The 120650-nt window shown below is 45.2% G+C and overlaps 2 protein-coding genes across 8 annotated transcripts; both read right to left on the reverse strand.

The window, feature by feature from the left end:
* Positions 1–10784: 10784 nt before the first annotated feature.
* LOC102939200 (adipocyte plasma membrane associated protein) lies at positions 10785–32717 on the reverse strand. 3 transcript variants are annotated; one of them, XM_043544208.1, is made up of 10 exons: positions 32506–32633; positions 30818–30942; positions 25190–25306; positions 23276–23391; positions 21214–21306; positions 17737–17853; positions 15701–15875; positions 15050–15184; positions 12755–12947; positions 10785–11761 (listed from the first exon to the last, which is right to left on the reverse strand). In XM_043544208.1, exons 3-10 carry the CDS (start codon positions 25279–25281, stop codon positions 11552–11554), a joined length of 1131 nt encoding a protein of 376 aa, XP_043400143.1. In that variant the 5' UTR covers positions 25282–25306; positions 30818–30942; positions 32506–32633; the 3' UTR covers positions 10785–11551. The 3 variants fall into 3 exon arrangements, with proteins under 3 accessions (XP_043400143.1, XP_037752292.1, XP_043400142.1); XM_037896364.2 differs by lacking the exon at positions 30818–30942 and having other exon boundaries at positions 32506–32717; XM_043544207.1 differs by lacking the exons at positions 30818–30942; positions 32506–32633 and adding an exon at positions 31121–31159.
* Positions 32718–39783: 7066 nt separating this feature from the next.
* ACSS1 (acyl-CoA synthetase short chain family member 1) lies at positions 39784–119958 on the reverse strand. Of its 5 annotated transcripts, XM_037896362.2 has the most exons (15): positions 119619–119729; positions 115663–115774; positions 108551–108647; positions 78197–78396; positions 76514–76689; positions 69064–69216; positions 67149–67296; positions 65891–66028; positions 64030–64122; positions 57564–57676; positions 55455–55581; positions 52212–52339; positions 49701–49764; positions 47647–47765; positions 39784–45803 (listed from the first exon to the last, which is right to left on the reverse strand). In XM_037896362.2, exons 2-15 carry the CDS (start codon positions 115685–115687, stop codon positions 45624–45626), a joined length of 1761 nt encoding a protein of 586 aa, XP_037752290.1. In that variant the 5' UTR covers positions 115688–115774; positions 119619–119729; the 3' UTR covers positions 39784–45623. The 5 variants fall into 5 exon arrangements, 4 of the variants coding, with proteins under 4 accessions (XP_037752290.1, XP_043400144.1, XP_043400145.1 ...); XM_043544209.1 differs by lacking the exon at positions 115663–115774 and having other exon boundaries at positions 119619–119958; XM_043544210.1 differs by lacking the exons at positions 108551–108647; positions 115663–115774; positions 119619–119729 and adding an exon at positions 108345–108382.
* Between the last annotated feature and the right edge of the window lie 692 nt (positions 119959–120650).

Below are 120650 nucleotides of genomic sequence, written 5' to 3' on the forward strand. Positions count from 1 at the left end.
GTGGTCTGGCACTCACTCAGATGTCTAGCTTCCTCCTCCAGCTTACTGGCTGGGTGACTTAATAGATGGGTGTTTAAGTTAATTGGGTGCAATCAGCACTGTGTGATATTGTTTCTAGAAGGAACATATGGAAACTGGCCATGGCTGTGACACAGATGCAAGTGTGCCGTTAAGCATGTCAGTAGAACAAGATTTCGCAGTTGTCAGCTTTCCACAGCCTGTAATCTGAGTTTAAAGGCTTCGGTTCTCAGCCTTGTTAGTATGAGTTAGTACCTCATTTGTTAGAGAAATAGCTGTTTGAGTCTAGATACACGCAATTGCCAGAGACTTCTGATTCAAATCTAATACACGGTTTTGCTCTCTCTACATATAAGGAATACACGGCACAGTCAGGTTCCAAATAATCAGGGTGACTGACAATATACACACACTCCGCTTCTCTGGCAGGGGGCTGGTGGCTTCTGCAGCAGAAGACAGGGCCCACTACTAGAGGGCTCCTAAGCTATTTAAAGGGATATCACCCTATTCCGATACACCACAGCATTCCACCATGCCAGGTTATGCCTGCAACTCCTGTCTGGGGTAGGTATCAGTACAGACATGGAGACAAGTCTCCCACTCAGACAACAGGGAAATCCTCTCTCCTTTACAAAAAACATTAAGATCGGTTAAAAGAACAGGAGGACTTGTGGCACCTTAGAGACTAACAATTTTATTTGAGCATAAGCTTTCGTGAGCTACAAGCTTATGCTCAAATACATGGATTAGTCTCTAAGGTGCCACAAGTCCTCCTTTTCTTTTTGCAAATACAGACTAACACGGCTGCTATTCTGAAACCTGTCATTAAGATCGGTTGTACCCTGGGTAACCAACTGTTTGCCATTATTCACTTACAGTGATGTAATGTGAAATAGGCAGCATGTGTCTTCTTTGTTCCCAGGAATAAAACAGAAATGAGCAGCCCCTATGGTAACTAACACCAAGTGGCATAGCAGAGGTCATCTTTCCAAGCAAGGGGAGGGGTGGGTTAGTTAATTAAAAGCCTTGCAGCGAGAGGAGATGTACAAATGTTGGCCCTAATAAATGCTAAATGTAGTTTCCTTAACATCTGAGTCCTGGAGTGTCCCTAACACTGCTCCACCTACAGCTCTGCTTCAGGGATGGGTCAGACACCACCCACGGCAGGGGGGTGTATGTCTGCCCAAGAGGTGTTAGCTCAAGCTTAATGCTTGCCAGTTCAGTCTGGCTAGTTACTATCTTTGTGCAGCTGGTCTGGACACTCCCCAGAAGTCTGTTCCACGCTACAATTGTGTGTAGTTTATCCTAGGGATCGAACAATTAACTTGAGGAAAACCTTTAATGACAAAGCACAGGACCAGAAGCAAACTGGCCTTGCAACAGCTCCAAGACACAAAGGCAGCCATGAAAGATCAAACACTCCACTGCACAGCAAAAGTTTCTGGGTCAATCGGAGCTGCTGTTTCCCCCACCTCACCTCCCCGGGGCCGGGAGCCAGTAGGTGGAGGAAGGTTCAGAGCAGCAGATATTTTTCTTTGCTGATTTTCAATGTCCCCCTTGTTTCCCAACTGGGATGTGTCAGACAGCCGTGGTGCATGGAGCCCCTGCGCACAGTCCACTCCCCACTCGGCCAGCCTCGGGCATGACTCAGCCAAATGCAGCCTGCCGTGCAGGGAACTTCTGAACCTGGCAGAGGCTGAGAGAACTGAAGCTGGGAGGTGGTGGAGCGCCTTGTGCTGGAGGTATCTGCAGAGCCAGAGGGGAGAGGCATCCTCTGCCTGTTTCACAACAATAAAGGTGTCCAAATATCCCTCAGCCTGGGCGCCTACAAACCCAGCCCCCCACGGTATAAAGAGCCATTAGAAAGCCACACACGTGGTGCCCCTTGTCTCCCAGTGCTGCCTCCCCCTGAACCAGCTCAGCTGATGTCCTCTCCAGGGCTTGGGATGCTCCGAAGAGGGCCTGTCCTATGATCTCAGGTATCTCTGGCATCCTTGTCTCAGCTGGGGCCCGTGTCTGGGTTTCCCCCTCCAGATGTTCCAGGGCCATGATGCTGAACGCCTCTGTTCTATTGAGCAGCATCATGGCTTGTACTGAAGTGCAGGGGCTGGGAATTGGGTCTGGTTCACCGCAGAATGGGCAGGTTCTCCTCCCTCTCCTGAGCTGGCTGCGAGCATTGTGGGCCTTGTTACATTACACCTTGAGACCTTTAACCTTTCCCCAGCGCTCACGGGGGGAGCAAGTGATGCTCTGCAGACACCTGCCTGGAGCTCCTCAGCAGCCCAGATGCCAGTGCCAGCACATCTGCTCCTGGCCACTCCTAGGAAGCCTTCTTCTGAGATATGCACTCACTCAGCTATGCACCAATCAGCGGCCAGTAGGGAATAGGTAGGCCAGGCTGCAGCAAGGGCAGGAGAGGAGCAGCAGAACCCAGTGCAAGTGACTCAAGCTCTGAACAGGGTGAGACCACACAGTGGTAGAAACATCTGCACCCTGTGTACTTTAGCACTTCTACCACTGCTGGAATGTACCTTCCCTCTGCTGGGAGACATCCTGGGGATGCTCCATGAGGATAAATGAGCCACACCTCTGCAGAGAGAAATCAAGTGTGATAAGACTCAACAGCAAAGAGCTGCCCCAGGATCTACACCTGCATCCAAAGGCCATTGAAGATAATGGGATTTCAGTGGGCTTCGGATTATAGGCCCCCTAGCATACCGTGGGAGTGACAGTGTGTTTCAGCACAGAAAAGCCATGAGGAAAATGAAGCATTTGTATGATACAAACTAGCCTTCAGTCACAGCTGAGAAAGAGACCTAGGAGGTCTGAAAAAAGCATGAATAACAGCAGTGCAACTAGCAAAGGCTGCGCATACTCTGTGCTGGCCTCAGAAAGATTCATGAGGGAGCCCTCCCCTCATCAGATCAAGCCACCTGTTTTAACGGACATTATGTTTCTTTGCAACCTCCTGCCATGCAATCTCGATCCCAAACCCACCCACGATGAGCAAATGCACTGGGGGACACACAGGTCCTGACTCTCCACTGTGCAGTCATTTAACACAGTGCAAAATGGGTGCAGAAACCCCATCAACCCACTTTGCATGGCAGTAAATGACTGCACAATAAAGACTCAAGCCCACACAGCACCCGGCCAGTCAAGAACTAACAGATGCTTAGAAGCAGTCTTATTTTCTCATGATGATCTGCAAACTCTTACCTGTGTAGCATTAAGATCAGGATGTGTGTTTGCCCCCTGTAATGACTGTTTGTGGTGTGCTGTACATTTCTCGAATAGAAGCAGCTCATACTGTAGTAACTGAACCCCATCCAAAATGAATAATGACATCAGATAGCAGAGCTATTTCCTGACTGTGTATGCCCCGTGGTTCCCATTTGCACAGGAGTCAATCTAGATGCAATAAAAACAACTGTGCTCTTTTGCTCTACTTCATGACAGCATCACCACCTAGTGTTTAATGTCCTTACATGGCCATCCCAGCACTTACTTCCTTAACTGCAGTCTCCCAAAGCTCCCTGGTGCTCACTGGCAACTTTTGAATAAGTTTTTGCGAAGCAGAATGCACTGTTTCCATTTTAAGGAATATCCAAGCTCCTGAGGCTTTGACCTAGGCACTTCTCTTGCCAGAGGGGCCAGCTGGGTTAACGCTCTGCTAAGCAAAGAAGGGGACAGTGTCTGTAAGATGAGCACTTATTAAAGGCATTGTGCCTTTAATAAGTATCTTTTAGCTTCACACCAATAAGATGCACATGCGGCATAAAATAAAAGATACTTAAAGGCACAAGGCCAAGAGTTTGAAATCCATGTAACAAACTGTCTCCACACGATCCTGCCTACTGTCATTCCACTGGGTAACAAATGATGTAAACAACTGGACACCTTAGTACCCATTGGAGCATTAGGGTATGTCTACACGACGAAGTTAGGTCGAATTTATAGAAGTCGGTTTTTTAGAAATCGTTTTTATAGTCGATTGTGTGTGTCCCCACACAAAATGCTCTAAGTGCATTCACTCGGCGGAGTGCTTCCACATTACCGAGGCAAGCATCGACTTCCGGAGCGTTGCACTGTGGGTAGCTGTCCCACAGTTCCCGCAGTCTCCGCTGCCCATTGGACTTCTGGGTTGAGATCCCAATGCCTGATGGGACAAAAACATTGTCGCGAGTAGTTCTGGGTACATGTCATCAGGCCCTCCCTCCCTCCATGAAAGCAAGGGCAGACAATCGTTTCGCACCTTTTTTCCTGAGTTACCTGTGCAGACCCCATACCACGGCAAGTATGGAGCCCGCTCAGCTCACTGTCGCCCTATGTCTCCTGGGTGCTGGCAGACGCGGTACGGCATTGCTACACAGCAGCAGCAACCCACTGCCTTGTGGCAGCAGATGGTACAACAGGCCTGAAAACCATCCTCATCATGTCCGAGGTGTTCCTGGCCACCTCGGTAAGGTCAGTCAGGAGCACCTGGGCAGACATGGGTGCAGGGACTAAAATAGGAGTGACTCAACCAGGTCATTCTCTTTAGTCCTGCCGGCAGTCCTATTGTACCATCTTCTGCAGGGCAGGCAGGCAGATGAGGATGGCTTGCAGTCCTACTGCACTGTCTGCTGCCAGCCAAATATGTAAAAGATAGATGGAGTGGATCAAAACAAGAAATAGACCAGATTTGTTTTGTATTCATTTGCTTCCCCCCTCCCTCTGTGAAATCAATGGCCGACAATTGTTTTGGTGAGGTCTGTCAGGGGCACCTTGAAAACTTTAATGGAGATTCAGTCCTGCCTGAAATACCAGAGGGAGGGATAGCTCAGTGGGTTGAGCATGGGCCTGCTAAACCCAGGGTTTTGAGTTCAATCCTTGAGGGGGCCATTCTGTGTGACAGTTGTTTTTGTTTCTCCTTGATGTAAAGCCACCCGCTTTGTTGATTTTAATTCCCTGTAAGCCAACCCTGTAAGCCATGTCATCAGTCGCTCCTTCCTCCGTCAGAGCAACGGCAGACAATTCTTCCACGCCTTTTTTCTGTGCAGACGCCATACCACAGCAAGCATGGAGCCTGCTCAGCTCACTTTGGCAATTAGGAGCACATTAAACACCACACGCATTATCCAGCAGTATATGCAGCACCAGAACCTGGCAAAGCGAAACCGGGCGAGTAGGCGACCTCAGCGCAGTGACGAGAGTGATGAAGACATGGACACAGACTTCTCTCAAAGCACGGGTCCTGGCAATGCGGGCATCATGGTGCTAATGGGGCAGGTTCATGCTGTGGAACACCGATTCCGGGCCCGGGAAACAAGCACAGACTGGTGGGACCGCATAGTGCTGCGGGTCTGGGACGATTCCCAGTGGCTGCAAAACTTTCGCATGCGTAAGGGCACTTTCATGGAACTTTGTGAGTTGCTTTCCCCTGCCCTGAAGCGCAAGAATACCAAGATGAGAGCAGCCCTCACAGTTGAGAAGCGAGTGGCAATAGCCCTGTGGAAGCTTGCAACACCAGACAGCTACCGGTCAGTCGGGAATCAATTTGGAGAGGGCAAATCTACTGTGGGGGCTGCTGTGATTCAGGTAGCCAACGCAATCAAAGATCTGCTGATGTCAAGGGTAGTGACCCTGGGAAATGTGCAGGTCATAGTGGATGGCTTTGCTGCAATGGGATTCCCTAACTGTGGTGGGGCCATAGACGGAACCCATATCCCTATCTTGGCACCAGAGCACGAAGCCGGCGAGTACATAAACCGCAAGGAGTACTTTTCAATAGTGCTGCAAGCACTGGTGGATCACAAGGGACTTTTCACCAACATCAACGTGGGATGGCTGGGAAAGGTACATGACGCTTGCATCTTCAGGAACTCTGGTCTGTTTCAAAAGCTGCAAGAAGGGACTTTATTCCCAGAGCAGAAAATAACCGCTGGGGATATTGAAATGCCTATAGATATCCTTGGGGACCCAGCCTACCACTTAATGCCATGGCTCATGAAGTCGTACACAGGCAGCCTGGATAGTAGTCAGGAGCTGTTCAACTACAGGCTGAACGAGTGCAGAATGGTGGTAGAATGTGCATTTGGACGTTTAAAAGCGTGCTGGCGCAGTTTACTGACTCGGTTAGACCTCAGCAAAACCAATATTCCCACTGTTATTTCTGCTTGCCGGGCACTCCACAATATCTGTGAGAGTAAGAGGGAGACGTTTATGGCGGGGTGGGAGGTTGAGGCAAATCGCCTGGCCGCTGGTTATGCACAGCCAGACACCAGGGCAGTTAGAAGAGCACAGGAGGGCGCGGTGCGCATCAGAGAAGCTTTGAAAACCAGTTTCATGACTGGCCAGGCTATGGTGTGAAAGTTCTGTTTGTTTCTCCTTGATGAAACCCCCCACCCCTTGGTTCACTCTACTTCCCTGTAAGCTAAGCATCCTCCTCTCCTCCCTTCGATCACCGCTTGCAGAGGCAATAAAGTCATTGTTGCTTCACATTCATGCATTCTTTATTTCATCACACAAATAAGGGGATAACTGCCAAGGTAGCCCGGGAGGGGCGGTGGAGGAGGGAAGGACAAGGCCACACAGCACTTTAAAAGTTTAAAACTTTAAAAAACTTATTGAATGCCAGCCTTCTGTTGCTTGGGCAATCCTCTGGGGTGGAGTGGCTGTGTGACAGGAGGCCCCCCCACCGCTTTCTTGGGCGTCTGGGTGAGGAGGCTATGAAACTTGGGGAGGAGGGCGGTTGGTTACACAGGGGCTGTAGCGACGGTCTGTGCTCCAGTTGCCTTTCCTGCAGCTCAACCATACGCTGGAGCGTATTAGTTTGATCCTCCAGCAGCCTCAGCATTGAATCCTGCCTCCTCTCATCACGCTGCCGCCACCTTTCGGCTTCAGCCCTCTCCTCAGCCCACCACCTCTCCTCCTGGTCATTTTGTGCTTTCCTGCACTCTGAGATTGTCTGCCTCCACACATTTGTCTGTGCTCTGTCAGTGTGGGAGGACAACATGATCTCATAACATTTCATCACAAGTGCGTTTTTTTCACCTTCTAATCTTCACTAGCCTCTGGGAAGGAGAAGATCCTGTGATCCTTGAAACACATGCAGCTGGTGGAGAAAAAAAAGGGACAGTGGTATTTAAAAACACATTTTCTAGAACAATGGCTACACTTTCACGGTAAACCTTGCTGTTAACATTACATACATAGCACATGTGCTTTCGTTCCAAGGTCGCATTTTGCCTCCCCCCACCACGTGGCTAGCCCCTCACCCCTCCCAGTGGCTAACAGCGGGGAACATTTCTGTTCAGCCACAGGCAAACAGCCCAGCAGGAACGGGCACCTCTGAATGTCCGCTTAAGAAAAGCACCCTATTTCAACCAGGTGACCATGAATGATATCACTCTCCTGAGGATAACGCAAAGAGATAAAGAACGGATGTTGTTTGAATGCCAGCAAACATACACTGCAATGCTTTGTTCTACAATGATTCCCGAGTACGTGCTACTGGCCTGGTGTGGTAAAGTGTCCTACCATGGTGGATGGAATAAGGCTGCCCTCCCCAGAAACCTTTTGCAAAGGCTTTGGGAGTACATCCAGGAGAGCCGCAAATGCCAGGGCAAATTAATCATTAAACACGTGTGCTTTTAAACCATGTATAGTATTTTAAAAGGTACACTCACCAGAGGTCCCTTCTCCACCTGGTGGGTCCGGGAGGCAGCCTTGGGTGGGTTTGGGAGGTACTGGCTCCAGGTACAGGGTGAGAAACAGTTCCTGGCTGTCGGGAAAACCGGTTTCTCCGCTTGCTTGCTGTGAGCTATCTTCCTCATCCCCAAAACCTGCTTCCGTGTTGCCTCCATCTCCACTGAAGGAGTCAAACAACACGGCTGGGGTAGTGGTGGCTGAACCCCCTAAAATGGCATGCAGCTCATCATAGAAGCGGCATGTTTGGGGCTCTGACCAGGAGCGGCCGTTTGGCTCTCTGGTTTTCTAATAGGCTTGCCTCAGCTCCTTAAGTTTCATGCGGCACTGCTTCGGGTCCCTGTTATGGCTTCTGTCCTTCATGCCCTCGGAGATTTTGACAAATGTTTGCATTTCGAAAACTGGAACATAGTTCTGATAGCACGGATTCCTCTCCCCATACAGCGATCAGATCCCGTACCTCCCGTTCGGTCCATGCTGGAGCTCTTTTGCAATTCTGGGACTCCATCATGGTCACCTCTGCTGATGAGCTCTGCACTCACCTGCAGCTTGCCACGCTGGCCAAACAGGAAATTGAAATTCAAAAGTTTGCGGGCCTTTTCCTGTCTACCTGGCCAGTTCATCTGAGTTGAGAGTGCTGTCCAGAGCGGTCATAATGGAGCACTCTGGGATAGCTCCTGGAGACCAATACCATCTAATTGCGTCCACAGTACCCCAAATTCAACCCGGGAAGGCTGATTTCAGCGCTAATCCCCTTGTCGGGGTGGAGTAAGGAAATCGATTTTAAGAGCCCTTTAAGTCGAAAAAAATGGCTTCATCGTTTGGATGGGTGCAGGGTTAAATCGATTTAACGCTGCTAAATTCGACCTCAACTCCTAGTGTAGACCAGGGCTTAGAGTATCTCCTTTGGTTAGTAGAACTTTAAACATGGCCTCCATAGCTGGTAACAGAAATAAGTTATTCTCTACTTCATTTCCTAAAAAACATGATTGCAGGGTTCTGCTGTAGGTGTCTGCCTTTCAGGGGTGGTCAACAGTAGCAGGAGAAGTGACATTACATAAAGAGAGGAAAGAGGCCTTATTGTTCAGGCCATGGACAGCGACTCAGGAGATCCGAGTTCTATTCCTAGCTGTCAGACTCCCTGCCTGACCTTGGCCAATCTTCACATGGGGCTAATAACCCTTCCTTTGTCCATCTGGTCTATATGGATTGTCGGATCTTCACGGCAAGGACTGCCCATTATTAGATGTATGTACAGCACCTCGTCCAATGAGGCCCCGATCTCCGCTCAATAAAAAACAGAATACTTGCTGAGATAGACTGCACTCATCTGATGCATTGCTTATTACATTAATACCATACCATAATGTGTGCCATACTTTACACATCAAATTTTGATGTGTTTGAGCAGTCTTTAAAAAATTAATCTGTATTATTCCTGCTCTCAGAACCTGGACAGGCAGTTTTTACACGATCTAAGTAAATTGTGCAAGATTATGCACTCATGATTTTAGTTTCCCTTGCCAAGCTAAAGCAGAAAGGCTTGATATCTATATCTGAAGAACTCTGTGTAGTTCAAAAGCTTGTCCCCTCTGTCAACAGAAGTTGGTCCAATACAAGATATTACTTCACCTACCCTGTTTCTCTCAGTATAGAGAAGGATGACCATAGTCCATTAGCTCCATCGCATGAATAGCCATTTCTCTGGGACGGAGCCCAGACACACCACCTCCACAAGTCTGATCTGACATGGCAATTCTGTTTCTAGTCCTGCTATATTTAATCTCTCCTTCGCCTCTACACTTCTCTACATTCCAATCCCTTGCCCAAAAGACAGCAGAGGAGATGGGGTAAGTGTTAACTTTGGAACTACTGTGTTTCATACACAGCTCAGAGAGAACCAAGATGTTGCCAGGAAATGCAAATCACTTCCATTGGAACCAAGAACTCTAGGGAGATTTATGCAGATATCAATTCTGCCCCGCCCCTGCCCCTTCTGAACATACCAGGAGGCCTGGAGAGAACAAAGTAAAGAGTCAGAGCTTATAACTACAGAGCACAGCTCCTAGACCCATTCCCCTGGTAGCCAATCAGGATATGACCTACTCTTTGAGCTGGAGGTGTGACTCTGAGCTGAAGGAGACACAGCACGCTAGCTTGATCAGAGCTAGTATGGGTAAAAGTAATGGCAATGTAAGCCGCTTGCCACCCCAACTACACGTCCATGGTTTTCAATGGGTCTGTCCTTGGAGTGGCTAGCCCCTCCCACTGCTTCTCTATTGTTAGCATGCTAGCTTGACCAGAGCTAGCACAGGTATGTCTGCTTGAGCTGGGAGTTGCACCTCCAGCTCTAGACGTAGACATACTCTGGGTCTGCACCGCATGCTTGAGTGGCTAGGAGTCAAGCTCAGCACACGTAACAATCCAGTGTTTTGCTCTATAAAGCCAAACGGAAACTTTCGTTTTTTGATTTTAGGCTTTGATCTTGGTGCCAGACACAACCACCCTGCAGGGATACCCCTGTGATCCACATTTCACATGGATCCTCCCTTCCACCACCAAGCCCCCATCTGCACAAGCAATTGTTGAGAATTTTGGAGTTTCAAGAAACAGGTCTCTCTCTGGGGAGATATGTCTCAGGAAACCCTTGAGTAAATGACCTCACGAATTTGCACCAACCTGTACCCTGAGCCATGATCTGGAATACTAGTGTTCAAGCTAATCAGAACATACATGTGAATCTGTGGGATGGACTGAAAATTTGACTTTAAACAAAAACTCTGGGCTTGTCTACACTGTTCCATCATGTGGCCCACGTGGTGTAAATTCCAAAGCGCACCAAAATGTTGCAATCCAACTGCCCCATGTGCATCTTATTGGCGTGAGCTAAAAGATACTTATTTTTTGTTAACTCAGCCCTGTCAAACCAGAGTGAAAGGCAAGCACAATGAAATAATTTGCAATATATGCCTGTAATTTTGTACCTGTCAGTATAACAATCAAGTAAATACACTATTTCATCCTCTGTTTGGGAAGTGCAGCAGAGCTAAGAAATGAACAGTAATTTAAATACACTATTTAAAACCTAGTTGAACCAATCTTCTGTTTAATAGTGTATCAAGTGACCAGTCATTGTCAAGTAACTACAATACTATAAGAAAGAGCATTCAGGGACAAATCATCACAGGTAAAATATTTTATGTCACTTAACAGCCAAGTAGAGTTTCATATTCTCATTCTATAGATTGAATTGAAGAAATCTAACTGATGTGACTAGATTTCTAGGCATGTTCTGGCGAGTACTGCATCTACCCCTGATGTATGGTATGACATGTGAACATGCATAATTTTTTTTAAACCATGCCTACAGAGGAGGATCTAAATTGGACGTAAACACACGCAAGACATCCTCTCTTCAATATGGTTAGTACTTCACTAAAACCATTTCCCTATTTCCAGTGTAATATTTTTGAACTCAACACCTATTAAAGTTGACAGATTAAGACAGCTCAAAACGAAGAGAAGCAGCTCAGTAGATTGTAATGAGTGCAACAGGTTATGCTTAACGAAAGCGTTTGGTTGTATTTACTTGTCTCTTTACTCCTTACAGACATTAATTTTATGCATGCCATTTTAAAGACATGAAGTTGTTAAACCAAGAAAGAGGACAAATATAGCAAACCATACACATTTTCCTCTAGCAACACAGTACCATAGAATTTCCCTGCTGCACATAGTGGATGCATTTCCATCTCTCTTCCTTGGTCAAACATTGCCACAAGTGTTCTTTTTACAATTCTAGAATGTTTCAGGATAACAACGGCATTTCATTTTGTATGGACAGTTAAACATGCTCAAGGTTAAGTCTGCAAATAAACGGAGACCGGAAGGAGCCCAGGTAAAGATATCCATTGTGTTCATGTGCCTCACTAACGTAAGTTACCACCATTCCATTGGGATCATGAAAGCTTCTTTTGTAGGATCCAGTTTCGCCAAGTTCTATGACAAGGCTATACTTGGGCACAAACTTCATCACAGTTTCTTGACTTAGCAACTAAAGAAAGAAGAACAGCAAGAGCAAGTTGTCACATACAGTTATGTAACCATGAATTACATAAACTAATCATATATTTAAAAGCAATCGAGGATCATGCCAAACCTTGGCAATAATTAGTGAACAAAATAAGTCTTCAGATTTCAGGTGCAAGTTAACTGCATAGATTTAACATTTTAAGAGCACTGAAAAGTCAACTTTAAAAGCATGATTGATAGAAAATTCACTCATATGTGGAGCTCTGGGATTTACTCAGCATGACACTGATGCACAGGGCAGGAGTGTTCTCACACAGTTTCATGATGTGGTTGATGCCAGTGGCCAAAAATCAAACAGATTTTGTATAGCTCTCAACAGTGCTGCTTATTTGTGACTTGGTCCCCAAGCCTGTCTTCCTCTGTTAATATTCTTTTACCACACCCAGAAAGTAAAAAAAGAAAGTTGTAATGCAGCATGGCAACAGAGAGCTTAACTGAGCTGGCATTTCCATCTTAAATGCCTATTGTTAGTCAAGATTGATTTTTTTTTGAGAGAGAGAGAAATTTTGGGCTAAAAATTTTTGTTTTTTTTTAAATCTGTTAAAATGTCTGAGGATAAAGAATTCAAAAAGTCACACTGACAAAATGTTTTGCTCTTCCTTTTAATTGGGTTTTAATAAAAGGCAATCAAATGCCAACACCTTATGTTGATGCACCAGTGAGGCTGAGAATTTGATAATACAAAAGAAAATACATGTACAGATAAGAGAGACCGCTGATTGGAAAGGCAGCCTTTCCATTTTATAATGGTGTACTCACTATTGGTAATAGCAAGCCTTAGGTTTGCTAACTATAAAATATGCGGATGATGCCTCCAACTAGTATCATGTGGCTTAACTGCAGCTTTAATCAGAGTACCATGATATCTTCCCATGAAAAAGAGCTAAAACAAAGTATTTTCTTCACCTTAAATAAAGTAGTAAACTGGTTTTCCCCTTATCTTAAATACATTTACCTTAAATATTATTCTTTTAATCCATGGTTTTTCAGATATGAAATCCACCATAGAAAATCCAGGATTGGGTCGAACAGCTGACATGGCTACCCAATATCCCCCAGAGCTGCTTAACCGGATATTATCTGGAAAGCCGGGCATGTTTTCTACAAATATATCTGCTCCACCTTTCATTAATCCAGAGACATAGTATCTGTAAAATCACAACAGGATAATCAGGACATCCTCTTAACCTAAACAAAGTTCATACAATAAACATAAGTTCAATGCATTTTCTACTAAACACAGCTTTTCTTACTGCTAGCAGAGTGAAGTACAGTATGACCACATTCTTCTGTCTGATATGTGTCTAGCAATGACTACAGCTTGTGCCACCATGCACAAGGATCCAGCTGATGAAAGGAAGAGACTGTAAGCCAGATGTCTCCAGTGAAGGAAAAAACTGGGTAGAATAGGAGTTTTTTGCCTTGTTACTGAAAACTGCAGAGAGGAAGATTTAGTCTCTCTGAAAGACGTTAGCTAACCTGTACGGTGTAGACTGAGATCAAAGTAAAGCCATAAGTGTATTATGAGTCTGGTTTGGGAAGCCAAATATGCAATGATTTAGCTGAAATACCAAGATTTCAGATTCTCAGTATAGCACACCTGCAATATCACTGACATTGTAAGAGTTAGTGGGACATATTCTGATGGCTAACATAAAACCAGAGTAACTCCATTGCCTTCTATGGAGTTATTGCTGATCTCTGGTATAGAAACAGAATTTTCCCCACATCATTTATATAAATTGTGGGATTGAGCAATTCAACTCAGTTTACCCATAAAAAACAAGATAAAGATATGGTGCTACAGTCTGTCACATCTACCCTATGAACTATGGTAGAGGAAAAGATGTGGTGAGAGCACCATGTAGAGTGAAGAATTAATTGACTCATGTTTTACAGTCCCCCTTAACTTGTGTGAGCCTTGCCTCCCCAACTGGGGTCAACTAAATTATAATTTCTAAAGAAATAAAGATAGATCAGAAATAATGCCTATTTGAATTTCAGCTGCTTGTGTAAGTAAAGCAGAGATGCTCAGTGGCTAACTGGAAGTCAGGTTAAATATTCTGAAGCCTGAAAAACCTCTACCAAGCACACTTTTTGAACCCTGCAATCCCTTTTTCCAGCAGCGTCACAATAGTTTTGACTTTAGCTCACACTTTATTGTGACCAGAAGGCAAGAATATTAATCTTTTCTTCTTAATGCTGAAAAAAAAAAAAAATCACCCAAAACAAGAGACCAGTCCCTGCTGACTGGAGGGCAAAGACACACAATGATATTGTTGTGTGTCCATTTTGCAGAGTGGCAGAGATGTTCTGCTGAATCACACTGTTAACAGGTATTCAGACTCTGCAGAGACCTACTGAAATCCTACCAGTCCCTACCCTATCCACACTAGGGAGATTTTAAAGGTCCCCACCCTTACTGTTTATCCCACCAGTATTAACAGCCTTAATGGAAATGGACCACCAGCTACAGGCACTGTTTTAAGCACCACACTGATTAGATTTGCTCTGAGCAGGCCAAATTAATTGATATGGTGCATAAACAGTGTCAGCAGCTGTTGACCCATTTCCACTGACTTCCCTCCAGAACCCCAGTGGACCTGGACCAGACAAAGCTGCACCAGGGTTAATAATTGCAGGAAATTTTTCAAAAATGTCTCTAATGTAGGCAGGGCCATTGCACCACACAAAGCTTGTTAACTCCAGCTGGATTAAAAGCTAAGTGGGGGTGGCTGCCTAAAGAGAAGCAAGGACCAAGAACAGAAGAGGCTCTAGATGGAAACCCTAATGACAGCCAGACACAGGGAGAAGGGCTACGGCTAACATTTGCGTTGGGTTATGATGCTTTGAGTTACGAATACAGCTAAACTGGGGTGAATATGGATACTAATGCAGTGTTTGTGCACTCTGAGGTCAGGGTAGGGATTTGGTCTACTCCCTTAATGACTGAGAGGCACCCTTATGCCACAGCGATGGGAATCAAATACCTAGATAGATCCATGCACAAGACTAAAATCTGCCTTGATTACACCCTGTGGATCCCTACTTGAAATCAGTAGGATTGCATGAGTTGTAAATCAGGGAAGTATTTGGCCCAAGATTTTCTTTTATGCCGTGTAGTCACATTGCTTAATGGACTACTGAAAAGGGCTCAGATAGTGATGAGGATGGTATAAAAACCTATATAAAATAGAACAAAAATCAATTTAAATATAAAGTAATTTATCCCCAAAGTAATCTCACTCACCTTCTTATTCTAGCTAAGGTCGTTTCTGCTACCAATACAAAATCTTCAGCAGGAGAGAGCTGGACTCCATTCGGAAACCTCAGTCCTACCATTAAGACTTTCACTTCTTTTGTCACAGTGTCATATTCAAGCAGGCTAAAGACAGAACATTACATGTGTACTTAAGTGAAGTGGGATAAGACAGTTTGCTCAACTGCATTTTCCTTTGCCAGGCATTTCCCTTCCTCTTATTCCTTCAGGTTTTATACGCAAAGAATATGAGAAGCAGAGCACGCAGGGCATATATAAGTTTATTTATTTATGACCTGGAGAGTGGGGCAGAAATACACCAGCTTTTTAAGGTTGCTAGACAATTTTCCATGAGAGAATTTGGGTAAAAAATGTTAATTCCTTTAATTTTAAAAAGCACATTCCACTAGAGAAGATTTACACAAATAGGCTTTTTGAAAGAGGAGGAAATCTCTTACATCTGTTTCATTTCTGCACATGCCAGCTTCTTCCACACATTCTCCCCTTGCCTTTTTCAGAGCAGTGTTATTTACATGGTCTATAAAGACTCAAAGGGTTTTTAAACACAACTGAATTGTCCTGGCTATTCTTATTGGTTTGATCTGCTGTAGGATAAATGGAATGCTGTACATAGATACTTGCCTTCCATCATCTGTGCCTTCCATAACCAAGAATGAATAATCCCTCCTATGCCATTTACTGCTGGAGTCTGTGAAGAAGATTTTCCTCCCATCCCGAGTCAATGTGAGGTCATTCACAAAGGACATTTTGTGACCCTCAACTGGTTCATTGGTCGATAATAGCATTTTCACATCACCTGATTACAAAAAAATAAATAAATAGATCTGCCCATCTTTTATGCTGCCATTCCAATACTCTAAATCCTAACACATTCGGGTAGGTGTTAAATTGGCCCAATATCTTTTCTATCCTTAGAAGAGCAGCTGTCAATGTTATACACCATTTTGAGTGTGTAAAATTTTAAGGTATCAGCATCTGACACTATCAATCCACATCCACGGCGTGCATAGAAATGGTAATGATGAAAAGTGTTAATGATTGTGTTTGTCTTTTTAAAAGTTAGCTTATGCATGAGATTTTGTTTTGCTCTAAATACATTTAAAACGAAGCCATTTTTACATTAAAGGGATCAGATACCACTGACCAAGTTTCACAAAGGAGTAGGTTTTCAAATCCATTGAACCCCTAATCTACTCAATACATTTACTTGTAAATTTCCAAAATGAATAGGATAAATTTGGCTGTGATCAACATTTCTGGTGGAGTGTAACAAAGGGAATATAAATCTTACCTTGACTAAAAAGCTGAAAACACAACCTTAACTTTGAAATCACTGCTGATACACCTAAAATATGCTCTTATTTTGCAAGAGATCTACATACACCTCTACCCTGATGTAAAGCTGTCCTCGGGAGCCAAAAAATCTTACCGCGTTATAGGTGAAACTGCCTTATATCGAACTTGCTTTGACCCACTGGAGCGCGCAGCCCCGCCCCGCTGGAGGGCTGCTTTACCGCGTTCTATCCGAATTCGTGTTCTATTGGGTTGCGCTATATCAGGGTAGAGGTGTATTTCATATATGTCAATCAACTTACAAAAAGTCTCAACTGAAGGAAGATTGAAATCTGTTTCTTCCAGAAATTCCCTCCCCCTCTCCACCAAAAATGTAGAGATGTGTTACTGCAGATCACATACTGGGTTTTGGAAGCTTTTCCTGTATAACATTCACAGCTCTTACTTTAAAAAAAGATTTCAGGTTTTGGATAGGGTACATAAGGGAGTTTATTTTAGTACTTGTGCTATTTAGAGACCAGACAGTTTATTCAGAGTGGAATAACTGTACTTAGGCTGAGGCACCCTGTGCAGAATTTCAGCCCAGAACAAAAACTTAGTAACAGTTTTGTATCCCCAAGGGGAGGAGGAGGAGGTTTTTTGTTTTTGTTTTGTGTTTTTTTTGGGGGGGTGCAATATTGACTGAAATACAGCATAAAACTAGTATCACTGCAAAACTTTTACACAAGAGAAGCTTCATATTGTAGAGAGCCATACACTGTAAAAGCTTTTACAGTGTATTTTCATTTAAAGTATAAACTCAGGCCCTGATCCTGCAGTTGGAGCCATGCAAGCAGACCACTGTACCATCCTGCAGTTGGCTCTATGGGGGAGCAGGACTGTCTAATACTTAGGGCACTAGCCTGGGACTTGGGAGACCTAGGTTCAAAACCCTGCTCTGCCACAGACTCCCACTGTGACCTTGGGCAAGTTACTTAACCTCTCTGCTTCAGGCCCCCATCTGTAAAATGCAAATAATAGCACTTCCCTATCTCATGCTGGGGGTAAGGGAGATGCAAGGATAAATGCATTAAGGATTGTGAAATGCTCAGGTAATGGGGAGGTACAGAAGTACCTCAGCTAAATATGCTTTTGTTTAGATAAATAAAGCACTTAGATCTATGGATAAAAAGCACTGGGTAGAAGTTAAGTGCTTTCCAAAAGGTAAGCATTGGTAGCCCTCTTTATGGTGACGGAAACACAGAGGCACGCAATGGCAAAGTGATTGGGCCAAAGCCACAAAAGTCAAGCAGAGCCAGGAACAGAACCCAACCTGCCTAACTCACAACTCAGTGCCCAAAGCCAGGAAGGGGAAAAAAACATACCTGTGACCGAATCAATTTCATATATTCCGTAATAGGCATCTGCCACAAACAGGGTATTATTTGGCCCAGCTCTGATGCCAAGGGGTCTCCCGCAGGTGAGCTCATCTTCCCTGGTTCCTTTTGAGACAATTTTACAGCTGTTTTATAGGCACAACAGTTTGTATATAAAGGTATTGAAGCCATTCCAGACAAGAAAGCCCAAATATAACAAGACTATATTGCCAGTCCCCCCACGACCACACTTATAAATATATCATGCTTTCATTTTTCCAACAGGAAGTGAATTTTAATGTCAATGAATCAGAGCTGCTCGGTTAGCATTAACACTGCCCTCTACTGACTGGCCTAGCAAAAAACATACCTACCCTCGTTAGGGATGGTTGAATATTTTCCGAATTTTTTCTTTTGACAGAAGTTTGAAATTTTGATTAAACAAATATTGACCAGAAAGTGGCTGTCCTCCTCAAAAAAGTTTGACTTTTTTTTGGTCAGAAAACCCCAAACCAAAAGTATTCTGGTTTTCTGATAAAAAGTCAAAAATTTCTGCTGAAAACAACAAAACACAAAAGAAAGACTTTCCCCCCAACCAGCCCTAACCTCAATACTTCTGACAGCTACCAGAAATTCTCCCTTAGAACAGGCAGTGAAGATCTGTGTTTTCAAAGCAGATATTTAGCACTACTGCCTTTACTGCATATACATGGCTTAGCCATTGACTATAGTGATTTCATATGCATATACAGTTGAAATCACTGCAGTTACCATTATAAATTCTACTAACTCAACTACTATACTAGCTGACAAACAACAAAGACAGGTGTGGCACTAGCACTGTGTTAGTAATAACTGGTATTTACTTAGTCACCTTCAAACAACACTTTGTTTGCTAAAACTCCACAGATAACGTCAACTAGATAGCAGCGCAACAGTAGCAGTCCAGGATCTACGCAGAGATTCCATTAGGATTACCAGCGGGTATTGAGCTTTGGGAGAGTTTAAATGCACTTCAAAACATCCCCCAAACTTCCTCGCACAGGCTGGAAAACAGCTGCCTGACTATTCTTTGGGGTGTGTTTTTAGCCCTTAGTTTTATTAAGAAAGGAAATTACGTACTGGGCCAGATCCTTAGGTGGTATAAACTGACAGCTCTATTGATGTATATCGACATAGCTCCATTGACAGCAATGGAGCGGTGCCATTTACACCAGCTGAGGATCTGGCCTGATGCATGACAAAGTGATGTAGAAAGGCTAAAACAAAGAAAAGCAAGGGTATGCAGCAAAAGGGCTGTATTGTCATCCTTCACCACATTGCGCCCAGGTATTGCAGAGAATTCCCACCTGTCTTTTGTAGGGGTATATCGACACTGCAGTCAGGATAGCACATATAGACATCAAGCAAATTCATCTTTGATGGAGCTAGCTCACTAAAAGTAACAATGTAACCACGGCAGAACAGGCCAGCTGCCCAAATACAATCCCGCCTGGGATTCCAGCCTGTACCCCTGCTATTTTTTAGCAAGCTAGCTCAATCAAAGCTAGTCTGAAAATACATATGCATGCTGCTTTAAGACTGGGCGTTTAACTCAGACTCTCAGAGCCCTGCTTACAAATTAAGCCCTTTAAAGTAGGCACTACAGTACCTTTAGGTAACATGCAACTAACCCAATTACAAAAACTTAATATATAGCAATTTTAATTTATGCAAATCTTTCCACATTCCTCCTTCAAACAATGTGTCTTATTCACCCAGAAGGGAAAATAAAAGATGAAAGCTTGTTTAACTGATGGAGACAAGATATCTTAGCTATACCTAAATATTTTAATGTCTCCAAATCTCAAACTCTTCAGAGATTACAAAAATAAAATAAAAAAAATCACATCTATAAAACTCTGAAATAGTTATTATAAAGCTCCTTTAATCCTGCAGACTATCTAAGTTCTTCACAAACTGCATGCAGCATTACTGAGATGCAAACACATTTGGGGAGGATGACAGCAAGCAGGTGGATAACCAGCAAAGCATAGCCTTCATAACAGAGTAGAGAAGAAATTTTGGCCACGGGAGCCAGGGCAAGTTATTTGTTTTTACACAGTCTTTATAAAAGAATTAACCCATGTAATCTTTAATGGTAAAAAACGCTGAGCAGGACCTGTGTCTTTCACATAGCTTCTGAAATAGCCACAAATTAAGCTGTATGGAACTCCCACTTGTCTGCCTTGAATGATAGAAGAACTTAACCTTTTGCCTATAGGTCCAAGACATTTTCTCTCTTCTCAAGTTTCTACAAATTGAGAGCTAGATCATGCCATTTTGGTATATTCCAGAGTAAGGGGAGGAGCTCCAATGCCCCAAGAGAGCACAGTGACGTATCTCCCCCAGAAAATCACAGGTATACAGGTGATCATGGTCACTAATACCTTCAAGGGGCATGGCCCACTCTCCCAAATGGGGCAGAGGGTTTAAGAGCATGGCCCAACCTCCTCGCTGCCTCTTTTGCTGCCAGACACCCCAGAGAGATGGAACAGTGCAATCCTTCCGTTTCCCCAAACCACAAAGAATGCAGTACTGCCTGGGCTATATACAGGCTGCATGAAGTTGAGCAGATGAGCAGGAAAGAGGGATAATACACGCTCCTGGTCTTCCCCCAGCCCATACCCCTACTTAAGAGCCACATACAATCTTGTCTTGTATTAAAGAAGGGCAAATCTAATTTGTCATCATCATCAAGGCTCTCTCACCAGGTATTATAGAAGCATTTGAATGCTCTTAAATAAGTCTTACTGTAACTATGCAAGCAGCACCATGTGGACATGAAATCTGACAGCCAAACCATCAATGCATGTGAAAACAGGAAAGCACAGCCCCAGGCTTGCCTAGGAAAGTTGTGCTCTCTTTGGCTGTCTATACAGGCAAAAATCAGAAGCGAAATATACTACGGATGCCGGGCTACAGCAGTACTGTACTAGTGCTTCCACTATGCTGCAGCTGCATTACTGCTGTAAGCAAGTATCCACAGGTGCAAGGGATGTTAGCCAAGACTTTCAGACCTAGAAACCTAAAGTCGGGCTTCTGAACTGACTCACTAACAAAGGTTATAAATATATGCAGCTTCCACTGACTTTGTGAAAGATCATGAGAGAGGCATATTGTCATGCACACATTGTTAATATTCTCATGAACATTAGTTTAACATGTTGGAGTACATGACATTCAATGAGAACGCATCAGCTTTGCATAGGTACAATGTAGCATACGTAATCAAGGAAATATTGAGAATACATGTCAACTAAGCATGGACATGTTATTGTCGTCTAAAATCCAGCTACTGCACACATGCATTATGCTGTGAAATATGTGAAGATGTGCACCTGCAAAAGAGAGCAAGATTGAACACAAACTTATTAATCATTACAAAATTATCCCATGGTCTTTCAACTGAATGATAGAAGTGTGTAATGGTCATTATTTACTTACTGCATGGACCATGGCCAAGTCTGGCTAACGTTTTTATTTCCCCATCTTCAATTTTTAGAATCTTTCCATCAGCTGTGCCAGTAAACAGCACATCTGTATAAACAAATGGTATGATTAGCTTGGCTACAAAACTGCTATAATATACAAAATCTTTTTATAATAATGTAGCACAAATGTCAGCACTGAGCCCACATTCCTCCCACACAAAACGTATGCACTTCAAACACATTTAGTTAAAGATAAATTCTTCCCTATTTATTCTTGTACTTCAACTGAAGTGAGTGGAGAGTGTGTCCAGGCAACTAAATCACTCAACTAGCTAAACTGGATTCATTCAGATAAAAAGGAGGAGTTGAGTCTCAGAGTAGGTCGCTGGTTTGAATCTGACCATGGACATTAGTGATGGTTCTGTGGCCTCATGTCAGTGAACAGATTTCCACATCACCAAAAAAAGAATCAGACACCACCGTATAAGTCACCTTTGTTACTAGTTTCAACAGGGATGCCACCAACTGAATTATCCTCTCATGCTAGAAATGGTTCCTTCAGGCCTGAAACACACAAGCCAGGATGTTTATACTGATACTGCTTAGGCTGTACTGATCTGTGAAAAGATTACTTCAGCTCAAGGGATGAATCCAGTACTTCGTCATCCAAAACCAAAAATGTTGCTCAGTCAACATTTTGATGCTAAGTCACATGACAGCAATGGGACAAACTCGTTCTTAATACGCCATGATGAGCTCAAGCCCCTCTCTGAACTTTGCCATGGTTCTTTTACAAACAAACAAAAAAAAAAGGTACATAAATGATGGGTTAGAAGAATTGCTAAACTGTTGGGCTTTTAAACCTCCAGTTTAGCTGCTTGGAAGTGCAATGGTTTACTCCAAAACTGTCAGAGGAAAAACTATTTTGATCTTCAAGAAAGGAACAGCTTCTACTTCCAAGAAAAGTTCTAAACTTCCAGCCAGGTCAGAGGTTACAGCCATCTGAAGGTTGCAGGCAAATTACTGGCCACCACCTAGAGAAAAGAATCTGAAAGACTGACTAATTGGGAAGCAGCAGACAGCATCCATATTTTGACTAAACACTTCAGCACATGTTTGTGGAGCCAGGCGGTAATAGCAGAAATTAGAGAATGAAAGACTTTGGTAATGATTTACTGAGCACTTTCCCCATAAGGTTAAAGATAACTAGGGCTTTAATAGATCTTTCTAGTTAACTAGGAAACATGGCACCAAGAAATGAGGTAAACATACTGTACTAATCAATTCCCACCTTTAAAGGAAACTGCAGAGAGACTGTCTCAGAGAGAAAACTGAAGCTCCAGCTCTTTGTTTACTGTTAGCATTGAAACACCCAAAAACCTGATTCTATGGCTAGACCTGAATCTCACCACTTTCAGGGCACACTGCAAAATCCACCTGTCACAAAGGCACTTTCCTAAGAAATGGGCACAGTGCCCGCAACTCCACTTGAGTCTGGCCCTTCTGATAAGAAGCTGCTCAGTAGGACACAGTGTGGAGCTAGTAGGGGCTTTCCCTGTAATGGGACAAATGTATTTAAAAGCACCTCCAACAGATGTATACAGCAGTAATAAAATGTAATGTTTAGGGATCTGATTTACCGTTAAATACAATTTATTGACAGTACATTTTATCTTATTGAAATAAAGCTTAATACTCTGAGAAACTCAATTACATAATCATACAGGTGGATAGTTAAAAAAATCTCTATAACCACTGCGACCTAGTTAAAAAGTTACCCAAGTGAATATCGGAACAATAGTTTCTACAGTTAGGACCTTGATGTCAATGAAGGCCATGTTCCAGAAGGGTAAGGATTTCTTGTGATATCTAAATTACTTACTCCTGGGAAAGGGGGCTACATGGAGATATGTAGTTCTGAGCGGGTGGTTGCTGACCCAAAACAATGCTAAATTGCAGACACATGGAAGCCTGCACAATTTGGTATCCAAGAGATATGTGGCTGAATCAAACTCTTAGCAAAGAAGCAACAGTGAAAAAGCCACCCTAAATCCCTAAAGTTTTCCGGTGCTTACCACCAATACTGGCAATGGATTCTGGTCCAACAATTTGGTTTTCAAATATCCTCTCTGCTTGTCGCAACTTAATATTTGGCTCTAATGCACCAGTCAGGAGGGGGGGTTCTTTGAAGCTGTAAAATCAAAATGTAGGTCTCATGATTTTATCACAGAACAGGTACAAAGTCAAATACACTTGAGCAACAAGTTGAGCAATTTTTCCAGCTTGCCAACTACACTACAAACATGACTGCCGTTTCTGAAACAGTATTTTTCATTTTCCTGGACATCAGCAGACTTTTCTGATGCAATATATCAGCTCTAGCTTGCATCAGGTCTTAGGAAATAAGAGTTTTACAACACTAGCATCTTGATGTTCATTTAAATACAAAAAGAAAAGGAGGACTTGTGGCACCTTAGAGACTAACAAATTTATTTGAGCATAAGCTTTCGTGAGCTACAGTGAGCTGTAGCTCTCGAAAGCTTAGAGACTAACAAATTTATTTGAGCATAAGCTTTCGAGAGCTACAGCTCACTGTAGCTCACGAAAGCTTATGCTCAAATAAATTTGTTAGTCTCTAAGGTGCCACAAGTCCTCCTTTTCTTTTTGCGGATACAGACTAACGCGGCTGCTACTCTGAAACCTGTCATTTAAATACAAGTCAATTTCAAAGATGTGGTTCAGTAGTCTTAAATAGTTGAAATAAAATTCAATTCAATGTTGCTACTTAGCTAGCTGATATGTTATTATGGCCCCAATCCTTCAACTGGATCCACGCAGATGAACACTTGAGTCCACACACATCTGATTGTAGGTTTGACGCCAGTAGGAGACACAAATCATCCTAGAGAATTATATTCTATACTCCTGAAAGAGCCTTACTAATTGTGACAAACACCTCACTTCAACCCTGATTCTGTGCTTATTTACACATATGACTAGTCTCCCCACTGAATGTACATGCATAGTTATGTAACAGCTGCAATCTTGGCCAACATCAGGGTCTTAACCAGGATCTCCACAGCTAAAAGTCTCTGAGCTAAAGAGCTATGCTTTCTGACTGGGACCATAACAGACTCTCAGCATCTGTGGATTGGGAATAGAGGGGGCCACACACTGACCAGGAGGTTACATTTACTTACATGAATAAGCTTTGAAGGATTGGAGCCTGTAAGCCTAGTAGCAACTGGGAAGGTAGAGAATTCCAATTTCTGTTACAAATAATCTAGATACATTTAAGTACAGCATTAGCAGAGCAGTGATAATTAGTTTGGCTTTGAGGGTGCTTTTTTAAAAATCTAGTAAACAAATTAGTAATATTCTTAGGCTCATATTCTGCAATCTGATCCATAGGGGGTCTGTGTTCAATGTGGTTCCCCACTGACTTCAGCAAAACTTCATGCAGGCATAAGGGTTCTCTGCAGCAGATACGACTGCTGAACTACAGCCTTGGACTGCAGCACTTTGGGACAGACACTGTGGCCTTTGTATGTATTTGTATAGTGCTTACAACAATGGGACCCCCAACCCTGCTTCTGCACACTACTGCTTGATATTAAACAAAAACAATAAAAACTCTGTGAAATTGAGTCCCACCCCGGGCTCACACCTTGGGCTGTCACCCTCAGGCTCGGGGTGGGGGGAGAACGGCTGCAACTGTGAGCCCCGCATGGCTGTCGGTGCCCCCACTTCAGCTGGTGCAAGCGCTCCTGGTGAGGACACACACCATCAACAGGAGGAGGATAGTGTGGACACCAATAGCTGATTGAATTACTGTGGTGGCTGTAGGTCGACCTAAATGCAGTCTACCTAATTTTGAAGTGTAAATAAGCCCTCAGTAACTTCATGAAAGTTGACTAAATTTTATCTACCAACATAGAACCAGTATTAAAAGTTACCTTGCAACAAAATTCAGTTAAAACACAGCTCACCTTAGAGGTTGAGGGTCTATTGGACATTCCAGAAGAACTATTGCTCCAAGCAAGGGAATAATTAGGCACACAGCCAAAATCATGAAGGTCATACGGAACACCTTGCTGCTGTAAGTACTGCCACACAGAAACAAACAAGTTAGGATTAGAGCATAAACACAACCTTAAGATTTTAAGAATTCTCATCACAAAATTTTGTTTTTGAAAAGCCCACTTTTCTGCTTTCATCCCCACTACACACACACACTTCTCTTCATGGTCAACCACCTGCTAAATCATGTAGTCTGCATAAAATCAGGTCTGTCATTTGTTTGAATACAGTATTATATGTATACAATGCATGGATACTCTAGTTATGATACATTAGAAATACATATGGATAGACTACTGCCTACCTTCTAAATTAACTTTGAGTCCAGTCTGGAAACTCCAATTCCAGTAGCTAATATTGCAGCCAAGAATAAGTTACCTCAAGTAACTGGAACAAAAAAGCTATTGAAGTACTTTAAAGAAATACTTCTTTAATTTAGTGAGACTTATCTTGAAACTCATAATATAAGGTTGTGATGTTCTCTTCCGGTGTTACCTGGACTGGTTATCTGCTAGATCACTCCAATCTTTGACTCTGGGAGCCAGCTTTACCCTGCTCTGCTGTGAGAACCCCCACTCCTGGGCTGTTCACGCACAGCCTCTGGCATGTACGCTGCTCCCAGCTACTTGCAACCCAATGACACTAGCCAATATCTCTGGTCCCAAATACAACCCTAAGAACTTCCGTCTTGCAGTGTCCAGTTACGCCCGCTGGACGCTGCAAGCTTATATTAGTTCATCAATTTAACAAAGAAATTGATATGTACCAGGCTGGTTATCCCAAGGGGAGTCTCTGCCACACTTCAAACCAAACGCACTACTTCATGGAGAATAAACAAACAGATTTATTAACTATGAAAGATAGATTTTAAGTGATTATAAGTCAAAGCATAACAAGTTAGATTTGGTCAGATAAAATAAAAGTAAAATGCAGTCTAAGCTGATCTGAACACTTTCAATGCCCTTACAAACTTAGATGCTTCTCACAACAGGCTGGCTGGTTGCTCTTCAGCCAGGCTCTCCCCTTAGATCAGTGCTTCAGTCACTTGGTGAGGTGTCTGTAGACGTAGGTAGGAGAGGAGCATGGCAAATGTCTCTTCCTTTTATCATGTCCTTTCTTCCCTCTTGACTTTGCCCACCCCCCCTTTCAGAGTCAGGTGAGCATTGCCTCATTGCCGTTCCAAACTGACCAAAGGAAGGGGGGTGACTCACTCGAGAGTTTAACAGATTCTTTTGTTGCTGCCTAGGCCAGCGTCTTTTGTTTCTGTGAGGCTGGGCTAGGCTAGTCCCATATCTGCCCTGATGAGGTGTTTATTTTAAGCGATGAGGATACATTTTCAACCTCATAACTACATAAATGAAATTATAACCTATAACATTACTGTAACGATAACATTACTATAACAACCAAGCTCAGTGCATCACGAGCCTTCCGAAGACACCCAATATGACAAACTTTGCATTGGATACCACACAATCATTTTATAAAGATGAACATGGGAGTGTAGGATGTTTCTCCAAGGTACAGAACGTCAAAAGAGTGAATATGAATAAACCCTTCAATTCACCCATGCAGGACACAATATCCATCAAAACGTGAAACAAGACACTGAACTCTAAAGTAACAAGTCTAAAACTGAGAATGTGTGAACAGCAAGCTACTCATGCCGCTCAGAAAACAAAACAGATATACAAACAAAACCTTCCCAAACCCGATGGCAGAATTTTGCCCTGGGAGTACAACAGACTTCCGGAAGATATAGTAAGGCAGCCCATCTGCTGATAGTAGCCTGTGTTCTCCATATTTACCATGAGAACCATACTCCTCACTCTTGAAAAATATCATGATTGTGACAGTCTGTTGCTCTCTGAAGTTGGCCAGAACTCTTCCTTGGAGTTCAAAGGTGTAAAAGCCAAGAATTATCCCCAAGCGTCTACAGAGAAAATTCAAGACTGAATACAGTTCCTCTGACATGACCCTGACAGGTCCCTCAAGTCCTGAAATGGATTAGATTTTACACATTTACATGGCCCATGTTAAGGAAAAGTTAGTATATGTGACTCCATTTTGGTTTGGGGCCAACCATTGTCTAAAAGCAAGCACACCATGCACCAGGAAAGTGTCGCTTTTTTTCACAGAATACGCATGGCTGCTGAGTCCCTCTCAAACTGCTTGGACTCTTCCTGTGAGCATTCCTGTGAAAACCCTCCCCCTTGTTTCCAGTCTGTCTCGACTCCCGGTTTCTGTTCTTTGTCTGTTCCTAACTCCCTGCCTCCTGGCCTTGTGATATGGGCCTCCCATCCTGATAAGAAAGGTTACTGATGCATTGCTTTAGGACCATGTTGTGTAGCTGAAGTAACAATTTAGCATGGGGAATGTACCTAGCAGGGACAGGTGGTAGATAAGGAAAGGGTCTGTCTATTGGCTAAGGTTTCTGATGCACGAGGGCAACATGCTTTGCTAAAAGGTAGATAATCTTTGTATAACCTGCATTTGGGGTCCCCTTCTGACTAGCAGGGGGACACCACGCTCAGCATAATAAACTTAATATCTTTGGAAACTCTGCAGTTGTGGACTTTGTTAGTGTGCCTCAACCTAGACTCGAACTGCGCGTGACCTATCAGGTATAATTCGCAACACCCAGGTAGAAAGGAAAATATATACTGTTTTTCTGTGCAGGCACACCAGGGCTGCACAACCTTCCTCGATGCAAACACAGTCATCTTTTGGGAATGGTTCTTGCATAAATTTTTTTTTACTGTAACAAGCCCAAAGACACAGAGTAAGCTTCCAGAGAAGAAAAATGCATGGATTTTTGGAGCATTTGTGGCTTGAATTGAAAAGGCAGCCACTGAGATTTTCAGCTGCTCTCTAAAACAGCCATTGGCATATACCCGATCTCCTTGCAGTATCAATTAAACCAACAGCAATAGTACCTTGTGATGGATACATTAATCCTTGGAACCTTTCCAAGGTATTGTCTTTGATCAGCCAATCATCCAAATAGGGGAGAAATGTGTGTCGCCGCCCTGTGTACAAATATCACTGTGACCACTAGGCAGTTAGCACGTACACAAGGTGCTGACACCAGCCCTAGAGTTAATCTTTGGGATTGTTAGTGCTGTTCCCTATCTGAAAAATCTAAGTAGAATTGGATTTGTTCCTATTTGTGTGTAAGTATCCACAAATTTGAGGATGTAGCTAGTCATGTTCCTTTTGCAGAGGCATGATTGTTGGCAACCCAGTTCTGACTGCAACTGACAGGATCTATTGTTGTAGAGCCTGGCCACTCTAGGCAGGCACTGCCTGGTAGCTGCTCAGTCAGAATGAGCACAGCACACAGCAGGCCTTTGCAGGAGGCGTTGCACATACTAAGCTGTCCTGAGGCAACAGCTAGGCAACAGACTACTTGCGGTAGCGCTGAGCCAGACTGAGGCCAGGATATTTGGCACAAGGCTGCCCCAAGGCAGCAGACAGAGATCAGGCCAAAAATGCCGTTATCACTGCTTTGTTTGTTGCCATGAAGATCAACCCTTTAGTGCTCTTCCACAGTTCAGATGCTTTCCAAGGGGACCACCTATGGGTGTTCCCCTCCCGCCAGTTATCTTTTGCATTTTAAAACCATTCATCTGAAGCTGTGTGTTATTGGTAGCAATTGCTCCACTTCTCCCTCCTGTGCACCTGCACCAGCCCTCTCACGCTTCTGGGTAACTCAGGGAGTTACAGTAGCATTCCCCATACCAGGCTCCTCCATCTTCCTCAGCTGCATTACAGCAGCAAGCCCCATATCCAATCATCACCACCTAAACTGAGCCATTCTGGGAGCTGCCTTAAACCAATTCCTTCATCTCCTCTAGGCCAAGCATCTGCTGTCCCTACAACAATCACCGTGTTTAGAACTTGCACCTCAAAAGCTTCAACACCAGCTTCCTGGGCACTCCTGGCCTCTGCACCAGCAGCCTTGGAATTGAAAGGTGGAAGCAGAGAATGAGATGCAGGTAGAGGTCCTGATTAAAGTTGGCCTCTTAACTCTACATCTCTATACATTAGTTAACCAATAACCGAAACCTCTCAAAAGATATAGGCTCAATATCTTCAGAACTGTCAGAAATCACTCTGAGCTAAGAGCTTCAACCAAAACCTCTTTATAACAGCTAAAAACTACTTAAAAAACAAGTGTGCATCAGAGAGAAAACTGAAACTTAGCTGCTGAAGCCCGCTTAAACTTCAGTAAAATCTTGCTTTCCAAGGTAAAGGTTACATTTCTGACCCCAACTAAACAACTGACAAAAGAAAGAAAGGGTACAAAAAAGATTTGAAACCTCACATTCCTATGATTCAGGAGCTGCTAAAAATCCCTTTAATAAAAAAAAGACAGAATACAGACAACTCTCTATATTCCAAACTGTGGGCAATAAGGTGAATGACTGGAGTTAAAATTTACTAATTTTGATAAGCAAGATGTGAATCCTTAGATAAGATTAGACCTCAAGAAGCCAACATATCTGGAATCCAGCTCTAGAATCCTAAAGGACAGACAAGGTCTCCAGCAAGCAGCACAGTAATGGCCCCTCTTTCTGACTGAAGAGGCGGAGAGATACTTCTGGAAGCAGGAAAAAAAGATCAGGCAGAAACTAATGGGTTCAAGGGTCGGCTGTGTCCTGACCTCCAATGCAGCCTAGCTGGATAGGTGCTGAATGGGCCTGGAAATGATTTTGCTAACGGCAGTGCAGCTTCATTCCTTTTTCCAACAAAGCTCTCAGTTGTCTACTAATTTAAAAAAACCTACTTGTTTTGGGAGGTGAACTAATTTACACTTGCCATCTAAGATAACAGGAAAATACAAAACACACCATAAATGAATCACGCCCCTCTTGTAATTCGTGGGCAGAGTACATATCCACAAACATCCCAGGCTATTCAAGCTAGATCAACAACTTAGATATTGGGAAAAAATACATGTAACTCTCTATAGTTGCTTTTTTGTTAGACACTGTTGGTTGAAATAAATCACTGTGTCTCTTTTTCTTTATATTAAGATCACTTGAGCTCAAGAGCACTCCATAAATGTATCCTATCACATTACTGAAAACAGTACATTTTCTTTTAAAATAAGGAAGGAGAGCCCTGGCAGATGGTTCCTTTGTACCAAGCCAGGAAAAGGGGGCTGCTGAAGCTGGCTTATCATCTTGGAGCAGGAAGTATTGAGACAGGTTACCAAAGCAACCATCCCTAATATTTCTTCCATTTCAGAACAGTGTCAAGACAGGAGGAGGGAGACTGGTGCAACAAGTGGTCCCAGCCACTGGACTAGTGCAGGACACATCAAGGCAGGAAAAAGAAGTTGTCAAAGTAACTGAGCCTGGCTGGCACCTCCTAATATCTGGAAAAACTGTTGAAACAACCAGTCCTTGCAGCCACATCCTCTTAGGCCAGGAAGTGTTGAAGCAGCAAGAGGCAGATTGCTGAGGCAGCAAATCTTGCTGAACCTCTCTGACAGAAGATATGTCAAGGGAGTTAAGATGTGCCATATGTACCTTACAGGTGTACACCCTCAGTCTGAAGGATGAGAGCTCCTAATTAGAGAGGCATGGCAACCAGGTATACTATAGGGCAAGACACAAACAAAGCCACCAACGGCAGCTACTTTCTTCTGATGAACCTGGATGACAAAGGAAAGAGGAAAAATAATTTGCAAGACATCAGGATCAAAAGAAACAGAAAACCAATATAATCCAAGGCTGTGCAAATCACCAACTGTCAAATCCAAGACAAAAAAACAATTAAAAAGGTAGAAAGTAAAAATGGCCACAATCACATCAATCAATTATAACTATTACCTTTAGAAATGTGTAGTTTATTCCCTGGTTATGCAGATTTACATGAAGCTTACTGAATAAAAAAAGGACAGTTTAAAATGGAATCCTTTAATCTAGTTGTGTTGAAATAACATTTTAAAGCTATTGCATTATATGGCCTAAACTTAAGTATGAACTGTAAATTTACACTGCTGCAAAACAGTCAATAGGACAACACAAGTACAACCAAAAGCAGAACTTGGCCCACTGAACGCATCCGATGAAGTGAGCTGTAGCTCACGAAAGCTTATGCTCAAATAAACTGGTTAGTCTCTAAGGTGCCACAAGTACTCCTTTTCTTTTTGCGGATACAGACTAACACGGCTGCTACTCTGAAAGAAATGCAGGAGTAACTCTGCCTGGTTAATGTGTATTGAGTTGTTTTAAAAATAGGTTTTGGCATAAAAGTCTCAAAAGCACAAAATAGTATCGCTCAATTAAAAACCTCTTCTGCCAGAGAAATCTGTTAGATGTATACCATGTGGGAAAAGCCCACCACCTTTAGACTCTGATTATCCGCGCCAAATATAGAGTGAAAGTCTAACATTCCCCGGTCCCTAAAGCAAGTACGATGTTGACCAAGAAAAACACCAACAAGAGACGTTGCAAAATGGGGAATGGTTACAGCATAAATACTATTTACTCCAGAAGAGATCTAGGGATGAGAGGAATGAAGTGCCATGAGAGGCCTATGAAACAAGAGATCTGAAATACTCCGCCAGGCCACTGCCACCTACATCCCCAAGAAATAGCTCTTCCATGTCCAGACACCCCTTTTCATGTAAAGACCCCAGACACCCAAGCATACAGTGTACCCCAAGCCACCACAAGGTACAAAGCCAGGCTCTGGCCACTAGCACCTCCTCCCTCCCCCTACTGCCCTCAGTCACTAACCCCTCCCAGAGGGAGTGCCCCAACCCCCATTTCCAGTGCACTAAAACTAAACCATGCCCCATTCCCCCAGCAAGGTCAGCTCTTCCTCCCTCCCCCTTTTACTCCCTCCAGCTCTTCCTCCCTCCTACTCACCTCCCGCCCCTCAGGCGAGGCCAGCCCTTCCTCCCCCATTTCTCCCCCCAGCCCTTCCTCCTCCCCCCCGCCATATCCTCCCACCCCTCAGCAAAATCAGTTCTCCCCCGCCAGCAAGGTCAGCTCTTCCTCCCTCCCCGCTCCTACTCCCCCCAGCTCTTCCTCCCTCCTACTCACCTCCCGCCCCTCAGGCGGGGCCAGCCCTTCCTCCCCCATTTCTCCCCCCACCCAGCAGCAAGGTCAGCTGTGCCTCCCCCCAGCCCTTCCTCCCCCCGAGGTCAGCTTTTCCTCCCTCTCCTCTCTACCCACCCCCACCCAGGGGTGCTGGGAGCGGCCCACACCTGCCATCCTTGGCCGCCTCAGCCGGGGTGTCCTCCGTGATGACCTGGGGCCGCACAGCGCGGCGCTGCCGCAGGCCCTCAGCCTCATTCATGCTGCCCAGCGCCTCAGCCCACCCCGGGCCCACACATGCGCGCCCCGCCCCCGCTCAGCCCCACCCCATAGCGCCCCGCCCCCCGCTCTGCCCCGCCCCACAGCGCCGCGCGCGCGAGCCCCGCTCAACCCCGCCCCACAGCGCCGCGCCCCACAGCGCCGCGCGCGTACCCGAGCCCCAGCTCAGCCCCGCCCCACAGCGCCGCGCGCGCCCGAGCCCCGCTCAGCCCCGCCCCACAGCGCCGCGCCCCACAGCGCCGCGCGCCCCGCTCAGCCCCACCCCACAGCGCCGCGCGCGCGCCCGAGCCCCGCTCAGCCCCACCCCACAGCGCCGCGCGCGCGCCCGAGCCCCGCTCAGCCCCGCCCCACAGCGCCGCGCCCCACAGCGCCGCGCGCCCCGCTCAGCCCCACCCCACAGCGCCGCGCGCGCGCCCGAGCCCCGCTCAGCCCCACCCCACAGCGCCGCGCGCGCGCCCGAGCCCCGCTCAGCCCCGCCCCACAGCGCCGCGCCCCCCGCTCAGCCCCGCCCCACAGCGCCCCGCCCCCCGCTCAGCCCCGCCCCACAGCGCCGCGCCCCCGGTCTGCCCCGCCCCACAGCGCCGCGCGCGAACCCGAGCCCCGCCCCACAGCGCCCTGCGCGCGCGAGCCCCGCTCAGCCCCGCCCCACAACGCCACGCGCGAACACGAGCCCCGCTCAGCCCCGCCCCACAGCACCGCGCGCGCGCGCGAGCCCCGCTCAGCCCCGCCCCACAGCGTCGCGCGCTCCGCTCAGCCCCGCCCCACAACGCCGCGTGCGCGCCAGAGCCCCGCTCAGCCCCGCCCCCTCACTCAACCCCGACACCTAAGCAGCCGTAGGCCCCGCCCCCTTGCCCGGCTCCTCCCCACAAATTATCACAGGCCCCGCCCCTCCGTTGTGCGTTCTGTTCAGCCAACAGGCGGACACAAAGCCCCGCCCCCTTCTCCCACAGGCGCCCCGCGCTTTCAAATCCAAGCCCGCCGCCTCACGAGCCACGCCCACCGTCCTGGACGTGGAGCGGCCATGTCGCCGCCCGCGCAGAAAAATGACGTGTACGGCAATTAGCCAATAGTCGCCGCCGGCTGTTGGCGCGAGGTGACGCGCGCCGCCGGTTGCGCGGGTCGGGTGAAGTGACTCCCATCGTCCTTTTCGTCCCCTCAGGGCTGAGCGGGACCGGGCTAGCCCTGCCCCCTCTCGCCCGCCGCTGGCCCGGGGCGGCTCCGTAGCTAGGCCCGTCCCGCGTGTGCCGGGTTCCGCACCTCAGAGCTGCCGGCGCCGCCCTGCCCTGTTCCCGGCCAGGCCCCTCCCGCGGCCGCCACCCGCGCAGACCGGGCTCCCCCCGGCAGGCAGCCAGCAGCCCCCTCCCGCTCCATCCTCCCCAGGGCCCTCCACAGCCTCCCCTGGGGGGGTGTCCCTAGCCTCGGGCAGTGCCGCCCGCCTGCGGACAACGGTGACTAGCTCCGGGTAACGTCCCTCGAGCCACGTGTCCGGCCTCCCCCCCGTCCGTCCGTCCGTCACAACGGCTGGGGGCTGGGCCGCTGAGCGGCTTTTCACGGAGACCGGATCCTCCTTCCGGCCCCCCCGCGCCCCCAAAGAACAGCTCCCCGGGGACCCGCACGGTAAGCCTCGTGGTGCTCCGGGCCGGCGTTTCCCGGTGCCTGTGTGACCTGCCGAGCGGCTGATCCCGAAGCCTGCCCCAGGAGGGAGTGCCCGAGCCAAACCCGCCCGGCGGTGGGGCTGCGTCCGCTGGCACCCAGCGCCTCTTGGGGCCAAAACCCCACTAAACTCCAAGGGAAACGGGAGTTTGATCTGAGGAAAATGGGAGGAGTGAGGGCAAAGCCGAACGACAGGGGGTCCCTATGCGCTCTCAGGTGCGGTGCCACACCGTGGTCTCCATGGTTTTGCCCATGTTTATCATAGGAAATAACTGTGTGGGAGCTGACCTCACTCTGTCTCTGGATTAATGACTATTTACATATTTATCCACAGGCAATAGTCATTGAGCCCGAGAAAGAGAATGACTAGTCCAGTGACTGGGGCAGCCGCCTGGGAGGTGGGAGAGCTAGTGTTTAGGCCCCCTGCGCTAATCACTTTGTCATTTAGCTTCAGGGAACAGCTTCAACAGGTGACACTAAAGGAGCCCCACATCAGAATATCCCACAGCTTGGTGGTTAGAGCACTCTCCTGAGAGATAGGATTTGAACAGGGGTCTCCCTTCTCCCCTGCTAGCAGAGAAAGGGGAATTAAACTTGGGTCTTCCACATTCCAGGTAAAAGATATAAGGTGGGTGCTGTTCCCTCCTCCTTCAGGTGGATTTTGGGTGGGACTTGAGCTAGTCGGTGTGCTTAGAGGCTCAAGCTCTAGGTTGCCTAAGTTGCATGCAATGCCTATCTTCCCTTGGTTTGTGAATCACTCTGGGGCTTAGGGAGGCAGTAGTGTGAAAGCCCCAGGAAATTTTTACAGCAGAAAGTTAGACGCTGAATGAGATTTAGGTGCCTACAGGCAGCAGCCAAGCAGGAGTTTTGCTGCTTGCAGTGATGTGTAAAACTGGGACTTAGGCACCTAGCTCTGGAATTTAGGCACCTAAGTTACTTCGAGCACACCCAATAATTGTCAGGGCAACTAAGGCCCTGATCCTACACCTTTACAGTTGATGAGAACGTTGCCATTGACCTCACTGAGCAGAGGCTCAAGCTGTTAGTGAGAGAAACCTGGTTAATGGAGGTTTCAGAGTAACAGCCATGTTAGTCTGTATTTGCAAAAAGAAAAAGGAGTACTTGTGGCACCTTAGAGACTAACCAATTTATTTGAGCATAAGCTTTCGTGAGCTACAGCATCTGATGAAGTGAGCTGTAGCTCACGAAAGCTTATGCTCAAATAAATTGATTAGTCTCTAAGGTGCCACAAGTACTCCTTTTCTTTCTGGTTAATGGAGAACTTTTGTACACATATTCTGGTCAGGTGTCAACTGTGAACCGTGCAGCTGAATCTCAAAAAGCTGGCTGGCACAAAAAAACTTTATTCAAGAGATCTTCACTGTATTGTGAAATTTTTTGTATCCACTAGATGGCACTAATAAGCTGTACTGATAGGATAAGTTTCAGAGTAGCAGCCGTGTTAGTCTGTATTTGCAAAAAGAAAAGGAGTACTTGTGGCACCTTAGAGACTAAAGGTGCCACAAGTACTCCTTTTCTTTTTGATAGGATAAGATAGCCCTGTCAAGCCATTGGCTCCTTTCTTGGCTACAAAGGAATACTCAGTATAAAGGATCACAGTCTATACAGCTGGGCTGAAATTCTGGCTGTGTTTAAGACAATGGCAAAAGTCCCCTTCACTTCAAGGAGGGGACAGAATTTCACCCCAGGTGCATTAGATGAATAAGACCTGGGCAAGAGGCTCCCTCACTTTTTCAAATAAAGGCAGACAACCTTTGTAAATTTCTGCACCAAAAATCTGTATTGGACTTTGGTGGTGCCCTCATTTATAAAGGAACTGCTTATGGTCCTTGGCAAGTACCTGAACTTTCACCTGGGGCCTTTGCGCACAATGCTTGCTGCAGAAGGGTGGATTTATGAGCACTGGGCCTACTGATGACCTCCAATGCCTGTAGCTTCCCATTAGTGTGGCCAAGCTGTTGCAGATTGAGATCTGAGTTAAAGGCCTCTTCCCAGGTGTTTCAGCAAAAAGATGCAAACAATGCTCACCAAAAGCCTGGCATAGCAGTTTGCAAGATAATAGAGGCACTACAAAACTCAGGGGTGGTAGGCAATGCTCTTTCACCTAATGTGGACAAGGCCTCAACTTAGCTTGTTAGTCTCCCAACACACAGTGCATGCTCAAAAAAGCTGACTGACAATATAGCACATCAGCAGCTCCTTTCTACACTGTAACTTTATCTAATTCCTGGGGCCTGATTTCCCTCTGCCTAGCACAGGGGTTCTTAAACTGGGGGTTGGGACCCCTTAGGGGGTCACAAGGTTATTATGTGGGATGTCATGACCTCTCAGCCTCCACCTCAAAACCTGCTTCAGCTCCAGCATTTATAATAGTGTTAAATATTTAAAAAGTGTTTTTAATTTATAAGGGGGGTTGCACTCAGAGATTTGCTTTGTAAAAGGGGTCACCAGTACAAAAGTTTGAGAACCACTGGCCTAGCACCATGAGTTGTCATTCGCACCGGTGCAAGCGCATGGGAAAAGCGGCTCTGAGGTGGTAGCATTTTACACCCATGCTATGCTTGCTTTGCACAGATGTAAATGAGGACCCAAAGTGCAAGGCAGCAGGGAGGCAGGCCTCTTGTGTCCTTTTTCTCTCTCCCTTTCCACTGTATTTTGTTTCCTTCCACTCTTCCCCAGTTCCTTCTGGCTACTTTGTTCACAAGCTGCCTTTGTTTCCTCACTACTTGTTTCTCATGTGTTGATTTCCTCTTGCACCTTCTTACGCTATTGCAAGCACTGAGCTACAGTAGATTAAGAATGGAAAGCCCCTTTGCTCCTCCTGCCATGTGACAGAAAGGTCCTGCTTTTCAGCAGACATTCCTAGTAAGGTTGCTCTAAGGCTGTGCATTTCTAGTATTTCATTACCCGGCAGAGGGAGGACTGGAGATGTCTACCCTGCAGCTGGATGTGTAATTTACAGCTCAGGCACACATAACCGTGCTAGCTCCGATTGAGCTAGCATGCTAAAAATTAAAAAGTAGCCCTGGTGATGGGAGGAGCTAACTGATCTAAATACCTTCCTGTCTGAACAGGGTGAGTAGCCCCGCCAGCTGCTTATGCTGCTGCATTTCTGTTTTAGGGTGCTAACTCTATCAGCACTAATGCAGGTATGTCTGCCTGAGCTGGCAATTACACCTCCAGCTCCCAGGTAAATGCATCCTTAGTTCCCTGCTTTCTTTGTTCCGTTAGAATGCCTCAATCTGTCCAAGAGGTTTTACAACTGCTAAAGTGTTAAAACTTCATTGGCTCCTCCTCCGTCCTTGGGAATGAGGTGGTGATTTCTATAAAAAAAGAGAGTGCAGAGGGTGTGGTGGTAGCCAAGGCATTGTTCATCATCCTGAAGCAAAGTTTAACTTTTAAATGTTTAGATCAATAGGAAAGTAAATGCAAGAAAGGTGAAAGGTCCACAATAATCAGGTTTTAGCATGTACTAAAAAAGAATCTATTAACATACTTCTGAACAATATAATTTTGATAATGCTCAAGGAGAAGGGACTTTGCTCAGGAGAATGCAAAAGGGATGTGGAGCCTTTCACCATTTTTGGTTTGAATTCAGTCAGCACTGGGTAGGGACTGTAGGTTGACTAAAGTTATTGGATTTCAGCCTACTTCCTAGTAAACATCTGTCCACATAAATAAACACCACAGCAGGTGGCAGATCCTTTCTTTCTTGTACTAATCTGTCTCCCATTACACCTCACAATCTTTAATATATTTATCCTCACGGCACCCCTGTGAGGCAGGGAAGTACTATAAGCCCCATTTTATAGATGGGAAACTGAGTCCCAGCCCGACCAAGTGCCTGAGTCCCAGCCCAGCACCCTAACCCTTGGACCATGCTCCCTCCTGAGTCATGGTAGAAGGACAGAGATTGAGTAGACATGGAGGCTGAACTAAGTTCTTACCTACAGAGGTGGAATTTCTGGAACTAGGTGAGGCATGGTAACCACGTAGAGGTATCATCATGAGTGGTAGTTACTTGGAAACTGTAATCTATACAAATCACTTATTCATAGCTCCAAAAGTAACCTATTATATATCCCTGATTAGTGCTTCTCAAAAGTAGTACTAAATTACAGGCTGCTTAGAGATTCCTTTTGCCTTGTGTGTTTAAACTGCATGATGATACCAAGGCTGTGCTCAGGACTGTGACTAACATCCTCACACTCAAGACAGGACTGGCAAGAAAAATAACTGACTTTTTGAACCTGAAAAGTTAAGTTACTTCTCAAGGTTACAGTTAAACAACAGAAATTCATTGCTGAAACGAGGATGTAACTTGCTATTACAACCATAACTGCTACTATAATAACCCAGAATAGCAGGGGAGGTGTGAGCTGAAGACACAGCCACTCGCCCATTATACTGAGAAATTGTGCCAGGCAATGTTAATCACCAGGTCAGCTAAAGCACAAAACACAGTAAGGAGGGGAAATACATTTTAACTCTTGAGAGCAGCTTGCATTTTCAAGGTGATGCTTGTCAGAATGGATGTAGCAGCATTCATGAGCTGCAAGTGTGTTTGGATGTTTGTCCAAGTGAAGTTGCTGGGAGGACAGTTGCATTCTTTGGGGGGCCAGTTAACAAATATGTGCTATATACTCATCTGTATTAGCTGAATGGTGTTATTCACCTGGTAGTCTAAGGGTTACATAAAATCTTCACTGGACCTTAGGAGACAAGGAAGGCCCTTTGCAGAGATGTGCTATCCGTACTCTTGACATTTGCAAACAGTACTCAGCACCTGGCAAAATACTACCTCACTTCTATCTGCTAAAGCATGACTTTTGGATAGATGCAAATTCTCTTGACATTGCACATTCCCTCCCATTCTCCATAAAGTCAGTTTTCTTTTTCATTTGTGCATCTCACTTTGCAACTTGTAATACCATCTGGGCTCCCAGTGAGGCAGCTGTATGGCTGAGCTGCCCAAAGAAATTAACAAGAAAAACTGCCTAGAAATTTCACTGAGACGACAAAGTGGGAAAAAAATCTCAGAAATAGGATTCAAACTAGATTGCTCTCTGTAATGTGTTGTACCTGCCCAGAAAGCCACTATCAAAATAATTCAGTTTGTTTCTTCATTAGGAAGAAACACAGCGCAACCCAGAACTCCCCGCCTTCTGTAGCTCTGTTTTGTGGTGGGAGTTGTACAATGCAAATGCAGTGCTCCTTAATGAGCTATTGTTCAGTGAGAAGATTCTTAAGTAAACCTGAACAATTTTGGCACTGTGTTTGAATCGAAGAGTGAGATTTAACTCATCTTGATCTAGGAAATTCCTTTGATTTTGAAAAGTAAACCATGTGTAAACAAATCGCAATAATCAGTAAAGGCAGATTTGCATCTCCAAAGCTGAATAAACCCATACCTCAAAAACTTTAAGGGATAGGTGGTGTACGTCAAGGCTAAGGTGCATAAGCTATGCCTGGCATTGAAAAGAAGACACATTATATACAGGGACAGGGATTTCTTTTAATGAAAATCTGAGTACATATATTATTCCAGAGTCTAGTTTTAAGGCACTTGTGCCCAGATCTTCACAGGTATATAGGCTCTGGTGCCTAAACACCTGTGAGGATCTGGATCCTGGTCAGAAAACAAGTTTTTATTTAAACCATATGATTACAATAAAATAGAAGTTCAAGGTGCTTTGTTAATTTGTTCCATATTTATATCCCACATCTACAAAACAATGACTTAAATAAAATTAAGAGAATCATGGCCTATGTCCACAGTATTTAACAAACATGCATATCCACAGAGAGGAAAAAAAGGCAATATGGCTAAAAGTCATAGGTGGGGAGTGGAGTAATGAAACAATGTGCAGGTTAGACATGTGCACAAATCTGTACAGAAAGCATTTGGTTCACTACAAGACTGTGAAAAGAAAAGGAGTACTTGTGGCACCTTAGAGTCTAACCAATTGTGGCAACAAACAAAGAGAATTTGTACTCAATGCAAAATCTTATTTCCCTGTTTAAAATTTCCTGGTACCCCTTCAGTTTAAAAAGAGTGTAAAGGTAATTCAGGATGCTATATCAGCTGCAGCAAAGGCAAATGTGATCTGGAAAATACAATTTCACGAGCTAATGTTGGCCAATAAGATGTTTGGAAGATTCCATTACCTTTGCTTTTGTTCTTTGTTAATGAAGCCAACATCAGTAAATCTGTTCCGTTCCCCGTCTTTCAAATGTTTTGCGTATCTCTAGCTCCTACGTGACCAGCTTGCGTGAGGAGCAGTTTCAAGAGGAGGAAGGCATATGGCTATTTGGAAGCTTCATATCCTCCAACATTCCAAGTAAAGAGATAAGTACATTTTAAGGCCAATCCTGCAAGCCGACCCACAGGGACAGGACCCTATGAACCCCTAATGACTTCAGTGGGGCTTGTAAATGTGACTGCCTACCTGCACAGAACAGCTTTCAGAGCAGAGCCGCAAGAGTGTTCAGTGAGTGACTCTCTCCTTGAGAGGACTATGGTCCCTCATCCTTTAAAATGTTTCATTAATGTCTTACTACGTGATTGCCTACAAGCTAGAATGCACATTTTTAATTAGGCACCAAGATAGTGGTGAAGTACAGAGTATTAAGTGCAAAACTCAATTCAACCTTCCTTTAGGGCTGCAGCCAGCGCCTCCATAATTTAATAGGAGATCAGAAAAAAATATTGGTACTTTACCTATTAGTTGGAAAGTTTCATCGTGGCAAAGTCGTCTATGAGCATATTTCATTTCTTGCAAGATGTAAAGTTAGTCCTGAGCCCTGCCAAACGGAGGTTACCTCAAAGCAGCAATACCTACTTCAGGACACATCTTCAACAGCTGGACTAATTTATGGAAATCATTGCAAGGAAGAAGAGGCGCTGAGGATTCACAGTTAATTGCAATACTCACTTGGCATGAAGTGTTCTGATCTTGCTTAATGGGTTACTTTTAAAATGATTTTAGTAGAGTTGTTTACATGACTTTAGAAATTCACAAGGTTTCTGGCTCCTTATGACTGAAATACAAGAATATGTACATACTTTGTACATACCACTACATAAGGGTTATTGCTATGCATTTGGCCCCTTCTGGACTGAACAGTTACATCAATAAATCTGTAACCTTTGTATCAGCTAAGTTCCATTGGTACTTTTATGTTAAGACACACATTGTGTACGAACAGAAGATACGGCTTTGCCCCACTCACCAGAGCAGATGATGAATGAAGAGACTGTGGCCCCAAACCAGCAAACCCTTACCCACACACTTAACTTTACTCACCTGTGTCATCTCAGAGAGACTGTTCAGGTGAGCAAAGAAGCAGGTGTGAAAGTGTTTACAGTATCAAGACTTATGTTGGAAGCTTGAGGTTACTCCAGTACAAAAAAGTCCATTATTCCCACAATATAGTAAATAGTTTCGTTGCTTTTATGTGACTTGTGCAGTCCTCATAAAAGGTTGTTTTTCTTCCCCAACATTAATCTTCATTACTATGGAGGCCATTTTACAAGTGTTTGAACAGGTGAGTGTGTCGACTCTGTAAAAAGCATTTCTGAATGTTTTCTGTTTGAAGAGCACTTTTTAATGGTTTTCTTTAATGTTGCTGGAAGAAACATAGGATGGACATCTTTTGGAGTTTTAATAGCCTTCTAACTGCACACTTGTAAGGGAGAGAGCGTCTGGATCTCTAGTCCTGGGACACCACAGGCCCTCCCCATGGATCTAAGTGGTTACAAGGGCGTGGGGGGGCCTCACTGCTTTTTTTGCACAGGAATGGGCAATGCCCTGGAGAGATGTGGAGGAAGCTCTGAGGATTTTCCATGGAAGAGGGGGATCCTGCTTATTGTATTTCATTAATACTGCAGTCCCTAGTGACAATAAAAATGACAGATTAATCTAATATACATATGTACAAAGGTCACTCTCCTCTGTAAAGTATGCAACACAGGCAAAGTGTGATCTAAGAATGCATATGTCTGAGGAGTCAGATTATACACAAGCAGTTTGAGATTTGCTTTCATGTTTAGTGACCTGGCATCAGAATCCTTTATATGGCTCAAGAGCTCATAGCTACCCTTGCTGTAGGCTATTGCTCTAATATAGACAGATAAAATATGTTACTCTGATCCTGGGCCAAATCCTGCAGCTCCCTGAAGCCCACAAAGTTTAGCCTTACCCTAAATTAGATTTGCAGTAGGATTGCAAGTTTCGGCTCAGTGACTCCAAATGGTGCACAATAGTGTAGAAATTACTGTGGCAATCACGTAACTATTTGATGTAGCTACTGCTTGTGAAGCACTAACCTATGCCTAGTTACCAATAGAGTATATTCTAACCTCCTAATACCCAAAAGGGAGCAGGAAAATCTTCATGTACCAATCAGTCCACTTCCAGATTAGCACTCCCGAATGCCTGGTGCCAAGGTAACATACAAATTAAACAGTAATAAGGTAAACTCTGAAACATTTAAACTGTTATAAAAGACCATGAATATTTTTCTACAGCTAGTTTCTGTTCCCCTTATTTTTTCCCTATCCTATTCTAATTATTTTCCTTAAGTAGTTTAAAAGTGATTTTCCTTCCCCTTGTTCCCGGTGGAACATGCAACAAAGCTCTAATCACACACCTTGCAGAGAATTCTTTCAATGGGAGTAGAATGGAAAGACAATTTAGCATCACTGTAGCACTAGAAAGGGAGGGATACTCCTAAAGCATGATTTTAATCTATTACATTTATTAGCTACTGACCAGGAAAATAATTAAAGACAAGCTTTCATGCCACACAAAGCTCTGTATGTTTGACTCTGTCTCTTCCACCAACAGACGTTGGTCCAATAAAAGATATTACTTCTTTCATATCCTGGGACCAACATAGCTACAACACCACAGCAGACAAGGAAAATTGTCTATTCAGGAAGCCCATGCATGGAGTCTGCATCCCCTGCTGGTAAAATTCAGCAGGGGCTGGCCCTGTGTCTACCTGTGAAGGGGATATTTGGAAGTGGGGAAGCCATTCCCTGCCTAAAACCAAAGGGATGCTTAGCAAGTCATGGTGGCTACTTCAGCACCAAGATAGCAGCAAGAGAATTACACCTCTCACATCACCCCCTGTCGCTGCCATTCCTGAGCCCTCGTGAGGCAGGGAAGCACAAGTGTCCCCATTTTGCAGATGAGGCTCTGGGGCACAGGGAGGTGAAGTGCCTCACCCAAGGTCACACATTCATTACACTGTAACAACTCCCAGATGTTGCTCACTTTTTCTGTTCTTCAAAATGTGAGAGACCCTCAGTGCTGACGAGCTGTTGTGGGGTTGTTCACCCCACACCACTCTGAAGGGATTAAGGTGGCTTGGAAGGAGCTACTTAACCTGGTAAACTGCACCTGGGAGGAGACCTGAGCTTGACTGACAAGCACTCACTGAATATGGAGTCCACCTAGGCAGGAGTAAGTGGGGGCTTGTATAAAGCCAGGAAATGAGAGCAGAAGGTGCTACAGTGTGGAGGTCTGCAGTCACTCTCTGGGAGCAGAGAGGTGGTGAGGAGGAAACCCAGGGGTGGAGCAGAAACCCTGGGATCCTGACCCTGAAGAAAGGGCTTACCCAGAGGATGAAGAAGAAAGCCCGTGGAAGATGGAGTAGGAAATGGCAGTAGGGGATGGGACTGTGCAGACCTTGGCTGCTGCTGATAGGGTTCCTAGTGGAACCTGGAGTAGCACCAGGGTTCTCCTACCAGCCACGGGGAAAGTGACACAGTCTGGAATGAGAGGACTGCCTGGAATGGCACCCACACAGCTGGTCCAGTGAGACTTTGTTACCCCACAAGGAGAAAACTATAGTGACCTGGCCAGGGCACCAAGCGACAAGGAGGAAGCACTGCTACAACAAGAGAGCAAGAGGGCCTGCAGCGCAAGCGAAGGAAAGGAAAGGGAAGTCAGACCAGGCAGAGCTACTCCACAGATGCAGCCACAAGGAGACACCCCAGCAGTGAGTGAACCTGGGTACTAGCCAGTTCCCTAAGAGTTTCAAAATATCCTAAGGCTAAATCCCCATGTAGGTGGGTAGGACGGATGACCTTGTGGCTAAAACTCAGGAGTACTGGATTTCAAGTCCTGCCTCTACCACAGACCCCTTGTGTGACCTTGCTTCTGTTCTTTCCTTTTCCCCAGTTGCAGGGTGCTGGACTGAGGGCCTGAGTGGCACTGGTGGAAAGAAAGATGTAGTTGCTGTAAAATGCAGAGTAAGTGACATGAGGCAACGTGGGCTTACAGGAGGCTAATCAGCTCCAGGTTCAGATGGGTGCCGAGATCCATGTTACCGAGAAGGGAGTAGGTGCTGCTCTTCAGAGGTAATTAGGTGCTTCAATGCCATTGATTTCAATGAGAGTTAGGGACCTAAAGACCTTTGAGGATCTGGGCCTAGGTTCATTGAGTTGGGAGAAGAAAAGGGAAAGGCTGGGATCCTTTGGACCCCAGATTGACTGTTTTGAGCCAAGTGTGGTGAGGTCTAAAACCATGATCAAGCACCAAACCAACTGTAATGAAAAGAATATGGCAACTTGATTGTGATCCATTTCACAAATAGTGCACATACAATATACACTGCAGTATATAGCATTTCTAAAAAGACACCACTGTTGCAGCTACCTGAACTGGGATAACCAAGTTAAATTTAAGTTGTGGCTTCCCCATCATTGGATGTGTTTAAGAACAGGTTGGACAAACCTCTATCAGGGATAGTCTAGCTTGGTCCTGCCTCAGGTAAGGGGCTGGACTTGATGACTCCTCAAGGTCCCTTCCAGCCCATTTCTATGATTCTAACTGGAATGAAAAATTGAAGATATACATTCACTGACTATTCTCCAAAATGGCAAAATGTATTACAAAATCTCTCCCCATGAGTGTCTGGGAGCAGAGGGGGGGAAGTATTGCTTCAAGCATTAAAAAGATCACCTACCTCAACAGTCAGAAACATTTTACTAGCTGTTTATTTTTAATGCAGCTAGTGGAAACCTAAAAAGGCTGCTATACATTTTCCCTAAAAATAGTGTGAAAACACTTAGTTTTGGCAAATTCAGTCAGGCACTTGTTCAGAAGGTTCTTAAAATATGATGCTTCACAGTGTGTATTCCATGGTTTCCAAGGAAAGAGAAGGCAGCTGTATACCATGGTCTATGATAGATTATAGAGTATGTAGTGAGAGGAATCATCATTTTGTTCTCTTAGGAGTGAGCAGAATTTGATGATAGTCCATGAAAGAGCTGGATGGTTGGTTGTTTCTCTGAATTTCTTTTGGAAAGAGACTCAAGACCTTCCTATGAAGATGCAGACTGCTCGGTTTTGTATTTCTGGTAGGCATCTAGTATTTCTACGATGACGTTTGGATCATCCAGCGTGGTGATATCTCCCAAATCACTGGATTGGTCAGCGACTATTTTCTTCAGTACCCTTCTCATAATTTTCCCAGATCGCGTTTTAGGAAGGCGTTTCACAACCTGAAGAGAAGAACAAATACACTTGCCTTAGAACTTTCATCCTGATGAGAATGTTTGAGTGAACCCAGCCTTGAAATGATCCCATTGCATATCCCCAGTGAGATTCCTGGGAACTGCTTAAGAGCTAGGCATGGTGGTCACTGTCCAGGAAGAAGGAATATAGTGATGTTTATTTTTTTATTAAATTTTATCTGACTTTTCTCCTTTCTTTTTCCAATTTTGGCCCAGTGGGAGATGCTGGGTGCTCAGCACTTTTGAAAATCAGGCTACTTATTTAGGTGCTAAACTACGGAGTTAGTAGCCTAACCATAGGCACCTGTGTCTAGAAATCTTGCACTCAGCACTCTCATAAATCTCAGCGTGGCTTACAAAAGCAGGTAGGTATTATCATTCCTATTTTATAGATGAGGAATCTAATGCCCGGAAGCCACCTTCTCAGGACCACATAATACTGTAAGTCAGTGGCAGAGCCAGAAATACATCTCAGGTCTCCTGATTCACAGTCCCATGTCCTATCCACTGTAGTCTGCTACCTCCCGTGTACAGGCAAGGGTTAACATTAACTGATAAGGTCATAGGGATGGACCTGAAGGGTTACTATTTGTCCATACTGGCAACTGAATGACTAAACTTTTGTCTTTCAGTGGTGTTAAAAAAAAAAATTCTGAAAGATAAACGTTGTGCCGGCGACAAGCACCAGTGTGAACAGTGCTTTGTCGGCAGCACACAAACGCCGCTCGTTGGGGGTGGAAGTTTTTTGTCGCCAGGAAAGCCAACAAACAGTGGCTACACTGCGCGACTTTTAGCAGCACAGCCATGTCGCAAAAAGCCGTGTAGAGTAGACATAGCCTTTGTCTGGCTTCTGTAGGATTGCTCCTTTGCACAGACAGGCCACACAACCTGCCGTTCGACTGCTCTGTTTTTGGATATATATGCTGAAAACAGGTCAAGGGGTAAGAAAACTGAAGAGCATTAACTGCTAATCTGTAGGGAAAGGGAGCAGTATGATCAGCCATGGACTTTACTCTGGGAATCCTGGGAACACCTGACGGCTCTGGGAATAAGTCTTTAAATGCCTGGGTGAGATGAGCATCAGTTGTGGTGCAAAGTGTGCGTTACTTCGTCTTTGGCTGTACTACAACCGTAGCTTTGCTCTTGTATGTTCCAACCTTTCCCTTAAATTTTGATTTTTTTTTAAACACAGGGATATTCCATATACCTCTGTATTCCCATCAGTGCACCCCTCATTCGGATTAACTGTACTGTGGGTCTAGCAGACACAGAGGCATATGAACGCAGCAGGGATGCTGTATTAAGATGGAGGCAGAAAATAGCATACATTTTAAGCAACTTGGCTGTTTGTACATGCTTTGAACAGGAGGAGCAGGATCCAAGCCACATTGAACAGAGCTCTGGCACAGGGGGGAAGCGGAAGTAGAAAAACTGGTTTGAAGCCCTCTTTGTGCACTCCAAATTCCTAGGGTTGGTTCAGTCCTTGGCATAAGCAGAACAGCCTCAGGGCTACTCTAAATTGTACACAGCTGCAGTGGCCCCCCAGGAGGCTGCTTTGCAACCAAGGATTCCCAGGTGCACTAGCACTCCAGCCATCCCCCTTTTCCTGCAGCCATGCCTTTGATATACTCCAGACACCAGAGCCTGGAGGAGTGGCTTAGGGCTGCTATGCCAGTTCTGCACCACAGAGGGATTCCTCATCTATCTGGTTAACCTGGCTTTAAGGCTTCTCTGCCAGGGAGGAACAAAGCAGTGTTACTGGGGGCAGAATCAGGCCTGTTAAGTGGGTTACAGATCTGATGTCTTGCAATGGTAGCCCCCAGACACTTACCAGAACATGATCAGGCACAGCATACTTTGCGATCTTGGAAGCAACAATAGATCTGAGTTCTTCTTTAACACGTTCTGTATGAGCTGTGTCTTCTTTTAACACTATGAAAGCAAAGGCACCTGGAAGGGAAGTAAACAGAGGGAGTGTACTGTACATTAAATCGTTGTTGGAAAGGCATTCATTTCAGCAGGACTGCATGCATAAGTGCTGTTTCAAATGCCTGTAGCAACTGTCAGGTTTAGGGTCTGCCTTGGTCACTCTGAGTAGTACCTCACACAGCAGGTGCTTCCAAGAAAACCAGCAGCTTACTTACACAGTAGAGGTGACTAAGAATGGCAGAATCAGGTCCTTAATGATGAATGTGCTTTGTTCTGGAGTCCCTGGGTCAGATTCCGGTCTCAGTTACAGTGATGGTAAATCTGAAGTAACTCCACTGAAGTCACCAAGCATAAATGAGATTAGAATCTGCCCCATGGAGGTCAGGGTTCTGGATTCTGTTTCAAATTATTTTCTTGAGAACAAACCTTTATTTTCATTTACTAAAATGGAGTCAAACACTACAGTAAAACACTCTCTCCTTATAATGATAAGGGTTTAAGGGCCTGTCTACACAGGGACATCCAGGAAAATTAATCCAAATTAACTAAAGATGTGCATTTGAACTGGATTAGTTAAACCAAATTAAACCCGTGTGAACACCCTCATTTGGAATAAAAGTGGCCTGAATTTGGTTTAGCTTAATTCAATTCCAAAGTGAATTAAGCAAAACCAAGTTAAAGTCACTTTAATTTTGAACAACAGCATCCACACAACAATTTAATGTAATTTAATTAACCCACTTCAAATTCACACCTCTAGTTGATTCAGATTAATTTTCCTAAATGTTCCTGTGTAGAAAAGCTCTTAGATAATTTCTCCCTCCCTGCAAACTAGGAAATTAATGCACAGTGAAGTTTCTTCACTTAATCCTTAACTCATCTTGTTGTGTCTCGGTATATGGAACATAAGACCAATGAGGGGAACCTGGTATCTAAGATCCCTGCACCCCGTAAGCATGAGTTATGGAAGCGTTGCTATTTTACTGGCCCAGATTTGCTTTCACTTACAGGGGTGCAGCTCCCATTAACTTTAAGGAAGAGTATGACTTAGGTCTGGTCCATGCTACAGACCTATATCGGTATAAGTACGTTTTCAGGGGGGTGAAAAATCCATACACCTGAGCGACAGTTATCCTGAGCTAATCCCGGGTGTAGACAGCGCTATGTCAACAGGAGAGCTCTCTCCCATCAGCTTAGCGTGTCTTCATTAAGGCGCTACATTAGTACAGCTGGGCTGATGCAGCATTTTAAGTGTTGACTTGCCCTTAGAACAAAAAGGGACCCAATGATGTTATGCCGATATTTTAACAAGGGGCTCCCACAAATATTTTCCGTTTCAGTCTGCGATAAGCTTCCTGGTGCAGAGATGCAGGATTTTGCAGAGATCACGGATGAGGAAAGGACGTGGTTTCCAATTCTTTTTTAAATTAAAAAAAAAGGCTTTCTCTGAGTTAAATAAGCAATGGTGACTGAATTCCAGCAGGAATAAGACTGATCTGGTCCTTAGCTTCATTAGTGGGGGGAGGGAAAACTGTGAAGAGAGAGATTTGAAGATGGCAAGATTCAGGGTCTAGTGCCTGTCAGTTCTAGAGCCGTCCACTAAGAATGCCTATCCCTTGGCTTCTGCAGGCTTCCCTCTGGAGACTTCAAACTTTAATGTCTCTGTTGACATGAGCTGTCACAGTGAGGTGCAGAGAGAAAGCTGGCCTTTGATTAGCTAGGTTCTTGCCCATTAAGGGCTTTAAGTATCAAGAGCGGATCCTTGAAATGGATCCAGAAGTGGATAGGGAGTGAGAGCAGAGAACAAAGTATCAGTGGCTAATTCAGCACGTCACAATCTCCCTTTCAAACTGCCTGCTGCTCTGTATACTAGCTTGGCAGAAAGTTGAGGGAAAGGTTATAAAGGAAATTAACCATCTGTGTATTTCCATTAAGGACACTATTTTACACACTTACCTTCTCCTTTGATCTCATGGGGGTAACCAATCACAGCTGTTTCAGGCACAGCCGGATGTTCATCCTTTAAAAAAAAAAAATGTAGCAAAATATAACAGCCCCCTCTTTCAGGCCATGTTGGGTATGACTACACTGTAATTAGATATCTGCGGCTGGCCCATGCCAGCCAACTCAGGCTCGAGGGGCTGAGGCTAAGGGGTTGTTTAATTCTGGTATGGACATTCATGCTCGGGTCCCCCCACATCACAGGGCCCAAGCCCAAATGTCTACACCACAATTAAACAACCCCTTAGCCCGAGCCAGCTGGCACATGCCAGCTGCAGGTTTTTAATTCCAGTGTAGACGTACCCGTAGGGTACAAAAGCCTATGCTAGCTCTTCTAGGAATTGTAACAAGTTGCTAACTGTGTGTGAAGTTCTTAATACCTTTCCTACTTTTCTGAGCCTTCTGTAAGCGCACAGTACCAAAAGGCCCATCTAGCCCAGTATCCTGTCTTCTGACAGTGGCCAATGCCAGGTGCCCCAGAGGGAATGAACAGAACATGTAATCACCAAGTGATCCATCCCGTCACCCATTCCCAGCTTCTGGGAAACAGAGGCTAGGGACACTGTTCCTGCCCATCCTGGCTAATAGCTATTGATGGTCCTGTCCTCCATGAATTTATCTAGTTCTAGTTATCCTGTTGTAGTTATCCTGTTACAGTTTTGAACCGTGTTATAGTCTTGGCCTTCACAACATCCTCTGGCAAGGAGGATTACAGACTATTATAGACATGCATCGGACGAAGTGGGTATTCACCCATGAAAGCTTATGCTCCAATACGTCTGTTAGTCTATAAGGTGCCACAGGACTCTTTGCTGCTTTTACAGATCCAGACTAACACGGCCACCCCTCTGATTCTATTACAGACTTGCCACATTAATGGTGTGTTTAATGAAATTAACAGGAATCATGTGTGCCTGCCTCAGAGCAGCATTTAACCCACTGGTTCGGATTCAAAAGGGCCCTGTTTTAAAACAACTGAATAGTATTTTCTGACATCCCTTTTGGCTAATAAGAATAAATCCAGAAAAAAATGGATTCTATCTATATGTGGGATTAGCCCCTGTGCAGCCAACCATTGCCAGTGACCGGAGCAGCCGCACTACTGCAAACCCCAAGTACAGAAAAAGCTGTGGTTTGCACTAACTAGCCCTCTCCTTGCTTGAAATGAGCTTTTCTTGCCTACACATGGGTTTGCACTGATGCAGCCCCACTGACTGCTGATCCACAAGTACAGTCAAGGCCTTGAGCTTCATTCTCCACTGCTTTGCACTTTGGGTGGTAGTCTACACCAAACCAAGTGCAAAGCATCTTTCTTATATCCACTTGTCACTGGTGTAAATCGGTGCAGAAGGTACAGGACTAGGCAGTGGAGAAGTGGGCCTCAATCTTCCAACAGATGGAAGAGGCACTGCCATGCTGAATACAGATCTTTATTATATGGCTTCATAATACTGACTTATTCTGCCCATGATTCATAGTTAACATTGACAATATTTCTACACTGATAGAGCATATATTCATCCTAAATCAAAAATGGGCTATGCTATTTTAAATTTGATTAAAATATGGAAGAAATCTTTGTCTTAGCTGGGCTTCTCTGAAAAGGAACCTGCATGAAAATATATAGTGGTAATCACATTAGGTCTTCAAAAAGCTATCATCAGAAGTTTGCACTAAGAGATTTATTTGTAGATACGATATTACAATCATTCCTGCAATGTAAAGATGATTTTGGTTTATCAGATTTCACATCTGATTAATGTTTGCAAGTGAGGGACATAACATGCAAATAAATGCTCAGATCAAGCTGTGTATAGAACTGCTTTGAGAGATTGTCTGTTCAGTTCTGTGGCTACCATGGCCTCTCATCTAAATGATGGGCCAGATCCTCAGCTGGTGTAAATTGCCCTTGCTCCATATTTAATGTTGGAGAAGGTTACAAAACATGCTCAAATAGTATAGCTAGGCCTGAGACACAAAGGTGAGAACAAAATGTTAACTCCATCAAAGCTACTGGTGGGGGGAAGCTAGAGGAGAGTTTTGAAGCACCCATCATCCAAAAGTAAAACAGCAATGGTATGAAGTCACTGATGTATCCTGAAGAGATGAAACATGATTCAGATCTTATCAGTTCAAACAAAGGAATTGCATGTAGCCCTTCACTTTGATATCCTCCATAAAAACTATCTTACCCCTGAATGAACTTCATCCATACGCCCTTCCATGGTTTACATAACAAGATTGTTTTCTTCAGCATAACTGCCATGTGTATTTAGTATCAAGGGCGTGTGTAGGTGAAACATATACGAGAAAGATCAGGGGTAGCAATGTTAACCCTTACACATAAACCAATGGGCTAGATCCTCCCGTGATGTACATTGGCATAGCTCCTTTAAAGTACATGGAACACTTCTGATTTTTACCAAATGAGAATCTGGCCCCATGCATGAAATGAATGAAAATTACCATAGCATCTTCAATCTCTGCAGTTCCAAGCCTGTGACCGCTGATATTTATGACATCATCCATCCGCCCTGTTATTTGGTAATACCCCTCTGAGGATCTATAGGCACCATCCCCTGTGAAATAATAACCTGTAGCAACAAAGAACACCATTCCCTTGATCAACAGCAGCTAGTATAATAATTCACTATCAGTATTTGTGATTATTATTTTTATTATTACTTTATACTTTTATCCCCTTTCAATCGCAGATCTTTACAGGCACCAGTTAACTGAGCCACACAGCACTCCGGAGGGCAAGGTTTTGTTACACCCACTTTACAGATGGTAATAGCCACCCACTTCTAATTAGGAATTTGTATCCTGGATGAGGCACTGGACTGGAATGCAGGAGATCTGGGCTCTATACCCAGCCCTGCCACAGCCTCCCTGCATGACCTGAGGTAAATCACTTATTCTCTCTGTGCCTCAGTTTCCTGGTGTGAAATGAGGATAACAATCCTTCCTTTCTCCTAGTCAGTGTTCTGTCTGGTCTGCTTAGGCTGTGGGCCTCAGCACCATGGAAATACAAACAATAATGATAATCAAGCATTCTGACAAAATCCAATGACTCCTGCTGTCTCTCCGAAGGAGAAGTTAACAGCCCCCTCACCAGCACCCTCCTCCCAGGGCCCCATAAGGCATTGACACCCTTAGCACTCTGCATCAGTCACTACTGTGGGGCTTCCCTTCACACACACTCCTACAGGGGAGTTAGCCCTTAAACCCCGCTTAGGTGTTAAACATACATGGGATATCCATGACATCATGACATGATGTCCATGATACCAGGATTTAGCTCCATGAGAGGCAGCATGGTCCAGTGGATAGAGCACTTGAGCAGGACTCAAGACACCTGGGTTCTAATCCTGGCTCTTACACTGACCTGCTGTGTGATCTTGGGCAAGTCCCTTCCCCTGTCTGTTCTGTCTCTCCTCCCACCCATTTCTTGTCTGTGTACCCTGTGAGCTCTTAGGAGCAGGAGGCACTGTTTCTTACTATGTATACGTGCAGCGCCTAGCACAGTGGGGTCCTTGTCTGAGGTCTCTCTGCACCACAGGACTAGAACTACTTCTGCTGGGTAGGACCTGCACAACTGTGGCAGCAATCACTGACTGGTGTCACTAAAGTTAAACTGGCCCACTTACCTCTGTAGCAGAGCTAGCTTTAAGGATAACATGTGTTAATATTCATGCAAGCAAGGAGACTTCTCCACTGACCTTCCTGCTCTATAGCGAGAACATGTATTCTTGGCAGCTGCATGCCCAGGTTTATACTTGAGACAAAAGAGACAAAAGAAAAATCCCTCCATTCTGTTTTCTAATTATTCCATAAAAGAGAAATTACTCCACAAGCCATCTGATGCAATGCAACAGCAGGCAGGTGTCCAGACTCATGCCTACTGCTAAGTACAAAGCAATGCTTACTGTACATCGCAACAATTCATGTGAAAGGAAAACAGTTCTATTTGACTCTTGTTATATAAAGGAACATTGTCGATTTTTTGAATCACCTAACTTTGAACTTATGCAAAGATATCTTCCCCTACAGCGCTGAAGATAAGGCTCCCCGACAATGTTATTATTCAGTCTACCAGTGCAATAGGAATTCTGTGCTACTTAACTGAATGACTCAGGGGACCTAGCTGAAATTCAGAAAGTCCGATTAAGAAAATCTCAGTATAAAATTCCAATTCGGCAGGACATTTCTAAATGCTGGAAAACCAGAGTCTGGATAATCAAGATTTCTCTCCTTTAACACTTTTCATCTGAGGATCTCCAAGTGCCTCACAAACATTAATTACACCAAGGGCTTATCTACATGGCAAATCAATGTGTGGCCAGCCAGGGAGTGAATCTATCGCACACTAGTTTGACACACATTAACTGGCCATGTAGACAAGCCCCATGTTTCATAACACCCTTGAGAGGTAAGAAAGTATTATCAGTAAAGGGGATTGATCTACTCAAGGTCACACGGTGAGGTAGTGACAGAGCTGGGAAAAGAATCCAATAATCTTGAGTTCCATTCCAGTGTTCTACCTGTTAGGTCACACTGACTTCCTGATGGTTACTTTGAATTATTAAAAACAAATACACTTGTAAGATTGTTTGAACACCCAACGTGTGCCTATCATAATGCACACAAACGGGTTTGCTTGGGTGTCAAACACCCCAGCTTGATCAGTGGCAGAATGTCACAGGAATCTTTTCATCTTTATGTATTAAAAAAAATACTACTTTCAAGGGAAGTGATTTTGAGGATGTGGAATTCTGACACTTGGAAACCGTCTGCTGAAGAGAAAAAGATCAGCTGGTTCTGACAAATTCAGGTATTGCCAAACACATGAGTTTTCTGACACGTGCTGTGGAGATGGGTTTTTTCCCCTACTCCACTACCAATCCATCAATGCTTCTCCACATTTTTGGGGGTCACTCCTGCAATCTTTTCTAGGCATTACAAGGCAGCACTGGAAATGATGAGTGAAATTAGATGGTGGTGTTTGCCAGGATGAATTAACTCCCTGCAAGACAGTGCAAGATGACCACAGAACAAAGATATTTTTGGTGGCACGATAATAAGAGGATATTTTTGGTCAGTCTTATTTTTGCAACAGAGAAAAACAACTTTCTAAGCAAAACAAGTTGGTTTGTAACAAATTCATCACTCCCAAGGACTTCACTATTATAATTGTGCTACAACCTATGATCACTGGAACTTCATTGCACCGGCTGGAAAAAGAGCAGATCCTTTGGCTCTAAGAGTACATCTACACTGCAGAGAAAAACCCGTGGCTGGCCCATGCCAGCCGACTCAGGCGCATGGGGCTCAGGCTCTGGGGCTGATTCATTGCTGGGTAGATGTCTGGGCGAGGGCTGGAGCCCAGGCTCTAGGACTCTGTGGGGCGGGAGGGTCCCAGAGCTTGGGCTGCAGCCGGACCCCAGACAGCCACACAGCAATGAAACAGCCCCGCAGCCCGAGCTCCACAAGCACCAGCCCAGGGCTTTCTTTGCTGTGTAGACATACCCTTAAACCACACCTGCATTTAAGCAGTTTTGATTTCATCCAGTAGAGGATACACAGTAAAGATACACAGTAGCCAATTACTAGAACAATATCTCAGAAAAACCGTACAATATAGCACTGCTGAAAACCCGCTGGGTACTGACATTGTAGTCCAACATTCTTCCCCGACACCATCCTTACCTGGATACTTTTTGAAATAAGTATCTATAAATCTCTGATCATCTCCATAGATGGTTCTCGCCAGCCCAGGCCAGGGCTGTGCAATGCACAGAGCACCAGAGACATCATTTCCTTCTATAACTCTTCCCTGTTGATCCAAGCACAGGAAGGATCATCAGACCAGATGTTGGGAAACATCTCAGATTAAAGGAAAGTAGCTGGTTAGTACTATCTAGCTATGTTGAGCCGGATTCTGATCTTACCCCAGTTTTACGTTGACTTCAAAGGTGTCACTCCTGTTTTACACCAGGGCAAGTGAGAGCCCTTCACATTCTGCAGATTCACAGACTCAGTGTCTATTATTGCAATGGTTTATTCGTAATGTTTCTCACTCACATTCTGGCAGCAGTTGAACATGGGGGGGGGGGAGGGGGAAATGTACCCAATAGAGGAATTACTGTGCATTGTCTATGTCATGCTTTCATCATTCATGTACACAAACAACAGAGCATGTGATTCTATGAATAATACGCTATTCACACAAAAGGAAAGATAGGTGACCCCTTGGAGTGCAAAGAACAATACAAGATTCACAGAATCCCACTCTTCAGCATTATGGTCCATATCCTGGATTCAAACTGGTGCCAGAGCAGAGCCCAGCTCAGTGGCAGAAGGGCTGGCACCTTCTTCAGCCAAGAGCTGCCGTGGCTGACTCTGTGCCCAGTACAGGCACAGGGCAGCCCTGAGAGCCTTTGCAGCAGCACCACATCACCACTCTCCATCCTCTCACCAACACAGCCCTGGGCCACAGCCTCCGGTGGGAGAGCAGTGTTCTTCCTGAGCCACCTCAGCTAGGCTGAGGGGACTGCTCATAGCTCCAGAACAGCTGTTGGCTAGAGAGGCCAAGGTCCCTCAGAGCATCAGTAACTCCCATGACCCACAGCACAGTGGTGCACTTCATTCCCTTCCTCTCCCTCACTCAGGAAGTTACTGCAGCTGTCACATCACCCGTTATCTGCCTGTCTCAAACAGATGTTGTGAAGATGAGTTAAGTATTAATCTTCCTATTTTACAGCTGAGGAAACTGAGGCAGAGAGGCTAAGGGTCAGGTTTGCAAAGGTATTTACACGCCCAAGATACATATAGGTGCCTAGCAGGATTTGTGAAAGCATCCGAGCAGGTTTAGTGCCTAAGTCTCGTTGATTTTAGTGGGTGTTAGGTGCCTAACATACTTAGTGCTTTGGAAAATCCCACTAGGCACCAAAATACCTTTGAAAACCCGGTCCTAAGTGACTTGCCTATGGCTACACAGCAAGGCCCTAAGTTTTCAGTCAGGCCTGTGTGGGTAGGCCCCTCAGCCCATGCCAAAATCCACTGTGGCCTATGGGGCACTGCCCACACAGATCAGGCCCCAAATCAACGATACAGACTGGCCTGGAGCTCAGACATTTTGGGACTTCACCCTGTGCCCAAGGTATTAGACAACACTGCCTCACCACTGGGCAATGAAGATCTTCTCACTGTGGGAAAAGGGGCTGCTAAAAATGGAAACATTTTGTCTAAGGTCATGTCCCCAACTTTCAGAATCTATATTTCTCAGCAGTATCAACGGATGCCCACAGACACGCCGAGCCTGACTCCAGCGGAGACTGTGGAGATCACAGGCGGGTTTCATTGGCTACAATGCACATTCAGCAAACATTTTTAAGGAGAACAATTCCCTACAAAGCTATAAGTTGGCTGTGTTCCCAGTGCACTTCACTCATGCCAGTCCCGTTGGCTCCAGCGAGACTATGCGTGAGTAAAGTTACACACACGTATGAGTGTCTGCAGCATTGGCACTTACATTATACAATCATCACTATCACATAGGAGCCAGTCCAAAAACATTACCTTGCTACTCACCATTGGCTGTCTAACTAGAATATTTAAATATGCATGAATATGGCTTGATTCCCTCCTGTATCATTGGAACAGACGAGGCACAAAACATTTTCCATCTCCTTTTCCTAAATGCTTTTGGCATTAAATAGTGAAATTAGCCAGACAACCCCAGAAGCAGCATCTCCGGCAGCTCTTTCCCTGCCTTTGCACCATTGCCCCCAGTGGCAGAGCACAGTCCCAACTCACGTTCTCATCCATCAGTGCCGGTACAATCCCAAAGAATGGTCTCATTGCCATAGCAGGAATGATGTCAGCTCCTTCCTCCGAGGGCCGGGGAGCAATGCAGATGCCGCCTGTTTCTGGAAGAGCAGCGGGAAAGTAAATATGCCGGGCCGACACACTGGAATGGCAGGCGAGGCTGGATTAAAGCAAGTACCTACTTTGCTCGGCTACACAAGACCAGCAAATCACAGGCACCCTCCCAGCTAAGAATGCTTTGATTGTTGCGGTGAACATGATGGTCCCAGGAAACAAGCGAGACAAGGCAGCGGAGGGGATACCTTTTCTTGGACCAACTGCTGTCGGTGAGAGAGACGAGCTTTCGAGCTTACACGGAGCTGATCTGAAGCAGAGCTCAGGGTAGCTCGAAAGCTGGCCTCTCACCAACCGAAGCTAGTCCAATAAAAGAGGTTACCTCACCCACCTTGCCTCTACAACTCTTTGAGGCAGAGATGAGACCTTACCGAACAGTACCCACAGTATACACATTTTAAGGGGAAAACACGTTTCCTCTCAATCTGCTGGACAGATAGTGCAGAGTACAAAGTCGGGAAAGATCTGAGGTCAGAAATGATTTTGAGAATCCAAACAGCGGCTGCTACATCATCATATTCTCCTTCAAACCCACCGGTGCCATGATGCCTACAAAACACTTGGCAATGGTTAGCCACTGGTGAGCTGTGACTACTGCTTGTCGCACTCTTCAGAACTCTATCGTTGTTGCCTTGTGCTCACCCCATCTGCCACACCCACCTGTTGTGGCTCAACAAACTTCGATTGTAAGCTCTTTTGGACAGCGGCCACCTTTCTGCTCTGTTTATACAGTGCCTAGTAGGGTGGTGTTCTGGTCTCCAGGTGGTACCACAACAACTACATTGGGAGAATTATTAATATGTGCATTCCTTTCCTCTTCTTCTCTCTGACTTTCTTTCTGCATATTCTTTTCTAAACACTTCACCACTACTAAGTTTGCTCTCCTCTGAACTCTGCACATCTGTATCTTTTGAACACCAGGGTGTCCCAAACCATTAACTGAAGGTTGACTGACATATCAGTGTAAAATATCTGGATGTCTTGGACCTCATAAGCCACACAAAAACAGACGTCTGCATTTATAAAGAGACGACAGAGAGAAATAACGCAGCCCAGGTAAGCAGCTGGCCTCAGGTGCAGAGCAGCATCACCGTGCACTGCATCGGGGTAACTGATTCCAAGGGCCTGGGCCTGTGCTCGCTGACATCAATGGCAAAGCTCCCATTAACTTTAAAGCTGCAGGAGCAGAGGAGCAGTGGCCAAAGCAGCATGCAGGAAGGGAAGCAGTGGCCCACATACTTTGTAGTAGCAGCTGCGGTCTGCATGCACACCAGCATTACAAATGGGGGTAAGGATTGCATGCCTTAGTCTTGCACCTAGCAAGAACATTTCTAAGAAGGAGCAGCCCATTGATTCAGCCCATGCACTCTCTTCCTAGAGTGTGACCCTAAATTAACACACACACTCCTAGAGTTATCCAGGGAATAAATTAATTCCATGGAAATCAACGAGAGCTGGATGTAGTAAGCACTAATGTGGCACTTACACATGATGCTACCTGGAAAATGCTCTTCAGCCCCATTTCCTACCCCACTAGGGATTGTTTTGTAGCAGTGGGGATATAAGCACAAAATATTAAGGGATTTATTTTCTTGTGCTGTTTGTACAGCACTTTGAGGAATTTGTATGCAAAGCGCTTTGTGAGACTAAATTACTATTATTATGCAGTATTAGAATAGCCGACCCATTAGGGGCATCCTGAGATTATTTTCCATTCTGAACTGAGCCTCTTAATCATTCTTTCCTCATTTCTGCTGGGATAAATGTTAAATCACATCAGAGATTTCAACCTTAATCAGATCTTTTATATCCTGACACTAATTCAGATGCACAAAACAGAAGCAAAGAGGCAGGAATGTTAGGCTTTAAAAATCTATGAGCTGTGTCCTTGACTGGTGTAAATCCGCATTGCTCCACTGGCTTCAGTGACTACACAGACAGAACCTATGATTTTGCCTCTAGTCCCTCCTCTATAACTAGGTGGAGAAGAAGGTATCTCTAAGTGGAACCATAGAGCTGAGGTATCACTCCACTGAAAACAGGCCTCAGAGCTGGCTTACGCTTATGTATCAAATGGAAAATGATTTTGGAAGTCTCTTCCTTCAGGGACAGTGTACACATCAGAAACTTCTGTGCAATGTGACATGATTGTCTTAAGGCTTTGCCAGCACTTTCCTGTTTTGGAAAACATACACCATCCTCTACTCGCACTGACAGAATCCGGGAAGAACTGCACCTAATATTTCACAGTAATGAAGGTGACAGAGTACAAAGCTCATGCTGCACGTACAATATGTCTGTTTAGCTCCGTTGTAACGGATGTTCAATATAACTGAACATTAATTAAAATCACAGTACTGTAAAACAACATTTAAAATATAGGCCAGGCCATCTGCTACACAGCACAAGGACTGACTACGTAACAGCCAGTAGAGTAGTGCAGATCCAAGGGAGAGATGCAAGGTGGTAGGGGGTGAATGGGGCAAAATCCCTGAAGAAATGAAAAAGAGAAAACAAAGGCAAGACAATGCAAAGAATGGGAGGAAATTACAACTTTCCATCCTTATTCACAGTGGGCAGTACCTTAGGCAGAGCCTACGCTCCAACTTGCACTGATGTAATTAAAGGGATTTTTTTTCCACTGATCTAGTTAAACCAGTACACATTTCTGTGTGGACACTATTAAACTGGTTTAAAAATAGCTTACAGCAATTTAGCTTATTGTGGTAAACAGTCAACTTCAGCTAAGTTGACACAAGCCAGATTGAAATCAGTGTCAGCGAGTCCATGCAGGGGTTTTACAGCAGTTTAACTAAATTGGTCTTTAATTAAGAGATGGCAAAGAACTCCAGAAAGAGGGAGAATCCACTCCAAAGCGGCACGTTGCAAAGCCAGGAAAGCCAGGTACGGTGTGTGGGTACTTTGAATGTGCACACCTTGCATTTGCTTGTCACACAGTCCAAGTTGACAATGACCTTGACAGAATCTCTCAGCAATGGTCACGCAAGTCTTTGAACACCTCTGCAATGCGTTAAGCACAAACAGGCTTTTGCTTAAATATCACCCAGGCGTGCTTGTTGTTTCACCTGTTTCCTTAACTATTTCCTGTTGACAGTCACCAAAACCTTCTCTCCTCCCGCACCTATTTTGAGTGCTCCTACACTTCTCCGACAGAGTTTGTAGCACTGCAATGAAGCCAAAGCCACAGCTGTTCTATTCTGTACCACCCAGTAAATTCAGTACTTTGGAGACCAACACAGATTTTCTTGGTCTTAGAAACAAAGCGTGCTTCTTAGCTGACTCTGCAGGGGCACTAACGCTCTCTATGGAGAAGAGCAGGATGCAGTCATGACTGGGGTACCCAATGTCAGCAAAACTCCTTGGTGAACAATGCTGCCTAGGAGGAGGAGCTCCAACTTAGGATCTCCAGGATCTACTGGGTTTGGGCGCTCCTTGCCCCCTCCACTCGGAGGGGAACACCAGTTAGCAATTCCACCAGATGAACTCACAGAGTTTCCTAGACCATCTGTGCACTTCTTGTGGGCTTTATCACAGAAGGTATGATCTGGCTCTTCAGAAAGAGGCACAAATGGAATTTCTATGCAGAAAGGCTCTTATTTAAAGCCTTATCGTCCTACGTTCCTTATCTACTTTCTGCTTCTGTCTTTCCATTCAATAAATCTAGTAACTTGTGGAGCAACTCACAATCCATTCTTGGGTCAAGCTTTATTTACAAATTAGTAGAAAAAAGTTAACTTTTCTTGGGTCACTACTTTTTGTTAACACATGATTCAATGTGAATATGTCTAGCTAGCTGGCAAACATTCATAATCTTACTCCAACTGAAGTTGATGAGAGTTTTGCTGGGGTTTTTTAATGGGAGCAGGAGCAAGTCCATTAGCAGAAGCCATATACCCTTTGTGTGACTGAGAAAGAAGAACCCAAGCACTGAAATGCCCTATTAAGAGACGTGTTTCTAAGAACAGCCCTTATTTATTCTATAATACAATTTAGTGCCTCGAGAATCATTTACAACAGTTTACCTTTGGTGTCGCTCTAATTCAAAAGCTATAAACAGTCTAGTCTCTATTCTACATCATTTAAAACTAGACCTGAAAATCACACCAGCTTTGAATCATATTATCACTCAGTCGTATTAGCACAGACCCCACTGCCTAATATATTAACACGAAGGCCACGCCTCCACTACCACATATGTCAGTGAAACTTGTCACTCAGGGCTGTGAAAATAACACCCCCTCCAAGTGACATAAGTTTCGCCAGCATAAGTGGTCGCGTGCACTCCGCTATGTTGGTGGGAGAGTTTCTCCTGCCGATGCAGCTACCGCCGCTCGCTGGGGCTGGTTTAGTTATGTCGATGGGAAAGCTCTCTCCCGTCAGCATAGAGCAGCTACACAGGAGATCTTACAGCGGCGCAGCTGCATCCGTACAGCTGTTCCGCTAATATAGACATGGCCTAAGAGCTACCTTAATTTCTCTCTCTCTCTCTCTCTCATAAACAAATTCTCTCTCATAATCCCCCTCTCACCTTATCTACTCACCCAAATACTTTCAAATGGATTCTTAAAGTATGGTTTGCTAATCTTTATGCCCGTTCAGTTTTATTCTCTGGTGACATACCGCTGCTTCCAAAGACAATGTTCCAAAGAGGACAAAGGCCAATTAATAAAGTAAATTACATTGATTGTGAAAGGTGAAATTGAGCTGACACTATGGTAGTCAATTCACCTGCTGCATCGGCAGTGGATGGGAGGCTAGGGAAGTGGGAGGGGTCTCCTTTGGCAGAGGAGAGGGAGAGGGCAGTGTGAGGATATGTGTACTATTTCTTTAAGTCTGTAGCAAAAAGTTAGGCAGGAGGGGAGCTGGGGAAGATTCAAGGCAGAAGCTGTAAAACTTTGTGAAGCACAGAAAGGGAGACAGAAAGCTGTTTCAGAACTAACACTGGCTTCCTTACTGCAACTGAGTTCCTTGTTCAGTGTGAGAAGAAAGAGATTCTTTCCCACCATCATAGGACGGGGAAGAACAGGAACCTGTTGTTGGGGTATGAGCAGGGAAGGGTCTAGAGGAGGATTTACTTCAGTGAAGTCCTTCAGTAAGAACAGTAAAGATTACTGCATTTTTCTTTAGTGACCTCACGGTATTTCTATATTGCAATTAAATGCCCATGTCTGGCCCATGTCAGCTGACTCAGGCTCGCGAGACTTGGCCTTGCAGGGCTGCTTCATTAGGGTATAGATGTTTCAGCTCGGGCTGAAGCCTGGCCTCTTGTACACCGCAAGAGGGAGGGTCCCAGAGCCTGGGCTCCATCCCAAATGCAAACGTCTACACCTCAATTAAAAACCCCCTTAGCCTGAGCCCCACGAGCCCGAGTCAGCTGGCACGGGCCAGCCACGAGTGTAGTTATACCGTCTGCGACTAGACATAGCCAATCCAGGCAACAGATTAACAGTATGGGCCTGATTGTCACTCACACTAAACCCACCGTGACCCACTCTGGTCATGTAAAGACACCTAAGGAGCAGATTTTATTTACATCCAAGTTAAGGCCCCTTTCCATTACTAGAGCATTACAAACTGGCCTTCGTGTAGCTGAGAGGCAAGCCGCACTTCATTAAGATGGGATGCACAAGAACCAGCCTAAGCAAATTGATGAATTACAGAAGTGCACTCCTGCTTTCTGTGAGATGGCTCAATGCAAAAGTCCCCTTAAGTCGCAACATGGCCACCCTTCCTTCACTGTCAAATAAAGCTACTTCATTCACACGGGGAGGGCTGCAGACAGCTAACTGCAAAATAGCATAACAACTTCTCCCCATGTCCCTCCTGAAACAAAACAAAGCAATTTTAACTGTATTTTCCGATGAACTCTAGTAATGAAACAAATACCCTTGGCTACACAGTTCTATTTTCCATAGGGAAACAGGACAAGCAAATACCTAGGCAGAGTCTGTGATTCAATGTTACAGTTTGCCGTACATTACGTAGGTTTTCATGATAAAGAAAAGTTCAGTTGTCAGAATAACTACTGTGTGGTTTCCACTTCAGACAGCAGCCTTTCACTTTCAACTGAACAATGAAAACTGTTTTCTGCTTCTAGAACTGGTCCAAACTTCCAAATGTTCAAAATTTCAGTGAAAACATTTCATGAAAAAACATTGCTGGGTTTCAGCCAGTTTAAAGAGCGGATCAAAGTCTGCTGAAAACTCGAAATGTTTCAGGGAAAAAAATCTCCAAAAAGTGGCAAAGTTGTCACCACTTTCTCATCACTCCATGAGAATTCCCCGTGAACATGTTTTCCCTCCCCATCAGTGCTTTTTACCTGTTTGCCACCAAGTGTCAACAAGGGTGCACCGGCTGTCTCCCACTACATTGTAGAACCATTGCCAAGCTTCATGGTTAATTGGTTCTCCCACTAAATCCAAAACAGTAAAGAAAGAAGGGTGAATTCTGGTGAAAGGATTTGTATGCAGTGTGCTTTCCCTTCCCTACATATAGTCTTGGAAGAATTAGATTTTATTGGTAAATGTCGGTATATGTCAATATCACCATAAACAGCAAACCATCCAAAAATATTTCCATTGATGATAACTGAAATTACAGATAGGCAAAGTAAGCAAAATGCTGCTTGAGAACTTATTATAGTTTGATTTAAGAATATTTGCTTTGCATATTTTGACATGTGATTTTGACAATTTGTGTTTAACTTTCTAAATCTCAAAGTCTGTCATTGAATAATTATGGTCTAATTCCCTCCTTAATTTCCCTCACCCAGGAAAAAGTAAATTGATAAAAATTGAAGAAAAAAAAGCTTAAAACCCATAATTTTGTGCAACTTTGAAAATTTAAATAGATAAAAAATTTTAAATGCTTAAAAATAATCAATATTATCCATTGAAATTATTTAAAGAAAAGGAAAATCGAGTTCTGCCGAGCCTAAATCCATCGCATGCCTGCAATGCCAGGCATTTCTGATCATAAATAATTTGTCTACACCTACTAACTACTGATAGCATTTTGCTGAGGCATGAGAAGAAGCCCAAGGTGCCTGTGTTATATGAGTAGGGCCCTACCAAATTCACCGTCCATTTTGGTCAATTTCATGATGATAGGATTTTAAAAATTACAAATTTCATGATTTCAGCTATTTAAATCTGAAATTTCACAGTGTTGTAACTGGAGGGGTCCTGACCCAAAAGAGGGTTGTTGGGGGGGTCGCAAGATTATTGTAGGGGCTCTCAGTATTGCCACCCTTACTTGTGCTGCTGCTGGCAACAGCGCTGCCTTCAGCACTGGGCAGCTGGAGAGCAGCAACTGCTGGCCGGGAGCCCAGCTGTGACGGCAGAGCCGCCACCGGCAGGAGCGCAGAAGCAAGGATGGGCTGTGCTGGTATTGCCACCCTTACTTCTGTGTTGTTGCCTTCAGAGCTGGGCCCTCAGCCAGCAGCCGCCGCTCACTGGCCGCCCAGCTCTGAAGGCAGCAGCGCAGAAGGAAGGGTGGCCTGGTATGGGATTGCCACCCTTCCTTCTGCGCTGCTGCTGACGGGGAGCTGCCTTCAGAGCTGGGCACCTGGCCAGCAGCTGCTGCTCTCCGGCCACCCAGCTCTGAAGGCAGCGCAGACGTGAGGGTGGCAATGCCACAACCCCCCTCCAATAACCTTGTGACTCCTCTGCAACCCCCTTTTGGGTTGAGACCCCCAGTTTGAGAAACGCTGGAGTCTCCCCCAGGAAATCTGTAGAGTATAGGGTAAAAGCACACAAAATATCAGATTTCATAGTCCGTGACATATTGTTCATAGCTGTGAATTTGGTAGGGCCCTAAATATGAACCTCACAATTTAAGACATTCCTTTCCTAGGACTGGTGAAAAGCAAAAAGGAATCTAAGGGAAGGTAAGTACTAAGTGAAGGTAATTTTGGGGGTATTTAGAAAATCGAAACAATGCTGATGCAGGGGCTGTCTAAGCATCCCAAGCCTTACAACTATTAATGCTCTATGATGTAACAAGCACAACGGAATTTTTGGCGTCTTTTTCTGGAGAACGTTATTCTCATACAGGAATCTAGGAAATGGGGGATAATTCAAAGATATTTATTCAATTGCCCTGGCATTGGGCTCTTCATTAATAGTAACTAAACAACTGTATGTGAAACCTGTATTTGAAAGAACATCTATTCCTCTCACCTGATCCCAGGGTTTTTAAGGAAGATCTGTCATACTTCTTCACCCACGTATCTCCATACTTCAGCAGCAGGCGTACAGCAGTAGGTGCACCGTAAAACTGATTAATTTTTAACCTCTGTACAGTTTCCCAATAACGACCTGCAAAATCCCAAATATTCTTCTTTAGTCTGTCTGGTTACGGAACAAAGCTACTGTTACAAACGCTGAACACGGAAGTAAACACTGAGACAAAACTCTACAGCAACTATCTGCTGTAGCTAGAGCAGGGGCGGGCAAACTTTTTGGCCCGAGGGCCACATCGGGATTGTGAAATGGTATGGAGGGCCTGGTAGGGAAGGCTGTGCCTCCCCAAACAGCCTGGCCCCTGCCCCCTATCCGCCCCCTCCCACTTCCAGCCCCCTGACTGCCCCCCTCAGAATTCCCCACCCATCCAACCCCCTGCTCCCTGTCCCCTGACCGCCCCCTCCCGGCACCCCCCGCCCCTATCCAACGACCCCCTGCTCCCTGTCCCCTGACTTCCCCGACCCCTATCCACACCCCTGACAGGCCCTCCGGGAACCCCGACCAATCCAACCCCCTGCGCCCACACCTTGTCCCCTGACTGCCCCCTCCCGGAACCCCTGTCCCTGACTGCCCCCCCAGGACTCCACCCCCTATCCAACGCCCCCAGTCCCTGTCCCCCCCCCGCCCCTCCCGGCACCCTCTGCCACCCTGGGACCCCATCACCTATCCAACCCCCCCTGCTCCCTGTCTCCTGATCGCCCGCCCCCCCGAACCTCTGCCCCATCCAACCACTCCCTGTCTCCTGACTTTCCCCTGGGACCTCCTGCCCCTTATCCAACCCCCCCTCCCCTTACCATGCCGGCAGCAGGACTGGCTTATTGGAAAGCCTGGGAGGTAGCGGGCGCAAGCCATGCTGCCCACGCAGCGGCGTTGCTGCGGGGGAGGGGAGGGGAGGGGAGGGGCTGGGGACTAGCCTCCCCAGCCGGGAGCTCAGGGGCCAGGCAGGATGGTCCCGCGGGCTGGATGTGGCCCATGGGCCATAGTTTGCCCACCTCTGATCTATAATATAATACTGATGGCACCTTTATTACCCTGGATACATACACATTCCTGGTTTGTATGGTCACATCCTCAAAAGAAATGGGACCGGTGATAATAGGAAAGAGAATACATCTACTAAGGTAGCCAGGTCACACTTGATAGGCTCCTAAACCATATACATGTTTAATTAAAACTGCGACCATCACGCCCTCACCTGGGTCAGGATACAGGGGAGTGCTTTCAAACAGGACAGAGGTGCCTCCGTTACAGAGCGGTCCATATACAACATAGCTGTGTCCTGTGATCCAGCCAGTATCAGCCACACAACCAAAAACATCACCTTGCTGGTAGTCAAACACATGCTGCAAAGATAAACAGTGACGCTGTTTTCGTAATGCTGAAAGAACTGACATATGCTGCACCGGATCAATTATTTCAACTCAGCCAGCAAAAAATCATTTAAAGCATATACACAAAGTAAGAATGAACAGACAGACGAGCTATACATGCACAGAGGCAAGGCTGGCCTAAGGATGGGAGGCTATACCACCACTCATACAAGGAGTGGGCCAAATCCTGTGGTTCTTAGTCCTTAACTCAGACCCACTGGTTTCAGTGGGAGTCTGCTGAGTCAGAATGAAGGTGTGATCCCGCACTGTGCAGGAGGCCACCTGTGCCTGCATAGTGCCCCACCAATGCCAATGGACGCTGAGCTCATGGCAGCTTGGTCCTCAGGATTTAGCCAACTTTACCGTTACAACGTGTTCCGTTTGTTTCCAGTTTAATACCCTGGGTATTAATGAAGGAAACAAGGTATCCACAGGAGACTTACTGTCGTTCAGCTTGCCCTAGGAACTCCTCACTCCATTCACTTCCAGTCACACACATATAGCCTTTCACGTTATAGTTTAGATAACAAGCATCTGGGGCTGATTATACTTCCTCAGCTATCAGAAATGTTCTACCTAGGAAATCTACCTTCTTGCACCAGCTGATGCATGTTACCAGAACTGGAAAGTTACAGCTAGATTTACCTTTTAAATCAAAAAAACTGAGAGTACAACAAAAATTCAACACTCTACTCTGAAATCAAAACCAAAGGGTCATAGAAAGGAGTGGCAGGAAAGATCTCATCAGTCAGCCAGTCAATGTTCCTACCAGTGCTGGATTATTCCTACAGTACATTTTCTAGTGCTTGAAAGGCAATACATTTAAGAGGAATGCATCTGTGTAGGAAGCAAGACCCTCTGAATGCCTAGAGCAAAGTTGGGAACCTTCTTCTTGGACTGAGAAGCAAACAGATTTGTATGCCCCACCTTGCTGCTGTTTGGAAAAAAAAAAAAAAAAAAAAAAGCTGACTGGTGTGACTCCACCCCACTGGAGAAAGGTTTAACAGCTCAGCCCATCGGCTTGAATGGATAATCCTCAAACGTTCTAAAATTCACCTTTGAGCTGAGATTAACCCAAAGACGAATATCTCAGAAAATTACAAGTGAGTGAGAGGCTGGGACTAGAATTGAAATCTCATCTAGAAACTTCAGTATAATCATATATGGATTTCGATTACACTTTTCAGGAGGGGATCTCAAAGCAGAAACTGTAAGAAGTTAAGCCTCACAGCACCCCTTTGGGAGGGTCTCGTTAGCTCCATTTGGCTTAGGGGGAAATGAAGGTACAGGGAGGCTAACGGGCTTGCCCAGCACCACATCGCAAATCAGTGGCAGAGGCAGAAATACTGAGTGTTAATACAATTTGTTTGCTCTTCAACAGACGAGCATCACAAAAGGAGGGCCCTTGTTCGGAATCCAGCACAATCAGTGCAGTACTGGAGTGCAAAACTAAACCAGTAAATGACCAATGAATTCAAAATGCTCAGGTGGAGTCACTGCATCGTTTGGATTCTTTACAACCCCCGGGATCTGATTTTCCTAGTAGTGTACTTCCTGAAAACAAATCAATACTGTTTAATTATTCATATGCTCTTGTGTACTTTTCAACTCGATTACACACAATTTGCCACATAATTTGCAAACACTAACAGACGCAGCCTTATTAAACAAACAAATGTCCCACATCAATACTGATAAAGCACAAATGTTCTTTTTTTGCAAGGAACACTGCTGAGGTACCTTGTGTGTCACAGCAGCATAAAGCAGATACCCAGCTTGAGTGTGAACAATCCCTTTGGGTTTTCCTGTGCTCCCGGAGGTGTAAAGCATGAACAGCATGTCTTCACTGTCCATGCTTTCAGGAGCACACACAGGAGCTTCCTTGGCCATCTCCTAAGACGAGAGAAGTAGCAAAGAAACATGTTAGCCTCACACAACCAATCCTTTCATAACACTTCAGTGTTTCACCAGGGTCCTAGTTACGTATAGAAGAACGGTCATTTCTTCTGATGCCATCTTTTTCTGCAGAGAGACTGGCAAGAGCTGAGTATTTACTAAAAGAAAGGCAAAGTAGTAGATGAAGAATGACATAGCATGAAGACACAGCAGATGAAGAATGACCTGCATGGATGCTCAAATGACAGGCACCACCTGTTCCCCTGACTCAGAAACAAACGAATGTGTGCAGCACACCCCACCTAAGCGTTCATGTGGAAGGTGTGCAGCACCCATTCTCTAGACCCACACTTCTGTGAGTCTCAGGCGTTTCGGGGAACTGGATTAATAAAGCCATCTATAAAAACAGCAGGGACTCTCATAGGTTTCAAGACTTTGGGAGGATAAAAGTTGCAGGAAGAAAATAGAAGTGTGATTGCCATAATGAGCCACACTTTGCAATAACAGAAAGGTCTTTAGGGGCCAAGTTCCATGGGGCGGGGGTCTTCTTTTTCTAATTTACACTTCTCAGTCTAATTTTAAGTCACATTTAGGATTTCCCAATGCCTGCCTCCATTTCCTGGCTAGAGAAGGAGCTGAGAGCCCCTGCTGATGATACATGGCATAGGCTTGACTTATTTTTTTAAAGAGAAAATCCATGTTTTATTTTTCCCGCTCCAAACAGAGACCCAGCTAACTCCCTAGTAAGAATCCTTTGCTGCCTCCTGGCTAACGTCACCCACCAGGCGCAGCTATCGGTAGAACTTCCAGCAGAGGGCATTCAGGATGCTATGGGCTCAATTCTGACACATTCTAGGTGCTGACAAAAGGGAGTGAGGGGGAGTAAGAGCTCCTTATATCCCTACTCAAGTTACCCTGACCGTGGACCTGGCACGCAGGAGTATGTGGGTTCCTGGCCTGCTTATTCCCTCCCTAGAACAAGTGACTGGAGAGAGGGTGAAGGCTTAGCTTCTACCCTCACCCCTCAGGTGGGGAAGAGTAGCTGGCCCAATGGTGGAGAGGTAGCAATTTGCTGCAGGTCAGCAGTAAATCAATACCCCAGCTCACCTCCATATTCCAATTATGCCTCAGCAGGGGCATCTTAGTCACAGTGCCTCCTAGAGCTACTCCTGGGATGATGTGGTTTACACACCACTCCTTGCTCAGACCTGGGCCTAGATTCAAAATACAGCCCCATGAGGCTGACTTCCTATGCCTTCCACCCAGTGGCGTCATTTACACCTGTGCAAAGTGGGTACAAAAACACTGCCATTCTGCTTTAACAGTCTTATATCCACTGGGCCCAAGTGCCAGGCAGAGGGGAGTGGGCTCACTGTGCACATATCAGCAGTTTATGCTCCACCCCCCTTTGAAGAGGAGGGATGATTTAATTTTCTTCTGTATAAATTGCTGGCATTCTTCATTAGTTACTTGTGGTCCACTATCAAACACCATCTTCCCAGGGAGTATATATAATGCAAATAAACTCCTTAGTGGTTTTGTTAAGGCTGTTGTGGATGCTGAAGTTACTTCTTACTGCTGCTGACCTATACAAGGAAAATTAATAGGAAGGCACTGCCATTCTCAAGTCAGTCATTTGCCCAGATGCACAGGTGCTAAGATTAGCGTCTTCATTACTATCACATGCAAACGCCACAGCCTTTTGCTCAATCTTAATCAAATCTTGAACACAGAGCTAGCGTCCCACTTCAGCCACCGTGTGACATGTCCCAGAGTGCTCTCTGTGCAGATCCTGTCGCATTCTTGCTCCATAGCATGGAGAGATGATCAAAAAGTCCCCTGAAGTGAACCACCTTGTTCAGGTGGGAGACTATCCTTTCTCACTAGTGTTCCAAAGCCTCCTCTGCCACAAAATTGGACTGGCCATTTATTGTACACCTACTCATTTGGGAGAGAACAGGGTCTTTCCAAGCCTCTTCAGCAGTATCTGCCAAGGACACAAAGCAGTTAATCAGTGTATGAACCAGAGAAAATGTCCTTTTTTCCTGTGGAACTCTCCCGAAAATTCACATGCAAAATTCACATGTAAACCATTGGCATTACTAAGTCCTGCTGATTTCTAGCCTTCAGTATTGTACCAATAAATACGTAAGATCAATGCCCAACGTTGCATGTTCAGTCATCCAGTGTTGGTACAGCTAACTCAAGGGGTTGGGTACCGTAACGAAACAAAATTTTCAAACACAGTGATATTAGTGGAATTGTATCATAATAAAAGGTTCATTGTTATAAATAGAGATCCTTTTCTTATTTACGTCTCCCATTGCTCCCTCTGGAACAGTGGTTCTCAACCATGGTTTCGCGCGTACCCCTGGGGATATACAGAGGTCTTCCGGGGGTACATCAGCTCATCTAAATATTTGCCTAGTTATACAACAGGCTACATAAAAAGCACTAGCGAAGTCAGTACAAACTAACACTTCATACAATGACTTGCTTATACTGCTCTGTATACTATACACTGAAATGTAACGACAATATTTATATTCCAGTTGATTTATTTTATAATTAAATGGTAAAAATGAGGAAGTCAGCAAATTTTCAGTGACACGTCTGTATTTTTATTTCTGATTTTGTAAGCACGTGGTTTTTAGGTGAGGTGGAACTTGGGGATACACGAGACAAATCACACTCCTGAAAGGGGTCCCGTGGCCTGGAAAGGCTGAGTGCCACTGCCCTAGAACAGTGTGGTTCCACACTGCCTGCAGCATCGGGTTGTGTCTAATGGGGACAGTAAAGACCAGGCAGGGCGGGGACAAATCCTTTTTAATCTCTGTAAAGTGCCATGCAAGTTAGAGCACTGTATAGGCCACAAATAAAGGGGGGTGAGGGGTGGGAATGGGGACACTTTGCCAGGGTATGGTCCCAGGGAGGGACCCAGCCAGAGGGCCACAAGCCCATCACCATGAGAAATAAATTCAGACTAAAAACTGTGGACATTTGAATTTGACTAAACGTTATTTATACAATCTCCATGAGTCTGTTTATCCCTATGCATCTATCTGTGTGGGATGGGACGGGGCCCAGGTTACAAGTGTGCCCTGGGCCCACAGCCATGTTGCTTGGGGCCTGCTTTTATGTAAAAAATTATTTAACATATAATACATTAATAATTAATAAAGACAACCCATCTCTTCTTGCCATCTTCAGCCATGTGCAATATCACAACTCCTACTCTTTATGACTCTGTGGAGCGCTGTGTATCATAATACCCCAAGGCATTCCTTGTTCTTGCTTTTGTTTTCATTTTTTTGAAGTACCATCACACTCCTCTAACTATTTCCATGGCTTGTCACTCTGCAACAATTCACTTGAGGACCTTAACATGGCTGAAAGATCTCCCCAAAAGGGTTGTAGAAATGTAGTAGACTTGAAGATGATCACTCTTCAGAAAACACTTTTGAGCCTGGCTGCCAGGACTACAACTGCAACCCCTTCCTCAGGTGCATCAAGCCTGTGGCAATAAGTATATTCCAAATACTCCACATGTGGCTGGAAAAGCTGACAGGCAGCCTGCTTCCTGCAGACTCTGTACTGTTCTTGGGGAATAAGCGCGTCCCTCAAGATTCTTTAGGCATCTGTCTGCCGAGACCCATGTGACTAATTGCAAGTGCCCTTTAAACACTGTAAGGTGACCTGTATTTACAAGCAAATATGCCTGAGAGCCTGCATCTAGTTCCAGTCAATTCTAAGCATTTGACAAATCAATCTTACCAAAACAAGCACCCAATAGGGTCAGAAATAAATTTTACACATCCGGCAAATGACAGAGCTCATCATATCATGTATTTATTGTTACCTTTAGTCAATGCATATTCCGATGGTCATATACCCAACCCAGGCAAGACAAAGTCCCCACGTGCTCCACAGCAAGACGGACTTAAATTTTGCAGCACAACCAACTGGTACCTGTAGCACTCCAATGCAGCAGCATCAGTTCAGTTCAAATTTGGAGTAATATTAGTGAATTAAATATGAAAATGAATAATTTCGTCTGTGTCAGGATCTTGGGCAAAGGTAGGTAGGACCTTGGGAGCTGGGAACCGAAGCCAAGGGTCAGAGCCAGAGTCAGGAGTCAAGCTGAGGGTCAATCCCAGGCATCAGGGTCAGGGTTGAGGTTCCAGGGGTCGACTGGGAGTCAGAATCCAAGTCATAGCCAACATCAATCCCAGGAGTTCAGAAGCAGCAGTCGTAGCAACCTCTGTGGGTCAGAGGGAGCAGCCAGGCTACAATTGCCAAGTGACAGTGTGGGGATGTTGGTTGCCTGCAGGCTTGGGTTCAAGTCCTGCTGATCCGTACAGTATCCCTGTGTCGTTTATTTTAACATGGAGTTCCATTTCTTTCACACTGTCCCTGTATTTTCAATGTGTCTCAGATATCTGTATTAAAAACACACAACTACACCGCAAAAAGGAGAAGCTGGAAGTTTTTGGCAACTACTAGAGAAAGGAATAGTTAGGGCTTTCGGTACCTTGGACTGCATGGAAGGCAGTTTGGGATTGTGGGATAAACACAGTAGCTGGATGTTTATCCTAAAATGATCAACAAGGAAAGACTTAACAACAATAATGATGTTGATATTAAGTTTCAGGATTAACTGATGCCTGGTCAGTTTACATCTCTCAGATCAATTGTTTCAGGTTATTTGCAGACTCAGGGAGACATCACTGCCCCAGTTTATACGTGGTTCATGGACCAACAAGGCAGGTTTATTCTGGTTAGTGTTTATTATTAGCTTTACCTCCTATAACTGGAACATACTTGGCCCAGTACATGTATTTTCACTCCTGTGTCATTTTTTTAGCTGCAAAGTAGTGATTTCCAGTGGCAAAAGTGCCAAGTACTTTGTTTATTGCTTCTGACAAACTGACACAGCTACTCTGCATCAAGCTGCATGTTCCCAGATGTACCATCTAAAACACATTTTAATGGTCACTCCTTTCTCCCCCAGGCCATGTAGACTGTAAATATTCCCAAACAATCATTCTCAGTAGAGATGGGACAATTACACTGTCCTTTCCGTATATTAATGCCTCTCCTGTGTCTTGGTTATTGCTGCAGCTCCATACAGTACGTCCAGTTTGGGGAGGTAAAAGATGTTCTACAGAGACTGACAGAACCATCCTGGCATGTCCACACACAGCATGGTTACGGCTGGAGTAGCATCGATATATTCTGGAATTCCTGAAGCACTTTCTCCTTGATACTTAGTACTGTTGCAGGGAGAGAGGATTTGAGGTAATTTCCAACCACCAGGCATTGCAGTCCACTGTGAATGTAATTCAAAGGGCCATCTTCTGAACTGATGCAGCTGCAACATTTAAGGTTCCTGTCCACACTGGGGAGAATCTGTTGTAATCTGCTCTGGTTCCCTCAATGAAAGACATTGTTCTGGTCACTGCAATTAACCAGTACAGTCAGTCAACAGTGTGCCCTTGTTGCCAAAAAGGCCAATGGCATTTTGGGATGTATATGTAGGGGCATTGCCAGCAAATCGAGGGACGTGATCGTTTCCCTCTATTCGACATTGGTGAGGCCTCATCTGGAGTACTGTGTCCAGTTTTGGGCCCCACACTACAAGAAGGATGTGGAAAAATTGGAGAGAGTCCAGCGGAGGGCAACAAAAATGATTAGGGAACTGGAACACATGACTTATGAGGAGAGGCTGAGGGAACTGGGATTGTTTAGTCTGCGGAAGAGAAGAATGAGGGGGGATTTGATAGCTGCTTTCAACTACCTGAAAGGGGGTTCCAAAGAGGATGGATCTAGACTGTTCTCAGTGGTAGCTGATGACAGAACAAGGAGTAATGGTCTCAAGTTGCAGTGGGGGAGGTTTAGGTTGGATATTAGGAAAAACTTTTCCACTACGAGGGTGGTGAAACACTGGAATGCGTTACCTAGGGAGGTGGTGGAATCTCCTTCCTTAGATATTTTTAAGCTCAGGCTTGACAAAGCCCTGGCTGGGATGGTTTAGTTGGGGATTGGTCCTGCTTTGAGCAGGGGGTTGGACTAGATGACCTCCTGAGGTCCCTTCCAACCCTGATATTCTATGATTCTATGACACCTGTTGTGTGTAAATGCAAGGCATTCTACAGGCAGCAGAAGCTACAGAAACTGTAAGTAACACCATTTTGTTTAGAGTACTCCGGGTCTTTGCGCCCATATTAGGAGAAGGGTGCCGTAACCATTCCTCTAATCTGGGGGAGGGGGTTAAGACTAGGGCAGTAGCGGGAGCCTTGGAGTAGGGATGTAAAATGTTAACCTGCCTTAACCATTAACCCCCCCAGGCCAACCGACCCACCAGCCCCAGCAGCCCTGCCGCAAACAGTCCTGGCCCCGGCTAGAGCGGCTCCAGCCCCAGCCACGCTGGCCGGATTGGCCCCAGCCACACCATCCAGCCCTTTAATCGGTTAACCGTTTAAACAAAATATTTCTTAATCGTTTAAACAGTGAACTTTTTAAACGGTGTTTACATTCCTACCTTGGAGCAAGCAAAATTGCTGACTGAGGATTGAGGGTACACGTCTACAGCGGATAAAAGCCCAATGGCATAGCCGCGGCTGGCTTGGCTCACCTGACTTGGGCTCACAGGGCTCAGGCTGCAGGGCTAAAAACTGTTGTGTAGACATTCGGGTTCGGACTGCAGCCTGAGCTCTGGGACCCTCTAGCCATAGTCCAAATTCTACACAGCAATTTTTCAGCCCCAGAGCCCAAGCCCCACGAGCCTGAGTCAGCTGATCCAGGCCACTCATGGATTTTTTATCCCTTTGCTACATGTGTCAGAGAAGACAGACTGAAGCCAGCAGTCTGGATTTGTAGAAACCAGACCACAGAAAAAAAAGTTGAGGTTTAAAATACTAAAAGGAGAGAAAAGAAAATACGTAACTGCTTCAAATTCTTTTAATCTACCACATTTATAAAATGAGAATACACAGACCACAGAGATATTCCTCGTCAGCATAATGCACAGAGACTACATAGCAACAAAGGCCAATATAAAATAGTCTGGGTTATTTACAAGTGTGTCCGTTCTAGATTAAACCGACTGTACTTTCTCCTTAGCTCCGCTAGGAGCCCTTACATAGGCATTTTAATAACACAGCTTCTAGCCCTGCCTCTGACTTTCCCTGAAAATGTGTTTGGTAATTGGCCTGGGGACCTGCTGAGATATAAACCATCACACCCTGTAGGAAATATCTAGATAAAAGGGTGACATTTAACAAAGTCAACATACTTCTTCAAGAGGAATGTCACGATTACCCATGGGTACTGCGTTGTCTGTTCTCTGAGCCACAAAGACATGCTTGACACTTGGACAATTCTTTACAGCTTCATCCACAGTCTTCTTCAGCTCTACAACTCGTCCTCCCCTGACTCCCTGGTTGTAGGTAATGACAGCTTTGCAGCCAGCTAACAAGAGAGAGATTTTACAGACCTATCAGTTTGTTTTTCACTACCTTCACCCTGTGTCACACATGGGGATATTAAGTCACACATTACAATGGTGCGGCTACTCAGAAATTCTATCAGACAATAACAGCCAACATCACTGACAAACGCTCCTTGTAATCCTGATACACTGAAGGCAAGATGGCCTTTGCAATCTCCAAGGTAGAGGAAGAGAATTACGGCCTGATCCGAAGCCTACTAAAATCAATGAGCCTTTTTGCTGATTTTAATGGGAATTGATCAGGTCCCTTAATGAGTAAACACCATCTTCTTCCACACAATTCTCACAATTTCTATGGAGTAGATAATTTTTTCACTTCAAGGTCCAAGAGACACAGACAAGGTTTTCATCTCAAGGCCAAAAGACCAAAAACATCAAGACACTTGATCACAGCCTTGGACAGGCCAAGAGAGACTACTTACACTTGAGCTTAGCTCATTTCAGCCCCTTCAAATCTTCCATTCAACCCCAATTCCAAGCAAATTCAGTATCCTTTGGGTTTTTGGGGGGGTTTTTTGTTTTATTTTTTTTAAAAGATGGCAGTGGATTTCTAGCACCCAGTTAGCTCACGTGGGGTTTTCAGGATTTCTGGATTTTCCTGGGAGCCATATCACAACTGTACCACTTCAACATAGCACTTCAAATTGCAACACACATTTCATGTTATGTTATTTATGTAGCAGATATATAGCTGTATAATAAAGGAATGTTTACCCATAACCCCTACACTAGTTACCAGAGATAAGACAAAACCTTTACTTGCCCCGCCTAGATTACCTTCCATGCAAAATACTCCGAGACTTAATTCCTCGTGCTAGCCATAGAGAAAGATGATTTTTTAAAAGATGTACTTGTAATAATCATAGCACCTAATGTTTTGAATTAAACCTCTGCCTTTTGATACTTTGTTTCTGTGTTGTCTATCATTGGTTTATTGATTTATATTATAACCTCTTCGGGGTAGCAACTGTCGATATATGCTTATACCATGATTAACACAATGGGGCCCTGATCTTTAATTGGGGCCGTTAGGCACTTCAGAAATACAAATAAATAATTACACACTGCAGAGTTAGCACTTCACAAGAATGCACTAGGATACTGTCACTTCACTATAAGAGAACATAACCAGCTCCCCTTCCCCTCAAGAGATCTCAGTTTTCCCTATGGTTTAAACATTATTTGACAGCCATTAAAAATTGATTGAATGTTACAGTGATTTTAAAAGCTTATTAAACCCACAGCCGTTCATGACAATCAGGAACATAGAGAGCCAACGCAGTGATAGTACTCTGATGCTTCTGCTATGGAGAGAACTGAACTGCCCAGCAAGAGGAGAATAAGCCAACCATATTCTGGGTGTGCCTTTCTTTGAAAGCTGAATGTTGAATCTGGATCAAAGGATCAATCCTCCAAGGAGCAAAGCACTTTCCTAATATGCTTGTGCATCATTTTAAAACTACTTACAATCAATGATCCTCCCAGCTAAAGATTCTGCACTGAATCCAGCAAAGACCACTGTATGAACAGCACCAATTCTGGCACAAGCCAACATGGCCGCCACAGCCAGTGGGGTCGCAGGCATATAGATTGCAACCCTGTCCCCTTTTTGTATTCCGTATTTCTTCAGTGTGTTGGCAAGACGGCAGGTCATGTCCAGAAGTTCCCTGCAGCACAGAAAGAGAGTTTCTTGTCATTTTCACCTGCAAGCTGCTTTACATTCATTTACTCCTAATTAAAGGTTTAGGTCTACAAACGTAGGAACCTGAACCCAGAGGGTCATAATGGGCAACTGCTCATCCATCCTCAAAGCTCTTATCTGTATAGTCCCACAAGGTTCAATCTTCTCCCCCATACTTTCCAGCTTCTCTGGGGATGGCTATACCACACGGGAAGACGTGACTGTATCATGGGTAGGCATACCCAAGCTAACTTTATATCTAGCTAGCCCAGGTAATAATAGTCAGAAAGGTGGTGGCGTGGACTTCAGCAGAGGCTAGCAACCCCACTGAGTAGGTACCCAGGTCCCTGGTTGGCTTGTACTCGGGCAACTGAAGCCCATGCCACGCTGTCTTCACTGCTATTGTTACCTGTGCTATCTGAATTAACACCAGGAGAGGTATGCCTACCAGTGCTACAATCACCTTACTTGCAGTGTAGACATACCCTATATGAGGCCGTTGGGGAGCTGGTGAGACAGCACAGGCTGAAGTGCCAGCAGTTCTCAGTCTATGCCCAGATCTGTATCTCCTTTGTATCTGATGTAAACAGCGCAATCTCCCAGCTTTCTCAGCTCCTAGCCAAAATCAACACTTGCACGTAACCAATGCAGCACTCAGAAGAGAAGCTGAGGAGACAGCCACAAAATAACGAAGAGGAGGCTATACATAGATATGTGGAGGCAAGAAATGGATTGGTCTTGTGGTTACAGGGTTCATTCGGACACAGATTCTCTTTAATGATAGGGTACCATATTTAGACTTACAGATTTTAAGGCCAGAGGGGACCATCATGATCATCTAGTCTGATCTCCTGCACATCAGGCTACAAGATTTTTAATCAAGCTAATATGTTTTTATATGGATTTTGGTTTATGCCAGTTCACTGTTCCAAGCTGCCCACTCATTCCTCAATGCAATTCACCATCTGGATAAGATAATGATTTTAAAAAACAAAAAAACAAAAAACAGTGGTTTGCCAAGCAGCTAAATTTAGTCCCCACTAGCATCTGCTATTCTCACAAACACCTTCCGTTTTCTGCAGAGGCAGAACACCTGGCCATGGGACTTAGGAGAGACACTCCCAGAATAAGCTGCCTTGGTCTTCAACATTTCAGGCTGCCTCCATCTCTCTAGAAAGTGCACTGCAGCCCTTCAATGACGTTTACAGGACATGCTTTCATCAGAGAAAGCATTATTGTACACTGTCTTTAATCCAGATGGGCATCTGTATTGGTGATAAAGTCAATGGGAGCTCCATATGCAGATCAAGTATATGGTCCTAAGCATCCAAACTGCATTAAGAGACAACAGAATGTGTTTACTTTTCAAAATCACCTCAGGGGAGCAGAGACTTAATTGCGACAAAAACAAAAGTTGAAACTCCTCTGTCTGTATAGGGTAGCATACTGAAAAAGCGGAGACACTTCAGAAAAGAGCCACGAGAACGATTAAAGGATTAGAGAACACGCCTATAGTGACAGAATCAAAGAGCTCAATCTGTTTATTTTAACGAAGAGAAGATTAAGGGATGACTATATGGAGCTAAAGGGGGAACAAATATTGAATAATGGGCTCTTCAATCTACCAGAGAAAGGTCTAACATGATTCACTGGCTGGAAGCTGAAGCTAGACAAATTCAGAGTGGAAATAAGGAGTTAATTTTTAATGGTGAGAGTAATTAACCATCACTGACAATTTTTAAAACAAGACTGGATGATTTTTTTCTAAAAGATCTGCTCTAGTGATTGTTTTGGTGCAGTTCTCTGGCCTATATTATACAAGAGATGAGACTAGATGATCACAATGGTCCCTTCTGGCCTTTGAATATATGAATGAACCTTTGAATAATATCAGTGGAACAATGTAGGTGGCAGTAGAATGGACGGTAATGTGTCTTTGTGTTTTGCCAGGTTGCCTAAGCAATGCAGCAATTGCAGTAGCTGCAAGCCTATTACTATATTTGGCTCTTCAAGTACGGCCCGATTTTCAGCGCTGCTGAGCGGCACAGCTCTCATTGACTTCAGTGGAAGCTCTGGCTGCTCAAAACCTCTGAAAATCAGGCCATAAATTCACTTAAACAAAAAACTTTGGCATCTTGGAGCAGAACTGCAGTAACTACTTGATATTTCAGAAATGTCTAAGCTGCAAGGATAAACACTGCATTTATTTTACATGTATGAGAGTAGAGGCAGAGTGAAATATACCCCTGAGAGACTAGTCTGAATGGTATATTTTACAAGAGTGTGATCAACAACTGGGTCATGCTCCTTACAATGTATAATTTCATTATGGTATGACATTATTTGGAATGGTGGTACAGGGGGTCATTGTCACAAGAACAAAACCACAATCCAGTTCCTTGTAGAAAGAAAGCCAAAAGCACCGAATAAGAATAAATGCACTATTCACACTGCCTGTCCACGTGATGCATTGGGTTAATGGCAGAAATGGTCCTCTGTCAAACAAAAAAGACAGCATTGTGCGCTTCACAGATTGCAATTTCTCATGCATTTCCTTCAGCATCTGTATTGTGGAGAACAGACCAGAACAGCCACACCTTGGGGCAAGGTGTTATCATGGTTCACAAACAAAACAGGTCTCAGCATGGTTTAGTGCTTGGATTGAAGAACTCCAAGAGCAACCCAGATTATTCCAGGATGTGGTATTGGTAAAGGAGCTAGCATGACCAAGTAGCCAGAGGGCTAGGGAAAGCTCTGGGGCCCCCTGAAGGCACCAGGAGCTTTGAGCTGCTGAAACGCAGGAAACAACAGCCCTGGGGCATGGCAGGGAGATCACATGTGATGAAAACTCTCTCCTAGGTTCTGAAATTCATTGGATCTTGGTGTCTGTGGGTGTAAAAGATCTTATCTCCCCTAGCACCGCACTGGTACGCTGGGGTTAGTGCTGACTCAGAGAGGAAAGTCCCCTCTAGTAACTCACCCACCCCCGTCTCTGCAGCACAGCTCCCCCTATCACCACATTAGGTCCAGGGATGGCTTCAATATTTTTTTTTGACAGAAGCTCAAGATATTTTGCATCCAACCATTAAAAAGAAAAACTGACTCTGTCCTACTCTCCCTTGCCACTCTTCCACTCGTCAGCAAAAACTAACTCACTCTTTTCTACACAGACCACACCTCATTATGAATTAATGTGGACAGGCCACACAACCTTGCTAAGGGTAGGTCTATATTACCCTGGAGACTATGGCAGCCCAGCCCAGGAGTGCAGATGCAGCCTACACCAACAGAAGGGGTGTTATCGATGTAGGAACACCACCTCCCCAAATGACACAGCTACATTGACAGAAGCAGTCTTCCGCGGACATAGCTGCATCTACACTGGGGGCTATATTAGCACGGCTATGCTGGCCAGTTTTTCACACCCCTGGCTGACACAGGTATGCCCATACAACTTTCAAGTGCAGACCAAGCCTCAGCCATGCACAGCACTCCTGGTAGCACGACATTTCTAGCACCATGTGGGATGTATACAGCTAATGGGAGCATCACAAGAGGAATCCTGTGAGGCTGGAAATAGCTTGGTCCCCTAATATTTTAAGATAGCACCTCCATCTGCATGGGAAGGAGGTGGATGGGATGCAGACGCACAGAGGGAAAAGGGGAAGACAGAATAACGATCAGTGGTCATTAAAAATCCCATGAGATTTTTTCAAGGAACAGGAAAATTAGCCTCAAATCCAAAATGGGCAATTGTGTTCTGTACTCCTAGATCCCCCTCCCCCCAACCCAGCAAATTCATTCCCAGATAAATACATGAGCACTCTGATCAGTCATTCATTAACTATATACGGGGAGACACCTTCAAATTCTTGATCCCAGCCTTGTCCCCCAGAAATGTACGTCTTGTTCAGTAGCGTGCTGGACAGGGCAAGCTCATGGCAAGTCCCTCATTTCATCAAAGGAAAATGCTACATGCACCACCCTTGTTATTCCAAATGGAGTTTCCCACACTAGTCCAAACACGCTGGTTAAGATAAAACAATAAGATAAGTTAATTAACTACAGAAAGATAGATTTTAAGTGATTACAAGTGATGATGCATACAAGTCAGAACTGGTTACAAAAGAAAATAAAAGAGTAAAATGCAGCTAATACTTAACTTAACAACCTATGTGAATTTAAAAGCAAAGATTTTATCTCACCATATGCTGCAATAAATTTCACAGGCTGGGTCTCCTTTCAGCCTGGGACCTCACCCCCTTAGTTCAGTTCTTTGAGAGTCGTTGATGTCATGAGCAGAGATGAAGGAGGAGAGAGGTCATTTGTGTTGTGTGTGTCCTCCATTTTTATACCCTTCCCCGCACCTTGAGAATTACCCCTCCCCGCACTGGGGTGCAAGCAACAAGTAGTCTCTTGTGGATATGAGGGTTGAACTGTCCCTGTGATTAAATGTAAATTTCTTATTCACACCTTCCTGTTCCTGCAGAATGGCAGCTTAAGCAAGTGATAGCTCTGTAACACCTGGCTGGGTGTCAGTGTGTCTTTGTCTCTGTTTGGGCCTGCTTTTCTTAACATTGGAGCATGTTATAACAATGCTACACAGCAGAATCTCATAACTTTACATACAATGTTGATACACATATTTTACCAGGATAATAATGTTCAGCAGATCATGAATTTTCAAATGATACCTCACAAGGCATGCTTTGTACAAAAATATATCCTAGACTTGTAAAAGTGGTCAACATAATAGTATAGACCAGCAGATGTGGGGTAATCTGCCCCTTACATTAGGTCTCATCCTGATCTCTAATAGCTAGAGACTGCTAATAGCAGCTGGCTTAAATCTGAAAGCACAACGTTTAATATCCCTTCCAAAATTTTTGTTAGCAATAAGTTTTCTAACTCAGAATATTCTTGTTATCCATATAAATGCCCAACTTTTTTCCCCTTAATCTTGCTACGTTCTTACTAAGCCTCATTGACTTCCTGTGCAATGAGCGCCCATATTCTTTTTACTTCTTGTTCTAAAATGTCACATAATGGGAATAAATAACCCTATCTATAGTTCACTTTATGATGCTCTATGCCAGTGGTCCCCAACCGGTCGATCCCGATCGACTGGTCAATCCTGGGGACTCTCCTAGTCGATTGTGGTCTCCGGTGATGCTGCTGGGCTGCTGCTAAGGCAGGCTCCCTGCCTGCCACGCCCCACGCCGCTCCTAGAAGCAGCCAGCATGGCCCCGTGAGGAGGGGCAGGGGTCTTAGCATGCTGCTCCTGCCTGCAAGCACTGCCCTCGCAGCTCCCATTGGCCAGGAACGGGGAACCGTGAGGGGGCGGAATGGAGTGAGCGAGACGTGGCCTTGGGGAAGGAGGGGGTAGATTCTGGGTTGTCCTTAAATTCGAAAAGTGATCTTGAGCATAAAAAGGTTGGAGACCACTGCTCTATGCAGAAAGGCCCCATAGAAATGTGTGCTATATAGGCATACAGACAGTGCTGTGTGCAGGTGTGCCCATGTGGACACAGAATGCAACCAGTGTGCAGTTTGTTTATTCAGATCATTTGGTTTCAGAGTCCTTGTTTCAATGCAATTTTTAAATAAACACAACCATCAGGACTCATGGCACAAATTACTGTCACTCTAACACTAAGTCAAAATGTCACATCAGGCTTCTAGGTACAGTTCAAATCTTCTTTAACACTTGAGAGCTATGATAATAAATCAAACATAAAATGTAGCAAGACAAACAGAAACTGTTTTTGCTGATCAGCTGGGCTGTACAGGAGGAAATGAGCCTCAAGCAGATGGTTGTGGGCAAGCAGGATGACAACCACTTAACCACAATGGAAAATGAGAATAAAAATATGTCTATTCTTATTAGTACACTACCTGCTTGTCCTGAATAGAAATGCCAAAAAAGCCCTAATTCAGAAGTTATATTCTAATTGTTTAAATGCTTGTTTATTTACTTAGCTCTCAGGAACAGCAACTGTAGAAACACACAGGAACTCTCATGACAGATCTAGAGTTATTTGCTTAATGACGGAGCTTCAATGAGTTAATAAGCATTAAGGAACAGTTACAGAACTTTAGGCTCTTTATTCCATTGACCTGTTAACTTTGCCCCTTAAAAGCACAGACGAGGAGGACAGACCCACGGCTGCTAAGTCACTGTCACTCTGTCACGTTATCCCTTCTTGGACGTGAGGTCCATGATGGAAGAGACCTGGAGGGGAGGTGGCTATTAGAAGGTGGGGCAGCTGGAATCTACAAGGAAGAAACTTAAATAAAATCCCTGTCTGTCAGGAAGCTACCTCTGCAAGTCTTGTGTTTCTCACCTAGGCTACAAAGCACCTGCCTCTCCCACAAGCAGACATCCTCTGTGGGACTGAAAAATCATGGAAGGGGAATAACGTACACTGTTTTAAGCACTGTAAATCCCAAAGGACTTAAAGGCGGGGGGAAAAGCTGGATACAGTAGCTATTTCTTACTTTCTTGCTTTTCTTGCTGGCAACGTCAACCTGCTCCCTCAGGCTGTGCAGACCAGAGTTCCATCACAACAGCCCTGGAGAGGAAAGAGGCATCTATGTGGGAGAGTGGCATTTACCCCAGACCTGATTTTACCCGTCTGCACACAAAAGGAGCATGGGAACCAAACAAGAACCACTCAAAGCTAAACTAAATTATGAAGGTTATGAACAAGTGGGCATAACAGAACCCCAGAGGGATGATTCTCGAAAGCGAAATATCCGTACAGATGGGTACAATATTTATAGAGGAAGAAAGGATGTAGGGGGTGGAGTTTTGAAGATCAAAAACTTTTACACTGCAAGGGAGTTAACTGACAATGCAGGGTGTGGTGGGGACGCTGTAGGATCTACTATAAACCACGAGAGGCGAATCTTGGAGCAACTTGCAAGGTTCTCATCTGCAAGACAGTGTATTTGTAGGGGAATTTGACTCTCTATCGGCCAGTCAAACATCTAAATTATTCCTATGCAGAGGGAAGGCAAGAGAAGCCATCTAGATCTACAGAGGAAGTGACAAAATAATAAGGAAGCTTGGGACCTGTGATCACAAGCTCCTTGAATTCAGGAAATCGAAGAAAGGGTGTTAGATTTTTGGGAAAGTCAAACATTTAGTGAGTATGGTGTAAAAAGAGGAAGTATTAATATTCACCAATCTGAGATACAGCTGGGGAAACCTTAAAGGCACTCCAGTTTATGGCACAATAGACTGCAGTTCCTCTGAAAAAGCTGATTCCAAGAGTTAAGAGCTGGACAATGAGGCTTCATAATAGGGCTGCTCAAAACGCTGTAGTTAATAAAACAAAACCTGTACTAGAAACGAGAAAAGGGGAGGCAACCAAATTCACAGAGTCAGTTGCAGTCTGCAGAGAGAAGATAAGGACAGCAAAGGCAAATGAACCCCTGCTAGCAAAAGGGGCTAAGGAGAATATGAAGGGCTTTTACAGATGTAAAAAAGAGAAGACCCGGGAGACAACAGGTCCATTCATAGACGAAGATGGGGATAAAATTAATGATGACCCCAAAAGGGATGAGATTCTGAACTCTCTCTTCAAAAATTCGTCTTTAGCAAGAAAAATAAAGACAAGAAGTTTGAAGAATTAGTTGAAATGAAGGACTGACACCAGCACAAAACTGAAATAATGGTCTCACAAAATGTTACTTGAAAAATGAATTGCCACTAGCCTGGATAACAGCATGGCTAACTGGCCATAAACAAACGAACGCTTACATGTCCATTTGGGGGAGGGTATTTCTCGTGGCTTACCTCAGGGACCAGGGCTAGGTCTGGTCTTATCTAATATCTGCAGTAACGATCTGGGAGAGGAAGTAAGCAACTTGTTACCCAAACCAACTGTCTCTAGGCTCAGGCTCCTTCTAAACCACACATACTGTCAGTCTCTGGCAGAGGTGAAGGAATTGGGGGAAATCAATTAAATTTTTAAAAAATTAAAAACTGACCCTGTAGGAGTTGAATCTATAACTGAAGAGCCATGCTAGCAACACTCAGATGCCCTCCAACAGGGTGCCGCATGGCTAGCCTATTCTTTCATTGAATTTGACATGGCACTATTAGGAATATTAGCAGGAGGGAGCTAACGTGCACATTCCTGCCTGCTAAGAAGCAACAGCACTGCTCTCACAGCTGGCTCCATGGCCATGGGTATGGGCTTCCAAGTCTTTCCATTGATTTCAAAGGGCTCTGGTTCAGGCTTCGTGTGTGGAAGCACCATGCCAGAAGGAAGCAGGGCTGCTGGGATAATCATCACTTTCTTCCTTGAAAAATTATTGTTTGCTTTCCTTCTCTTCTGAATGCTTGACAAATGCTGTGCAAGCTCTCAAAGCTGGCCCTATTAATCGCAGCAACATCTGCTAGCAAAAGCACAGAAAACTGTTGAACTCAGCCAGCAAGTCATTATCTGAGCCAGTGCTCCTGCTAAAATCATAACCTAATGAATGCAAACGTTTTTCCTCTTGTCTCTATAGTACCTCTATTAAAAACTTCCTGAATCATATCCTTCTGTTCCTTCCCCTCCCAAGGTCCTCAAAACCCACCACCCAATACCTGGAACAAACGGCTGACAGAGCCACCAGTGCTAAAGGGCCCCTGGAAAAGCTGGCTGTTATCAGCATGTGGCTGTGCTCTCACCATGCCTATGACTGTTCTCCTATCTTATTGAAACGTTCTCCAGTAACTCTGGTGTTATCTTTAACCACAGAAAGATCATCTACAGTTCTCTAAAGGAAAGAGGCTAGTTATTTTCACGAGACATCAAATACTCTTTCTAGATGTGGTATCTTGCAAAAGAAATGTACTTAGATCGTTTTCCTAATAAATTTGATCCCATATATAGTTACACTACTGTAGTTTAGAATGTTATAACACTAACTTGTTAGTCTGACAGGTTTCAGAGTAGCAGCCGTGTTAGTCTATATCCTCAAAAAGAAAAGGAGTACTCGTGGCACCTTAGAGACTAACAAATTTATTTGAGCATAAGTTTTCGTGAGCTACAGCTCACTTCATCGGATGCATGCAGTGGAAAATAGAATAGGGGGATTTTATATACACAGAGAACATGAAAAAATGGGTGTTATCATACACAATGTAAGGAGAGTGATCACTTCAGATGAGCTATTACCAGCAGGAGAGGGAAAAAAAAACAAAAAAAACCTTTTGTAGTGATAATCAAGGTGGACCATTTCCAGCAGTTGACAAGAACGTGTGAGGAACAGTTGGGGGCGGGGGGGGGAATAAGCATGGGGAAATAGTTTTACTTTGTGTAATGACACATCCACTCCCAGTCTTTATTCAAGCCTAATGTAATGGTGTCCAGTTTGCAAATTAATTCCAATTCAGCAGTCTCTCCTTGGAGTCTGTTTTTGAAGTTTTTTTGTTGTAATATTGCCACTTTTAGGTCTGTAATCGAGTGACCAGAGAGATTGAAGTGTTCTCTGACTGGTTTTTGAATGTTATAATTCTTGACGTCTGATTTGTGTCCATTTATTCTTTTACGTAGACACTGTCTGGTTTGGCCAATGTACATGGCAGAGGGGCATTGCTGGCACATGATGGCATATATCACATTGGTAGATGTGCAGATGAATGAGCCTCTGATAGTGTTGCTGATGTGATTAGGCCCTATGACGATGTTCCCCTGAATAGATATGTGGACACAGTTGGCAATGGGCTTTGTTGCAAGGATAGGTTCCTCAGTTAGTGGTTTTGTTGTGTGGTGTGTGGTTGCCGGTGAGTATTTGCTTCAGGTTAGGGGGCTGTCTGTAAGCATGGACTGGCCTGTCTCCCAAGATCTGTGAGAGTGATGGGTCGTCCTTCAGGATAGGTTGTAGATCCTTGACGATGCGCTGGAGAGGTTTTAGTTGGGGGCTGAAGGTGACGGCTGGTGGCGTTCTGTAATTTTCTTTGTTGGGCCCGTCCTGTAGTAGGTAACTTCTGGGTACTCTTCTGGCTCTGTCAATCTGTTTCTTCACTTCAGCAGGTGAGTATTGTAGTTGTAAGAACGCTTAATAGAGATCTTGTAGGTGTTTGTCTCTGTCTGAGGGGTTGGAGCAAATGTGGTTGTATCGTAGAGCTTGGCTGAAGACAATGGATCGTGTGGTGTGGTCAGGGTGAAAGCTGGAGGCATGTAGGTAGGAATTGCAGTCAGTAGGTTTCCGGTATAGGGTGGTGTTTATGTGACCATCGCTTATTAGCACCATAGTGTCCAGGAAGTGGATCTCTTGTGTGGACTGGTCCAGGCTGAGGTTGATGGTGGGATGGAAATGGTTGAAATCATGGTGGAATTCCTCAAGGGCTTCTTTTCCATGGGTCCAGATGTTGAAGATGTCATCAATATAGCGCAAGTAGAGTAGGGGCATTAGGGGACGAGAGCTGAGGAAGCGTTGTTCTAAGTCAGCCATAGAAATGTTGGCATACTGTGGGGCCATGCGGGTACCCAAAGCAGTGCCACTGATTTGAAGGTATACATTGTCCCCAAATGTGAAATAGTTATGGGTGAGGACAAAGTCACAAAGTTCAGCCACCAGGTTTGCCATAACATTATCGGGGATACTGTTCCTGACAGCTTGTAGTCCATCTTTGTGTGGAATGTTGGTGTAGAGGGCTTCTACATCCATAGTGGCCAGGATGGTGTTTTCAGGAAGGTCACCGATGGGTTGTAGTTTCCTCAGGAAGTCAGTGGTGTCTCGAAGATAGCTAGGAGTGCTGGTTGCGTAGGGCTTGAGGAGGGAGTCTACATAGCCAGACAATCCTGCTGTCAAGGTGCCAATGCCTGAGATGATGGGGCGCCCAGGATTTCCAGGTTTATGGATCTTGGGTAGCAAGTGCTGCTGAATTGGAATTAATTTGCAAACTGGACACCATTAAATTAGGCTTGAATAAAGACTGGAAGTGGATGTGTCATTACACAAAGTAAAACTATTTCCCCATGTTTATTCCCCCCCCCCCCCCCCGAAACTGTTCCTCACACGTTCTTGTCAACTGCTGGAAATGGCTCATCTTGATTATCACTACAAAAGGTTTTTGTTTTGTTTTTTTTCTCTCCTTCTGGTAATAGCTTACCTTACCTGATCACTCTCCTTACACTGTGTATGGTAACACCTATTGTTTCATGTTCTCTGTGTATATAAAATCCCCCTACTGTATTTTCCACTGCATGCATCCGATGAAGTGAGCTGTAGCTCACAAAAGCTTTGCTCAAATAAATTTGTTAGTCTCTAAGGTGCCACAAGTACTCCTTTTCTTTTTGTTAGTCTGAATCATCTTTAGGCACAAGGTATGCAAGCCACTGTGAAAGCAGAATGAACTATATTGAATTTATAATTCATTAAAGAAATGCTACTTGAAGGGTTTGTTGAAATATAGTTGTCAGGAAGAGAAACATTAAGGTGTGTGAGACAATGGGTCCTCAAACTAATTAACTTAGAGCTCCTACTGAGCTAGGAGATTGTTAGTATGCAAATAAGATATGTATGTATATTTGTCAGTTTCTGCTTTCTTTTGTCTCTTATGTTAAATTGGCTTTGGCTTAGCTGTATAAATAAGTTATCTTGGGCCTCAGAGAGGGGCTCACATCTGGGTGCATTAGCAAGGCGCTTTGCTAATAAACAGAGTGTCTGACAAATTATGTGAGTCCTGAATCTGACTTTGACAATTTGGAGGTTCCACCGAGATGGCAACCGTCTTCTCTGGGGCCGTGTGACTCCTGCCTGTTCTTAGGACGGCCGTGGCAAGCTGGCACCTGGGCATTTGGCCCGAGCGGTCCTCCACCAGAACGGAAGGGTGCATGACCACAGTCTACGCCATCGAACCTGTTGGTTCCCACTCTGTTCTGGTAGGGATCCCGGGATCAGACATCAGGAATCTGGTCAGGTAATTATTTCTGTGTTTTGTCCGGACTGAGGACTGTCTTGTCTCTGTGTCTATCCGTCCTCCCTGTGGTGTGTTTGAGTCTGGGCGCCGTCTCCGTCCGGGGATCGGCTGACCAAAGGGTTCCTCTCCCCACGGTCTGAGTGAGTGAAATCTGCACAATCACAGCCGCACCGCGCCTTGGGTAAAGCCCTTGATGTGAAAGCAAGGGCGATTGAGGCAGTAGCCTGTGGGCTCCTTTTGTGTGTTGCACCGGGCATCGCTCTGACGAACCCGACTTTCCTTCTTGTGTGATTGGTGTGTAAAGTCCTCCTGTATGGGTAACCAGACTCTAAGTCAGGACAGGTTTCAGAGTAACAGCCGTGTTAGTCTGTATTCGTAAAAAGAAAAGGAGTACTTGTGGCACCTTAGAGACTAACCAGTTTATTTGAGCATGAGCTTTCGTGAGCTACAGCTCACTTCATCGGATGCATAGCATATCGTGGAAACTGCAGAAGACATTATATACACACAGAGACCATGAAACAAAACTTCCTCCCACCTCACTCCCCCGCTGGCAACAGCTTATCTAAAGTGATCCTCAAGTAGAGCCATTTCCAGCACAAATCCAGGTTTTCTCACCCTTCCCCCCCCCCACCCCACACACACACATACAAATTCACTCTCCTGCTGGCAAAGTCAGGACAGTTCCCTAAAGGAACGCCGGCTAGGTTTATGTATTTTAGGAAGAGTCCGGACTCCTGTAAATTTCTGGAAAAATGGTCTAGGCTAAGGGGGTCAGGTAGAGTGACTACTCCCAGCACTACGCTTCTGTCCCCAGAAGCCTTTACAGCTATTCTGAGGGGAAATGGGCCCTTTTCCCACAGAAATGGTCTATAAGGGACTGCTGCAGGCAGCAGGCAGAGAGAGAATCTGATCAAAATTGTTTGACTATTGGGTAATGTAATCAAAATCACTAAAGGATGTAAGGGGTTTCTATTGGAACTTAACTTGGCTGCTCCTGGTTGTGTCTAGTTGTACAAGATGGAAGTGTAATCGGGGTACAGTTGTGTAAAAGAGTAATCACAGCGCAAGGGATGTTAGGCAAAAGAGAATTTTGTGTGTGTGAATAGTGCTAAAATCTGAAGCTGTGTCTCCGCTATTACCTGAGAATAAACTTATAGCTTGGTACAGCAGAGAAACTACTGCAAACATGGTCTGTTGCACAAGAAGGGAAACTGAGGTACACCACCTCATGAATTCATAAATGATCAGTGAGTGGGGTAATTCACTAGCCTGACTATAGAAGAGCCTGACTATAGAACAAAATAAGTACAGCCTGGAGGTAATTCTTCTGTTTTTCCTGCAATTAGCAAGGAAATTTGTAAAAGAAAGTGGTATTATTATTAAGCAATAATCTGTCCCCACCAGGGGGGTGGAAATTGTTTCTTTTGTTTTTAGACTCTACAAGCAAGCTGGCGCCAGTGGAAGAAAAACTCAGAATACCATGGATCTATGTTTTGTGTTGTTTGTCTGTGGTGTTTGTCTTGTTGCTAGCATTGTTGTGTTTTAAGGAACAGAAAACCTCATGACATGGGTGGGGGATGGCTTCAAAAGGCTGACCTTGGGGGGTGGGGGGGGGAAGATGTGTATGGGAATGCAAAAGGCTAACTCAGGAGAATCCCAAAATTCAGTGGCCATTGTTAGGATCTTGGGACAAAGACCGAGTAGACGTCTTAAAAGACAAACTCGGCCAACCTACAATTAAATTGGCAAAAGGAGAGGTTGATTGTTTCATGCAGTGGTGGGAAGAGGCAAATCATAGGTGGACAGAATCAAAACTTGCCTCTCTCAAAGATTCTGGCTTCTATCCCACCAGATGCAACTCATTTTACTGTTGTTGATTTGTGCTCTGCTTTCTTTTCTCTCCCGGTTCACCCTGACTCCCAGTTCCTGTTTGCCTTTTCTTACAAGGGGCAACAGTACACACGGACCACACTGCTCCAGGGGTATACTGAAAGCCCGTAATATTTTTCCCAAGCATTAGCCCGAGACCTTGCTGACCTTGTTTTCCTGTCCAGGTCCACACTAGTCCAATATGTAGATGATCTACTCCTCTGTTCCCCTTCATTGTCTGCCTCTGAAACTGACTCTATAGTGCTCCTTACTGCCCTAGCAAATAAGAGTCACAAAGCTTCTCGCTCTGAACTACAACTCTGTCAAGCTTCTGTCACATACCTCGGCTTTCTCCTCTCCCAGGGTTCCCGTGCACTTTCTCCCACCCGCGTCCAAGCTATCCTTAGCTTTCCCCGACCCCGCTCCCCAAGCCAGGTCCAGAAGTTTTTAGGCATGGCTGGATTTTGCAGACAATGGATTCCCCAATATGCCTCCCTTGCAAAACCTCTCCAGGAACTCACTCGATTCTCTTTGAGCATGAGCTCACGAAAGCTCATGCTCAAATAAATTGGTTAGTCTCTAAGGTGCCACAAGTACTCCTTTTCTTTTTACTCGATTCTCTGTGCCTGACCCCATGCCATGGCCCCCTGAGGCCAATTCTGCCATTGTTTCCCTCAAACAGGGTTTGGCTTCTGCCCCTGCCTTAAGGCTGCCTGACTATTCTAAGCCTTTTACCCTTTTCTGCCACGAACAATCTGGGTGTGCACTTGGAGTTCTCACTCAGATGCACGGAGAAAAGAACCGCCCAGTGGCTTATTTCTCTGCCACTTTAGACCCTGTTGCCCAAGGCTTACCCCCCTGCCTGCGTGCTGTGGCTGCTGCAGCGCGCCTAGTCGAAATGTCTGATTCCCTTGTTCTCCGCTCTCCTCTTACCCTCCTGGTCCCTCACTGACCTCACTCTGCTCCAAGACTCTGCCCCAGAAACCGAGAGAGAATCCTGGGTTGCCCAAGGTTGCTCTCTACATCCCGATTCTCTTTGACACTCGCCTACTGGTGCCTTTGTAGCCCCCTTTTCACTCTACCTGTCTCTGGCCGCCCTGCTACACGGTGTTTCGCATGTCGGAAAGGAGGGGATGGTCTCTGCTGTAACTAAGACAGGATGGTGGGCCCCCCATTTTAGCTCTTTTGCAGCCCGCCACTGTGCAGCCTGTACCATTTGCCAAAGCCATAATATTGGTAAACCTGTAAAAGTGGCCCAGGGGTTCCGGGGCCTGCCTCAAGCACCGTTCTTGCATTGGCAACTTGATTTTGTACAAATGTCTAAGTGTCAACAATATGAATTTATATTGGTTATGGTATGTTTATTCTCTGGTTGGATTGAAGCCTTTCCTTGTCGCAAGGCTGACTCACTGTCTGTTGCCAAATGTTTGTTAACTCATATTATGTCTGCCAAGGGAATTCCTGCTATTCTGTCCAGTGATCGGGGTACACATTTTACTGGACAACTTGTTCAACACCTGGACCGTATATCGCATATCAAACACCTGTTGCACTGTCCCTACCACCCACAGAGTGCAGGTGCAGTTGAAAGACAAAATGGTGTACTTAAGAATAAGCTTGCTAAAATTTGTAACTCTACAGGATTAAGCTGGCCAGTACCCTTACCATTAGTCCTTATGGACAAGAGATCCACTCCATCCCAAAGGCATAAATTAAGTCCCTTTGAAATTGTTATGGGACGCCCTATGCGAGCTATGACGACCATTACTCCCGTTCCAGATTTGAACTTGACTCACAGTGCGCTCCTTCAGTATTGCAAGGGACTAATACAAGCTGTAAGTCACTTCCATTCACAGGTTCGAGTCGCCTGGCCCTCCGACGCTTGCCACAACCTCGAGCCAGGTGATTGGGTCTACGTATGGCGCCATCATCGAAAGCACGCCTTGGAGCCCCGGTGGAAGGGTCTTCATCAGGTACTGCTTACTACACAGAGGGCTGTTAAACTATCTGGCATCGCAGCGTGGATACATGCTTCACAGTGTAAGGCAGCACCATCCCCAGAGAACCAATCGTCACCTCAGGACAACGCAGAGTCGATTTTGACTCCAGAAGAAGACGTAGAGGAACAGTCTGCAATACCTTACAATCTACGCTCTCGTAAGGGTTGCCAGAAGCAGACGAAGAACAAAAAACAAAAAAAAGCAGTAGCGAGCCTCGCGCCTACTGCCTGGTGAGCGTAAAACCGTGACTGCGGTTCCCTCAGTTGAGGTTGTCAGAACCAGAAGAGCCTTGCCTCCAACATGCGCCTCTGCCTGTTCCTTGGCTGCTGGTATCTTACGGTCTGGGGAGACCACGATGACAATTCTTTTATCCAGCAGCAGGTGTGGATAGCTCAGACCCTTAATATTTCTAATTGCTGGGTCTGCATCCACATCCCAGCCCACTCTCAAACTGGTGTTCCTGTCCTGGCTGTCCCACTCAAGTCCCCAGACCTCACTGGAGGGCCTCGTCCATTTAACAAAATATGGAACAGCAGTGACACTTGGGAAGCGGTGGGAATAAATGCATCTCAATGGATAAGTGTGGTGGAGGGAAAAGGTCATTGGTGTTGGGTGTGTAATGGGACAGGGCTGGATCTGGGGAAAAGCCATTGCCTTCAGCATATTGTGGCCAATGGTGTATGGGATTATTCAAACAAAACTAAAAAGTGGCGGGCCGGGTATGGAGATATGAATTTTTTCTCAACCTGGGATCAAACAGAGAAATCAATCTCACGTTCCCCCTACAGTAACCTTAGTGAAAACAATACAAACTTCAATGTCATGCAAATAACACCACTCCTCGTAAGGAGAATTACCCTGTACCCTTTAGGGGATACTACTCCTCCTTTGCAAACACCTATATGACAAATGGGTGCAACCGACCCTTCCCGGCCTTAATAGGCCATCACTGGGTGTGTGGGACCAGAGCATATACCACACTACCAGCTAATTGGTCAGGAATCTGTTATCCTGCCCGACTCTTCCCACAATTCCGAGTGCTAGGAACCTTCCCTCGAGAATGCCTCTGCAATTTCAGGCGAAAAAGAAGGGACTTAACAGATGCCCAATGGTATGTAAATAACATAAGCCCCTTAACCTGGGAAGAGGCCATTGGCGGTTCCTTCATACCATTAGGGGGAGTAATACACCATGCAAAAAAGGCTCCTAAGGTTACAAGCAGTAGTTGAAATAATGGCAAATGAAACCGGAGAAAGTTTAAGAGCCCTAGCCAAAGAAACAGGGGCAATCCGACAGATGGCCCTCCAAAACCGTCAGGCATTGGACATAGTGCTGGTGGCAAAAGGAGGGACTTGTGCTCTCATTGGAACAGACTGCTGTGTGTATATACCAGACAACACCAATGAGGTAACAGATCATGCTAGCCACTTAGAACAAATTGCATATCTTCCCCACGAAGAGCCAAGTTCTTTATGGAAGTGGCTAAGTAACCTTTTCAATTTCTCTGGCATAGGAAACTGGTTGTTTCAGGGAGCCCTAACTCTCCTGTTTGGAATCCTAATCATTTTTGTATGTTTTCAGTTACTTTCCTGTTGTATCCAAAATTGTGTCAGGCATGCTACACAGATAGCTGCCCCAAACCAGAGCGCTAATTTGATGATTTTAAATATCACTGATGAACAAAGAGATAAAGAACGCCTGATATGTGGAACCCAGTCACTGTTGGTCATTGCGTAGCTTGACCAAAAGGAGAGATTGTGAAAGTAGAATGAATTATATTGAAATTATAATTCATTAAAGAAATGCTACTTGAAGGGTTTGTTGAAATATAGTTGTCAGGAAGAGAAACATTAAGGTGTGTGAGACAATGGGTCCTCAAACTAATTAACTTAGAGCTCCTACTGAGCTAGGAGATTGGTAAATGTTAGTATGCAAATAAGATATGTATGTATATTTGTCAGTTTCTGCTTTCTTTTGTCTCTTATGTTAAATTGGCTTAGCTGTATAAATAAGTTATCTTGGGCCTCAGAGAGGGGCTCACATCTGGGTGCATTAGCAAGGCGCTTTGCTAATAAACAGAGTGGTCTGACAAATTATGTGAGTCCTGAATCTGACTTTGACACCACTTTCTTGGGACCTGAACTTTTGAACCCAAGCTGGCTCAACATCTCACATGTTGATCCCATCTTTCCATGCACCAGCAGGATTTGAGCTGAAGGAAGTTCTCCACCCAGCCAGTTCCTCCACGTTGAAATAGGGCATGGATGGGAATGTAATACACAGCCCAATTTCCTCATTCAGGATCTAAAGGCTGCCACTACTTGCCTGAGGATCCACAGATTATAGTCTTGGTTTGACTCCCATGTACAAAGTTAATAAAAGGAAAAGCAACCTGTTAAATCTTTGTATTGGAAGGGTAACTCTAGCTCCTAACCAACTGCCCCCTGCCACTGTTTTTCTTTTACCTATAAAAGTTTGTAATTGGTTATAAATCCTTTTTTCTTACTAAAAATTTAACACTCCCAAACATCATGGCGTTGTGTCAAAGGCAGGAGTCATTATAAGCAAAGTGCTGCAGAATTATCCCACATCTGTTCTTAGGAATATTACAATAAGTTTTGGGCCCTACCAGGGCAAAATTCTGATTTCACATGTGAGTGAATTCAGAAGGAGCAATGTGTGCAGAGCTTTACCCTAAATGATCAAACTGTGCAAGTGCAACTGGTCAGGTGAATACATTTTGAGTACTTCATCAACTGTTGGATATTTTCAAGTTAAATCACTTGAAATAATGCCCCCAAATTTGCCCTTACAGAATGGCATCCCAAATTAGCCTTCATTTGTTTTAGTCACTACAGTGAAGCTAAAATGCCTTAAATTTTTAATAATGCATAATAGCTCTGTGTTACTGACCTTTGTGATCAGCAAAGTCAAATTGAAATGGAAATAAAACTCAGTACAAGACATACTACTGTTTTAAATCTGATTCTTTGGAATGACAGCCTCAATCTAAGAACCTAATTTTAAAAATAGGTATGTAGTGCATTTTCACTTTAAATCTTTATGGATTTCACTTTAAAGATGAAAACTCTGCCTTAACACTCTCTAATACCAACTCATAGAGAATGTAAAGAGTTCCATAATTTGTTCAGTGACAAGACTGGCACCAGGTCTCTAAAGGGACACTGTGAAGCTGAAATACTTATCTATTTAAAAAAATCTCCTTTACTCGGGTTACTACTATGTTAGATTATTAAAACTGAATGTTTTGTAAAATGCAATTTACTTTTCTGCTATTAATTCTGTTAGTTTGTCTTACTCATCTTGATCAATGAAGATAAACTAGATAGTTCCACTTTCATTTCTAGTCAGTTTCAAGTCAATTCAGCCCAACAAGGAAGTGCTCAGTTGTAAACATCACAAGAAAATTAATGTAGATATACAAAACAAAATGTTTTTAATGTTTATGTTAACATGAAAAAATCTGGTAATATTAGAGTTTGTAAAACTTTTTTGTTTTAAGCAAAAGTTCATTTTTGGCCCAAATTAGCTGAAAGTATCCCTTTAACCTCTGTAATAGGATATGTTTCTTTGTACCTGTGTAAAAAGAGAATCTTTTTTATACCATTTTTAAGCAAGACCTTTCCAGGAGGACACTACAAAGCTTAATCTGATGTATTACAAATGTGTGTTTCTGTTTCCACCTTTCTATATTCTTGCATAAAACAGGTTACCCCTGACTATACATGCAAAAGGCAGTGCAGCAAGTCAGCAGTCTACTCTTAGCTGCATCCAACCACTACAATAGGGATCCTGCTCTGTTGCTGTACAGAATTCCATGTAGGCCAGGCCAGCATTCTGCGGAAATGCTTACTGCAGCTGCTCTCAGGAACAACTTGTTCACTACTATTGCTGGCTACTTCTCCTTGTTTTGAAAAGCTGAACATGTGCTTGCAGAGTTCCTGGAAAAAAAATGTGATCAACAGAAAGCCACATCCCCTTCCAGTGAATTGGCTGGCCTGTGACTTTAGCCATACCCTTTTTCACTTGTGTTAAGATTTCATCATTACTTAAATACGATGCACACTGCAGGGCCAGATTATGAACCCCTGACTCCCCTGGGTGAGTGGTTACTCGAACAAGTAGTCCCATTCAAATCAATGGTACTACTCAGGTGAGCAACTTTGCACTAGTGAGTAAAGTCTCCACAATCTGATCCCAAATTTGTGAATTGTAAGTGTTTTTATTTCTCCACCTTACAGACCTCCCTAGGTACATATTTTTATTCACTTAGAACTAACTAGGTTGTGACTCAGACTACATAACCACAGAAGTGAGCAGGAGGGAATGAAAACAAATGCTGATATCTGTTTTCAAACTTTCCATAAACATTTGAGCCAATACACTAGAGCAGTGGTTCTCAAAGCTGGTCCGCCGCTTCTTCAAGGAAAGCCCTTAGCACGCCGGACCGGTTTGTTTACCTGCCACGTCTGCAGGTTTGGCCGATCGCAACTCCCACTGGCCGCAGTTCGCCGCTCCAGGCCAATGGGGGCTGCGGGAAGCGGTGCGGGCCAAGAGACATGCTGGCCACCCTTTCCACAGGCCCCATTGGTCTGGAGCGGCGAACCGCGGCCAGTTGGAGCCGCGATCGGCCGAACCTGCAGATGCGGCAGGTAAACAAACTGGTCCGGTGCACCAGGGGCTTTCCGGGCACAAGCGACAGACCGGCTTTGAGAACCACTGCACTAGAGCGTTCTAATGTTTGCACAAAGCAAACACAAAAGGGATATAAACATGGCCTAAGAAGTGGATTCATTTAGACGTTCTAACGAGTATTTACAGATATTTTTTGGTCAGCTCTACTCCGTTACTCTGTTTGAAGAGCAAAACCAAAACCCCCAGTTTTACTGAAGTGTCCCCCGTGGGCTTTGTTCTAAATTTACAAGTTAAGAGAAAAGCAGTTAAACTTATGACTCATCCCAATGGTCAACAAAAGGATTCAGCCAATTAGCAAAGTAATGTTTATTATACATGCATCATCAGTGAGCTGGTCATTTTGACCTCATGTAGATGGAATTTAAAGATGTGAAGTTAATATATTTGAACTCACACATTTTAGAAGGCTAGTGTAAACAAGGACCCCTATGGAAATTCTGGCCCCATTTCAGCCAATGGAAGTTTTGCCATTGACTTCAGTGGGGCCAGGATTCCACCCTCTGCCATTAACCTATGCTGAGCTGGTCACCTTAACAAGACATTGACTCAACCTGCATGTGGTAAAGGCAATGTGCCTTCTCTACACTAGACTTTTATAACCTGTTGGCTAACATGTGCTAACATCACATCTTTAAATCCTGATCTACACCATGCTTTTGAAAATGAACAGGCAAGGTGCTGAGCACTCTCTGTATCCAATGATCTCCACGGGAGTTGAGATCAAAAAGCACCTGACAGGATTGAGTCCCTTACCCAAAACATGCAGTTGGACTGCTGACAGGTGGCTCTCACTACACTGGCTTCCCTCCCCAGGGATCATCAAGCTCTCTCTCTCTTGCTCCTGATGTCTTGTCTCACTCTAACAGCCGGCTTCTTCAGATGGGCTATTGCCTCTAACAACTAGCTTCTTACATGTCACAACAAGGCTGAGCTCCTTTAGGTACATGGATGGAAAGTGCTGTAAAAGTGCTTGAAAAAAGGCAAATCTCATTATCTCCATTTTACAGTTGGGGAAACTGAGGCACGGTGCAGCTCAGTGACAGTGCAAGGACCCCTAGCTTTCAGTCCAGTGCCCTGCCTACTGCACCACACTGCATCCCTAAGAGAAGCAATGCTCTCCAGTGGCCTATGAGACAGGACATGCTCACCAATGAGAGAACTTATAATCCCCATCCTCTGTTTCAAATTCATCACTCTGTCTTTTGTCCCCAGTCTCCTAAGTTATCTTGCTTGTCACCTGCTTTCTCCGGTAGCTCAACAATGACAGCTTGTCCCTCCTAGCAACAGTTGGCGTCGGCTAAGGCCCCAGAGGAGTCAATTCATCTTTATGGCAGTTAGTCCTATGTCATCTAATAAAACTATTTAAATCTAGCTGGTAAGGGCAGAGATGAAAGTCTGCACAAAGCTGTTTGTTTTGGCCCATTCCTTCATCGATCTTTTTGGATAAAGAGACATTTGAACTAGCTTCCAAGAAAAAAGTACTTACCTCCGTTGCTATAAATACAGTCAACTTTGCTGATAACAATCCCTTTTGCATGCCTGACTCCATATGTCCTCATGCTAACTGGAATGCAGGCTGCAAGCAACAGCCACAGGAGAGGGACCACATGTGCTGTGGTGCCTTAGTTCAAACTGGGATACGGAACTGGTAACTTTAGGCTGGACTGGCACACTGCAATCCAGCCTGAGTAAAGGCCAGCAGTCCAAGAGCAGAGCCGGGAAAAAACTGATTCTGAGAACCCCAATTCAGTCCCTCGCTCCACAGGGGAAGTAATCTGTGCCAGCCCTTTTCCTGGTGCAATTTACTTCCCTCTCTGTGCTGACCGCTCCCACTCAGGACCCCTCGACCCTAACCACCCCCCAGGACCCCACCCTCTATCCAACCCCCCCCCGCTCCCTGTCCCCTGACTGTCCCGACCCCTATCCCCCACCCCCAGCCAAGCCCCTCAGGACTCCCACCCCTATCCAACCCCCCGTTCCCCATCCCCTGACCGCCCCGCCCAGAACCCCTGACCCATCCAACCCCCTCTGTTCCTTGTCCCCTGACTGCCCCGATCCCTATCCACAACCACACCCCAACAGGCCCCCCGGGACTCCCACGCCTATACAACTGCCCCCTGCTCTCTGTCCCCTGACCGTCCCACCCAGAACCTCCGCCCCATCCAACCGCTCCCTGCTCCCTGTCTCCTGACTGCCCTCCAGGACCCCCTGCTCCTTATCCAACCTCCCCACTCCCCATACTATGCCACTCAGAGAAGCAGGAGCTTGCAGCCCCACCGCCCGGCTGGAGCCAGCCACGTCGTCGCGCTGCCCAGCAGGAGCGGTGGGCCAGAGAGCTGGCGGCGCGGCGAGCTGAGGCTGCGGGGGAGGGGGAACAGCCTCCCTGGCCGGGAGCTCAAGGGCCGGGCAGGACAGTCCCGCAGGCCAGATGTGGCCTGCAGGCCATAGTTTGCCCACCTCTGTTCTAGTATATGCTTTGGCCCCAATCCTTAATTGCTTTAAGGGCAATCTGCACTAGTGCAGAGACAGAATGAATCTTAAAGTCAATATACCTGGCCCTGGGAGGGTCACCATACAGGGATCTTTGGGTGACACAGAGACAGTGTTGCAACAGCTTCTATGCCACCCCCTTTTCCAGCCTCTGTCACTGAATGCAGAGGAACTATTCCTGAATTACAATAGTGTACACAAGTGGAAAATCAGACCCAAAGAATGCACTCTGCCCTTAGAAAACAAGCATTTGCTTTTGCAGTTCCCAGCCATTAGAAATTTGTGCTGTAGGATTTTACAATCCACCTAATCCCTGGACTTGATGGCACTTTGCACTTCCAGCAGCAGTTTAGCACTTTGCAGGACTGATCCCTATTGAACAGTCAAATGAAAGAGAGTCCCATTCAATTACATCACATAATGGCAGACAGATAAAAAAAAATGACAATTTTTAGTGTTTATATACAATTGCTAGAAGTCTAAACACGAAGATGGGTGAACTAGCGTGCCACATATTAAATGAGAATATTGATAAAATAGGCATCACAGAAACTTGGTGGAATGAAAACAATCAATGGGACATAGTAATACCAGCGTACAAAATATATTGGAAGGACAAAGTAGGTCGTACTGGTGGGGGAGTGGCACTATAGATGAAAGAAAGCATAGAGTCAAATGAAGTAAAAATCTTAAATGAACCAAACTGTACCACAGAATCTCTATGGATAGTAATTCCATGCTTGAATAATAAGAATATAGCAATAGGGATTAGGGCTGTCGACTAATTGCAGTTAACTCACGCGATTAGCTCAAAAAAATTAATTGCTATTAATCTCAGTTTTAATCACACTGTTAAATAATAGAATACCAACTGAAATTTATTAAATATTTTGGATGTTTTTCTACAGTATCATATATATTGCATTCTGTGTTGTAACTGAAATCAAAGTGTATATTATTTTTATTACAAATAATTGCACTGTAAAAATGATAAACAAAAGAAATAGTGTTTTTCAATTCACCTCATACTGTAGTGCAATCTCTTTGTCATGAAAGTGCAACTTACAAATGTAGATTTTTTTTGGTTACATAATTGCACTCAAAAACAAAACAAAGTTCACTCAGTCCTACTTCTTGTTCAGCCAATTGCTAAGACAAACAAGTTTGTTTACATTTACGGGAGATAATGCTGCCCTCTTCTTATTTACTATGTCACCAGAAAGTGAGAACAGGCATTTGTATGGCACTTTTGTAGCTGGCATTGCAAGGTGTTTATGTGTCAGAAATGAATCATAGAATATCAGGGTTGGAAGGGACCCCAGAAGGTCATCTAGTCCAACCCCCTGCTCGAAGCAGGACCAATTCCCAGTTAAATCATCCCAGCCAGGGCTTTGTCAAGCCTGACCTTAAAAACCTCTAAGGAAGGAGATTCTACCACCTCCCTAGGTAACGCATTCCAGTGTTTCACCACCCTCTTAGTGAAAAAGTTTTTCCTAATATCCAATCTAAACCTCCCCCATTGCAACTTGAGACCATTACTCCTCGTTCTGTCATCTGCTACCATTGAGAACAGTCTAGAGCCATCCTCTTTGGAACCCCCTTTCAGGTAGTTGAAAGCAGCTATCAAATCCCCCCTCATTCTTCTCTTCTGCAGACTAATGATTCTATGATTCTATGTATTTCATGTTATAGCAGTCTCGGATGATGACCCAGCACATGTTCATTTTAAGAACACTTTCACTGCAGATTTGACAAAACACAAAGAAGGCATCAGTGTGAGATTTCTAAAGATAGCTACAGCACTCGACCCAAGGTTTAAGAATCTGAAGTATCTTCCAAAATCTGAGAGGGACAAGGTGTGGAACATGTTTTCAGAAGTCTTAAAAGAGCAACACTCCAGTGCAGAAACTACAGAACCCAAACCACCAAAAGAAAATCAACCTTCTGCTGGTGGCATCCGACTCAGATAATGAAAATGAACACAGGTCAGTCCACACTGTGGTCAGTCCACACTGCTTTGGATTGTAATCAAGCAGAACCCGTCATCTGCATGGACGCATGTCCCCTGTAATGGTGGTTGAAGCATGAAGGGACATACGAATCTTTAGCGCATCTGGTACGTAAATATCTTGCAACGCTGGCTACAACAGTGCCATGAGAACGCCTGTTCTCATTTTCAGGCGACTTTCAGAAGTGAGCAGCATTATCTCCTGCAAATGTAAACAGACTTGTTTGTCTGAGTGACTGGCTGAACAAGAAGTAGAACTAAAATCTTACATTGTTTTATTTTTGAATGTAGTTTTTTTTGTACATAATTCTACATTTGTAAGTTCAACTTTCATGATAAAGAGTTTGCACTACAGTACTTGTATTAGGTGAACTGAAAAATACTATTTCTTTTGTTTTTTACAAGTGCAAATATTTGTAATAAAAATAAATATAAAGTGAGCACTGTACACTTTGTAGTCTATGTTGTAATTGAAATCAATATATTTGAAAATGTAGAAAACATCAAAAAATATTTAAATAAATGGTATTCTATTATGGTTTAACAGTGCGATTAATCACGCAATTAATCGTGCTTAATTTTTTTAATCTCTTGACAGCCGTAGTAGGGATATAGTACCAACCACCTGACCAGGATGCTGATAGTGACTGTGAAATTCTCAGGGAGATTAGAGAGGCTATAAAAATAAAAAACTCAATAATAATAGGGGATTTCAACTATCCCCATATTGACTGGGTCCATGTCACCTCAGAAGAGGATGCAGAGATAAAGTTACTTAACATCTTAAATGACGACTTCTTGGAGCAGCTAGTTCTGGAACCCACCAGAGGAGAGGCAATTCATGATTTTGTCCTAAGTGGAGCACAGGATCTGACCCATGAGGTGAATATAGCTGAACCACTCAGTAATAGTGACCATAATATAATAAAATTTAACATCCCAGGGCAGGGGGGGAGAGCGGGATGACACCAAAACAGCCCACCATGGTAGCATTTAATTTCAGAAAGGGGAACTACACAAAAATGAGGACGTTAATTAAACAGAAATTAAAAGGTACCCCGCCCAAAGTGAAATCCCTGCATGGAAACTTTTTAAAGACACCATAAGAGAGGCTCAATTTAAAGGTACACCCCAAATTAAAAAACATAGTAAGCGGCCCAAAAAGCGTCACCTTGGCTAAACAACAAAGTAAAGGAAGCAGGGAGAGGTAAAAGGCATCCTTTACAAAGTGGGAGTTAAATCCTATTGAAGAAAATAGAAAGGAGCATAAACTCTGGCAAATGAAGTGTAAAAATATAATTAGGAAGGCCAAAAAAGAATTTGAAGAACAGCTAGCCAAAGACTCAAAAAGTAACAACACAAAAATGTTAAGTACATCAGAAGCAGGAAGCCTGCTAAACAACCAGTAGGGCCACTGGACAATTGAGATACGAAAGGATCACTCATGGAAGGCCATTGCAGAGAAACTAAATGAATTCTTTGCATCAGTCTTCACAGCTGAGGATGTGAGGGAAATTCCCAAACCTGAGCCATTCTTTTTAGGTGACAATTGTGAGGAACTGTCCCAGATTGAGGCATGATTAGAGGAGGTTTTGGAACAAGATGATAAACTAAACAGTAATAAGTCACCAGGACCAGATGGTATTCACCCAAGAGTTCTGAAGGAACTCAAATGTGAAACTTCAAAAACTACTAACTGTGGTATGTAACCTATCATTTAAATCAGCTTCTGTACCAGATGACTGGAGGATAGCTAATGTGACACCAATTTTTTAAAAAGGTTCCAGAGGCAATCCTGGCAATTACAGGCTGGTAAGCCTAACTTCAGTACCAAGCAAATTGGTTAAAACTATAGTAAAGAACAGAATTATCAGACACATAGAGGAATGCCATTTGTTGGTGGAAGAGTCAACATGGTTTTTGTAAAGGGAAATCATGCCTCACCAATCTACTAGAATTCTTTGATGGGGTCCACAAGCATTTGGACAAGGGTGATGCAGTGGATATTGTGTACTCAAACTTTCAAAAAGCCTTTGACAAGGTCCCTCACCAAAGGCTCTTCAGCAAAGTAAGCTGTCATGGGGTAAGAGGGAAGGTCCCCTCATGGATCAGTAACTGGTTAAAAGATAGGAAACAAAGGGTAGGAAGAAATGGTCAGTCTTCAGAATGGAGAGAGGCAAATAGTGGTGTCCCCAGGAGTCTGTACTGGGACCAGTACTGTTCAACATATTCATAAATGGTCTGGAAAAAGGGGTAAACGGTGAGGTGGCAAAATTTGCAGATGATACAAAACTACTCAAGATAGTTAAGTCCAAAGCAAACTGTGAAGAGATAAAAAGGGATCTCACAAAACTGGGTGACTGCGCAACAAAATGGCAGATGAAATTCAATACTGATAAATGCAAAGTAATGCACGTTGGAAAACAATCCCAACTATACATATAAAATGAGGGGGTCTAAGTTAGCTGTTACCACTCAAGAAAGAGATCTTGGAGTCATTGTGGATAGTTCTCTGAAGACATCCTCTCAATGTGCAGCAGCAGTCTAAAAAGCTAACAGAATGGTGGGAATCATTAGGAAAGGGACAGATAAGAAGACAGAAAATATCAAATTGCCTCTATATAAATCCATGGTACACCCACAGCTTGAATAATGCATGCAGATCTGGTCGCCTCATCTCAAAAAAGATATATTGGAATTGGAACAGGTACAGAAAAGCGCAACAAAAATGATTGGGGATATGGAACAGCTTCCATATGAGGAGAGATTAATAAGACTGGGATTTTTCATCTTGGAAAAGAGATGACTAAGGGGGGATAGGATAGAGGTCTATAAAATCATGACTAGTGTGGAGAAAATAAATAAAGTGTTATTTACTCCTTCTCATAACACAAGAACTAGGGATCACCAAATTAAATCAATACGCAGCAGGTTTAAAACCAACAAAAGGAAGTATTTCTTCACACAATGCACAGTCAACCTGTGGAACTCTTTGCCAGAGGATGTTGTGAAGGCCAAGACTATAACAGGGTACAAAAATAACTCAATAAGTTAATGGAGGATAGGTCTATCAATGGCTATAGCTAGGATGGGCAAGGATGCAAAACCATGCTCTACAAAGTGTCCCTCGCCTCTGTTTGCCAGAAGCTGGGAATGGGCAACAGGGGATGGATCACTTGATGATTACCTGTTCTGTTCATTCCCTCTGAAGCACCTGGCATTGGTCACTGTCAGAAAACAGGATACTGGGCTATCCTATGCCACCCAAAGAACCTCCCCACTCTGGGAGATTACCTGTCACAAGGCAGGGTGAGGTCTCCCTGGGTTCTGGCATCAGAATGGCATAAAGGGGTGGAACATGGCCCAGAATCAAGGCCGATGTGTCTAGCAAAGATCAGTCAAGGTTTCCTTAACATATCGTCCTTGTGCTACAGTTAATCACTACTCATATCAGAAAGATGATAATGCACCTGTGCAACTGATCGTTTAGTAATTCCATGATCCAAACTAATCTACTTCTTCAGCAATTTTATAGATGATATAACTGCCTCATTATGATTACTCTTGAATAGCACTATAACTCTCCATTGCCATAAAATGTATTCAGTTGCAAGGCTTGTTTTTTCTACTAACCAGGTCACACACTTGAACCAGCCCTCTTTTAAAGCAACACTAACAAATCCTGAAGTTAAGAAAGACTATAGGAACCTACAGGTGTTCAAATAAATTCAAGGAATCTCAATCATCCATACCTTGTAAAGAATATTCTGTAGACATACAGGTCAGATTTCAGCACACACCGTGTGCCCTACACACTACTCAAGTGGACAAGCAGACTTAAAGCTGCCTTGAGTGGGTTGCTGAGGATTGCCCAAAGGTGGGGGAATCCTCAGCTGTCATAGAGACAGTGTAGCCCCCACCCCTCCCCACATATAGGGTCATGCCAGCCATGAGAAGGGTTGGCGTAGACAGGGAGCTGCACCCAACTGGGTGTGCCTTGAGTGCAGCTGACGATTCAGCCCACGGCTCCATTTTGAGTACACAAACAACTCAATATTGTTTTGCATATTTAGATAACCAACACATTTGCTACTGTTCTGAAAAATTACATGTAAAATTCAAAGTTTGCCATCAGTGAAGAAGATTGCTTTTCTTCCCTGTCATTATTATCCACAGTACAACTGTGCTGGAAAAACTGGAAAATAAAAACTCTCTGTAACAGTGGGTTAGCATCATTAGTCCGATTCTAAAATGGGGAAAGTGAAGCACAGCAAGGCTTAGGGAATAAAAACAATTTTCCCAGCTCCCAACCTGGTGTGATCGATATCATCTCAGTTTCCCATGACAGAAGTGGGTAATCTGACAGCATCTCTACATTTTAATTGACTGAAAGCCTCCACTTCTAGTACCGTTCATGTTAGAAGAGTACTTAGAGTGCCCAAGTTTTGCATTCTTCCCACAAGTCCCAGCTGTTTCTAAAGGGCAAAAAGGAAAATTGACAGATTTGAAAATAAGCCGGATAAAACAGAAAAGCTGGGCCTTTCAGTCCTGAAAGTTTCCACTCAGACTATGGGCAGTTCTAACTAAAAATGTAACAGAAACTTAGAGCCAGATTCTCATCTGGTGTAAACTGGCAGAGTTCCTCTGATAGCAACGAGGCTATGCTTGTTTATACCAGCCGAGGAGCTTGCCCTTAATATTCATGTTAAAATATGTTCATTTGTGGGTGTGTGAAAGCAGAGAACCTCGCCCATCCCCATGCAAAAGAGAGAAATAATCGCCTGCCAGGACCCAGAGTGCAAAGGAAAGGGGGCATATAGTTCTGTCCAGAGCTCGGACAAGCCCCAGACAGGGCCTCATTTCTGGACAGGGCCCTGGCTCCACTTCCCATGCAACAGAATGACTGAAGAAAACATATGCCACACCTGTTAAATGTACGATAATACATCCAGATACCAGTACTCCTGCAGTGTCCATTCCCATCCCTAACACTGCTCTGCCTCTAGAGGAGGCAGAAGATTTAATATAGATATAATAATATTTCAGTGCAACCGCTCTTTAACTAGCCAGTAAAACTGCCATATTGGTATGCAAGACCCATTTTACAGCAATCTGAGAGAATGTGCCATACCTGTATGTGATTCTCACTTCAGTGCCAGGCTCATCTTTCTCCCAGATCAAAGCCACTCTGTCTGGAGACCGATGGACATGTTGGTCTAAGCAGTTTACTATATGAAAAGAAACATTTAAGAACGCATTTTATTTGTTTTGTATTAAAGTCAAAGATGTTTGCAATTTGGCTAACTTAGCTCCCTGGTCATACATGCATGCAAATAAATATGAGGTGAAATGTCAGAAGTTAGCTAAATAGACATGCAATCATCTACGTTATTTGGAAAGTTTTTATTTAAGCCATTCACAGGGATGCACTGGACGCAATACTTCCATTTGATCAGTAAACAGCCTTACAGAAGAGCACCCACATGAGAATCCTTGAGCCAGATCCTTGGCTGGTTTAGATCAGTATAGCTGCACTGATTTCAAAGGAGCTATGCCAACATACACCTGCTGAGGTTCTGGCCTGCTGTGTATGCAAACAGAAGAACCAAAATTGCCTGGTGCCACTGATGCCACTATTGTCTTTTTTGCCCCAGAGAAGAGGATTTTATTGGACAGCATCTTCACGCTCTAACTGACCAAGAGACCCCACTTCTGGTATAAGGCTCCTGATTACATTGAATGTGAAAGGAAAGTCCCTGTTTCTTGGTGATGTGGTTCTTTAGCCAACCTTGCTACTGATTTTCTACTAATTTTACCATATGGCTCACAAGTATTTACAATTCTCAGTGGCAGGGCTGTTAGTTGTACCTTAAAAACCATCTGCACTTTTGGCGTATCTAAAAATTATGCAAGTGATTATTCAACTCCACTGCTTTTGGTGTCTCACATGACGTAGCCCTTTAATACACCCAGCCTGCCTTTGAAAAACAATCCAAATGTTTGTATGCCCTCTAATTCAGCAACATAGGCTCAAAGAGTTGGATACTTTTCATATTTTCTGCTGTTATGCCCCAGCCACACTCATAGAGAGCTGATTTTGTTTGTATAAAGACCAATGCTTAAAATTACTTTCAAACTTTTATAAACATTATCTAATAAGTTATATGGCCGTGGGAAATGGCTGGGTCCCTTCACTGTGCATTTCCTGACTTTTCAACATTTGAGAGTTTTTTAGATATGTATAATTTCTCTAGAAAAAATTGTAATATGGGGGGGCGGGTGAATGAGCTAGAGACTATTAAAACACTGTCAACCTTAACTCTTTTTTAAACTAAATTATTTCTATAGCAATGTATTTAGATCAGTATCTATTAGGAGGCATGAGAGTACAACGTTATTTCTATTTTGTGTACTTTCATTATTTATTACTTCATAATTTCAAATCTCTAGCTATATAGCAGGCAAAATGGGTTAGGTTTTTCCAAGACATTAAAGGGCACCCTGTAATGAAGTAGTTGCTACCCATATTAACCATCATATGATGCGTTAGATATTAACAAGAAATCTAAACTAAAAGTTAATGATCTAATTAAATGGTTTTAAATGCATTTACTTTACTCCAATGGGTCATTACTAAAGCAATCATATATAAATAGTTTTTTGAAAACAGTAACTTATAAAACCAGCTGATGAAGAATATCTAGTAATGTTAATATCTGTGGGGTAAACAAATGGTTTTCTAAAGTTACAACTCCAATGTAAATTAAGCATTCTGGTAACCCCATTTGTTTGGGGGGGGGGGCAAGGGATTTTTTTGCTATTGTTTTAAAGAGATGAGCTGCAGTTCCTGGGCCTGATTCTGCTCTCCCATCCGCTTTACGTTCCAATATTCTTCTGTATTTGCACTGCTGTAACAGAACTGGCCTCTATACATTTTACATACAGTAAGTGCAATTCCCAGTGAAGTCAGGAAATTTGTACCACTGTATCCAAATTTCAAGAAAACAATTTAACTCTTAATATAGCCTTCCAACTCAGAAGTATCCACTGGAAGGACTTGGTTGTAAAAATGCATTAACACAAAAGTAAAAGAAAGTAACATATGGCATCATAATACTGTACACTGTCTACGGTGGTCAGTACTAAGGCTATAAGAATTGCAGGCTGTGATTTTGGAAATCACAACTTTCAACACTCACCACAACTTTCAGTACTTGCCAAAACTTTTTATAATTGCCACAAATTTGAGTGGCATTGCAACCCCATGTGCCAGGTTGCAATACCATTGCACTCACAGGGTCACAATACCACTCATTCAAATTTAGCAAAGGGGCAGCAGGGCCGAATTTGAATGAGTGGTATTGCGACCTGGAGATGGAGTAACAAAGGCACCTCTCATCCTTCCAGCATGAGCGGTGGGGGCAGTGGCAAAAGCTGATGAGGAAGACCTGTACTGGTCAGGGACTCACCCCACTTGCTGCCCCATCTCCACGTATTGCCACCGGCACTCGTCCCTGCTGGTGCTGCCCTCACACTTTGTCCAGGTGCAGTTCTGAGCAGGAGCAGCTCCTGCGTGACCTCAAGAACTTTGTGTTCCATGGCTGCTTGGCCACACCTGGGGAGGGGCTCAGGGAGCCCCCAGTGAGTGTGGCTGGGCAAGGACTGGGGCTTGTGCATTCCACAGGGCTGGGACAAGGGAGCCCTGGTGATGCTTGTCCCGCACAAGGCCTCCATGGGTCTCGGGGCTGGCTCAAGGGCTTGCCCTGCCCTGCATATTGGAGGAATGGGGGGTGGGTTTCCAGCCCCTGTTGAAGGGTAAAGGACTCTACTGCCAACTCCACATCTAGTCAATTACAAAACAAGGGTTTAGGTCTGTACCCGCCACGTCTCTGCCCAGAGGGAAGCTATATCTCTGTCCTGAAGGCCCCCTTGCCCTGCAACACCTTCACACCTCCATTTTGAGGGCACTTCTACACTAGGGTGACCAGATGTTCCGGTTTTATTGTGGAAAGTCCCGATTTGGGGGTCTTTTTCTTATATAGGCTCCTATTACCGCCCACTCCCTGTCCCGATTTTTCATACTTGTTGTCTGATCACCCTACTCTACACACACCTGCACCTGCCTGTCATGAGAGAGGTGCAGCTTTGCCAAATTTGAGTGGTGCCAGTTCACAGCACCACTCACTCAAATTAGTGTGTTTTGTTTTTTTTATGTTATTTAACTGACTGCACCAAAGCCGCAAATGTAACAAGCAGTGGACAAAACTTTTGAACCAAAGAAATCTCAACTTATCTTCTTATGTGCTAACTTTCTTATGGCCTTACTCGCTATACACCAGGGATGCTGTAGACAAGTGGTTCTCAACCAGGGGTCCAAGGCCTCCTGGGGGACCACAAGCAGGTTTCAGGGGGGCCGCCAAGCATGGCTGGCGTCAGACTTGCTAGGGCCCAGGGCAGAAAGCCAAAGCCCCAGCGCATGGCTTTCTGACACTAAACTGGGAGGAGAGGTAGATACGCTGGAGGGTAGGGATAGGATACAGAGGACCCTAGACAAATTAGAGGATTGGGCCAAAAGAAATCTGATGAGGTTCAACAAGGACAAGTGCAGAGTCCTGCACTTAGGACAGAAGAATCCCATGCACTGCTACAGACTAGGGACCGAATGGCTCGGCAGCAGTTCTGCAGAAAAGGACCTAGGGGTTACAGTGGACGAGAAGCTGGATATGAGTCAACAGTGTGCCCTTGTTGCCAAGAAGGCCAATGGCATTTTGGGATGTATATGTAGGGGCATTGCCAGCAGATTGAGGGACGTGATCGTTCCCCTCTATTCGACATTGGTGAGGCCTCATCTTGAGTACTGTGTCCAGTTTTGGGCCCCACACTACAAGAAGGATGTGGAAAAATTGGAAAGAGTCCTGCAGAGGACAACAAAAATGATTAGGGCACTGGAACACATGACTTATGAGGAGAGACCAAGGGAACTGGGATTGTTTAGTCTGCGGAAGAGAAGACTGAGGGGGGATTTGATAGCTGCTTTCAACTACCTGAAAGGGGGTTCCAAAGAGGATGGATCTAGACTGTTCTGAGTGGTAGCTGATGACAGGACGAGGAGTAATGGTCTCAAGTTGCAGTGGGGGAGGTTTAGGTTGGATATTAGGAAAAACTTTGTCACTAGGAGGGTGGTGAAGCACTGGAATGCGTTCCCTAGGGAGGTGGTGGAATCTCCTTCCTTAGATGTGTTTAAGGTCAGGCTTGACAAAGCCTTGGCTGGGATGATTTAGTTGGGGTTTGGTCCTGCTTTGAGCAGGGGGTTGGACTAGATGACCTCCTGAGGACCCTTCCAACCCTGATATTCTATGATTCTATGGGACTGCAGCCAGGGCCCACGAGCCCTACCACCAGGGGCTGAAGCTGAAACCTGAGCAACTTAGCTTTGTGGTGCCCCCTGTGGCGTGGGGCCTTGGGGAATTGCCCCCCTTGCTACCCCCGAGCGGCAGCCCTGGCTTTTAGATGCAGAAAAGAGTTGTTGTGGCACAGCTGGGCTGTGGAGTTTTTACAGCATGTTGAGGGTGCCTCAGAACCCCTGCTGTAAACATTCAATTCCCAAGTTCATTCCCTGCTCCACCACAGACTTCCTGTATGACCTTGGGCAAGTCACTTCGCTTCACTCTGCCTCAGCTCCCCGTCTGAAAGATGGGGATGATAGTACTTCCCTCCCTCAAAGGCAGGTTGTGAAAATACATTCATCAAAAGATTCTGAGGTGCTTTGAGATCTACTGAAGAAAAGCACTATATAAGAGCTAGGCATGACAACTATTAATTATTATTTACACACAGTTAAGCCTGCTGTGAAAAAGCACTGTGAATCTAAACTTGGCTCAGAGATCATTCACCATTTATTAGAGTACAGAGAATTCTTTTTATAAACTCTTCTAGAAGTGAGCCAAAAATCTGCAAGCATGCAGAGGGGGAGGGGACAGGACTAGAAGGGAAGTGGAGGGACAGGGACCTGTGGGAATCACTGCCCCCAAGTCTATGCATTGTGCTCAGGTACCTTGCGGCTCCCATTCACGTGCAGCTATGGAGCACGGCAACACCAGAAGGTCATGCTGACATTGACTCACTGCCCCAGCAACATTTTGCCTCACAGATGGAGGTAATGGATTACTCAGTGGGAGTTACTGATGCCTCAGGGTATATCTACACTGCAATTAGACACCAGCCGCTGGCCTGTGCCAGCTGACTCAGGCTCCAGGGTTAAGGCTACAGGGCTGTTTAACTGCAATGTAGACTTCCAAGCTTGGGCTGGAGCCCAGGCTCTAAGACACTGCAGGGTGGGAGGGTCCCAGAGCTTGGACTGCAGCCGGAGCCTGGAAGTCGACACTACAACTGAACAGCCCCACAGCCTGAGCCGGGGGGATTTTAATTGCAGTGTAGACATACCGCAGACTCCAGCTGACCAAAGCATGCTCTGAAGCATGCTGAATAGGAATGGACTGATGAACTGGGGTCTACTGGCATTAATTCCTGACTGGTTTTACATGCGGATCACGCACTGTTATTGGGGAGACAACATCCCACATGTGACTTTCCCCCTGGCCAGCGTCTCCTTGCAGTTTTCTCTGTCAAATTTGCTCCCCTCTGCACTATGCAACAGGACTGGGGAGGGAGCATACGGACAGCTACTTTTATGCTGAAAGTATCCGTTGGAGCTCGGCCACCTCAGGTATACAATGTTTTGTTAGAAGTTATATTGAATTTCAAGAAAAATATGTAGCTTATGCTACACACCTAAATCACATACTTCTAATCAATCCCATTACAAGGTCTCACCTGGAAGGAAGGCAAGGATCTATCCATTTCTCAGTAGACCAAATGTATTTGAACGCAGAGGTATAGGACTATGCGCTCAGCTGACTATTTAACTTGTCTTTTAGGAGCATTCTGGAATAGTCAGTGCAGGAAGTATCACAACACCATTATCTGAATAGCTATAATAGTGTGCAAAAAGAAAAGGAGTACTTGTGGCACCTAAGAGACTAACCAATTTATTTGAGCATAAGCTTTCGTGAGCTACAGCTCACTTCATCGGATGCAAGTAGCTTATGCTCAAATAAACTGGTTAGTCCCTAAGGTGCCACAAGTACTCCTTTTCTTTTTGCGAATACAGACTAACACGGCTGCTGCTCTGAAACCTATAATACTGTGTTTAGTGATGTCATTCTAGACAGCTTGCCCAGGTGTCTATGCTGTACCCGGGAGGTATGATTCCCAGCAGAGGTAAACAGACTCACGCTAGCTCAGCTCAAGCTAGTGCAATAAAAACAGCAGTGCGGACGTTGCAGCCTGGGCTAGCTGCCAGAGTCCAAGCCTGCCTGACCCCTGGGGTCCGCACTCGGGATGCTAGCATGAGCGGTCCCCAGTGAGTGCTGCCACGTCCACGCTTCCATTTTTTAGCATGCTAGCTCGAGCTGAGCTAGTGCAAGTCTGTCTGCCTGAACTGGGAATCTCACTTCCCAGCTGCAGTAGAGACATATCCTAAAGGACCCTTGAGTAGGTCAGCCATTTCTGGGGTCCGGGGGGCCATAAGCAGGTTTCAGGGGGGCCACCAAGCATGGCAGGCATTAGACTCTCTAGGCCCCAGGGCAGAAAGCCAAAACCCCACTGCAAGGGACTGCATGACCCTGAGCCCCACCACTCCAGGCTGAACCTGAAGCCTGAGCAACCGAGCTTTGCAGTGCCCCCTGTGATGTGGGGCCCGAGCACCTGCCCTACTTCCTACCCCCTAACATCAGCCCTGGCTCTTCTATGCAGAAAAGCAGTTGTTATGACACAGGTGGGCCATGGAGTTTTTATTGCATATTTCGGGGGCCTCAGAAGGAAAAAGGTTGAGAACTCCTGCCTTACCCCATCCCTGCCAGCACGGGGCTGTACCTTATGGCACAGTCTTCTGGTGCTTTTTCCAGCTCTGTTTTAAACCTCTCAAGTGATGGGGTTCTACTAATTCCACTGCAAAACCATTCAGTGATATTCAGCCTACATTTTCCTATTATTTCACACACTGATTCTAGCATATATCCCACTGTACCACCCTCTTCATTCTTTACTACAGGGAGAGGAAGAGAAAGAGAAAAAATGCTAACAACAAATAGGCAAGGAATAGTTTAGTGTTTTTCTTAGATTACTATTATCACTTGTATTTGCTTTTAACACAGAAACCCAGATTGTTCAGAAAAGCAATACCTGCAGAATCCTGAATGGTTTGCATCCATGATTTTCTTATTTTTCTGGTGTACAAAAATCCTTTCTGATTTTATATATCTGAGGGCATTTGAATGCCTTCTTTTGTAAAAATCTGTGAAATAAAGCTATATGTCAAGGTCTTAAAGACCACCTTTCTTTAAGGCCAGCATCACTTTGAAACACAATGTCAGACTGTTCTATAACAGAAGCTGTGAATGGTTCCCTCCAAACGACTACTGCTATTTCTGCTAGGTCATCTGCCTATCACCTGACAGTTGGAACCACACCATAGTACATATCTGAGAATAAATAAAAAGCCTAAAGAGTAGAGTGAATGAACATGCTCTGTGACCTTGCAGCAAAACATACAGAGCATGAAGTACAGACATCTAAAGAAATAGTCACTTTCCTATGGTTAGATTGTGAAACTCTTACTCCATGAGTGGTGCCACTACAATCAACGGGACTACTTGTGGAGTAAGGTGCTTCTGACTGGTCATGCATAAGGGGGTCACTAGTTATTAAAATGTCAGGGTCTGCAGGACGATGCCAGGATAGCATACTTGTCCCTTACATGGGCAGTTTTTTGCTTTTCACTCACTGGTGCACAGAACAGTCATGACAAAGTATTTTCTTTTAAAAATGTTAACAAAGATGGGTGAAGAGACCAGCAATCAGCATCTAATTGGAAACAGAAAACAGAGTGATGATGCTTACATTCTTTATCACTTTTTCATTTTTCTCAAGAAATTAATAATATTTTACATGAGTAATAGGATGTCCTTGTGCGGATATTGCAGAGCCATTTACATCACCAAAGTGCAGCCATCTCTGGGATGGACAGCAATGAACTAGCATGAGCACGCGGCACAACAATCGTCAGAAGAGCAATTATAGTCAAGAATATCATGGCAAACTGTACAATTACGACAAGTGATATAGTATCCCTTAATGTCACTGTACCTGTAAAACATACAGTGAATCTGTATGTACCCACGCAACAACAGCTCTCTTATAACGGTCTCAAAAGGACTCCAGTATCTTTTTAACAGTTTTCCTTAATTAGAAAACAACATAGATATGACATCTAAGGTTTTATTTCTAAAGGTGTGTGACCAGATAGTAAAACATCACCTCAATAATGCCTATACAAGAGATGGCAGAGGTAAAGTCACTCAGACAGCCTTAACTTCGCCACTTCTTGATTCTGAGTATTAACCTTAATAGTCTTATAGTGTTTTCTTAATTGAATTTCATAGTCGTTAGAGGAATAAAGTTAAAAAACAACAAAATTCCAAGATGTGCAACTATTTGCTCAGCAGCATTAGAATGCTCTGCTCAATAATTGCAAGCATGATCCCTGCACATCTATGTTAAGGACCTCTGTAAGACTGTAAGTGCCCTTCAGAGACCCTGCACAGAACGCTGTGACAGGTCAGACCATGGCAGCACTAGAAGTGAAGAAAAGAAATCCGTGTTTTCATGGTTCCAGTGGCCCAGTTCTACATGCTACTGGTATAGAGTGGCTGCAAAAGAACTCAGCTAACATAAATAAAACATCTGTGATAATACTTTTAAATGAAAATGGACAAACATTTTCATCTGTAAGTCTCAAAAGCAATTTGCATAGATGTAACCTTATATTATAGATGGAGCTACTGGAGCAAAGATTTTTACAAGTTCACAAAGCAAATTCGTGTCAGATCAGGATTTGACACAGGTATTTTGGCTATAGACGCCCAGGGCTATCCCAATACTACACAAATTTTCTGTCTCAATTTTTTTTAATTTGTCAAATGTGCCTAATAATAAGCACTTTTTCCTGAAAACCCCCAATGCATTTTGCAAAGCTAAGCACATATGAGAAGCTCTGGTTGGCAGATGGACTGACCAAGGCACCAGAAAATTAAGTGATTTACCCAAGTTCACACATACGTTTTATAAAGTGAAACTTACTTTATTCACTGTGCACTTTAAAAGAGATCTACATTAACTATGCAGCTAAATTTGACACCCACACATGTGCTGCAGAGCCAGCCTGCACTATGAAAATTGGTCCGATGTGCCAAAAACAAAACAAAAGATGCGTCTGCAGCAGCAGTAGGAAGAGTGCCACCTACTTAATGACCATTACCTATTCCCGCAGCACCTGTTTTCTGCGCAGGTCTCTCAACCAAATACTAGCAACTTCACACCTGCTTAGCTCAAATTACACCCCAGCTGAGAGAACATCCCAAATAGCAAGGCCATTATAACTATATCATTTCTAAGACATATAAAAGTCGATTAAAAACAGACACTTGAAGCGTCCCAGCCTGTCTCCCTCCTCACTAAGAGCAGGCGAAGTTTCCAGCATTTGTTTATGTGGCATGGGCTGGGCTTTGTGGCGAGACGACGCCTCCTTCTCCACCAATCAGCCCACCAGCATGAGCCCATCCCACGTGCTGCTTGTGAATGGATGAGTTGAAGAAACAGAAGCAGGAGACACAAGCAAAATAATTAAGAACAAGCCCTAGAGGGTTGGCGGGAGACTTCTCAATGGGCCAGAGGTCATGCCAACTGGGAGTTAGAAAAAGGATATGTCGGTTTGGGGAAGCTAGAAGACTGGAGGGTATAGGACTTGGGTGGATGGACAGGAGGTTATGGGGACTTGGGAGGATATGGGATTTGGGGAAGACAGAGGTTTAAGGGTTTGGATTTCGAGGGATAATACAGAGGGACTAGGGGACTGAAAGTGCCTGGAGATGATATAGGGGGATTGATGCAGGGTTAAGGTGATGGGAGACTGATAAGAGAAAGTGGATGAGGGACTGATACGATGGGAGTCTAGGGAAGAGTGGGGTGATGGGAGTTTGGAATTATATAGTGGATGGATGACATGGAGTTGGGAGGGTTGGGGACAGCAATGATGAAAACGGGAGATAACATTGGTCTGCTGGTGATGGAAGGATTATGAAGGGGTATGACCAAGAATTATAGGATGTTTGGGAGATAAGGGATGCAGGGAAGTTGGGGTAGTCTCAGGGGAGTGACAAGGAGTTGGAGGTGAAAAGGGATTGGGGAGAAGATGATTGGGGATAATGTGGGACTGGGGGAGAGGGTAGGGGACGCCCGGAGGGGGGGAATATAGAATGATGGGGCATTAGGGATGCTAAGGGGGTTGGAGATGCCCAGGAGTGAAGGGAGGGATGATGATTGGGGTTGAAAGAGGAGGAGGTTGGGGGGATTAGAAGACAATGTGGCCGGGGATGCCCAGAGGGAGCGAGGGTGCCCAGGGCAACTGCCTGTGAGCAGGGAGCCTAGGGAAGGATGATGGGGAGCCTAGAAAGAGTCTCGGGGATGCTCTAGGGTCCAACAGAAGGTTGGGGGGTCCTGGGACTCCAGTAGGGAATGCCTGGGGGTGGTTGGGGGTCTGAGGATGCTGTGGGCGGAGGCTGGTGGGGGACAGATGAGAGTCTGGGGGGAGTCTGGGGGCCCGAGGAGAGGCTGGGGGGCAGGGTCCCAAGCCTGGGGCAGGTGGGGGGTCCTGGGGGGAAGCTGGGGGGGCCCGGGGGAGTCGGGGGTCCTGGGGCAGGTGCGGGGCCCGAGAGGAGGCTGGAGGGGCGGGGTCCCAAGCCCGGGAGGGCCCGGGGGGCACAAGAGGAGGCTGGGGGGTGAGGTCCCGGGGGGAGGCGGGGGCAGCCCGGGGGAGTCGGGGGTCCTGGGGGAGGTGGGGGGCCCCGAGAGGAGACTGGGGGGCGGGGTGCCGGGCCCGGGGGGAGGCGGGGGCGGGGGGAGGCTGGGGAGACGGGGTCTCGGTCGGAGGCGGGGGGTGGCCCGAGAGGAGTCGGGGGGCCCGGGGGAAGGCGGGGGGGGCGGGGCCCCGGGCCGGACTCGGAGGGGAGCCCGGGGGCAGGCGGGGGGGGACCCGGGGGGAGTCGGAGGGGGGCGCGGGGGCGGGCGGGGGGGCCGCTCACCGGACACGTTGAGGCGGCCGCCGAGGAACCAGCGGCCCCGGCCGAGCGGGCCGTCGCAGGCCGTGTGGTACGGGAGGTCCCAGCGCAGCCGCTCCCGGGCCAGCGCCCCCCAGAAGGCGGCGGGCTCCCGGGCCGCCCGCTCCCGCAGCTCCCGGTAGCCCGCGGCCGGCAGGGCGGCGCCCGCCCGCTCCTGGGGCCCGCCGCCGGCCGGGCGCGCGGGGGGCTGCCGCGGGGGGGCGCCGCCCCGGCCCCACGGGCCCCGCCGGCTGAGGGCGACCCGCGCCCGGCCCCACGTCGCGGCCGCTGCCATGGTCCTGTGCGCCGCCCGCCCCGCGAGCCTCGAGCCCCGGGCCCGAGCCCCAGCCCCGCCCCCAGCGCCCGCCCCGCCCCGCCCCGGCCCGCCGAGCCCAACGGCGCCGCCTGCTGCCGCCGCGCGGCCGGGGGGGTCACTGGGAGCGCCGCCCGTGCCCCCCCCCCCGCCGGGCACAGCCCCGCCCTGCTCCGCGCCCCCCTCAGCCCCTCCCCCCGCCCCCTTAATCCCTTCCCGCGCCCCCCGCCCTCAGCCCCTCCCTGCTCCGCGCCCCCCTCAGCCCCTCCCCGCGCCCCCCGCTCCCCTTAATCCCTCCCCGCGCCCCCGCCCTCAGCCCCTCCCTGCTCCCCTCCTGCCCCCCGCCCTGCTCCGCTCCCCCCGCAGCCCCTCCCCGCGCCCCCCGCCCCCTTAATCCCTGCCCGACCCCTAACCCCTGCTCCGCGCCCCCCGCCCCTCCTGCCCCCCGCCCCTCTAATCCCTCCCCGCGCCCCCCGCCCTGCTCCGCGCCCCCCGCCCCTTAATCCCTTCCCGCGCCCCCCGCCCTCAGCCCCTCCCCGTCCCCTAACCCCTGCCCGTGCCCCCCGCCCCCCAATCCCTGCCCGCGCCCCCCGCCCTGCTCCGCGCCCCCTTAATCCCTTCCCGCGCCCCCCGCCCTCAGCCCCTCCCCGCCCCCTAATCCCTGCCCGCGCCCCCCGCCCTCAGCCCCGCCCTGCTGCGCGCCC

Source organism: Chelonia mydas, chromosome 3, assembly GCF_015237465.2.
Source record: "Chelonia mydas isolate rCheMyd1 chromosome 3, rCheMyd1.pri.v2, whole genome shotgun sequence".
Classification (NCBI taxonomy): Eukaryota; Metazoa; Chordata; order Testudines; family Cheloniidae; genus Chelonia; species Chelonia mydas.

What these genes read in the sequence shown, in the direction of transcription:
- ACSS1 (XM_043544209.1), bottom strand. Translation starts at nt 119,928, where the DNA reads ATGGCAGCGGCCGCGACGTGGGGCCGGGCGCGGGTCGCCCTCAGCCGG. An exon ending in TCCCCTGTATCCTGACCCAG is followed by an intron (nt 66,029 to 67,148) that starts GTGAGGGCGTGA and finishes GGGATTTTGCAG; the next exon opens with GTCGTTATTGGGAAACTGTA. An exon ending in TTATTTCAAAAAGTATCCAG is followed by an intron (nt 52,340 to 55,454) that starts GTAAGGATGGTG and finishes TTGTTGCTACAG; the next exon opens with GTTATTATTTCACAGGGGAT.
- LOC102939200 (XM_037896364.2), bottom strand. Translation starts at nt 32,597, where the DNA reads ATGAATGAGGCTGAGGGCCTGCGGCAGCGCCGCGCTGTGCGGCCCCAG. An exon ending in ATCCATTGCCAGTATTGGTG is followed by an intron (nt 21,307 to 23,275) that starts GTAAGCACCGGA and finishes TTGTTTATACAG; the next exon opens with ATGTGCTGTTTACTGGCACA. An exon ending in TTAAAAGAATAATATTTAAG is followed by an intron (nt 11,762 to 12,754) that starts GTAAATGTATTT and finishes TTCTTTCTTTAG; the next exon opens with TTGCTAAGTCAAGAAACTGT.